At 43.3% G+C, this 144,179-nt stretch overlaps 1 long non-coding RNA gene and 1 gene segment (V, D, J or C); one reads left to right on the top strand and one right to left on the bottom strand.

Annotated features, from left to right (window-relative positions):
* The first annotated feature begins 38,538 nt into the window (after positions 1-38,538).
* On the top strand, positions 38,539-126,437 carry LOC137315165 (uncharacterized). 4 transcript variants are annotated; one of them, XR_010961343.1, is made up of 6 exons: positions 38,539-38,635; positions 38,950-39,080; positions 40,712-40,850; positions 116,908-117,072; positions 122,677-122,806; positions 124,074-125,230. It is a non-coding gene; the product is annotated as an uncharacterized lncRNA (long non-coding RNA). The 4 variants fall into 4 exon arrangements; XR_010961346.1 differs by lacking the exons at positions 122,677-122,806; positions 124,074-125,230 and adding an exon at positions 126,328-126,437; XR_010961344.1 differs by lacking the exon at positions 122,677-122,806.
* LOC137315218 (Ig heavy chain C region, membrane-bound form-like) lies at positions 51,558-78,690 on the bottom strand. The segment is given in 10 exon segments: positions 51,558-51,656; positions 53,645-53,802; positions 58,621-58,941; positions 60,070-60,390; positions 64,819-65,136; positions 65,213-65,515; positions 66,890-67,207; positions 77,296-77,380; positions 78,148-78,428; positions 78,569-78,690. Coding segments are annotated over 10 exon segments (2,247 nt in total).
* Positions 126,438-144,179: the final 17,742 nt, after the last annotated feature.

Raw genomic sequence — 144,179 nt, 5'->3', positions numbered from 1 at the left:
CAGAGAGAGCGAACATAATTTACTGCGGGCCCCGACGGGCCGAATGGTCTCTTCCTGTTCTGTACAATACGAACATTCTCTAATTCCACTGGGCGTGATTACTATTTTCTGATTTTCATTTGGTATTAAATATGAACACAGTGTATTTGTGAGAGTGTGTGAGTGTGGTGGGGGTCCCGGAACCTCGGGGTAATGGGTTCGATTCAGATCTGGCGCTCAGTATTAATATGTGTATTCTCACTGTTTATTAGTTAAATCGCGGGTTTCTTGCTATGCACTCAACACATGCCCTGTAATGTGTGTTTAATTTCGGCAGGGAATGTTTTGCGAGATTGGTAATATTCAACTCGCGGGAAATAAATAAAATGGGAAAGAATTGTTTTTGCCAAAATGAGAGGGCACGCAATTGGAGCGAGCCATTTGACTTGGGTTGAACATTAGTTTGGATTTAGGAGGCAGAGAGTGGGGATAAAGTTTAGGTATTCTGATTGGCGGGATGTGACAGTGATGTTCCCCAGAGTTCTGTTCTGGGGCTTCAACTCTCCACCATATTTATAATGACTGAGATGAAGGAATACAGGGTTGGATATCCAAGTTTGCATGTGTGACTAAGTGAGGACGGACAGTAAGTGAAAAGGGGAGCAGGAAGTTGCAAAGGCGCATAGACAGATTAAGAGAATGGACAAAACTATGGTAAATAGAGTTCAAAGTGGGCAAGTGAGAGGTCATCAACTTTGGACACATAAATCGGCGAATTTTCTGAATGGTTAGAAGCTAGGGATTGTAGAGGAGCACAGAGATTTGGGAGTCCAAGCACATAAATCATTGAAAGGCAGGTAGAGAAAGCAATTAAAAAGTCTTGTGGTATGTTGGCCTTTATCTCAAGGGGGCTGGAATACAAAGGTGATGAAGTGATGGTTGAATTCTATACAGCCTTGTTCACAGCCCATTCAGCGAACTGTGTTCAGCACAACGCCTCAGAAAGGATATTTTGGCTTTGGAAGGGATGCAGTGCAGATTCACCAGAATGATACCTGGCTGGGAGGGTTAGTTTTGAGAGCAGTTTGCATAAATATAGCTTGTAATCACTTGAGTATAGGAGATCGAGGGATGGTCTGATCGAGCTTTTAAAATGATAAACGATTCAATCGGGTAGATACAGAGAAACTATTTTCTTTGGTGGGGTAATCAAGAACAAGGGGACATAAACTTAAATTAATTCGAGCCCTTTCAGGAGCGAAATCAGGAAGCATTTTGTTTGCACGAAGGTCAGTGGAAATTTGAAACTCTTTGTCCCAAAGGCTGTGGCGACTGGGGGTCAACTGCAGTTTTTAACACTGAGATAGATAGATTTCTGTTAGTTAGGGGTATCAAGGGATCGGGAGCAAAGGTGGGAAAATGGATTTAAGGCGCAGATCAGCCACGATCGAACTGACTGGTAGAACAGGCCATCCGGGTTGAATGGCCTCCTCATGTTCCTAATGTTGCTATTGTCCTAGGCGTGAGCTATTATAATACCACAGGATACAACAAAGTGAAACTCTCTGGAATGGATAATAATTGAAAATAATGAACGGAGCAGAAACTGGAATCCCCACCGTAGCCCACAGACTCCTGGGGATGTGGATTTCAGTCGAGCTTCTGCTTCATACTTGTGACAACCTATTCCAATATTGTCCAGGTCGCGATACCTCGGGTAGCGCTCATCAAACAGAAAGCTGTCAGTTTTATCATCATCTGTAACCTTTAAAGATTCTTCATGTCAGTGAAACGGAGGTTATTTCAAGCCCTTGTCTATGTTTACATTACTCCACCTGAGGTGTTCGGGCAAAGCCCGATGTTTTCCCGTCCGAAATACATAAATCCCTAATTCAATTACGAGCGTGAGCGCCCACATTCAAACAGATGGAGAAATGGTGCAAGACGGTGGGCTTCAGATTCTTGGGGCATTGGGATCAGTTCTGGGGCAGGAGGGATCTGTTCAAAATGGACGTGTTGCACCTCAATAGAGCTGGGACCAATGTCCTCGCGGGGAGGCTAACTAATGCAGCGGGGGAGCGTTTTAATCAAATTGGCAGCGGGATGAGCACCAGAAGGAAACAATGGAGAGGAGAAACAAAGTACACAGAGGACTGGGAGGGTCAAATAACACGACAGTAAAAGAGAGTTCAGAACTAGGAGGGATCAGACAGGGGCAAATCCAAAGCAGTCTAAGATGAGTTTGGAGTGCATATGCCTAAATGCACGTAACGTGGCAAACCAGGTTGGTGAGCTGCAGGCTCAAGTGGCCAAATGGTTCTATGATATAGCGGTAATAACAGAAACCTTGCTCAAAGAAGGGGAGGATTGGGTGCTTAATATTCTTGGCCACATGGCATTCAGGAAAGATAGGGAAGGGAAGAAAAGAGGGGCAGCATTGATCGAATATACTATTATAGCACTGGAAAGGGATGATGTAGTGGAGAGGTCAAAGACAGAATCTATTAGTTTAGAATTGAGATACAGCAGAGAAGCTATTACGCAACTGGATGTATACTGTAGGCCAACAAATAGTGGGAATGAGATAGAGGAGCAAAATTGTGGGCAAATTACGGAAAGTTGCAAGAACTATAGAGTGGTGATAATGGGGGATTCAATTATCCCAATATAGAATGGGATATTAAAGAGTTTCAAGGGCAAAGTGGGGAAGGAGTTCATGAAATGTGTACAAGAGAACTTTATGGGACACTGTATTTCTCGCCCAACGAGTAGGGAAACAATGCTGGGTCTAGTTCTGCGGAATGAAATTGGGCAGGTGGAGCATGTTTCAGTGGGGCAGAATTTGGCGAACACTGATCATAATATCATTAGGTTTACAATAGTTATGGGAAAGGTCAAGAAGGAGTTGGTTTCCGGTACAGAGTAGACACATCACTGCGAGGTTCTAAGGAAGGGCATGGAAAGCGAGAGGTCCCCGCAAGGCTAATGATACTGAGAATAAAATGAAACAGAAAAATTAGGCTTATGACAAATGTAAGGTTCGTAAAACAGTAGAGAACTAGGCTGAATACAGAAAATACAGAGGAGATCTAAAAAAGGGAATAAGAGGGGTAAAGAGAACATGAGAATAGATTAGTGGCTCACATAAATGGAAGACAAAATTCTCTTATAATCGTATCAATAGTAAAAGAGTAGTAAATGAAGAATCGGACTGATTAGGGACAATAAAAGAAGGTCTTCTTGTGGAGACAGATGGCGTGGCTGAGGCACTAAATGAATACTTGAGATCTGTCACACGTCTGTTCAGAAAGTGTAAAGAAGGCAATTAGAGGCCAGTCAGCCGAACATCGGCGGTGAGGAAACATTTAGGGAGAATAATCTGGGAAAAACTTAATTATCACTTGGAAAAGTACGGGTAAATAAGATAAAGTCAGCACGGATTTGTTGAAGGAAAATCGTGTTTGACTAACTTGATTGAGTTTTTTCATGACAAAGCGGAGAGGGTTGATGAGCGTGGTGCAGTTGATGTTGTGTAAATGGACTTTAAAAGGGGATTTGATAAAGTACCATATAATAGACTTATAACCAAAATTAAAGCCCGTGGGACTAAAGGGACAGTTGCAGCGGCAGAGTGTCGTGGTGAACGGTTGTTTTTCAGACTTGTGGGAAGTATACAGTGGTGTTCCCCAGAGGTTAGTATTGGGACCACAGATCTTTTTGATATATGTTAATGACCTGGACATCGGTGTGGATGGTATAATTTCAAAGTTTGCAGATGACACGTAAATATAGTAAACAATGTGGAGGATAACAACAGGCGTCAGGAGGACATAGACAGATTGGTGAAATGGGCAGACACATGGCAGATTAAATTTAACACAGAGAAGCGTGAATAGATACATTTTGGAAGGAAGAATGAGGAGAGGTAATAAAAACTAAATGGTACAATTTCAAAGAGGTGAAGGAACAGAGAGTGCTGGAGGTGCATATACTTGCAGAACGAGTTGAACAGGCCGTTAAAAAGCTATGTGATCCTGGGCTTTATTAACAGAAGCATAGAGTTCAAAAGTAAGGAAGTCATACCAAACTTTCAGAAAACTCCGGTAATGTTTTCAATTCTGGGCGCCACACTTTTGGAAAGATGTCAAGGCCTTAGAGAGGGTTTAGAAGAGATTTAGTAGATACTAGGGATGACGAAATTCAGTTTTATGTGGAGATTGGGGAAGCTGGGTTGTACTCCGTGGAACAGAAAAGGTTCAGGGAAGCTTTGACAGAGGTGTTCAAAATCATGAACGGTTTTGATCGAGTAAATAAGGAGAAACTGTTTCCATTGGGAGAAGGGTTGGTAACCTAAGGACACAGATACACAGATTTAAGGTGATCAGCAAAAGAGCCAGAGGCGACATGAGGCAACATTTTTTTTTACACAGCGAGTTTTAATGGTCTTAAATGCACTGCTTGAAAGGAAGCAGGTTCAATAGTAACTTTCAAAAGGGGAATTGGATGAATACTTGAAATGAAAACATATAGAGAGTTACGGGGAAAGAGCAGGGTAATGGGAATAATTGTATAGCTCTTTGAACGAGCAGGCACAGGAACAATAGGCCGAATGGCCTCCTCCTGCGTTGAAACATACTGTGATAATATGATGCTATGTGTTTTCATCGCGCAGCAGTGTAAACCCTTGAAGGATTCTTGAGAATTCTTGGCATTGAGTTGTTGCATCGACAGGAGTGAACCGCGTCATCTAACAGAACAGAAACTGAACCTCCTTCTGTTTAACGTGTTGCAGTGATGCAGTCAGAGTCCGGCTTTCAGTGTATTGTTGGATTGAAACGTGAAAGAAATATTACTTCAAACTTTGGGCTATATCATTTCAAAACACTTGCAATACCCTTTGGAATTAATTAGTGCAGCACACACATTACAGTGAAGGGAATTGCGTGCTGTTCGAATGACTGGAAGTAATGGCAATGCTGCTGCTGTTCCCCGATCCCACTGGAGGTTTCCCTCGATTATAAATAATGATTTTCTCTTAATCTCTTATCTCACAAAGTCAGTTGGAGCCGTGTGTCCAGCGTCAAGATTCACCATCACTTCTCAGACAGAATGAGAGTTCCATTCGCCGCGTATCCATTTACCGTGTTACCGCCAATTGTACAGACAGTAATGATTTACTATCCGATTATAGCAGCCATTGGAGTCCCCGGTAAGTTATTATATTCATTTCCTAAATCTATGATTCAGAATTTCAACGTATTATTGCTCTTATCTCGGTAACTGTCCTTATTTCACTGTGTTATTTCCAAGTTATTTCAATGCAGAAATTCAGTGACTGGACTTCCCGCTTTATCTTGTTCCTTGACTGCTCATTCTATTGACATTCTAATGTTGTTGTTCATCTGCGTCAAAAGCTGCAGTTTATTTTCTTCATCAAATGTCTTTCAAATTGATGTATTTTAACTGAGAATCCTTGCATTATGGGATATCGTGGATATACTGAGATTTCAAGTTATTTCCCGTGTTCCCAACAGACTGCCTCTCCTCTCCTCCTTCTCCTGATCTAACACTCTGTAATATCCGTTCAATACCTGGACATATAACAGACTGCCTCTCCTCTCCTCCGTCCCATGATCTAACACGTGGTAATATCCGTTCAATACCTGAATATGTAACAGTGAATCCGGACAATCAGGACTGGGATTTGTTCACTGCCATTATTCAGAATTTTCCGCCTGTTTTCGGTAATTTCCTACCAAAGTGTTGATATTATTCCTGGTGATCACAATCCATTTCGAGGGTGGGTTTGTGCTCCATGCGGAACACGGAGTCCCACCCTGATCTTCTCCCATGACCGGTTATCAGCCTGTTCTCAGCCATCTCTTCACCAATCGGACCGGCATTTTGCTGCCTTCAGCCGGTGGGAGACAGCTGGTTTCGGACACACCCCTTGCTGTAACGATACAGGTGAGACTGGGAATCCAATGCAGTGGGAGAGCGTTTGAAACCGCGGAGCGGCGCTCGGTGAAACTGTTCTGGATTTGTTCCAATTTGGGAAACCGGTTTCGGCTTTCACCATCCGTATTTTACCCATAGCATCGATTCGATGCCGGGTGATGGCCCCTTTATACTAACCGGACAGTTTTTTTCATTGGATCACTCACTTGCAGGTTGATACAACTCCTGCTGCACTTTTAGCAAATCTGTCCGCCCGGTCAAAACGCTGCTTGATACAAATTCACCTTTAATATCACTCAGATCCTTAGAGTTAGAAGATAGTTCTGATCACATTTACCCAACCTGTCTCCATATCCCTTCATCACTCTTCCTCCATCCACCTATCCAATCTACTTTAAATCTTGGCATATTTTCTGCCCCGACCATCATTCCAGGAACTGAATTTCACCGCCTCCCAACTCTTCTTGTAAAGACATTTCTCCAGCTCTATGTTCGAAATGTATCTTGTATCTATGGAACCTCATTCCTGACCCCCTCATCTGTTGGAAACATTCTGCTTCTAATTACCTTCTCACATCCTTGCATAATTTCAAACAATCCCATATTATCGCCCTGTAATCTCAGTCTATGTTACACTGCTCGACCTCACATTTACCGTTTATTATGACAGAGTCCAGTTTATGAAACAGGTGGATTTTAACTTTTTCTGTAGCACGGACTCAAATTTCATGTTTCAGTTGGAAAATGGAAATTTCACATTTTACTGAATTCCAATCACAGGGTGATATTAAACCCTGGCACCTTCCACCTTTATTTTAAGAAGAAATGTGATCGGAATCAACCACTAATATTTCGGCTGTTCGATTGTGAAACTCTGTAAAGTCTATTTAAAGATGTTGCTCAGTAAGTACTGAGTGAAGTGAGTTGCCTGACTTCCCGCTGACTGTCACCAATCTCAGTGTCAATGCAGCCTAATGCTCCCACTGGATGAATCGCGGCTGTATTAATCAGGGTTTCTCTGAATATATCAACTCACAGGGTCAGTTGTAGCTCGGTGTTCCGCACCCAGAGTCACCATCAATTCTCACACACGAATGAAGTTCAATTGATTGTATATCCGTTCGCCGTGTTCCAGTTCTCCAGGTGGTGTTTGGTGTTCCCGATAACTGATTCCAAACAATTACTTATTTTGTGAATCAGAGTTTAACTGTATCACTGATCTTCTCATGTGTCCGATAAATTGCTCTTTTTTTCTGAAGCATTTGTGTTTCTGTTTCTCTCTCAATATCAAAATTTCATTGAGTATCAAATCTGTGTTTTCCTCCACCTTCCTTGTGTGATATGTTCATTGAGATCATAATGTCATTGTAATGTCTAGTAAAAGCTTCAAACGGTTATCTTCATTGAAGGTGCTGTCAGCTGATGTAATTTTAACTGAGAATATCTTCAGTTCAGGGTGAAATGTCATGTAACCAACCACCCCCCAACCCACCACCCCCCTCCCCAAGATATTTTCAAGTTGTGTTAGAATGTCAATTATTTACGTGTTCTTGATCAGTTTTCGCACAAGCGAGTGCCCAGAATTGGAGTTAAACTTGTGAACTGAGTCGGTAATTTGTTGTGAGGAAGGAGACAGAGAATAGGGATCTCGATGATCGATGTTAACGGAATGTTGGCTTTTATCGCAAGGAGGTTTAATTGAAAAGTGTGGAAATGATACTTCAGTTGTAAGATCCTTGGTCAGACACTATCTGGAGTACTGTTTTTAGATTTGGGCACAGAATCTCAGGATGATATATTGGCATTGGAGGGGATGCAGCACAGATTCACCAAAATGATACCGGGGCTTAAAGGGTTCAATTATGAAGCCGGGTCGCATCAGCGTGATTGTATTCCCGTGAGTTTAGATGGTTGAAGGATGATCTAATCTAAGTATTTAAAATGATAAAGGGATTCAATCAGGTAGATGCAGAGAAACAATTTACTACGGTGGGGTCCAGAAGAAGAGATTAAATTTAACATTGGAGCTCGGCCATTTTTGAGTGAAATAAGGAAACACTTTTTCACAGGAAGGATTCCGGAAATCTGGAAATGATCACTGAGATCCATAGATTAGTGTTGGGTCAGGGCACCACACGGACTGGAGCGGTTCAAGAAGGCGGCTCACCACCACCTTGTCAAGGGCAATTAGGGATGGGCAATAAATGCTGGCCTTGCCAGCGACGCCCACATCACGTGAACGAATAAAAAAATGGAGATCGGGTACAAGTCTGCCCTGATCCAATTCAATGGCGGAACAGACTCAAAGGGCTGAATGACCTACTCCTGTTCCTATGTCCTTTGGCAGCAAGAATAGCAAAGCAGTATATTATTTAAATCGAGAGAGATTGCAGAACTCTGAAATGCAGAGGGATCTGGGTGTCCCAGTACACAGCAAGTTAGGATGCAGGTACAGCAAGTGATTAAGAAGGCAGATTGAATGTTATCATTTATTGCAAGGGGAATGGAATATAAAAGTAGAGATATTTTGCTATAGTTGTAGATGGCAGTGGTGATACCACAACTAGGATACTGTGTGCAGTTTTGGTCTCCTTAAGGACATAAGAAAGGACATAATTGCTTAAGACGCGTTTCAGAGAAGGTTCACTCGACTGATTCCAGGAATGTGGGGGCTATCTTATGAGGGAAGATTGGACAAGTTGGGTCTGTAATCATTGAAGTTTAGAAGAATGAGAGGTGATCTTTTTAAACATATAGCATCCAGAGGGGACTTGAAGGGGTAGATGCTGAGAGGACGTTTCCCTTTGAGGGAGAGAATAGAACTCTGTGCCACAGTTTAAAAATAAGGGGTCTCCCATTTAAGACGGAGATGAGGAGAATTTGTTTCTCTCAGAGGGTCGTGAGTCTGTGGAACTCCCTTCCCCGGAGAGTGTTGGAGGCAGAGTTATTGAATACTTTTAAGGTTGAGTTAGATAAATTCCTGATTAACAAGAGAGTCAAAGGTTATAGTAGGTAGACGGCAAAGTAGGATGGAGGTCATAATCAGATCAGCCACGATCTTATCAAATGAAAGTGCAGGCTCGAAGGGCAGAATGGCCTACTCCTGCTCTTAATTCGTATGTTCGTATGTCCATTTCCAGAGTAACTGAAACCTCTACAGGTACAAATTATTTCCTGTGTTAATCTTGCAGACCTTAGAGTTTCCAGTGAATCATTGTGACCGGTTCCTGTTTGTATAAATCCAGGTCTCACTGTATCACTGCTGCTCTTGCGTATCTGGTAACTTGCTCTATTTGTCCTGAAGTGATTCTTTTGCTGATTTCGGTCGAGTGTCAGAAATTCAGTGAATATCACGACTTCCCTTTCCTCCATCTGCCTTGTTCGATGTGTTTATTGATATAATATTGCTCTTTTAATCTCCAACTAAATATCCTGTTATTTTATGCTTTGAATTTTTCAAGGTGATCAGGTTCTAAGTGAGAATATGAGCAGCATTAACCCAGTGGGATGTTGTTAGTTTATGAAGTGGTTCCAGTTAATCTGTGGCAGCGAAGGGGCTTCTGGCCAATGTTCTCCAGCTGACTGTCTCTGGTTATTTCTCTCCCTCGCCTTAAAGTGTAACAGATAGTAACTGTAGTTCAATGCAAAGTGAAATGTTTTGAATTCACATTCAGTTATAGTGGAAGGTATGCTGCCAAACGGAAGTAGGTATCTGCCGACAGACATCGAAGTCCCAGATTAACACTGATAGAGGGTAACTTACAAGTGTTGTATTGCACTGTATTTCTAGGAAATTAAATGAACAGCATCATGTGGGAGTTTGTGGAGACCAGAGAGATCCCAGGCAATCACATCTATGGTAAGTGTCTACAGTTCAAGGAACTTCGGCTTGGAGATGTTGAGCTGGAGTCCGAGCTGCAGACACTGCAATGTATCAGGGATGGGTGTTAACTGGACAATTTGATCCAGGAGGCACTCACACCCCTTAGATTAGGTAATAGTTTAGATTCATCCAGTATTCAGGGACAGGAAGGTGTGACTGCGAGCCAGGCGGGTATGGGGACCCAGGATCTAGTGAATGACGAGCCACAGCCCTTGAGCTCATCTAACAAGTACGAGGTTCTTGCAACCTGTATGGATGAGAGCAAAGACTGCAAGGAGGATGTGCAAACTGACCACATTACTGTAGTACAGGAGGAGTCGGGAGAGTAAAAGGAAATATGGTAGTGGTCGGGGATACTTTATTCAAGGGGATAGACACTGTTCTCTGCAGCCGCAACCGAGATTCCCGTACGCTGTGTTGCCTGCCCTGTGCCAAGGTTAAGGATATCTGCTCTCGGCTGGAGAAGAACTTGGGGCATGTGGGGGTGGATTCAGTAATCGGGGAACATGTCGGAACCAACGACATAGGTTGAACTAAGAAGGAGGCTCTGCTGAAACAGTTTGAGGAGCTCGGGTCTCAATTAACAAGCAGAATCTCAAGGGTAATAATCCCTGCATTACTACCTGAGCCACGCGCAAATTGACATAGGGACAAACAGATCAATGACTTAAATGCGTGGCTCAAAGATTGGTGTGGGACACAGGGGTTTCGATTCATGGGACACTGGCACCAGTACTGGGGAAAGAGTGAGATGTTCCATCTGGACGGTCTCCACTTAAACCGGGCTGGGACAAGTGTCCTGGTGAGTTCAATAACTAGGGCTTTTGATAAGGCTTTAAACTAAAAAGGAGGGGTCAGGTGAGGGGAAATTTGGAAATGTAATGAACGTCAAGGCAACACAGCAGTGTAGTGATTTGGGTAAAGATGAACAGAGTGTGGAAGGAAAGGACAGAGAGTTTAACGCTAATAGTGCATCAGCAAATAAGGTCAAAGCAGAGAAAATGATAAATGGAGATAAATGGCTTTGACCTAATTGCCATTAGAGAGGCATCGTTGCAAGGTGACTAAGATTGGCAATTAAATATCCCAGGGAACTTGACGTTCCAAAAAGACAGGCAGCGTTGAAAATGAAGGGATGCAGCCCTGATGATAAAGGATGCAATAAGGACACTGGAGAGAAAGGATCGTGGCTCAGAAGAACAGGAAATAGAATCAGTCCGGGTAGAAATAAGAACGAACAACGAGCTGAAAACACTGATGAGAGTAGTTTGTAGGCCTCCTAATAGTAGCTATACCGTTGGACAAAGTATTTTTAAAGATATAATACGTGCTTGTCGCAACGATAATGCAATAATCTTGGGGGACTTTAATCTAAATATAAACTCGACAAATCAAATTGGCAAAGGTAGTCTGGAGGACGAGTTCATGGAATGCATTCGAGAGAGTTTCCTAGAACAATCCGTCTTGGAACCAACCAGGTAACAGGCTATTTTCGACCTTATACTGTGTAATGAGACAGGATTAATTAGTAATCTCACAGCAAAGGATCCCCAGATGATGAGTGATGAAAATATGCAAGAATTTCACATTGAGTTCAGATTGACGTACTTTAGTCAGAAACTAGAGTATTAAACTTAAATAAAGCCAATTACATGGCTATGGGGGCGAGTTGGCAAAGGTCGACTGGGAAATTAGATTAAAGGGAATGACGGTAGATAAACAATGGCAAACATTGAAAGAAGTATTTAAACATTATCAACGAATGTACTTTCCACTGAGAAATCAAAACTCCACGGGAAAAGTGATTTATCTGTGGCTAACTAAAGAAGATCAGGATAGTATTAAATTAAAATAATAGACCGGTAATAGTGCCAAGAAGAGGAGTAAGCCTGAGGATTGGGAAAGTTTCAGAAACCAAATAAATGATATAAAGGGAGAAAATAGGATATGAAATTAAAGTAGCAAAAAATATGAAAGCTTCTACAAGTGTCTAAAATGATAGAGAGTTGCAAAAGTAAACATTGGTCCCATTAGAGGCTGAGACAGAAAAAAATATATAATTGGGAATAAGGAAATGGCAGAGGCGATAAACAAATATTTTCTATCTGCCTTCACCATAGAAGACACACAACATACCAAGAATAGTGGGGAACCAAGTGTCTAATGAGAATGAGGAACTTAAGGTAATTAACATCAGTAGAGAAAATGTACCGGAGAAACGAATGGGATCAAAAGCCAATAAATTCCCTCGACCTGATGGCGTACATTCCAGCGTTCTACAAGAGGTAGCTTCAGAGATAGTGGGTGCATTGGTTGCCATCTTCAAAAAGTCCCCAGATTCTAGAACGATCCCAACGGATTGGAAGGCTGCAAATGTATCCCCGCTATTCAAGAAAGGAGGGAGAGAGAAAACAAGGAACTTCAGACCAGTGAGCCTGACATCAATCGTCGGGAAAATGCTGGATTCCATTATTAAGGAAGTGGCAACAGGGCACTTCGAAAGTCATAATATTATTAGGCAGAGTCAATACGGTTTTATGAAAGTGAAATTGTATTTGAAAAAAAATATTTGAGTTTTTTTCAGGATGTAACTAGCAGGGCAGATAGAGGGCGAACAATGGAAGTAGTATATTTGGATTTTCAAAAGGCATTCGATAAGGTTCCATCTCAAAAGTTGTTACACAAGATAAGGGCTCATGGGTTGGGGGTAATATATTAGCATGGAGAGAGGATTGGTTAACAGACAGAAAGCAGAGAGTAGGGATAAACGGGTCATTTTCAGGTTGGCAGTCTGTAACTAGTGGGGTGCTGCAAGGATCTGTGCTTGGGCCTCAGCTGTTTACAATCTATATTAGTAAGTTAGAAGAAGGGAACGAGCGTAATGTATCCAAGTTTACTGATCATGAAAAACTAGGTCGGAAAGTAAGCTGTGAGGAGGACTCAAAGAGTCTGCAAAGGGATATATGCAGGTTTAGTAAGTGGGCCAAAAGGTGGCAGATGGAGTATAATGACGGAAAATGTGAAGTTACTTACTTTGCTAACATAGAATAGTTTTTAAATGATGAGAATTTATTAAATGTTGGTATTCAGAGAGATTTGTGTGTCCTCGTACATGAAACGCAAAAAAGTTAGCATGTTGGTACAGCAAGCAATTTGGAAGGAAAATTGCATGTTGGCCTTTAATGCAAGGTGGTTGGAGTAAAAGGCGAAGGAAGTCTTACTACAATTGTACAGGGCTTTAGTGAGACCTCAACTGCAGCAATGTGTACAGTTTTGGTCTCCTTATCGAAGGAAGGAAACACTTGCCTTAGAGGCGGTGCCAAAAAGGTTCACTAGATTGATTCCTGGGATGAGAGGGCTGTCCTCTTAGGAGAGATTGGGTTGAATGCTGATCTAATTGAAACAGATAAGATTCTCAGGGCGCTTGACAGGGTAGATGCTGGGAGGTTGTTTCCCCTCGCTGGAGAGCCGAGAACTATGGGGCATTGTCTTAAATATAATTTAGGACAGAGTTGGGGAGGAATTTCTTCACTCAGAGGGTTGTGAATCTTTGGAATTCTCTACCCCAGAGGGCTGTGGAAGCTGCCTCGTGGAATATATTCAAGGCTGAGATCGATAGATTTCTGGATTCCCGGGGAATCAAAGGATATGGGGATGGGGCAGGAAAGTGGAGTTTAGGTCGAAGATTAGCCATGATCTTATTGAATAGTGGAGCAGGCTCAAGGGGTTGCAAGGCCTACTCGTGCGCCTATTTCTTACGTTCTTATGTTCTAACTTTGTAGTAGGTAGGTCGCTGTTAACACGATTGGTTCTCAAGGATTTGGTGAAACCAGTGTGGTGATGTAATATATTCCGAGCTGCATTCGTGCACAAAAAACAGTTATGGCCTATGGCCGCAAATGATTATAATTGTGCAGTCAGTTATAAAACACATTAAAACGTTAATATTCGGGACATTGGACCAGCAGTGAACCGTGAGACACTTAGCCAATTTCGTATCTACCACCTTTTGAACCCCGTGGTCTTCCATTTTGTTAAGAAGTCTATTATGTGATACTTTATTCAACAACTTTTGAAATTCCAAACACAACATCAACCGCACGACCTTCATCACCCCTCTCCGTTACTTAATCAAAGAACTCAACCAAGTTAGTAAAACACGATTTTTATTGAACAAATCCGTGCCGGCTGTCATTTATTAACCCCTATTTTCCTTGTGCCAATCATTCTTTCCCCGAATTATTGTTTCTTAAATTCTCCCCACCGACGTTAGCCTGACTGGGCTGCAGTTGTTGGATTTATCCCTGGTTTACTAAATCATTAAAAACTGCTCAAGTTGTTAAGTGGAGAGGACTCAGTTAGGGTGCACTGAATCTTTCATCCACATCAATCAATCTTTGCACCTCAGGCAATCCAGGTGGTCATTTGTGTACACATGAAATGTTATGGAGTGCTCGCACTCAGACCTGGGACAATCCATTCCGTTTAATATGCCACCGAAAGTTCAACAACTGCAACTCTGTAATTGTGCACATTATAAAGCCATCTTGGTTGGATTGAGTTAGGGTTTCACCTTGACCACCGCACGAACGTTCTGAGAGTTAATTGGCTTGGTGATCCGTTCGCTACTCTTCCATCAGGTGACGCTATCCTACCGACAATTCGCTCAAAGAACTTGGAGGTTGAGCAGAGAAGGCTCTTCGGCCGTAAACGCGCTGCAACATTATGGCACATGGAGTTTAATGTGGTCAAGAGTGAGGATATCCACTTTAGACCTAAGAAAGATACATCGAAGGAGATTCTGAATGGTGAGCAAAGAGGAAATGTGGAGACGAGCAATTAGATTCGGGAGATCAAGTACACAGATCTTTGAAAGCGAGTGGACAGGTGAAAAAACAATCAAGAAGGCTAATGGATTGTTCGTCTTCATCTCAAGCGGGCTGGATTACAAAGGGTGGGGGGAAGTATGTGTTCAGTTTTGGGCACTCTTCCTCAGGAATGATATAATGGACTTGGAGGGGAAACAACGTATATTCACTGGAATGACTCCGGGGCTTAGAGATTTAAATTTCGAGGACAGGTTGCATAAACTTTGCCTGTGTTCCCTTCAATATAGAAGATTGAGTGTGATCCGCTTGAGGCATTTAGCATGTTAAAATAATTCGACAGGGTAGTTACAGAAAAAAATATTTCTTCTGTTGGGGGAATCAACACGACACATTATGGTCTCAATCAATTTGAGGTAAGTTTAAATCTCCACTTACTATAGTTGGCCCCTCACCAGTTGCCATCCTTATCTCATCCCATAGTTTTGGATCATGGCTTTCACCCCGATATGGTGCTCTGTGGTATGACCCCAGTAATAGTTTATCTATGTGACCATCTATTAAATCTACCCAAAGTGAGTCTGTGTCCGCCCTTTCCTTTTATATATCCTCTCTGACTTGTGCTTCAATCCTGGAGTTTATATATATTGCAACACCTTCTCACTCTCTCCTGACACGGTCTACTCTAAACAGTTTATAACCTACCAGTTATGTATTCCATTGATTGGAATCTTTCCATCCTGTCTCTGCAATGCTATTCATGTCCAATCTACCAACCGCAGCAATACCTTTCAGGTCACACATCTTATTTATCAGAGTTCTTCCATCAACACAAGCTCAGCTTTTTTAGCTTTTTCTATATTTTTAGCTTTCCCGTTAGTTTATCAACAGTTTAACTGTGTTTACCTCCGACTACTGGAATTGGTCATTGAACTTTGATTTGTGTTTTCACTGGTAAACCTAGAAGTTTGCTCCAATCGGGAGGGATATTTTCTTTCAATTACTGCAAACACTCCCGCATCTAGTTTGAACCTTACCCCATCATTCCAGCTCTCTTACCTCCAGCCCCAACCACCCCCCAACCCCGTTGAACAGGTGGAGGCCATACGATTTGTAAAAGCTCCCCCTGTTGCAAAAGGAGTACCACTGTTTGAGGAACCGAAATCCTGAGTCGCTGCATCAGAGCCCTCGCCACGCGTTGGTGCCTAATTACCCTCAGTCTCTCTTCACTAGCAAGTGGCTCATATTTGCCGAAGTGCTCAGTCACTCTGTCCCTAATAACAGAGTCCAGTAATTTTCCCACAACGGACTTTAGACCGACAGGCATTTTGCTACATGATTTCTCTCTCCTGCCCTTATTAAATAATGGAGAGTTTATTGTAATTTTCCAATCCAACGACACAATTCCAGAATCATGAGATTTTAGAAGACTATTTATTAACGCAGCTGCAATTTCCTCAACTAGGCCATGGAGACAAATTCTTCATAACGCTCATTTGTCGGAGTGATGTTACAGATGCATTCAAATCAGTATGACGTTCCCAGCGAGGCTTTCTGAAGCTGAATCTCGGCAGGTACTTTGTTTCCCTTGGTTGAACTGCAGCCTCTATTATCTCTTGCACTGGTCTATGCTGCGATCTGATGGTCCGAGTGAACTGCAGTCTCCATATTCACTTGCACTGCTCTATACTGTGATCCGGGGACCAGCGGGTTGAACTGCAGTCTCTATTTTCACTTGCTCTGGTCTATTCTGCGATCTCGGGATCGCTGCCATCACCTCCACCTGAGGGCGGGATTGTGCCCCTTGTTGCATCCTGTAATTTGGAAGGTACATTTGATTTTTGGGACAATAGAGCAAGATAAAGTTGTCTGTTGCTGCTCATTTCTCACCTTTTGCCCCTTGTGGTCATTGTTGGAGTTTCCCCAGATGGTGTTGGCCTGTTGAAGTTGCCTTTGAGAAGACATGGGTTTTGCAGTGAGGGAAAGTCTGTTGACCATGTGACCGGTTCACCTGGGGGTTTGAAAAACGAAAGTGCCGCATCTTGGTCGAGTTCAAACTTAACAAGTCCCCTTGTATGGTGGTGTTTGACAGCAGAATTATGCTGCAATTTTTTTCACAACCTTTGAGAATAAAATCTGACAACTCCGACCATTTCCTATCACCACCTGGTCCACTCACTCCTCCTGCTCACGGATCCAAACCCAGACAGTTGAGCTCACCCTTAATGGTCCCCATTTTGTATTGACCTCATTTCGGGCTGGCTTCTTTTTCATTGCTCCGCACTGATCAATTATCTCCCAATTTATAGTTCACTATTTATTACTTATCAGCAAAATATATGTTTACGTTTTCTTTCCATTATGTGATTTGATCTTCCGAATTACTGCTCATTGTAATCATTAATAACATATGACCTCGCTTTGTTTTTGCTGATTTTAATCAATGGCCATAAACTTCCTGGGTGCTGCGCTGGCTTTACATTGCTCCTCTGGCGAAGTTACGGCGTCAGAGCGGGAGCAGTTCCGAGTAAATTCTCAGAGAATGTCTTTGATTCATTTCTTCCTCTTTACTCGGAATATTTATTTGTCATTATTTAATCAGCAAACTCATATACTCTCATAAGCTGTATGTTTCACACAAAATACTGTGGAACTCACTCCTTTGCTGTAACCTGATGCGTGATTCACTGTTTTTGTTTCTTTCCCTTTTACAGCTAACGTGATGACGATTGTAATCCTGTCTCGGGGAAAGTGCGGTCTCTCGAAATGTGTCACTCGCTACCTGGTGGCCATGGCAGCGGCGGATCTATTGGTCATTATCAATGACGTGGTACTGTTTCGGATCAAGGAGTTATATTTCCCGACTAGCTTCCTGTTCCTCACCCCAGTGTGCTCTTTCCAAATTACCCTTAACCATGCTGTCTCAGACATCTCTGTCTGGTTAACAGTCGCTTTCACTTTTGATCGTTTTATAACCATTTGTTGCCAGAAGCTGAGGACTAAATATTGCACCGAGAAAACTGCAGCCGCGGTTATAGGAACGTTGTGTCCGCTGTTCTGTTTAAAAAACATCCCCTGGTACTTTGCATTTGAACCCTCCATTACATTGGACAACGGAGCTTGGGGCTATCGTGTAAAACCAGACTGTTATACTTCAGCTGCATGGGTAGCATTTACATGGATTCACCGCTGTTTGACTCCACTGCTCCCAATATTCCTGATATTGCTGCTCAATTCTGTTACTGTCGGAAACATTTTGGCGGCCAGTAGAGTCCGCAGGAGGCTTCGGGCCAGCAAGAGTGATGCGAATCACAATGATCCGGAGATGGAGAACCGAAGAAAATCCATCATCTTACTGTTTGCGATATCCGGCAATTTCATACTGCTATGGATGACGTATATTTTATTTTTCCTATCAGTGCGAATTACAAACCGTTATTATTCCACAGGTTTCAATGACACGATGTTTATCGCAGATCAAACCAGCTACATGCTCCTGCTGTTGAGCTGCTGCACAAACACGTGTATTTATGCAGTGACCCAGTATAAATTCAGAGAGGAGCTGAAGAATGGGGTGAAATATCCTCTCAAATTAATATTTAAATTAGTTAAACGAGGACAAGAGCGGCAGAATTCCCAGCATTAGAACTGTATTCCGTCTCATATCCCATCCTGTGCTCCTCGATTGGTTTAGCGGATCCCAACAGGCGGGCTCTGATTCCCGACGTTTCCCAAACACAACACTGGGAAATATGTGACAAAGACCGCATGTTCTATACATAGGAACATAGGAACAGGAGGAGGTCATTCAGTCCCTCGAGCCTGTTCCGGCATTCAATGAGATCAGGGCTGATCTGTATCCTAACTCCATTTACCCGCCTTGTCTCTATAACCCTTAATATCCTTTGTGGCTAAAATCTATCGATCTCAGGTTTAAAGTTATTAATTAAGCGAATAACTATTGATTTTAGTGCGAGATATTTCCACACTTCGACCACCCCTTTCCTAAATTCTCTACTGAATGACCTGACTCTGATTCTAAGGTTATGCCCCCTTGTCATAGATTCCTACAGCAGCGAAAAATGTTTCTCTCGATCTACTGCATCAATTCCTTTCAAAATCCGAAAACAAAACAATCAAATCACCACTTAACCTTCTGCGCCTGCGTGAGAGCTCAAAGAGGATCTGCCAACATATCGCCTGTGCGAGAGTCCCAGTTCCCCCTCCCGATATAAACGCTCTGATGTTGCTTTACTCTGTATGCACAACCTCCCTTAGACTCATTATCGTTTTATTTCTTAAAGGCTCCTAACAACGCTTGCTGCGTTCCTTTAAGTTGATCACATATTTTTGTCTCCAACCAAACCTTTTGAATTCTGTTCTTTTCATCACTCGCATTTTGTTCCATTTTGTCACCCAGTAACATTGATAACGTATCCGCTTTTTAACATGTTATTAGCTCAGACCTCTCTGTTTATTCACGGATCTCTTGGTTTGCAAAACTCAATTGTTTCATATTGGGAGAATGTTTAAGTTGCACCTCACTCATGTCTTATTGAACCTTTACCAATCTGTGTTCACATTTATCTCCTGAAAATGCCACCGCAGAGTTTATAACCATTTATTTAATCTTATTTTGTCACAACCTCCCTGATTATTCCTGGAATCTCTGTCAGTGATGTGAACCATTCAGCCTTTAACCTGTTCTTTATCCATTTGGTATTTAGCCGGACCCACAGCTGGACCCGTTCAATTTGCTTTCATTCCAGCCGATGAAAAGGGGCCAGTTCCACTATCAAGCGGGTCATTTCCTGTTAAGCATCATTATCTTCAAAACCCCCTTTCTTTGCAAAGAATGATGGGATCATTGGGTGTTACAGGATAATTTAACCAGCCAATCTCCGCCGGTGTGTTTCCCGCTTGATAGTGGAACTGGCCCCATTTAATCGGTTGGAATGAAAGCAAATTGAACGGGTCCAGCTGTGTGGCCGGCTAAATACCGGATTGATAAAGAACAGGGTAAAGGCTGAATGAGTCACATCACTGACAGAGATTCCAGGGATAATCAGGGAGGTTGTAACAAAATAAGATTAAATAAATGGTTATAAACTCTGCGGTGGCATTTTCAGGAGATAAATGTGAACACAGATTGGTAAAGGTTCAATAAGACATGAGTGAGGTGCAACTTAAACATTCTCCCAATAGGAAACAATTGGGTTTTGCAAACCAAGAGATCCGTGAATAAACAGAGAGGTCTGAGCTAATAACATGTTAAAAAGCGGATACGTTATCAATGTTACTGGGTAACAAAATGGAACAAAATGCGAGTGATGAAAAGAACAGAATTCAAAAGGTTTGGTTGGAGAAAAAATATGTGATCAACTTAAAGGAACGCAGCAAGCGTTGTTAGGAGCATTTAAGAAATAAAACGATAATGAGTCCGCTGTCTATTGTCGTCCTGTTCTCCCGTTCGCTCCTTTTAACATTTATTCCATTAAATTGTCAGCCTTGGCTCAGCGGTTGAATTCTCGATTCTGAGCCAGACGGTTATTGTGTCAAACCGCAATCCAGAGATTCGAGCAGATAATCGAGGCTGATACTTCAGTGCAGTACTGCCTACAATGCTGCCTATCTTTTCGCCATCGGCAAATTTGGATATGTGGCTCTGTATCCCGTCATTTAAATCCTTAACAAATGATCCCTGTGGGACACCATTAACCATATCGTGCCAATTTGAGCACCTGCATATTATCCTTACTCTCTGTCTGCTGCCGCTCACCCAATTTTGTAACCAGGTCAATAAATTGCGCTAAATTTCATGAGCTCCAACTTTAGCTAACAGTCTCTTATAATGGACTTTATCCAATGCCTTCTGGAAGTTCATATAAACAACATCCATAGACAGTCAACTGTCCATCACTTTAGTCACCTCTTGAAAAAAATCAGATTTGTCAGGCGTGACTTACCCGTTACTAATCGATACTGTGTCTCTCTGATCAGCTGAAATGTTTTAACGTGTTCAGTTGCTCTATCCTTAAATATAGAGTATTGTAATTTCACGACAAGAAACATTAGGCTAACTGGTGTATAATTCCCCGGTTTCCATCTCTCACCTTCCATAAATAGCGGAATAACATGTGCGATTTTCCAATCAAGAACTTCGGAAGATTATAGTTAGGGCATCTGCAATGTTCTCACCTACTTCATTTAAACCCTCAGATGGAAATCTTTTGGTCCTGGCGATTTTTCACTCTTTCGTGTCATTATTTTCTTCATTGCTGTTAATTTGCTCGTCCCCGTCCCTGATGCAAAATTAATTCCCTTGGGTTGCTCTCCTCTTCCTCCACTGTAAATGGTGACGCAAAGTAATGGTTTAACATCACGTCATTTCTTTATTTTCAATTACAATGTATCAGTTTTTAAGGGGCCCACATTGCTCTTGTTCACCCTCGTTTTCCTATTATAATTGTAAACATTTTTGCTGTTGATTTAGATATCCCTTGCAAGATTCTTTTCATGGACCCTTCTTGTGGCTCTTACTATCTGTTTTGTCATCCTTTTCTCTTCTTTGTATCTGTCCCATTCGCCAGGATACGTGCTATTTTTTGCTTTTTTGTCTGCTTTTTCTTTTATTTTCATGTTGTCCCTTACCTCTTTTGTCGCCCATGTTTTTTTGGCAAGTTGAACTCTCGCCCCTTAAGAGTATAAATTGGTTCAGTATCACGTTAAATTCTTTTTTTTTTACACCTCCCACTGATCATCTTTATCTTTACCCATTAACAGATTTGCTCAGTTTAATTTGGACATTGTCTGTCTCATCTCGTTGAGTTCGGCCTGACCTAGACTTAGAATCTCAGCAGCTGTTACGGGTTTCTCCCTTTCAAACGCAACGTTGAACTCGATCATATTATGATTGGTATTAGATAAATATTCACGTACGTTTCGGCTGTTAACTAAGTCTGGCACTTTAATAATTATTACAGCTGATATGTCCTGTCCCCTTGTTGGTTCCAGGAAATATTAGTAAAGAAAGCTGTTTTGAACACACTGAAGACATTCGCTGCTTTCTGACACGAGCTCGTCTGCTTATCCCAATCTATATGAAAGTTAAAATCCCCCAATTAAACCAATCTGTCTTTGCAACATGCTTGTCCAATATCCGCATTTTTACATCCGTAAATTCTGCACTGCCTACTCACATCCAGCTATTTAATTGCTTTGATGCTTTGATATGGCGTTGTTAACCTGCATCGATACTTTTAGTGATTTGTGTATCTGTACCCCCATATCCCTGTGTCACTTCACTGCTGCTATCTGCAGGCCTATAGATCGCTTCAAATACAGTCTTAGCCTCTCTCATTCCTCAGATATAATGGCATAATGGACTTAATGGGGGACTTTAACCTTCACATAGATTGGGAAAATAGACTAGCAACTGTCGGAAAGGTAGTGAATTTCTTGATTGTGTCCTGGATAGTTTTCTACAGCAGTATGTCCTAAAGGCAACAAGGGGTCAAGCCATGCTAGATTTAGTAATGAATAATAAAGTGGATTTAATAACGGCTTAACTGTACGCGAACATCTATCCAACAGCGACCATAACATGATCGAGTTCAATGTAATGTTTGAAAGGGAAAAAGTTGAGTCGGCTGATAAGATTCTAGACTTGGGTAAGGCTGACTTCAATGTGATGAAACAGAGACTGTCCACAGTAAACTGGGCTAATCTGTTAATGGGTAAAACGACTGATGATCAGTGAAAAATGTTTAAAGAAACATTTAACGAGATAAAGAACGGGTGTATACCTCTGAGGGGCAAGAACTCTACTTGCCAAAAAAAACAGTCATGGACAACTAAAGAGGTACGTGACAGTATAAGATGTAAGGAAAGGGCATACAATAGGCAAAAAAATGGCACAGTTCCTGGAGAATGGGAAAGATACAAAGATCAACAAAGGGTCACAAAACAGATAGTAAGAGCTACAAAAAGAGAGTTGAAAAGAAACTTGCAAGGGATATCAAAACCAATACAAATAACTTTTATGGTTATATTAGGAAAAAGAGGGTGGACAGGAGCAGTGTTGACCCCTTAAAAACTGAAAGTGAGGATATTGTCAATGACAATGTGGAAATGGCGGACTTTGCGTCAGTATTTACAGTAGAAAAAGAGGATATGATGCCGCATATCGCAAGTAAACTAATATTGAATCGGGGACAGGGACTCGATAAAATTAACATAAGTAAAACAACAGCAATGAAGAAAATAACACCACTAAAGGGTGAGAAATTCCCAGGACCAGATGGTTTCCATCCCAGGGTTTTAAAGGAAGTAAGTGAGCACATTGCGGATGCTCTAACTATAATCTTTCAAAGTTCTCCAGATTCAGGAACTGTCCCTCTGGATTGGAAAATTGTACATGTCACTCCGCTTTTTAAGAAAGGAGAGAGAGGGAAACCGGGGAATTATAGACCAGTTAGCCTAGCATCTGTTGTGGGGAAATTGCTGTAGTCTATAATTAATGATAGCGTGACTGAACACCTCGAGAATTTCAGTTAATCATGGAGAGCCAGCATGGATTTAGGAAAGGTGTGTCGTGCCTGACAAACCTGATTGAATTTTTTGAAGAGGTGACTAACGTAGTGGAACGGGGAATGTCAATGGATGTTATTTATATGGACTTCCAGAAGGCATTTAATAAGGTCCCACATAAGAGACTGTTAGCTAAGTTAGAAGCCCATGGAATCGAGGGAAAAGTACGGGCTTGGTTCAGAAATTGGCTGAGCGAAAGGCGACAGAGAGTAGGGATAATGGATAAGTAATCACATTGGCAGGATGTGACTAGTGGAGTCCCGCAGGGATCTGTCTTGGGGCCTCAATTATTCACAATATTTATTAACGACTTAGATGAAGGTTTAGAACGTCTCATATCTAAGTTTGCCAAAGTACACAAAAATTGGTGGCATTGTAAGCAGTGTAGATGAAAACATAACATAACAAAGCGATATTGATAGATTTGCTGAATGTGCAAAACTGTGGCAAATGAAATTCAATGTCGACAAATGTGTGGTCATCCACTTTGGATCAAAAAAATGAGAGAACAGGGTACTTTCCAAATGGTAAAAAAATTTTAAACAGTGGATGTCCAAGGGGACTTAGCGGTTCAGGTGCAGAAAGTAATCAAGAAGGCGAATGGAATGCTGGCCTTTATATCTGGAGGACTGGAGTACAACGGGGCAGAAGTTATGCTGCAGCGATACAAAACCCTGGTTAGACCGCACCTGGAGTACTGTGAGCAGTTCTGGGCACCGCATCTTCGGAAGGACAGATTGGCCTTGGAGGGATTGCAGCGTAGGTTTACTGGAATGATACCCGGACTTCAAGGGTTAAGTTACGAGGAGAGATTACACAAATTGGGGTTGTATTCCCTACAGTTTAGAAGGTTAAGGCGTGATCTGATCGACTTTTATTGGATGTTAAGGGGAACGGATATGGAGGATGTAGATAAACTATTTCCGCTGGTTGGGGATTCTCGGAGGAGGGCGGCACAGTCTAAAAATTAGAGCCAGACCTTTTCGGAGTGAGATTACAAAACATTTCTACAAACAAAGGGTCCTAGAACTTTGGAACTCTCTTCTGCAAAACGGCAATTGGTACCAACTCAATTGGTAAATTTAAAAGTGAGATAGATAGCTTTTTGGCAACCAACGGTATTAAGGGATATGGGCCAAAGGCAGGTATATGGAGCTCGATCACAGATCAGCCATGATCTTATCAAATGGCGGAGCAGGCACGTGGGGCTGAATGATCGACTTATGTTCCTGTGTTCCTATGTTCCTAAAAATTAGAGCCTGGATTTCAGGATTGAAGTTCGGAAACACTTCCTCACGCAAAGGGTTGTTAAATTTTGGAACTTTCACAAACGGCAGTTAATGCTTGTTCGATTGTTCATTTTAAATCTGAGAGTGAGAGAATTTTTTTTAACCAAAGGTTATAACGGATATGGGATTAAGGCGGGCATATCGAGATGGGTCACAGAACAGCCATGATCTCATTGAATGGCGGAACAGGCCCGAGTGGTTGAATGGCCGAATCCTATTCCTTTCTTCCTATGTTCCTGTGTTCATTTCTAAAAGGATAGAATTGTAAATCAAGGAAGTTGTTTTAAACTTGAATAAAACCTTTGTTAGACCACGCTTGTAGTACTGTGAACAGTTCTTGTATGCATATTATAAAATGGATATCGAGGCAATGGTGAAGTTGCAAAAAATATTTACTTGGATGATACCGGAACTGAGAGTTTATACCTATTCAGAAAGACTGAACAGGCTGAGGCTCTCTTATCTTCAAAGGACAAGACTGAATGTGACCGAAAGTAGTCTTTATGATCATGAAAGTGCTTGGTAGGGTCGACGAACAGAAGATGTTTCCCCTTGCGGGGGAGACCTGAAATCGGGGCCATCAATATAAGATAGTCACCAATAAACCCAGTAGGGAATTCCGGGGAAACATCTTTACCCTGGGAGTGGTTAGAATGTGGAACTCGCTTCCACAAGGAACAATTGAGTCGAGTAGCAAATACGTATTTAAGGCGAAGCTGGATAAACACACGATGGAGAAAGGAATATAAGGATATGTTGATGGGGTCAGATGAAGAAGGGTAGAGCTCGTGTGGATCATAAACACAGGTTTGGACATGTTGGGCCGAATGTTCTGTTTCATGCCCTGTAAATCCTGTCTAATTCCATGTAATTCAGCGACTAGAGAGGCTTGTAACAAAAGCAGAGATGTTTTTCTTTTAGATTGGGAAGAGCCGAGTAGATCAAGTCAGACAGGAAGTGAATTTCTTGAGTGCATTCAAGATAACTTTCCAGAGCCAAATGTTATCGCACCAACAATAGGCAAGGTCAGACTAGATTAATAATGAATAAAGAGCCAGACAGACTTGAAAATCCAACAGTAAGTGAACATTTTCTGTCAGTGGTCATAATATGATCGAATTCAATATTAGGATTGAAACGGAGAAACGTAACAGTTACTAAGATTTTAAATTATGGTAAGGTTACGTTAATTAAATGAAGGAATCTTACAACACCAGGTTATAGTCCAACAAATTTATTTTAAAATCACAAGCTTTCGGAGATTATCCCCTTCGTCAGATGAAGGGGATAATCTCCGAAAGCTTGTGATTTTAAAATAAATTTGTTGGACTATAACCTGGTGTTGTAAGATTCCTTACATTTGTCCACCCCATTCCATCACCGGCATCTCCACATCTTAATTAAATGAGACAGGGACTGACGACAGCAAACTGGTCAAAAGTGTTATCGGGTAGGTCCTATCTCTCGATTGAGATCCGATCTCTCCATTGAGATCCTATCACTCTATGGAGATCCTATCTCTGTCGAGATCATAGCATTCTATTTAGGTCCTAAAACTCTATTGCGATCCTATCTCTCTAACGAGATCCTATCTCTCTATTGAGATCGTATCACTCCATTGAGATCCTATCACTCTATGGAGATCCTATCTCTCTAACGAGATCCTATCTCTCTATTGAGATCGTATCACTCCGTTGAGATCCTATCACTCTATGGAGATCTTATCTCTCTGTCGAGATCGTATCATTCTATTTTGATCCTTTCAGTCTATTGAAACCCGATCACCCTATTGAGGTCCTACCGCTCCACTTGAGATTCTGTCACTCTATTGAGATCATTTCGCTCTATTGTGATACTATCACTCTATTGAGATCCTATGAATCAATTGAGATCCTATCACTATTGAGATCCTATCAATCTTTTGAGATCCTATCACTTTATTGAGATCTTATTGCTCTATTGAGATCCTATCAATCCATTGAGATCCTATTGATCTATTGAAAGGAGAGAAAGTGATTGAGCTCTGTGCCAGCTATCATTCTCCCTCGACTAACGCCACCACGATCATATTAACAGACCATTCACTGATGGGTGTGATCAAACAGCATTCTGTATCTAAAGCAAAAATATACGTTGGTTATGAAGTGCGCCGAGGGCGTAGCAAATTGTTATTTAGAAACAAAATTCCTTCTTTCCTTTCATTAAAGTCGGGTTTCTGGGCCATAACAATCGCCTTTGAATTGTGCCCTCAATTTGTTAATATTGAATAAGCTGGAAATCATTGAATTATTTGTTTTATTAATCCTCCTTTTATAATCTACTGTCACTGAAGGCATCTGTTGAAACTCTCAGTTATGTTTGTGGACAGCCATCTTACATCAAAATGAAACAGGCTGTGGCTATTTTCTCTCGAAAAGAGAAGGGTGACCTGACAGAGGTCTTTAAAATTAGGGAGTGGTTCTCTCGGGCAAATGTAGAAAATAGGTTTCCACTTGTGGTGGAGTCAAAAACTGTTCAAATTATGGGCCATATAAAAAAGATAGTCACCAATAAATCCAACAGGCAATTCAGGAGAATCGACTTTAGCCAGATCATGATCAGAATATGGAACTCGCAACCACATGGAATGGTTGAGGCGAATAGCACAGATGCATTTAAGTGGAAGCTAGATAAGTACATGAGGGAGAAAGAAATAGAAGGATATGATGATAGGATGAGATGAAATAATTTGGAGGATGCCCGTGTGGAACGTAAACAACGACATAGGCCTATCGGGCCAAATGGCCGGTTTCTGTGCTGTAAATCCTATGTCATACTCTGTAATATCGCTTGCTCCTATCAAACGCCGCCTTCACTTTCATCCTCCTTCGGCAGAAGGTCACCGGCCTCGCTGGGTTACGTTTCCTCAAACACTGACAGGTTCCAGGTCATAACGAAGTGCCTCTTCTTCATGCCTGATTGGAGGGATAAGGGTGAATAAACTTTTCATCCGCCAGGGGCGCTTCAATCTTTTTATTAACTGGAGTCGCAGGGTGGCGGAGACAGCAGGAAGCAAAGAGCGGGTTGTGCTCCGAAGGCAAAAAGCTCAGAGGCCGATTGGAGCGGTTCCACTGTAACTCCAACCAAGGCAGCACAGGCCGGGTAGCCGTGAGTGATAAGTGAGTAAACTCCCGGAAAATATAGAACACGGTAAGAAACTTTCATACATGTTCGTGCGCTGAATAAGTGATCACAACGTTACCGCACGGAATTGTGAAATGTGATTCTGTAAAGTTTCAAATCTCATCACATCGCCCGTGGAGCGAAGGTCACCGTTTGGCTGCAGGCTTTGCCGTCTTGTGGCCTGGTGTTTTGCAGCAATAATAGTAAACAAAGTAATACTAATAACAGTAATAATAACATTAATGTTAATTATAGTATTAACAGTAATAATAAAAATAATGATAATAATAGTCATAACAGTAATAGTAACAGTAATGATAATAATAGTAATAACAATAATGATAATAATAGTAAGGACAGTAATAATAACAATAACAGTATTAATATTAATAACAATAATAAGAATTAATAATCAATATAACAGAAGTTTCATTGATCCGAATGGGAGGCAATTATCCAGATTGTTAAAACACAAACGATTAAATACACTTCCAGGTTCAGGCCGTGTTTCGATCTCCTGCCGTCTGGTTTACATTGAATATTATGTTTAAACTATAATATTGGACAGTTCTGTATTTGTGTATTCACTAATACATGGTACAGGGTGGTGAATGTGTTGAAAAACGTAGCAGTCCTTGTGACAATGGGGGATAGAACGAATGTGTTGGGCAATGCAGTGACCTGATGTGCGTTTGGTCTCCTCAGTGTGGAGCACACCCCGGGCTGAGTAAAAGCAGTGGCCTGATGTTCGTTTGGTCTCCGCAGTGTGGAGCACACCCCGGGCTGAGAAAAAGCAGTGAACTCGACAGGGGAGTAATGTTTCAAGAAAGGAAAATCCGGACAGTGCGGTTGCAGCAATGGAATTTATTGGGGATAGCGGGATAGATAATCTTTTGTAAAAATATGTAGTTAAATTGACATCGTCCACAATTCTGAGAAGCGATTTTATGATTTTTTTCTGACCCACTGTTATCTTACACATTGTGGCAGTTAAATGTCAGCGATTTGATGAGAAAGATTAATCGCTCCCTTTTTTGTTACTGAGACTTCTTGATCAAGCAGCGGAAGCAGCTCAGGAAAACGAAATGCTGATGATAACGTTGGTGAACGATTTCCATGGTGAAACAGAGTCCAACAAAACAGGAAACTTACTGAGAAACCATTAATTATTGTCGACGTGTACCGACACACGGCGCTGCCCAGAGATGTTATTTCTGTTATTCTCTACAGTGAAAAGCATTTATACATTCAATTTTTTAAAAAGCGACTTGCCTTTCAATTCTTTTTCACTTAATCGGTATCATTGACCGGTAACAGAAATTTTGCTTCGATTACCGACATACACAAAGAAACTGCGTCGGCCCACTCTCTCCCCATATTCCTGCAACAATCTGAAACTAATCCCACTGGCCCTCTGTCTCCCCATATTCCTGCATCAATCCGAAATAGCCCAACTTGCCCGTTGTCTCCCCATATTCCTGCATCAATCCCAAACTAATCCCACTGGCCCTCTGTCTCCCCATATTCCTGCATCAATCCCAAACTAATCCCACTGGCCCTCTGTCTCCCCATATTCCTGCATCAATCCCAAACTAATCCCACTGGCCCTCTGTCTCCCCATATTCCTGCATCAATCCCAAACTAATTTCACTGGCCCGCTGTCTCCCCGCAGTCCTGCATCAATCCCAAACTCATCCCATTCGCCCACTGTCACCCCATAGACCTGCATCCATCCCAAACTAATCCCACTGCGTCGCCCTCTCCCCATAGTCCTGAATCAAACCCAAATTAATCCAACTGCCCCGCTCTCTCCCCATAGTCCTGCAACAATCCCAGACTAATCCCACTTACCCACTCTCTACTCACAGTCGTGAATTAATCACAGACTAATCCGAATGACCCCCACTCTCCTCATCGTCCTGAATCAATCCCAGACTAATCCCACCGCCCCTCTCTCTCCTCATAGTCCTGCATCAATCACAGACTGTCCCAGTGAGCCCCTCTCTCCTCATAGTCCTGCATCAATCCCAGACTAATCCCACTGACACCCTCTCTCCCAAATGTCCTGCATCAATCCCAGATTAAACCCACTGACCCCCTCTATCCCCATAGTCCTGAATCAATCCCAGACTAATCCCACGAACCACCTCTCTCCACATCGTCCTGAATCAATGCTAGATAACCACACTGACCCACTCTCTCCACATCGTCCTGAATCAATCCCAGACTAATTCCACTAACCACCTCTCTCCACATCGTCCTGAATCAATCCGAGATAACCACACTGACCCACTCTCTCCTCATAGTCCTGAATCAATCCTAGATAACCACACTGACCCACTCTCTCCTCATAGTCCTGAATCAATCCTAGACTAATCCCACTGACCTCGCTCTCCTCATAGTCCTGAATCAATCCTAGATTAATCCCACTGATCTCCTCTCACCCTAATCCTGAATGAATCCGAGACTAATCCCATTGACCCCCTATCTCTTCATAGTCCTGAATCAATCCTAGACTAATCCCACTGACCCCCTCTCTCCACATCGTCCTGAATCAATCTCAGACTAATTCCACTGACCCCGCTCTCCTCATAGTTCTGAATCAATCCCAGACTAATTCCACTGACCCTGCTCTCCTCATAGTCCTGAATCAATCCTAGATTAATCCCACGGATCTCCTCTCTCCCCTAATCCTGAATGAATCCGAGACTAATCCCATTGACCCCCTATCTCTTCATAGTCCTGATTCAATCCGAGACTAAACCCACTGAAACATTCTGTCCCCATGGCCCTGAATCAATCACAGACTGTCCCAGTGAGCCCCTCTCTCCTCATAGTCCTGCATCAATCCCAGACTAATCCCACTGACCACTTCTCTCCCCATAGTCCTCAATCAATCCGAAACTAATCCCAATGACCACCTCTCACCTCATAGTCCTGCTTCAAAAACAGAATAATCAAACTGACCCCCTCTCTCCTCATAGTGCTGAATCAATCCCAGACTAATCCCACTGATCCCCTCTCCCCTCATAGTCCTGAATCAATCACAGACTAATCCCACTGACCACCTCTCTCCTCATAGACCTGAATCAATCCCAGAAGAATCACACTGACCCGCTCTCTTCTCATATTCTTGAATCAAACCCAGACTAATCACACTGACCCCGTATTTCCACATACTCCTCTTCAATCCCAGAATAATCCCACTGTCCCTTCTCTCCTCATAGTCCTGAAACATTCAAAGATTTATCCCACTGACCCTCTCTCTCCTTATAGTCCTGAATCAAACACATACTATGCCAGTGAGCCCCTCTCTCCTCATAGTCCTGCATCAATCCCAGACTAATCCCATTGACACCGCCTCTCCCAACAGTCATGCATCAATCCCAGAATAATCCCACTGACTCCATCTGTCCTCATAGTCCTGAATCAATCCTAGACTAATCCCACTGACCCCCGCTCTCCTCATAGTTCTGAATCAATCCCAGATTAATTCCACTGACCCCCGCTCTCCTCATAGTCCTGAATCAATCCCAGACTAATCCCACTGATCTCCTCTATCCCTCTAATCCTGAATGAATCCTAAACTAATCCCATTGACCCCCTATATCTTCATAGTCCTGAATCAATCCTAGACTAATCCCACTGACCCCCTCTCTCCTCATATTCCTGAATTAATCCCAGACTAATCCCACTGACCACTTATCTCCCCATAGTCCTGAAGCAATCCGAAACTAATCGCAATGACCACCTCTCACCACTTGTCCTGCTGCAAACACGGTATAATCAAACTGACCCCCTCTCCCCTCACAGTCCTGAATCAATCCCAGACTAATCCCACTGACCCCCTCTCTCCTCATTGTCCTGAATCGATCCCAGACTAATGCCACTGACCACCTCTCTCCTCATAGACCTGCACCAATCCAAGACTAATTCCACTGAGCCCCTCTGCCCTCTGGCCTCATTGTCCTGCATCAATTACAGATTAATCCCACTGACCCCCTCTCTCCTCATAGGCCTGAATCCGTCCCAGACTAAACCCACTGAACCCCTCTCTCCTCATAGTCCTGAATCAATCCTTGACTGATCTCACTGACCCGTTCGCTCCGCATATCCTAAATCAATCCCAGACTAATCCCACTGAACCCCCTCTCTCTTTATAGTCCTGATTCAATCCAAGACTAATCCCACTGACCCCCTCTCTCCTAATACTCCTGCATCAATCACAGAATAATCCAACTGACCCCGTCTCTCCTCATAGTCTTGAATCAATCCCAGACTAATCGCACTGATTCTCTCTCCTCATAGTCCTGAGTCAATCCCAGACTAATCCCAGTGAGCCCCTCTCTCCCCATAGTCCCGCATCAATCCCAGACTAATCCCACTAACCCCCTCTCTTTGCATAGTCTTGAATCAATCCCAGACTAATCCCAATGACCCCCACTTTCCACATAGTCCTGCTTCAATCCTAGACTAATCCCGGTGTCCACCTCTCGCCCCTTGGTCCTGAATCAATCCGAGGCTGAACGCACTGAACCGCTCTCTCCCCATATCCTAATTACATCCCAGACTAATCCCACTGACCCCCTCTCTCCTTATAGTCCTGAAACAATCCTCGACTATTCCCATTGAACTACTCTCTCCCCATAGTCCTGAATCAATACCAGACTAATCCCACTGACCCTCTCTCTCCACATGGGCCTGAGTCATTACCTAACTAATCCAACTGACCCCTCTCTCCTCATAGTCCTGAATCAATCCGAGGCAAATCACAATGACCCCCTCTCTCCTCATAGTCCTGAATCAATCCTGGACGAATCCCACTTACCCCCTGTCTCATCATTGTCGTGAATCAATCCCAGACTAATCCCACTGACCCCCTCTCTCCTCATAGTCCTGAATCAATCCCAGTCTAATCATACTGACCCGCTCTCTCCTCATAATCGTGCTTCAATCCCAGACTAATCCCACTGACCCGCTCTCTCCTCATAGTCCTTAATCAATCCCAGTCTAATCATACTGAACCGCTCTCTCCTCATGATCCTGCTTCAATCCCAGACTAATCCCACTGACACCCTCTCTCCTCGTAGCTCTGAATCAATCGCAGAATAATCCCACTGAACCCCTTTGTGCTCATTGTCCTGAATCAATCCTAGACTAGTCCCACTGACCCCCTCTCTCCTCATTGTCCTGAATCAATCCTAGACTAGTCCCACTGGCCCCCTCTCTCCTCATTGTCCTGAATCAATTCTAGACTAATCACACTGACCCCCTCTCTCCTCATAGTCTTCAATCAATCCGAGACTAATCCCACTGGTGCCCTCCCTCCTCATAGTTCTGAATCAATCCTAGACTAATCCCACTGACCCCTCTCTCCTCATAGTCCTGCTTCAATCCCAGACTAATCACACTCTCCGCTTTCTCCCCATTGTCCTTTATCAATTCCAATCTAATCCCAATGCCCTATTCTTTCATATGGCCCCGTATCAAACTCAAATAATCCCACTGCCCTTCACTCTGCCCGTAAATGTGTATCAATCCAAGACTAATCCAACTGTCCCACTTTCAAGCCATGGCCCTGTATCAAACTAAAACTTACCACACTCTTCCCATAACCCTGTATCAATCACAGGACCATAGAAGCAAAAAATGACGCAGCACAGAATGAGGCCATTCGGCCGATCGTGCTTGTGCTGCTTCCTTTGAAAGAGCTTTCCAATTAAGCCACATTATCTTCCCATAACTCTGTTTCAAGCCTATACTACCCCCACTGACACCCTCTCTCCCCGAGGCACTGTACCAATCCAAGATTAATCCCACTGCCCTGCTCTCACCCCATTGCCCTGTATTAATCCCAAACTAATCCCACTATCTCGCTATCTGCCCAAAGCCCTGTATCAATCGAAAACTAATCTCAATGCCCCTCTCTTTCCACATAGCCCTGTATCAATCCCAAACGAATCCCACTTTCGCTCTCTCTTTTTGTAGCCCTGTTATTTTCTCTCCTTCTTATAATTATTTAGTTTTCCCCTAACACTCTCCTGTTCTTTGCCACAACCATTGACAGTGTTGCGTCTCAAACAACCCTCCAATTATAACGATTTCTCAAAGCCGGTCTCCTGACTCTCTTAATTACAATTTTAAATTGATCACTCTTCATCATTGACTCACCAATCAAAGGAAATAGATTTCCCTATCCATCCAATTAAAATCCTCCATAATTCTGAAAAGCTCAATCAATCTCTTCTTCGGCTTTTCTGATCAACTCGAAAAATCCCATCACTTTTAATGATCTAACTTCCATTCCTGGCATCCCCTCGTGAATCTACTTGGTACGCGGTCTGTGACATTTATATTCTTTCTTTAATGGAGCGCCTAAAACTGCACATGGCAGTTAAACCGTTGAGTAGCCATTGCCTTCGTGAAATTCATCATTACTTCTCAGACCGTGGTATATATGACAGTAACGAATGTGATTTTTATTTCATATTGGGCTAACAGAGCAAAGGAAACAAGTGTACAATGAAGAAACTGAAAATGGCAACTTTTGGTCAAAGACTCGGGAGTGAGGATAGAAACGTCACCATTAATTTTGAGAATGTGTGAGGAAAGATTTAAAAAACAAATACGTTGTTCAGACACATCGCAAGACCAGTGGATGTGAACAAAGGTTTTGTTGATTTCATCGCAAGAGCAGTGGATGAATACAAAGTGTGTCTTAGAACACATGGCAAGAGCAGTGGATGTATACAGAAGATATGTTAGGACACATGGCAAGAGCAGTGGATGTACAAAGAGGATATGTTAAGACACATGGCAAGAGCAGTGGATGTATATGGAGGATATGTAAGGAAACATGGTAAGTGCAGTGGATGTATACAGAGTGTGTGTTAGGACACGTGGTAAGAGCAGTGGATGTATATAGAGGGTGTGTTAGGACACGTGGTAAGAGCAGTGGATGAATACAGAGGGTGTGTTAGGACACGTGGTAAGAGCAGTGGATGAATACAGAGGGTGTGTTAGGACACGTGGTAAGAGCAGTGGATGAATACAGAGGGTGTGTTAGGACACGTGGTAAGAGCAGTGGATGAATACAGAGGGTGTGTTAGGACACGTGGTAAGCGCAGTGGATGAATACAGAGGGTGTGTTAGGACACGTGGTAAGAGCAGTGGATGAATACAGAGGGTGTGTTAGGACACGTGGTAAGAGCAGTGGATGAATACAGAGGGTGTGTTAGGACACATGGCAAGAGCAGTGTATCTATACAGCGGGTATGTTTGGACATATATTAGGGATGTGCAATAAATGCTGACCTTGCCAGCGACGCCCACATCCCATGAACGAATAAAAAAACACATTGCAAGAGCAGCTGATATATACATCGGGTATGTTGGGACACATCGCAAGAGCAGTAGATGTATACAGAGGATTGGCTCAGGCTTAGAATGAGTTTCTCAGAACAATATAGTTTTGCACATATTTTTGGTAACTACGTTTCACAAAAGATTTACTTTCATGGACGTATTGATGCCCCTGAAGCTCAGAAACTCTGAGCTCGAGCTCGAACAGTTGGCAGCACTTCCTGCACATGTGGTTTTCCGGGACACACGAAGTCTTCTGGAGTTCCCACATGGAACAGGATGTACATGTTACGGGCCCCAGATGTCCTGCCAAGTTAGCTAACAGTAACTTAAATTGTTTGTTTCGCTTTATGGCACTTTACTGTTTATCTGTCACTAAAGCACTAACCACTAAAAAACACAAACCAATGAATTCAATAGTTACAGACTTACCCTCTGCTCTCCTGCTTGCCTTGTTTTGATTCCTTGTGTGTCTCCCTTTTATGCTTCGGTCAGTTTTAGTCTATAGTGTTTTGGTTAAAATAACTTCGCACCTTCTTCCCCCTCTGCACTTAATTCCCACCCTCACCAAATTCCCAGTTGAAAGTCCTCACTCTGTTAGCGCGTCACTCGGTTAGACGTTCACTTCCTGTCTTTCCCAACCTCTGTTCTCAAGCTCTCATCAAATGACTTCAGGGTAAGTAAAGATCTACATTAAAGATCATAAATATATTTCGTGTAAAGTAAATCTAAAACATGCAATCGGGTCTTAAAATGACGGTGTGGAACAATTGCGTATCGATGTTCAGCAAAATTCGTCTGAAATCGTTGCCTCGAATATTGCCTCAGAGGAATTAATCGATCACTGATCAGAATCATGGTGGACGAAGGAAGATCACACTTGAATGATGTCCCTCTCTCCAATATTTCAAAGAAGGGAAAAATCAAAATAAATGTAATATAGCCTCCGTTAAAGATGAGGAGGGCAGGCTACCACAGGAACACGCTTATCATTCCTCTGCTGTTATCACATCAATAATTTCAGTAATTTGAAAATTATGTCCTCTGCGTTAGCAGGCGGAGGAATTTCACGGGGGCACTTTAAGCCTTGATCTGCAATTATCCCACGTTATAATTGCAAGGCCTATCAAAATACCTTGGGGTATATGTTATTCTGTACTGCGGAGGCGGGAGTTAGCACAGGGAGGAAAATCAGGCTGGAGCAAAACCGGCCTGATTTTCCTTTATTAATTCAAATGAAAGGTAAATCGGACGGGATCCGTCGTGGATGTTCGATCTTCCAAGCCTGATTTTCCATTCGGCGCAATGTCCAGGCGATGATTTGTGCCCAGGAGGTACAGACGGAAATCTACTCATTGATTCAAATGTGTAATACTCTGTCTGCAAGGTGGTAGAGTGAAAGACACTGAAGACATTTAAAGTGTAGCCAAAGGCTATGCTGGAAGACATGAATAAAGGAACCGAGGAACATGGAGACAGGAATAGGCCATTTCGCCCCTCAGGCCTGTTCTACCATGCAATGACATCATGTTTGACCTGTGACCTAACTCCATATTCCCGCCTCAGCCCCAGATGCTTTTATAGCTTTGGTTAACAAAAATCTATCAATCTCATATTTCACATTAACAATTGAGCTCGCATCCGCTTTCAATTGCAGAAGAGAGTTCCTGACTTTTTGCACCCTTTGCGTGTAGAAGTGTTTCCTAACTTCATTCCTGAAAGTCCTGGCTCTATTTTTTAGGCTGTGTCCGCCAAGTGCTGGACTCCCCAACCCGCGGAGACAGTTTCCCTCTATCAGCTCCCCTTAATATCGTGAAAACTTCGATCAAATCACCCCTTAGTATTCTAAATTCCAGGGAATACAACCATAGTTTGTGTGATCTCTCCTCGTAATTTAACCCTTGGAGTACGGTATCATCACAGTAAATACACGTTGCACTTCATCCAAGGCCAATATATCCGCCCAAGGTGTGGTGGCCAGAACTGAACACAGTACTCCAGGTTTGATCTAACCAGTGATTTGTAGAGCTGTAGCATAACTTCCACCCCCATGTATTCTTGTCCTCCAGATATAAAGGCCAACGTTCCATTAGCGTTTTTGATTATTCTCTGCCCCTGTCCATGACATTTTAATGATCTATGTACATGGACACTTAAGTCTCTTTGAACCTCCACTGTTTCTAGCTTTTCACCATTTAGAAAGTATTCTGATCGATCATTTTTGTTCCAAAGTTGATGACCTCACACTTACGAACATCGAAATTGATTTGCCACAGCTTTGCTTCTTCGACAGCACCTCCCAAACCCACGACCTCTACCACCTAGAAGGACAAGAGCAGCAGGCACATGGGAACAACACCACCTGCACGTTCCCCTCCAAGTCACACACCATCCCGACTTGGAAATATATCGCCGTTCCTTCATTGTCGCTGGGTCAAAATCCTGGAACTCCCTTCCTAACAGCACTGTGGGAGAACCGTCACCACACGGACTGCAGCGGTTCAAGAAGGCAGCTCACCACCACCTTCTCAAGGGCAATTAGGGATGGGCAATAAATGCTGGCCTTGCCAGCGACGCCCACATCCCGTGAACGAATTAAAAAAAACAATTCCCTTAATTTATTAATATCGCTCTGGAATGTAATGCTTCGATACTGATTACAATACTGCCTATCTTCGTATCTCCGGAAAACTTGGATATGTGGCTCCCTATTCCATCACCTAAGACGTTAGTAAATACTTTGAATGGTTCACGCCCCAACACAGGTCCTTGTAGGACGCCGCTAGATACATCCTGAAAAATTGAGTATCTGACCAATATCCCTACACTTCCCCCCTGCCCCTCAGCCAAATTCCTAAACAGGTCAATTATATCCCCTAAATTCCATGAGATTCAATTTTAGCTAACAGTCTCTTATGAGTGACTATATCGAATGCCTTCTGGAAGTCGATAGAAATAACAGCCATAGACATTCCCTGTTCTACTACTTTAGTCAACTCTTCCAAAAATTCAATCAGGTTGGTCAGGCATGTCCTACATTTACTAATCCTTGCTGCCACTCTCTGATCAGCTGGAAATTTTCAAGGTGTTCAATACCCCTATCCTTAATTATAGGGTCTAGTAATTTCGCGAAAACAGATGTTTGGCTAACTGGTCTATAATCCCCTGGTTTCGTCTCTCACCTTTCTTGAACAGCGGAGTGACATGTGCAATTTCCAATCGAAAGGGACGGTTTCAGAATCGAGTGAACTTTGGAAGATTATAGTTAGGGCTTCTGCAATGTTCACACTTACTTCCTTTAAAACCTTGTGATGGGGATTTGTCACTCTTCAGTGCCATATATACAACAGCCAGGAGCTGTGAAGGGCCGAATGACCTTTGCTTGCTCTTGACGTGCTTGTTCTTGCATAAAGCAACAGGGGTAGCGCGGGAAAGAGCCGTGGCTGCAGAAATAGCTCCGTGGTGACCTGTCTCTTCAAACAAGAGAAGCAATCAGGAAACGGATACAAACGTAAGCTCGAACACAGTACTTGCACGCCCCTACATTCACATACCGAGTGTGCTGAGGAAGCTAGCTCTACGAGCTGGTGAGTAAGATTTCTTAGTTTAAAAATAAGGTAGGAAGCTTGAAGCTGGAGAATCTTGTCATTTATTGCACTATTGTTTTGCTTGGCAGTGAAGCAATGCCACTTTATATCAGTCCTTAAAGCTGCCTTCGCAGTGAAATCCATGGGCCATTCCGTGGAGTATGTAAAGTATCCAATGCCATGTTCTGTTACCAGGTTCAGGCATTTAAGTTTACGGGAAGTTGGGCCATAGTCGGGGGAGCAGGGAGCATGTTGGGAATTTAATGGGCATTTATTGAACATACTGACCAATCATTTTCGAAATCCCGATGAAGGTGAAGAAGGACGAATAAGGAAAACTGCAATCAAAGTGAAAGAGGGAACGATAGAGCGCGGGAGAGACGGAGACAGGACTTGTAAGAAGACCCGAAAACACCCAAATGTAGAAAAACATTGAAAGACCAAGGTAAGAATTATTTTTATTGTTGAAAGAGGAAGGAATACACGCGGCAGGGGTAAGCGCTGGCGCGCCATCGCGTGGCCAGGCCTGGGATAACAATATATGTTGCGGCTTAATTATTTTATTAACTAATTCATGCCCTAGTTAGGAGGCACAGTAAGTATTGTAGACGGGAGCAGGAACTTACAAAGTGACAATAACACATTAAGTGAGTCGGAAAAAAAACGATGGCACATGTAGTGCAATGTGAGCAAGCGTAGGGTCATCAATTGTGGGTTGGAGAAAGGAAAATCCGTTAACTTTCCTAAAACCGAACGTCAGGAACTGTAGAACATCAAAAAGATCTGGTGTCCATGTAGACAAATCAATAATAGCTATAGGACAGTTTAAAAAAGTAATAGAAAAGGCTATATGAATGATGCCCTTTATCCCAATGGGGCTGAAATAGAAAGGGGAGGAAGAAAAGCTTCCGTTATACAGAGCTCTGGTCAGACCCCATCTGGAGTACTGCATTCAGTATTGGGAACCGCACCTCAGGAAGGATATATACCGTGCAGATTTACCACAATTATACCAGAGCTTAAATGGCGAAATTACAAGGACAGTTTGCACAGTTGTATTCCCTTGAGTTTAGACACTTGAGGTGTGATCTGATCGAGGTGCATTCGATGAAGGCATTCGATAGGGTGGATACAGAGAAATTGTTTGCTCTGGTGGATTCCAGAACAAGACGGTACAATCATAAAATTAGAATTCGGTCATTAAGGGGTGAAATCAGGAAGCAATGTCCCACACGAAGGGTAGTGGAAATCTGAAACTCTCCCCCCCAAAAGGCTGTGGATGCTGGGGTTCAGTTGAAATTTTCAAGACTGAGATTGATAGATTTTTGTTCGGTAAGGGTGTAAGGATATGTGAAGCTAAAGCGGGTAAATGGAGTTGGGTTACAGATCAGCCATGTACTGATTGAATATCGAAACAGGCTCTTGGGGCTGAATGGCCCACTCCTCTTATGTTCCGATAATGCTGTAATAGCAGAAATTAGTCACTAGGTGGTGTGTAATTCCTTCACACAAAATGAAGTTTCTTGACACGAACACATCAATAACCAAGGATGCCCAAATTGAGTTCAGGTGACAGAACAACACCACCATTTCCACTGGGCATTCAGTTCGTTTCCATTAAGTTCGTAACTTTTAAAAAAAATGCTTGTGTTAAAATTGTGTTGTCGTATAACAGCTTAAGATGTTCGCCTCAATTCCCTTTCCGCATTAATTTATTGTTGTGTTAATCCTTTCATTCGATACAGGTACTTTAAACCCATTCAAAATAGCGCAGGAACTACTCAGTGTGAATTGCCAGTGCGTTATTTCAGATTAGCGAAGGCCCAGGATGGTGAAACCGGGCACAGGTCAATGTGTTCCGATGAAAACATCAATCGGCAGCATGTTTCAGTGGATTCTATTTTCCTGTTCCTTGAATTCAATTACATTCTCTTCACGCTACCAGACTTAATTTTACACGTTTGTTCAGTTTCCTGGTCTTGATTTATTCCACAGGACAATAACTTCGCGGTGATTTCTCAGTGCGCTTGAAATTCCAAATTTTAGATAACATGTTAACCTATTTATTTTTAACAGAGCAGTGCCTCCGTCAACAGAGCGCCCACGCATATCTCATCCAAAATGGTGAAGACACTGCGCAGGAAATTTCCGAGGTTACGCCAAAGTTACGCTGGTGAAGCGGGAGAATCTCTGAGGAAATGACAATTTCGGTGAGGTAATGATTGAAATTCTATCCACAATCTACCTAAAAATGCATAATATGTTTAAATAAATCTACTGTACAGCATATCCTAAAAATGCATTGTATGTTTAAATAAATCTACTGTACAGTATATCCTAAAAATGCATTATATTTTAAAATAAATATATACTGTACAGAATATCCTAAAAATGCATAATATGTTTAAATAAATCTACTGTACAGTATATCTAAAATGCATAATATGTTTAAATAAATCTACTGCACAGTATATCCTAAAAATGCATAATATGTTTAAATAAATGTATTAACGCCTGCCTTCAAAGAGGGGAAAAGGAGCATAATGGGAAGGTAAGAAGCATCAGTCCATGAATACCGAGTAATGTTTTGGATGTTTAGTCTTTCTTGTCATTTTAACGAAGTGTAAGTGGAAATTGCCGATTGTGATATTAGTGCAGTTTTACTTTGGTGAGACATCTTTTGAATATTGTTTCAATGGAGGTATAACTGGTGTAAATTACACGGCTTAGAGTTTCAATTAATAAAAGAGGAGAGCAACAGAAAGGCGGAATATGGTTCGTGGAAAATCGCCAACAGCAATTTCCAGCCTTCAGTTCCCCGCAGTTCGCCACAGAACAGATTCGTTCAATTTCGCTGCATGAATTGAAAGCGTCACTTCAGTTAATTCATTGTTGGATTTTTGTGCTATGAAAGAATGAATCAACTCATTAACATAATTACTCGAACTTGGTGCTGAGACTGAATACTCTTTCCTTAGAATCTTATTGTAACAATTATTATACCGCTTAATAATTGGATTGGACTGACTGTCCGGGTTATTTCCCATGTTTCAGTAACACACCGTCCAGTTGCTTCGATCCATGAAATATCTGTCGTAAATTAATGGAATCGAAAACACCGGTCGCTCGACTGAATTTAATCCCGAGATTATTTTAGTTGTTCAAGATATAGCTTTCATGATGCTTATGGATGAGTTTTACTAACTCACTCATTGGAACAAGCTGAAAGGTTAATTAAAATGTGAATACATGTATACAAGAAATCAGTGTTAGGTTTAAAACCATAACTTTCAGTAAAAAAATACCTTCAATAACAGCATGGAGCAGATGGTAGTTATTTTATTCCAAACCTTTGTTTTGACAGAATCTAAAAGTAACATCCTGAAAGTAATAAAACAGCAATCACATTTCAAACAAAGCTGAGCATAAAATCTTTTGATGAGAACATTTCATTTCCAGACGATTGGGAGTTGGACAGAATTCCCGATTTTTTTCTGAGACTTTGTTCAGGCAAATCACTGCAAATACAGTCGTCAGGTAAAGGGTATTAGGGATATGGAGCAAAGATCGGAATATGGAGTTGAGGTACAGGTCAACCATGATCTAATTGATTTTCGGAGCAAGCGCGAGTGGTTGGATGGACTATTCCTGATCTTAATATCCACATAACATATTAAAAACAAAATCGATCCTAATATCACAGTGTCACTCATTTTAGAATTTAATTGATGATAACGTCTATATCCAGGGTTTGTTGCTGCAATTCGATACAAGGGGGGAATCGATCGTCTAGCTATAGGAAGTGACGCTGTACAGGCTCTGATGTAATTTATTTCTCCTCAGTATTTCTTGGCAATTGGTTAACGGGCCCTTTGAAAATATGTTAATGAATTTGCCAGAAATAGGGCCTCAGAGAAAGTGATTTGAAACCACCCATGATCTCACTGCAACGAATTTCTAGGGGAATTCTTACCCGTGGGTTGAGACAAGGCGTCTGATTTCCAACAGTTTTCTGGATATAAGTGTCGATAATCAGCATTCATTAATTTCCAATGGATTTCTGCAAGGTGTAAAGCCCTCAGACTGGGTCATATATCAATTCGTGCCTTAAACGCAGTATATTGGTAAAGAAAGATACACATATGTGCTCCTATGGGCGTTATAGGTAATGCTTAATAAGTCTGAAGGTCACCTGGTTCTATGCTATTGAAAATTAGGCGAGGGCGCCACTCATTAATGCCATCAAAATTGAGCCTTTATTCAAGGTGCAGCATTTGAATGCAATATTACATTGATTCATGCAATATTCATTCAGTTGCAGTAAATTCCAACCTGTCCCTCCTGGATATTCAATTATTTCTCCTCAGCTTATTGTAATTGATTCTGCGCAATTTTCCCAGTTCACTGGCTTACTACAGTTATGCGGAATTCTATTGAACGCTGGCACTTTAATAAAACACGAATAAAAAATGAGCTTACGAAAGAAAATGAGGCAAATAGTTATTATGGTGTGGGTGAGTCTATCTCTGAATACGAGATGAAATGGTGCAGTGCACCAGTCGATAACTGTGAGGGAGTGAGGCAATCCAGTTCCGTCTGTGGTCAGCAACCGATGGACGTTCCCACACAAGCCTGGATTATAAACCGGAAGTACCTTCTGGCCAACTGGCCGTTGGTTCACCTGCAGTGAAAAGAAATAGTATGACAACCCAGTGAATAACAGAGTGAGGAAGTGACGTGTGACCACACTGAATAGTCAAAAGCGTAGGACAAAAAGCAGAATTATTGACGAATTGTCATGGAATGCGAGGGGATTTCTGGGATTCGAGTGTTATTGTCCACAAATGAATGTCCATAACCCTAACTCTCGACAACACCCCTAGTCGCGTGTCTCCGTGAGTCTATAAATGATAAGAGAATCATTTGTTATCCAATGTTATTTATACGGCAATAATTATATCATTTCTGGAAAAATGTGACGATCCATGTGAATTGTCGCTAGGCTCCAGCAAACCTAGGATAGCCTCTTGAAAGTTTCTAAAGAACTGAACATGATATTCCAAATGATTGACGGTTTCTTTAGCTCGCTGTTATATTCTAGACTGCTTGAGCTGAAACCCAGCATCCCATTAGTACTTTTGAACGCCCGCTTGATTTCAGTGACATACGGATCTGAACAACGTCATTGCGTGTTCGTGTACATCTCCTCAGAACTTCGCCATTTCCATATTATTCCCATCTACCATTCTTATACGTGAAATGGACAACGTCACTTGTTGTTTCAGTGAAATGGACCTGTCAACCATCTGCCCACACGCTTAATGCAGCTATCTTCTTTTGTAATTTTCTGGTCCATTCACAGTTCATTGTACTTCGTTGATTAGTATTATCAGTAATCTTGTATATACTCCCCTCTGCTCCTGAGCCATTGGTGAAGTGTTTAAGGTATAAATCTGACATGGTTAGGTACTGTATTCATTTCCCATTTTAATGTAATGCACCGTGTCCCAGGTTCGAGATAATACTTTGAATTTACGTTGTTTCCATTAAAGCTAAAAAGCAAAATTTACATCACTGTCAGAAGCAGAAAAGTACAGTAGGTTGGAGTATAGAACTTTCGCTGTGATTAAATCAGAAGAGATGGGAGACGCTATTACTGGTTGGGATGTGTAATTGAAGTGTGATAAGTGTCGGTTGACAAATACTTGCAAATGTGGTGATCGGAATTGATAATGTAATTCGAAAAATAAGGTAGAATGTATGACTTTGGAATGTGAAGAGAATTAAACCTGCACACCTGGTTCAATTATCCTCAGCTCTCTATCACTGAGGCAGAACTTGCTCTCGACTGTCCCAGTGCAATGCCAAGGGAATTCCATGTGTGTGCATGAGAGCAATAGACTTAGATAGATAGCGAGATAGATAGATTTCTTGATAGGCAGACAGACAGACAGAAAGACAGACATATATGAAGGGAGAGCGAGAGAAACTGCAAGGTTTCATTCACTTTCAAGGCGTAATTTTTTACAATTTGATGGCTAGCAGCTTGTTTAATTTCAGACACATTCGTTGTCTCCATCTTTCTTTATACAGTAATCGCTCTGCGATGAGATTGTATAATAGAAGCTAAAATCAAATGCAATCTACGAGTTAAGCCTGTATTCATGAGGACGGGGATAATGAGGAAAAGCGTACAAATATCTTTTATTTTCCATTTTAAAGGCATGCAATCGGCCCTTGTATTTATATAATACTTTGATTTTATGTTGCTGTTAATAGTTCAATCGAAAGCAAACTAAACAATTTAGGAAGCAGAGAACGAGCGTTGGTTGGAGTTTATCTGCAGTACAGGCTGTGTATCCGGGAGAGGCAATGCTGAGCTGCTTTAGATCCAGCGATAACTGGAGGGTGTCATTATAGCGTATCAAGTTTACATATGCTGTTGCAATTATTCATGTGGGCATAGATATTTATATTTTTAAAATAGTTCACACAGGAACTGCTTACAATCAAAATGTTTCAATGTATTGAATATAAACAGTAAAAACCGTCTGCCCACACTGGAGTGCTGGTGGTCGGATTTTAGCAGATTCCCCGGAGATGGCACTCGTCACATTCCACCAATCTGGAAATTGGTTTGATTTGTAGGATTAAGAAATGTTCTTATTTATCCCAGATTACGAACTCCAACAAATAAAACCACTTTCCCATCCATCACACGAGGTTCTTTTCAGTTTCACTTGCCTTAATCTTTTCAGTAATCTCTGTATGAAATATAAATTATTTTCCAGTGAAAATCCATATTTAGGACAAATAATAACCGGACTCTATCGGCTACAGGAGTGGCTATAAAATCAAACTCTGTAAGGTTGGTTGTATTAAACATTGGTGATTCCTTAATCAGTTTATTCTTTCCAAGTGTTCAAATCCCTTAATAAACAAAAATCAAAGGGAAGAGGGATAAACCCGGCAACTACAGGCCAGTCAGCCTAACGTCGGTGATAGGGAAACTTTTAGAGACAATAATCCGGGACAAAATTAAGTTGGACTTGGAAAAGTATGGGCTAATAAATGAAAGTCAAAACGGATCTGTTAAAGGAAAATCGTGTTTGACTAACTTGACTGAGTTATTTGATGATGAAACGTGAAGGGTTGATGAGGGAAGTGCGTTTGATGTTGTCTTTATGGACTTTCAAAGGGCATTTGATAAAGTACCACATAATAGACTTGTTAGTAAAATTCAAGCCCATGTGATTAAAGGAACAGTGGCAGTGTGGATATGAAATTTGCAAAGTGACAAATGGTAGAGAGTAGCGCTGAACGATTGCTTTTCAGACAGGAGGGAAGTATACACTGGTGTTCGCCAGGGGTCAGTATTAGGGCCACGGCTTTTTTTGATATATATTAATGACTTGGACTTGGGTATAGAGGGTATAATTTCTAAATTTGCAGCTGAAACGAAACTGAAAAAAACGTAGTAAATAATGTGGAGGATATAACATACTTCAGAAGGATATGGACAGACTGGTGAAATGGGCAGACACATAGCAGATTAAATTTAACGCAGAAAAGTGTGAAGTGATACATTTTGGTAGGAATAATGAGGAGAGGCAAAATAAACTAAATGTGCACCTACACAAATCTTTGAAGGTGGCAGTACAAGTTGAGAAGGCTATTAAAAAAGCATATGGGATCCTGGGCTTTATTAATCGAGGCAGAGAGTACAAAAACAAGGAAGTTATACTAAACCTTTATAAAACACTGGTTGGGCCTCAGCTGGATGGTGAGTTCAATTCTGGGCGCCACACTTTAGGAAGGATGTAATGGCCTTAGAGAGGGTGCAGGAGAGATTTACTAGAATTGTTCCAGGGATGAGGGACTTCAGTTTTGTGGGGAAATTGGAGAAACCGCGGTATTTCTCGTTAGAACAGAGAAGGTTAAGTGGAGATTTGATAGAGGTGTCCAAAATCATGAACGGTTTTGATAGAGTAAATAAGGAGAAACTGTTTTCAGTGGGAGGAGGGTCGGCAACCAGAGGACAGAGATTTCAGGTGATTGGCAAAAATGCCATAGGCAAAATGAGGGAACATATTTTTACGCAGCGAGTTGTTATGATCTGGAATGCACTGCCTGAAAGGGTGATGGAAGCAGATTCAATGGTAACTTTATGAAGGGAATTAGTTAATTACTTGAAGGGAAAAACTGCAGTGCTATGTGGAAAGAGCTGGGGCATGGGACGAATTGGCGAGATCTTTCAGTCACGATGGGCCAAATGGCCTGCTGCTATGCTGTACCTATTATAATACTATGATATGAAACTTTGTACTGCTGCAGTTAAACTAACTGGCCGTTCGTTACTTTCATTTACCCCTTTTACTCATTGTGCAAAGTTTACTGTCTCTCTGTTCCCTGTTATGATATCTGAATCCAGCGAGCCTTTGCAGGTTGTAACTAATGTACAGCCAGTTGACTTATCTATTTTTTAAACCCTTGCAGATGAAACCCGACTTGTCTGGAAATTTTGACTGGTTTCAATTCCAGTAGTTTGTCCTTTGTTATGTTTTTTGACATTTAAAACCAATTTTTTTAATACCATCCTTTCTAACCTGTTGTGTTCCATGTAACTTTACTTATCAAATGATCCATTTTCATCGCGAAGACTGCAGCAAAATATTATTTTTTTTTCGTTTCCTTATCCTCCAGCGTTATCATCCCTCAATCTCTTTTAAAAGGAAACGAGAGCACGTGCAATTGGAGAGACCTATTGACATAGGTTGGGTACTGGTTAGGAGGCAGGAGACACATCACAGGATATTACACGTCGTGTCCCCTGGAGATCTGCTCTAGATTCTCAGCTTTTCACTTCAATTATAAATGACTTAGATGAAGGAATAGAGAGGCGTATATCCAAGCTTGCTGACAACACCGTTAGGTGGCACAGTAAATAGTGGATATGGGATCAGAACGTTGCATAGTGACCTTCATGGGCAAAACTGAGGCCGTTGGAGTTTAACGTGGGGAAGTGAGAGGTCATCCACTTTGGACTAAAGGAAGATAGATCAGAGTAATTTCTAAATGGTAAGAAGCTAGGAACCGAGGAGGAGCAGGGAGATTTAGGGATCCAAGTACAGAAATCACTCCAAGCTAGTGGACTGGTACACAACATAATTAAAAAGGCCTTTGGAATGTTAGCTTTTATCTCAAAGGGGGCTGGAATACAAAGGGATATAAGTTATGCTACAGTAATATAAAGCTCTGGTTATACAGCACCTGGAGTATCGTGTTCAGTTCAGAACACCGCAATTCAGGATGGATATATTGGCCTTGGAGGGGGTGCAGCGCAGATTCACCAGAATGATACCGGGGCTAAAATGGACAATCCATGAGGACAGGTTGCATGGACTAGACTTGTATAGAACATTAAGGGGACACCTAGTTCATGGTATGATAGCATCAAACTACAGTACAGCACAGGAGCAGGCCATTCGGTCCGTCGTGACTGTGACCGCTCTTTGAAAGATCTATCCAATTATTCCCACCCCCCCGCCCTACACTTTCTTCTTAACCTGTAGAACCGTAGAAGCATAGAAACAAAGAAAATATTGAGCACAGAAGGCGGCCATTCGGCCCATCGTGTCCGCGCCCGCCAGAAGAACAACCAGGTACCCATTCCAATCCCACCTTCCAGCACACGGTCCGTAACCCTGCAACTTACAGCACATTAGGTGCAGGTCCAGATACTTTTTAAAAGCGTTGAGGATCCCTGCCTCAACCATCAATTCGGTCAGTGAATTCCATTCACCCACCACCCTCTGGTGAAAAGTTTTTCCTCATGTCCCCTCAAATCCTTCCGCCAATCAGCTTAAATCGATATTCTCTAGTTCTTGAACTCTCCGCTAGGGAAAACAGGTATCTCCTGTCTACTCAATCTCGGCCCCTCATAATTTTGTACACCTCAATCAAGTCTCCTCTCAGCCACCTCTGCTCCTAGGAAAACAACCCCAGCCTATCCAATCTCTCCTCGTCGCTGCAACTTTCAAGCCCTGGCAGCATTCTTGTAAATCTTCTCTGCACTCTCTCCAGAACAATGACGTCCTTCCTGTAATTTGGTGACCTGAACTGCGCAGAATACTACAGCTGTGGCCTTATCAGCGTTTTATACAGTTCCATCATTACATCCCAGCTTTTGTATTCTATACCTCGGCTAATAACGGAGAGCATTCCGTATATCTTCTTCACAACCTTATCTATCTGTACTGCCACCTTCAGGGACCTGTGCTCATGCACTCCAAGGTCTCTCACTTCCTCTACCCCTCTCAATATATTCCCGTTTCCTGCGTATTCCCTTTTACTATTTGCCCTCCCTAAGTACATTACCTCACAATTCTCCGAGTTGAACTCCATTTGCCACTTTTCCGCCCGCTCCACCAACCCCTTGATATCTTCTTGGACTCCACAGCTAATCACTTCACTGTCAACTACATGGCCAATTTTTGTGTCGTCTGCAAATGTGCCAATCATGACAGCTCCATTCAATTCCAAATCATTAATATACACCACAAACAGCAAGGGACCAAACGCTGAGCCCTGTGGCACACCACTGGAAACGGATTTCCATTGGCAAAGACATCCATCAACTTTTACCCTTTGTTTCCTGTTACTGAGACAATTTGGGATCCAATTCGCCACATTTCCCTGTATCCCATGAGCTTTTACCTTTCTGACCAGTCTGCCATGTGGGACCTTGTCAAATGCCTTAATAAAATCCATGTAGACAACATCCACTGCACTTCCCTCATCAATCCTCCTTGTCACTGCCTCAAAGAATTCAATCAGATTTGTAAGGCATGACCTTCCATGAACAAATCCATGCTGACTATCCCTAATTAAACCATGCCTTTCCAAGTGGCAGTTAATCCTATCTCTTAGTATTGATTCTAATAGTTTGCCAAGCATCGAGGGAAGACTGACCGGCCTATAATTGTTCGGCCTTTCCCTCGTAACCTTTTTAAATAATGGTACTACGTTTGCAGTCTTGCAGTCCTAAGGTACCTCCCCTGTATCTAGTGAGGATTGGAAAATGATCCTCAGAGCATCCGCTATCTCCTCCCTGGCTTCAATCAATAGCCCAGGAAACAATCCATTCGGTCCTGGTGGCTTATCAACTTTCAAGGATTCCAGTCCCTCGAGTACTTCCTCCCTCGTTATGTTTACCTTATCCAATATTTCACCCCTCTCCTCTTTAACTACAACGTCCAGATCATCCCTTTCCTTTGTGAATACGGAGACAAAATATTCATTTAAAACCCTACCCACATCCTCCGCTTCTACACACGAGTTACCCTTATCATCCCTGATAGGTCTCACCTTTTTCCTTAGCTATCCTCTTGTTCTTAATATACTGATAAAATATCTTTAGGTTTTCTTTGATCTTACTTGCTAATATTTTTTCATGCCCTCTCTTTGCTTTCCTTATTTTCTTTTTTACGTCATCCCTGTACTTTCTATACTCCTCTAGGCTTTCTGCAGTATTTAGTTTTCTGTGACAGTCATAAGTTTTCTTTTTTCTGTTTTATCTTGCCCCGTATACTTCTGGACAACCAGTGGGCTCTAAGTTTGGCAGTGCCACCCTTTTTCTTTGAGGGGACGTGTCTGCATTGTACCCATAGAATTTCACTTTTTAGTGCCTCCCACTGGCTTGCCACTGATTTCTTCCCAAGTAGTTGTGTCCAGTCCACTTCTGCAAAATCGCCTCTTAGTTCGGTAAAATTTGCCTTCCTCCAATTTATAATGTTTATTCCTGATTTAATTCTGTCCTTTTTCATAATAATACTAAATCTAACTGAATTGTGATGATTATCCCCAATATGATCCCCCAGTGTCACTTCAACCACTTGCCCATCTTCATTTCCCAGGACGAAATCTAGAATTGCATCCCCTCTTGTTGGGCGTGTCTCATACTGGCGAAAAAATTCTCCTCCACACCGATCAAGAACTTTGCGCCCTCTTTGCCCCTCACACTGTTTGAATCCCAATTAATGTTAGGGTAGTTGAAGTCCCCTACTATTAATGCGCTCTTATTTTTGTACTCAGAAATTTGCCTACATATTTGTTCTACTATATCTCTTTCGCTCTTCGGGGTCCATAGTACACTCCTAGTAGTGTGACTGCCCCATTTTTATTTCTTATCTCAACACATGTATATATAAAATGTATATGTTTTTTTATCCATTCAAGTATTTATCCAATTCCCCTTTGAAAGTTACTATTGAATCTGTTTCCACCACCCTTTCAGGCAATGCATTCCAGATCATTAAAACTCGCTGCGTAAAAAGAAATGTTTCTTCATGTCATCTCTGGCTCTTTTGTTTCTCCTTGAATCTGTGTCCTGTAGTTACCGACCCTTTTGAAAACAGTTTCCCCTCATTTACTCTATCTAAACCGTTCATGACTTTGAACACCTCTATCAAATCTCCCCTTAATCTTCTCTGATCTAAGGGGAACAACGACAGCTTCTCCAGTCTCTCCACATAAGTGAAGTCCCTCATCCCTGGGACCATAATAGTAAATCTCTCCTACACCCACTCGAAGGCCTTGGCGTCCTTCCTAAATTGTGCTGCCCGGAATTGAACGCAATACTCCAGCTCGCATAACGTGTGCTTAATAAAGGTTTAGCATAATATCCTTACTTTTGTACTCCATGCCTCTATTAATAAATCCCAGGATCCCATACACTTTTTAACAGCCTCCTCAGCTTGCGCTGCAACCTTCAAATATGTGTATACATAAAATCCTCTCCCTTCCCGCACTCCCTTTAAAATTGTACCATTTAGTTTATATTGCCTCTCCTCATTCTTCCCACCAAAATGCAAAACTTCAAACTTCTCAGCGTTAAATTTTATCTGCCATGTGTCTGCTCGTTTCACCAGCCCCCCATGTCCTCCTGAAGTCTGTTATTATCATCCATATTGTTTGCTACATTTCCGAGCTCCGTGTCATCTGCAAACTTTGAAATTGTATCCTGTATAGTGAAGTCCAGGTTATTAATATATATCATAAAAGCAGTGGTCCTAATACTGAGCCCCGGGGAACACCACTGTATAATTCTCTGCAATCTCAAAAAACGACTGTTCACCACTGCTTTCTGTGTTGTGTCCCTTAGCCAATTTTGTATCCATGCTGCCACTGTCCCATGGGCTTAAATTTTGCTAACAAGTTTATTATGCGGTTTTATATCAAATGTCGTTTGAAATTTATATACATCAACAACCCTCTCCGTCACTTCAGCTCGATCAAGTTAGTCAAAAACGATTTTCCTGTAACAAATCCGGCGCAACTTTCATTTATGAACTCATATTTATCCAAGTGCCAGGGTTATTGTCTCTGAAAGTTTCCCCACCACCGACGTTAGGCTGACTAGCTTGTAATTGCCGGGTTTATCCCTTCCACTTTTTTGGACAAGGGTTTAACATTTTTAATCCTTGAGCCCTCTAGCACCGTTCCATATCTAAGGAGGATTGGAAGATTGTGGTCAGAGCCTCCGCAATTTCCACCCTTACTTCCCCCAAAACCCGAGAATGCATCCCATCCGGTCCGTGTGAATTTTCTAGTTTGAGTACTGCCAACCTTTTAAGGACCTCCTCTTTATCTTTTTATTCTATTCAATGTCGCTACTACCTCCTCCTTGACTGCTGCATTGGCAGCATCCTCTTCTCTAATGAAGACGGATGCGAAGTATTCATTTAGTACCTCTTGCGTTTTAGTGTTTAGGATGATTACAAGATTGTATCGGGTAGATAGAGAGAAACTACTTCCTCTGTTGGGTGAGTCCAGAACAAGGGGGGCATGGTCTTAAAATTGGAGCTAATCCGTCCCTCGGTGATGTCAGGAAGCACTTCTTCACACAAAGGGTAGTGGAAATCTGGAACTCTCTCCCCCAAAAAGCTGTTGAGGCGAGCAAAGTTGAAAATCTCAAAACTGAGCTTGACAGTTTGTTGTTAGGTAAAGGTATTAAAGGATATCGAACCAAGGCGGGTAAATGGAGTTGAGATACAGATCGTCCATGATATCAGTGAATGGCGGAACAGGCTCGAGGGGCTGAATTGCCTACTCCTGTTCCTGTGTTCCGATGTAACAATCCCATCTGCACTTTTGTCATTCTCTTTTTCTTGATGTACCGATAATATATTTAATATTATACTTTATGTCCACTGTAATAATTGTCCACCTGACGTTGCATTTCATAATTTCATGATATCCTTTTGTTTTTGACAATAGTCCTGGCTGTCAAACTTGCCATTGTCTTCGCTTTGACAAAACTTTCCCCCTTTTGTTCAATTCTGGCCCGAACTGTTCTCTTTCACCATAATTACATCATTCATTTAGAATTTCCATTTATGGGGTTATATATTTTTGTGCTCGCTGATCACTTTCTTCAATCAATTGCAATATTTGTCCATCGTTTTACCGACTGAAATTTTATCCCATTCTTCCTCCGTCAATGCTTTCCTCATATCTTCACAGTGAGCCAGGTTTAAGTGCTAAACCTTTGTTTGCTGATCTCCTTTCTCCCTCGCAAACTTGATGGTGACTTCAAATACGTCACGCTCACTATTCCCAGGATGCTTCTTTATCACCATATTGCTAACTATTTCTGGATTATCACTCGGAATCATTCGATAATCTCTTTCCCTTTTAGTGTGCTTCCAACTTTCCACAATCGAGATGCAAAGTAATACTTCCCATTATTGGTTTATTATTCTGCTTATATGTCCCAATAATTGTCGTATACTTGCGTTCCTCTGGTGTTATCATATTCAGGAGGTTTATTAAATGTGCCAGTTAATCACATAGGAACGAGTAATGGAGTCCAATCTAAAAATGTTATGCTCATTATGCTTGTATTAGAATATTTTGTTCATCATTTGTACCCAGGTTATATCTAAGGTATTAACTCAGCTTTCTAATGAATTTACTCAATGTCACTGCGCTATTGAAAGATGATATTACCTTAAGTACGGTTACAAATGTACTGTACAGCATACTGAGAATAAACAGAATCACGAAAGCGATCACTGTTGATGCCGTGCTGCCATCCTCATATAAGTTTTCTAATCCTTCTTCCTCTACCTCGGGGTCTTCTGGATCGTCCTTTACTTGAGGGGTTTCTAGAACCAATAGATTGATATTGTTAGAAAGGTGTTCATGTTGAGAACAGAATAGATACAAAGGCGCTGCAATAAAATGAAACCGGCAGTCCCGAGGGACATGGTGTATTTGAATTTGCACTGACGGAATATAAAAATCTAGCTAACATATTAACCAGCCCGATATCGATTACAGTGACTTTCAGAACAATGGGGCTACTCCTATAGTGATAGTAGAGTTCAGATATTGTATACAGAACAGGAAATTGATTTTATACAGCAAACAAATATCCGTCCTTTTTACGTTTCAGCGAATAAAACAGCTTTACTTTCTGTTTTGGCAGCGGATAACAATAAAATTAATGAAGTTCTGTGTAAAAGAATGAAACTCGATACCATTCTGAACAGAAGTTGATCTGATTATAGGACCAAATTTCTTGCGGCTCACATAAACTGACATAAGAGATCGCCAGTAAAGCGGGGACAGGGAAACACTTCGGGCTAAAGATTCAACTATGTCTGATCAGCGCACTTATATTCGACGGTCGTCACCTACTGACATTTTATGTAACAGGTTACTTGCAAATACAGACGCGTTCGGAAATAGGACTATATATAAACTATTTCACATTGTCATCTACACAGTGTCGTTAGACCTGCATCACTGTCATTAGATTTAGTTGTGATTCACGGTGATGACGCTGACATACTTTTAGGTTTCGTATTCCTGACCTGATATATTTCTTGTACAATTTTTTGTTTTCTCTATTATTATTATCTCGTGGAATCTATAACACACCGCAGCGTATATTCCAGTATGGTGCCACTAATACTCTGTAATAAAAACACGATATGAAGCTTTATCCCTAACGTTTTGGCCATGAGAGCCAGAATTGAAAATTAAGTTAACAATTCCCTTAAACTTCGGAATGTGTCACCACTGACAAATCTCCGGTCATGTAGACTGTCGGGCTATGATAATCCTGGCCGAGATTTTGGGGCGGGGGGGGGGGGAGGGGTGGGGGGTGGGTGGGGCGTTGGTGGGGCATTGTATTTGTATTGAGTGTAGGCGATTGGATTCTGAAACTCAAAGCATCATAATCGCAGTAGTGACTGACCTGGCGCAGAGTAAACTTTGTCATATTGTCACAAATTTGTATGGTTATTTACAAATCATAGATTTCACTCTACGAGTGTTCTTCCACAGTGAACTGACATGCTACGTGATCTAAATAGCAACACGCTAGGGCGTAAAACCGACTCCAAAGCAAGTCCTTTCTGTTTAAAATGTGAAAGCGAAAGTTCAATCTCCGGTGAGCTATCCGATTTCGAATGCACTTCATTAGCATTATCTGATGCCGTATTGTGGGATTCACAGATTGGCACCGTGAGAAGGGCAGCACATCAATTTGCTCACTAACTAGGTGCAGCTGGGCATAAGTCGAGGCCAGTGAATCAAGGATGTGTCATTTGCGGAGTGAGATACGCAGCACAGTGATGTATCTTCGAACATTGATAGATACCTTACCCCATAGAATGGCGGTTCCATCAACTCACCGAGATATCCTCCAGCATGGATAGATAGCATACCCCATAGAAGGGCGGCTCCACCATCTCACCGAGATATCCCACAGCATGGATAGATACCATACCCCATAGACGGGCGGCTCCATCCACTCACCGAGATATCCTCCAGCATGGATAGATACCAAACCCCATAGAAGGGCGGCTCCATCAGCTCACAGAGATATCCTCCAGCATGGATAGAGATGATATGCCATAGAACGGCGGCTGCACTACCTCACCAAGATATCCTCCAGCATGGATAGATAAGATACCCCATAGAACAGCGGCTCCTCCAGCTGGAGGTACCAAGATTCAGCAACACAAGCTTGGCTCTCCGCCGGCCAGTCATGATAGTTGTGCAAATTTGGATACGTGAGCGTATTTTCCAAAACCTAGCCACCAGGTGTAGCGTTCCCTCACCTGACAGATCTCAAAACCACGAAGGTTAACCTGTTTGGACTCATGCTTTGTGCCCCACACAGCATACCAAGTATAACAGAAACTTAACAGAATGCACCGTGTCTAAGTGATTGGTGTAATTGCTGCATGTTGCTCTTTTTTTGCGAGACCAGTTGCTTCCCCCCTTTCAGAAGGTGGTGAGTCTTTGCGGATGGGCCTGGATTCCGCCCTGCCCACCAGTTCGCGAACCTGGGCAATTGGTTCAGGCTTGGCGTCTGCACTTATCAAGTTTCAACCGGACATTCTAATTAACGAACTGTTTTTTCTCTTGGGAAGAAAATGCAGCGCCACTATTGGTGGCAAGGATGGGATCAGCTGACTCGCTGTGGGCTGGGATTCTCTGAGACGGTTCTTCATCTCTGTTGCTCAGCTTTCCATTGGCCGAATCTGTGTTTCTCCCTGACCTGTGTTTCAACTGAAGCGATATCAGCCGGAATGACGACGATGATAAGAAACAATGGTTCCACTTCATAGATCGCCTTTCACCCCCACAGGAGGTCCCAAAAGTTTCACAACCAAATAATTACTTTTTAAAGTGTAATCGCTGTTACTTTTATAAACAACCCCGCAGCCAATCAACCCATAACAAGGACCTAAGAGCATCACTGTCGTTAATGGGACGCTTAGTCTGTTTTATATATCGTGTAGGTTCAGGATGGAATACGGGTCCCACACTCCGGGAGAGCTCGCTGCTCCTTCATTCTCCCATGGGATCTTTAACACCCACTTGAACAGTCGGACGGCGCCCAGGAGAAGCGTCTCATCCGAAACACCACACCTTCGACAATGCGGCACCCCCATGATTATTGTGCTGGAGTGTTAGCCTAGATTATGGGCCGAAGTCCTGGAGAGGAGCTTGAACCCACAATCTTCGAATTCAGAAGCCAGAGAGCTGTCAATGATCCAAGATGACACGACACTGACAAGAGGATAGTTCCAAAGTCAATGAAACCTTTTACAATGGCATGGATTAATAGCTCAATATAAGAACAATAACAAGTTCATTTATATAGCGCCTTTAACGCAGTAAAACGTCCCAAGGCGCTTCACATGAGCGCAATCAGACAAAATTTGATACCAAGCCACATAAGAAGATATTAGGACAGGTAACCAAATGCTTGGATAAAGAGGCAGGTTTACAGAGGGTCTAAAAGGAGAGAGAGTTGGAGAGTCGCAGAGGTTTAGCGAGAGAATTTCCGAAGTTAGGGCCAAGGCAGATGAAGGAACGTCCGCCAGCGGTGGAGAGGTGAAAATCGGGAATGCACAAGAGGCCAGAAATGGAAGATCGCAGAGATCTCGGAGGGTTCTAGGGCTGGAGGAGGTTACAGAGGTAGGGAGGGGCGTGGCTACGGTGGGATTAGGACAAGAGGATAAGAATATTAAAATTGAGGCATTGCCAGACCCGGAGCCAATGTAGTTCCCCGAACACAGGGGTGATGGAGGAACTGAAATTGTTGTGAGTTATAATACGGGCAGCAGAGTTTTGGATGATGTCAAGATTACGGACAATGGAAGATTGGAGGCCGGCCAGGATAACATTGGAGTAGCCAAGTCAGGAGGTAACAAATGCATGGATGAGAGTAGGGGCAGAGACGGCCGACGTTATTGAGGTGGAAGTAGACGGTCATGATGAAGGAGAGTATCTGGGGTCGGAAACTCAGCTCAGGGTCAATTAGGAACTCGAGGTTGCAAACAGTGTACTTCAGCCTCAGACAGTGGGCAGGTAGAGAGGTGGAGTCGGTTACTAGGGAACAGAGTTGGTGGTAGAGGCCAAAGACAATGGCTTTGGTCTTCCCAATATTTAATTTGAGGACATTTCTGCGGATCTAGTACTGGATGTCGGATAAGCAGTGTGACAAATGAGAGACAGTGGAGGGCTCGAGAGTGGTGCTAGTGAGTTACAGTTGGGTGTCGTCAGCACACATGAAGCATCAAACATTTTGTTTTCGAATGATGTGGACAAGGGGCAGCAGAAAATGAGAAATAGCAGTTTCCAAATTTAAATCCTTGGGGGACTCCAGAGGTAACGATGTGGGAGCGGGAAGAGAAGTCATTGCAGGAGATGCCCAAGCTATGACTGGATAGATAAGAATGCAACCAGGCAATTACCAGTCTTGGTGAATAATTGTCGTTCTAAAGGGTGACCGGATGTTTGTCGACCTTTATTAATTCCATTCACAGGTTGATACCTCATGGGTTAATTGTAAACCACAGCAGCCCCTGAAGACTCTAATTATGATGAGAATGAATGTAACCTGATTAAAAGCATCACGAGTGTTTGTAAAAAGTTGGGGAATGGAAACGTGTTGCACAGGTGGAATATTAGACAATGGACACCATAGATTTCTGGATCAAGGCTTAAACCATCATCTCGAAGATAACACGCACACAAACAACGAATCGGGAAGTCAGGAGGTTTTCATTCTGCATTTATTGTAATTTGCGGAGACACATACATACGAAAGCATAATTTCCAGTTTATCCAATAACGTCACGAAACCCTTCAAAGAATCTTCAAAAATATTGCAACTTGTATAAAGCGGTATTAAGGTTATTCACCGTTATCGGATTCTAACCGTAATTATCCTTCATTCACTGATATAGTTTCACAGATTTGCGAAATATCTAAACAATGGTTAGCTGAACTGGACGGTGACTGTGACGCACGATAAATGGGAGACGCGCTGACTCAGATGCTCGAACATAACAGCCCTAACACTTCTATAGAAAAAAGCTATTGAACCACGGGGGGTTATGTACACTATTGAAAACTGTCGGCTAGAATAAATGGAAAATTAACTAAAATAGGTTTACCGTAAGATTTATTTATACTTCTGTGTAAATTCATTGTGAGAGACGGGTGTCCCACTAAACAGGAGTAAGTGGTCCCGCTGTTCCACTCCGCTGCGGTGACTCTCAGTCTGCTGACAATGGAGCTGGAACCACTTTCCTTCTCCGTGTCCGGTTGGGTGGTGTAACCTGAATCCAAAAGGGTGTCATTGGCCAACCACGCGACGTAAATCTCGGCAGGGTAAAAGCCGGTTGCTAAACACACCAGGGTTGCCGTCTTCTCAGTTTCAATCTCGACCGCTGATGGAGGCAGGACGTAGACTTTCGGAGGATACATTCCGTCAACTGGAAAGAGAACAATATTTGTTAAACTGAGTCTGTCTCTTGTCCTTTCTTCACTTCGCATTCCCGTCTGCTGGTAATATGCGCTTTTGGACATTTGGAATTGTTATCTGAGAAAGTTTACACATCCCACTGCGGGGCCATGGATTTCTTTAATGTTCTTTCTTTTGGTGGTTTTCATTGTGACCTAATGTTAGCTTGCAAAGAGTTGGAGAGAATCTCATATTTGGATAACATTGAATCTGTTGGGACACAACAGTTTCAAACCGCATGCAATTGTCTCGCTATTCTTTACCCGTTGGGTGAATGGCAGGATCCCGGATTATGTTTCACTAATTATACGAGCATTTCATGATATCATAGAATGGTTACGGCCCGTCGAGTCCGTGCCGGCTCTCTGTAAGAGCAATCCAGCTAGTCCCACTCCCATGCCCTATCCCCGTAGCCCTGAAAATTTATGTCCTTTGCTTCTTGACCCTTCAGCCAATGGGAACAGTCTCTCTCTATCGACACTGTTTAGGTCCTTCATGATTTTGAATACCTCTATCAAATATCCTCATAACCTTCTCTGTTCTAAGGAGAACAGCCCCAGCATCTCCAGTCCAACCACGTAACCGAAGCCCCTCATCCCTGGAACCATTCCATTAAATCTCTTCTGCACTCCTTCCAAGGCCTTCATATCCTTCCTAAAGCGCGGTGCCCAGAACTGGACACATTACTCCATTTGTGACCGAACCAGTGTTTTATAAAGATTCATCATAACCTCCTTGCTTTTGTACTGTCTACCTCTATTTATAAAGCCCAGTTTCCTGTATGCTTTATTAATCTTTTTCTCAACTATCTCTGCCACCTTCAACGATTTAGACAGATATACCCCCAGGTCTCTCTGTTCCTGTTCCCCTTTTAGAAATGTACCCTTTAATTTATATTGCCTCTCCTCTTTCTTCCTACCGAAATGTATCAATTCACACTTTTCTGCGTTGAATTTCATCTGCCATGTGTCCGCCCATTCCACCAGCCTGTCTATATCATCTTGAAGTCTATCACTATCCTTATTGTAGAAAATGAATGATCTTTAACGACCATTGATGGAGTAGGGTCAGTCTCTGAACGAATATTATCTGTGCTTACCCTTTACTTTTCTGGTGGAGATTTTCACTGGTGTTGGCAATTCAATGTCTTCCACAAAGCACAAATATTCAACCCCACTGCCCCATTCTGTCGTGGTGACTTTCAGTTTACTAACGATTGTGGATTTACTTCCATTCCACTCAGGAGCCTGAGTCTCCACTCCTTCCGTTCTCCGACTCCCATCCACTTGCCAGGACACGCTGACGTTTTCTAAATCGCTATAAACGACTTCACAAACAATGGTCGCTGTTCGTTTGGTCCAGATCTCTTCAAAAGAAGGGTTCAGTATGGTGACAGAAATGTCTGTCCCATGACATACTTCTGGAAAGAAGAGGGAATGGTAATTTCAAAGTGTCATGTTGAAACCACGGGTAATAACGACTGCAACATATTCAAAAAGTTAAATCATACTTACTGTCGGCCGTTATGAGTTTTCTCAGCTTATTTCTGCTGAGCTAATAAGACAGAGCCCATCTGGGCTCGTTGTTTCCGTCCCTCTGGCTTCATTGAATGATTTCCTCCACAATATATCCCAACATTCCACTATTCGAGAACTGACTGTTTTAAAATGGGGACCTCTTTTTGCCCGCTCTGGTGATGCAAGCCTTCACCCTTCAGACTGACTGATGCTGGAGGTCAAACGCTGCCCTGTGGCCTGTATGTAGCGGGTTCCAATACACCTCATATAAAGGTCCTCTCTTTTCCAGTTCGAAAGCTTGGGTCTGAAATGAGATTGTCTCGGACCGACCAATCAAATCAACGGCGAAAGCAAACGTGCCCTCAGCACCAATCTGCGGATGTTCTGCGTCATTTGGCACCGATTTTGCTCTCTCACTTAGAGAAGGTAGACAGTGTAGAGAAATACAAACTGCCAATCAGACCGAGGAGGGAGCGCTTTTGGAAGGTTGAGTTTTAAGAGGCATCGTTTGAAGAGTGTAAAGTGAGGAATTCTATGATTTCACGATGATATACCTGGTCCAGTCCTGCTCTATATCTACACTAGTAACAGTGGGAAGGTTTTCTCTAGTATCCGTACCTTGAGAGCAGGAACGGAAGTACTACCAGAAAGTGGGAGAGCATGCCTTCAGTTTTAAAGTAAAAGAGCCACTCTGAGCGTCGAAATCGTTACTTTATGCATGAGATACAATCTTAAGGAATCCTCCCACCGCGTTCTCGATAAAAGCTTAATGTATTGCCCTGAAAATTATAGACTCCGCCTTCATTATATTCACCTGGGATTTCAACTCTGAACTTTCCAACGCCCCACAGTGGACCAAAGTGACGGGCCCATTGCACATGTCCAATATTGTAACTCTGTTTTGTAATCTTACACTAAAATTGCTCCATTTCTCTCAATGATGCCAATGCTCCAGAGGGGAGTGTTATAAAAACTGTTACCGGACTGATTACAATCACTTCCATTCTCTCTCCTTCCACCTTCTCAGATATGACTATATACTTGTCTACTGGGATCTCTGATTTAATCACAGTAGGTTATCGTCCTTTCATAAAATGAGTGCGGTTTATTTCACAGTGTGTGTTACTAGGTCACTCTTATCTGAAGGGGTTTGTGCAATACCTCATTTCCAAAAATGACCATCCTTTAACAGTAAAATGAAATGATAGGAGGGTAAGAAGAAAATAGATGATTGGTTGTAACAAGGTGAATCATCTCCATAAGTTGAAGCAGTAAACTGAGTTTCAACACAGGGGTATTTGGAAGCAACAAGCAGCAGAAATTCCAACTGAAGGAAATGGTCTGATTGCAACAATGAGATCTTCACCTCAGTCTTCTAAAATGAAGACAATGGGCGACTTTAGTTTCGGGGAAGATCGACCTGGGATCTGTAATATACTAAAAGGCGAAAAAAGTGTGTGCTACAAAGGAAGTCACAGCATTTGATTCGCATTGGATGAGCAGACCCGACGGGATAATATCGTTAATAACAACAGGAAATGCTGCAAATAGTCAGCAACTTTGAGGCATCTCTACACAGAAAGGACAGCGTGGGGCTGAGGAGGTCAGACAGTTCCAGAGAGTGGTTTCAGTTCTCAGTAAGGATCATACAACACCATCTATCTTTACAGATTCTGAAGGGCCTGCTCTGTTTTTCTCGCACTTTCTGTTCTAATTTCTGATTTACAACATACTCGGTTTAGTTTTAATTTTAACTGTACTAATTGGGATATATTCCTGGATTCCCAACGAACGAAGTAAGGAAGCATCCCAGACGCCTCCTGGTATTTTAAAAGTCTGTTAATGCATGGCTTCTACCTGAGGGCAATACGATGCCACATTGGAAAATTAGAACCAAACCCAAACAGGGAGAATCGTGTAACAGTTTACAGAGCAGCAGAACTGGAGGAAAATTCTGCTGTACGTTTTACAGGATATTATTAATGATCGTCTAACAATCCCAGTGAAAATGGAGTGAAATTTGTACAAACCATTGTTCTGGGAAGTCCACATTAGGCTTTATGCCGCCACTATTTGAGTAGACACCTAAATGCACTTGGATATTCAGGGGACATATGAAATATCAACTTTCTGGGTCTGTGCAGAGTACGAATGATCGAAGATTTAATAATAAATTGGGCAACCGCTGGAAAATGGCCTTTGTACTCTCGGTTAATGGAGCCGGCTTTCCAGGATGGTAATTATTTGTACTTCTCTACAAGATTCTAGCGTCGATCCGCTGCTGCTTTCATGGAATAATCCACTGAAAAGTCAACTGACATTTTCAAATTTATCAAAAAAAGACCGTTTTTGGAGTAGTCAGAAGCGAGCGATAACCAAAAGGGATAATTCAGGGACTTAACCTTGATATCTGAGGGAGCCAAAGATTGAGTGAAAACGTAAGGAAGCTCTTATAGCAGCAACAAGTGTGGCGTTTGTAGCTGTAACGATGATCTTTTACTTTGACTCTCATTCACTGAGTGGCTGAAATAAACCATGTCGGTGTTGTATGAACTTCAGTCCGCTGATCATTCTGTGGAACTCCACTGATCCGGGAATAGGACAAGAAATAACAAAACGGACAACACTTTTTCATTCATAAGGAAGGTGGTGATACCTTGATTAGATCCCAGGTCTCGCGCTGGACTTTCCGACCTAATCCTCCCCGCCTCTCCCCCTCCTGCTCCCACTTTAAGACCCTCCTTCAAACCCAGCAAGATTTTTGGTCACGCCTCATAATCTTCCCTTATTTAACTTGGTTATGTTTTCCTTACAACTCTGTGAAATGGTATGAGGCGCTTAAAGATGATATATAAATGTCTGTTTTTATTGCTACTCCGGTACAAGCTTCACTGGAGAAGGTCGCCTTGAGTATCTCTCAAGTGGCCATTCTTCGTGAATCAGCAGAAAGACTGCGCATCAACAGCCTACTCTACAGTGAAAGCAGCAAAGCCCCGTCCAATCCTGCCCTCAGCAGAGGTGTAAACACCCCGACTTCAACAAGGTCTCCCCCGAACCGAGTAAGAGACAAGAACGGGTTTCTCCACAGTAACCCGGATGTGCGTAGTCCACCGGAACTTCCAAAAAGATACCAGTTGAGATCAGTTAACTCAGTGAAGATCCGGGGGTGAAACACAGCACCTTCTTACTGTACAGGGCCATTCTAGTGTACAGGAGCTTACCAATCGGAGGAGCTCGAGTTTGAGTCTAATTGCCGGGTTTGCTATTATATCCTCTCTTTTCCTCACTCGTGTATGTGAACTATAGGTCGACGTCCGGTACCTCATCCAATTCTCAGGGGTCGATACTTCGCGAGTGCTCATACGCAGTATCAGTAGGCTATTGTATCGTCAGGGCATCGCAGGCAACTCCTATCTTGTTGTTCCCAGAATGACCATACACGCACTTACCAGAGACCAGGAGCAGAACAATGCGCTATTGCCACCTCACGAATCGCGGGCCACTAAGCTCGATTATAAGGTCCCGAACGCCACCAGGTGAGATCAACGAACTCAGCAGTAATCGGGGAACCAACCTAAGATCGACAGAGGTTTGAACGATTCTCCACGCCTAGCACGGTGGTGCTGGGCCGGTTATTGTGCAAACTCTTCAATTTGATCGAAAAAAACAATTAGAGATGAAACAAACTCATCACACGAGCGGAGTTTACACTCATTGAAACAGAAGGTCACATCATTGAGTTCAGTCAATTGACACCTTTCTGTCTCCTCTGACGTTTAGCGCTGGCGGTTCAGAAGCTTTGAAAACATGAAATGTACAAAGTTCCTCACATCAATTGGTTGCGTCCCCTGAGTACTAGCTGCTTTTTTGTCTTTAAATTCGCTGCTGGCAACCACTCAGTGTCCAGCTAAACCTAAACCAGGCAGTGCAGAGTGAAGTAAACGCCACTCAAAGTCTTCTCCCCACATAGTATGGAACACTCTGCCTGGTGATAAGTGGATTTAGTGTCTTTAGCTACTGCATATTGCTGTTTAAAGAAAGCCCACAATCACCAGGGTACCGTGCAGTGAGGTTGAAGAGATCCTTAACGTGCCCCTTCTTACCATTGGGTCCTCACATAGCTTGTGGCGGCGAACATATTCAGAGTGCTGATCATTTTATCGTCCAATTGCTGTCTGTGAATTAAAGGCGCATTCATTGATATCCATATATTTTGCTATACCTGTAACCTATGGGGATCCGATCACAAGTGCGTGTGTGGTACGAGTTTGGTCTGAGATTTAAGTAAAAATCACTGATTGTGTAAATGTATTTTGAAAAACGGTCCGTACCTTTCAGATTGCGGATGGTCGCCTTCACGTCGGATTGTGAAGGGGGATGTGAGGCGATACAGGTGTATCTTGATCCTTTCTTCCATTCCTCTGAAGGCAAAATGAGGTTGCTCCTTGTGCTGAAGGTTAGGTCCTGTTCAAGAGCACTGGGGAAACTGGTAACGTTCGTGCTTAAAGCAGCTCCGTCCTTCTCCCAGGAAACGATTATGTTGTCAGGGTAGAATCCTGTTATCAGACATGTGAGAGTCGGGGCGCTCCTACTTTGACTCTCCTCTGGTGATGGAGGAAGGAGGCGGAGCTTTGGTTTGACTGGCTCGACTGTAACGGAAGTTCAATAAGTGTTAGTGTTCCATCCATTGCCATTCGAAGACATGTCTATAGATATTTTACCCACCTCTTATCTTTCCGATTCGTTTTAATACCGGAGGAGATGATTGACCCTGTTGTGCAGAACACGAGTATTCAACCCCGCTATCCCACTCTGCCACGCTGCTGGTCAAGTGGCTGATTGTCAGGTACTGGTTTCCATCCTTTTTAGCTGGTTCAATTTGAACTCCTTCATTCCTTATCTTTCCACCCACTGTCCAAGAGATGGTAACCTCAGTGGGAACCGGAGAGACCACTTCACACACCAGGGTGGCAGTTTTATTGATCCAAACTTCGACAACGGAAGGATCTCTGAGAAATACCGTGAGCTCTGTCAGTGAGAAACGAGAGATTCAGAATCGGGGCGATGATTTAGTGTTGATGGTTTCGGAAATTTATCAAGGATTTCAATTTCATTGATAATCCATAACACGGTATGATGTGAATATGTCTCTCACTGATTATTATTGAATTTTTAAAAATAATTTGGTGTTTGCGCGTATGTTGAGTCGAATCAAAACTATGTACAACTCAACGAAGCTAAGAGAGAGAGAGAGAAACAAAGACATAGAGCGAGAGAGGGACATAGAGAGACAGAGCGTGACAGACAGATAGGGAGAGAGGCAGAGAAAGGGACTGATGGAGAGAATCAGAGAGAGAGTAGGACAGGGAAAAAGAAAAACTGAGAGGCAGGACGACAGTTACAGAGAGACAGGGTGGGAGAGAAATATATATATATATATATATATATAGAAAGAGAAATAGGGACAGAGAAAAAGACAGAGAAAGACGGAGAAAGGGGGACAGAGAGAGAGAGAAAGGAACAGAGAGAGACAGAGAGGGACAAATAGAGAGAGACAGATATAGGGAGACACCAGAGGGAGAGAGAGATACAAACAGAGAGAGAGAGGCACAGAGAGAGACAGACAGACAGAGAGAGAGAGAGAGAGAGGGAGACAAAGAAAGAGAGAAAGATTGAATGAATTCGACAGCTCAGAAGGCCATTCGGTTCATCGTGTCTGCTGGCTCTCTGAATGTGCTATCCACTTAGTCGTATTCCCCGGCCCTTACCCGTATCGTTTAAACAAAATCTTTGAAAGGAAGAACAGCTCATTGTTGGTTTTGTGTCCGTATCTGTAGGTTCAATCTTTATACAGCACCCCCTCTCTGTCCATCTCTCTCTCTGCCTTTCTCGTTTCTATCTCCGTCCGTCTCTCACCCGTTTCATTTTTTTAAACACATTTTTGTACTGATACCCAGTATCACACACAATAAATCCTCACAAATGTAAAAAGTAACAGAACCGCATTGTTAAAGTTTGATCCCTTGTGTGTAAAACATACATTTCTGTTCTGTTTCCTTTCTGTTTCACCTGGATTGATCTGGTGAATGTATCACAATTATTTGTAAATTGCTTGCAATATCATGAAAGAGCTGATCAATGTGTTACCCTGACCATAGAATAATATTCATGTATTTGTCAAGATCTCATAGTCATGCCTTTTGCAACATCCGCCCGGCAGCGAGCACCTTCAGGAACCTCAGCCATTGCTGCTGAAACATCCCCAATGATCTTTACTGTCTCACTGCACCATAAACTGGCACAGATAAATTATCACAATAACATCCCAACTAATCCAATACTGAGAAAGAAAGTCAACATGTTTCACCTGTGCAAGCTTGTGAATTGGTTGCATTTTCTCACCTGATGTTTTTCTAATGTCTTTCCGCTGGTTACTGTTGGTTGCAGAATGGGACACTTGGCAGCTGTAAAGAGACCCGCTGTTCCAATCCTGCAGGGTGACTTTAAGGATGCTCCTGGAGCTGAAATCTCCATTCAAATTTTTAATTGGGGATGTGGTTGTAAAGCCCGATTGTACAGCGTTCCCGTTCTTCTGCCAGCTCACTGCAATGCTTTCTGGCTGATATTCGCTGATGAGGCAAACCAGATGCACAAAACCTTTTGCTGTCAGTTCGTCACTTGCAGAGTAGAGGAGACTGATGATCGGTGGAGTACGTTTTACTGAGAAAATTAAAAAAGAAAGTCTTACTCGCTTCTATAATGACAATTAAACCGTTTATATCGAGTCCTGGTCAATACTTATTCCCCAACCAACACCGAAAACAGATTATCTAGTCAATATCACGTTGCTCGCAGCCACGGACACCGCCAAATTTAACACACATGGATGCATTGAAGCTGGGTTTAAATGAGCTGATATTACAGTGGGCGTGTTGGGATAAATGAGTTCCGGTCATGAACGAACATTCAAATAATGTTCTTATCACTTGTTAATTTCGGAGTGAATAATGATCAATGTGCTATGCGAAAAAATATCGATACTGTGCAGTGGTGTGTAGTGACAGTCAGATATTAAATGTACATCGATTATTGTTACCAGTAACATGCTTTAATTTTCCTGGGGATGGAGCAGTTTCATGTCGTCACTTTACCGAGGAATATTTTGCAACCGGCGTTTCTTAAGGAAGGAGTTGTTTGGATTTCTAGACGATTGCAGCAACGAGTTTGTAACATCAGAGGTCAGAGACAGCAATGGTTTTGGTAATGTCAGGTGAGGGAGGGATCGAATTAAAATATTTTACAGCACAGAAGGATTCTTTCGGCCCATCGCGACACTGCGGGCTCTGTGTCAGAGCTATCCGCTTAGCAGTAGAAACTCCGCTGGGCCCGCCCAGGCCGCACGGCGGGAGTGTACATGGGGAAATTGTACATTCCTGGCTTGGCTTGTGATTTTATATCTATTCACCTGAAGGGACCTATAATCAGGGGCCGGATGTGCGCAGTTCCATTCGCCTCTTCTTTCCCGATACCTTGTTTCTCAAATATTTGCCTACTTCCTATTTAAAACTAATTTACAGGGCCATGGGGAAAGAGCAGGTGAGTGGGACTAATTGGGTAGCTCTTTCAAAGAGCGAGCAGAGGCACAATGGTCCGAATGGCCTCCGGCCTGTGCTGTACCTCCAATGATACTATGATTCTGCAAACAGCATTGTTTTTTTGTTTTTGGTAGGAGGTTCTGTGTCCTAACAGCCCTCTCCATAATAAAAATAAATCTACTAATATCTCCATTCATCTTTGGCTGATGATCTGAAACTTATACCCACTAGTTTTCAACCACGGTAAATGGTTTTTCTCCCTTTAAACTTATACCCACTAGTTATAACCCACGGTAAATAGTTTTTCTCCATTTAAACTAATAGCCACTAGTTATAACCCACGGTAAATAGTTTCTCTCCATTTAAACTAATACCCACTAGTTATCAACCACGGCAAATCGTTTATCTCCATTTAAACTTATACCCGCCTGTTATCAACCACGGCAAATAGTTTCTCTCAATTTAGCTTATCGAAAACACTTAAAACTTTACTGCCTCTTAACTTTCTCGATCTCAAGAAAAGAGCCCACGTTTGTCTCCGTTCCCAACCCACCGATCCTACAATTCTCAACCTTGTTTACAAATCACTCCATAGCATCGCCCCTCCCCCCGCTTTCTCTGGAACCTTCTCCAGCCCCACAACCCTCCGAAATGTTTGCGATCCACGAATTCTGGCCTCTTGCCGATCCCCGATTTCCGTTGCCGCACAATTGGCGGCCGTGCATTCAGCAGCCAAGGCCTTAATTTCTGGAACTGCCTCGCTAAACCACTCCGCCTCTCTCATTCTCTCTCTCCTTTTTAAGACGCTCCTTAAAACCTACCTCTTTGAGCAATCATTTGGTCATTTGTCCCAATATCCCTTATGCGGCTCGGTGTGAAATTTTGATTGTTAACGTTACTGTGAAGCGCCTTGTGACGGTTTTACTCCGTTAAAGGAGCTATTTTAATGCAAGTTGTTGTTGTTATGTTCTTCTCATAGTTAACGCCTCTCATCCTTTGCATAATCGTGTTGAATCTCTTCTGCCCCCTCTCCGTGGCCTTGACATCCTACGTAAATTAAGGCACCGAAACTGGACACAATCTTCAACTTTGGCCTAAGCAAATGATTTATAAATCTAATGTTATGTCCTTGCTTTATTACTCTCTAACCTTGCTGACACAGCCTCCTACATTTAAAGATCTATCAATCTGAAGCTCTATGTCTCTCTGTTCTTCTTCTACTTTGAAAGTGTTGCAATTTAGTGAATATTTTCTTACATTCTTCCTCTCCAAATTTATCACTTTATATTCTCCATGTTGCGTGTTATCTGGTATCGACCTGCCCAATCAACTAAACTGTCTGAGGTTGCTCAAATCATCCAGTTATATCGAGAATACAGCAGAGAAACAGGCCATTCAGCCCAACATGTCTATGTCGGAATTTATGCTCCACATGAGCCTCCTCCCTCCCCACTTCATCTCACCCCATCAGCATATCCTTCTATTCCTTTCTCCCTCGTGTATTTATTTAGTCTCCCTTTAAATGCAGCGATGCTATTTACCTCAAATACTCCTTATGTTAGCGCATTCCACAGTCTTACCACTCATCGGGGAGTGAAGTTTCTCCTGAATTCCCCACTGGATACCTTATATTTATGATGTCTAATTTTGGACTCCCCCACAAGTGGAAACATTTTCTCCACGTCTACCCTATCAAACCCTTTCATTATCTTAAATATCTCAATCAGGTCACCCCTGAACCTTCTCTTTACCAGAAAAAAACAGCCCCAGCCTGTTCAATCTTTCCCGACAGGTATATTCTCTCAGTTCTGGTATCATCCTTTTGAATCTTTTTTACACCTTCTTCAATGCCTCTGTATCTTTTTATAATATTGAAATCACAACTGTGCACTGTACTCCAAGTGTGGTAAAAGCCAGATTCTATACAAGTTTAACAAAACGTCACTCCTTTTCAATTCTATTCCTCTAGAAATGAAAATCATTGCTTTGTTTGCCTTTTTATGGCCTTATTAACATGCGTCGCCTCTTTTACTGATTTGTATAGCTATACCCCGAGATCCCTTTTCTCCTCTACCCCATGTTAACTCTTATTATCCAAGCAGTATGTGTCCTCCTTATTCTCCGAAACAAAATGCACCACCTCACACTTACATATATTGAAATTAATTTGCCAATGACACGCCCATTCTTCAAGTTTAATAATGTCTTCTTGCAACCTGACATATTCTACGTTTGTATGAACCACACACCCCGATTCCCAGTCCAAATTGTTAATATAAATTGTCAGCAACTGTGGCCCGAGCACTGATCCCTGTGAAAAGCCACTTCCCAAATTCTCCCATTCTGAGCAGCTACCCTTGAACCAATCTCTCTGTGTTCTATTTTGTAGCCAGCTTGCTATCCATTCTGCTACCTGTCCCCTGACTCCACATGCTCTAACATTAGTCATGAATCTACAATGTGCTACATTATCGAATGTCTTTTGAAAATCCAAACATATTCCATCTACTAAATTACCCTTGTCTAACCTTCCTGTTACTTCGTCAAAGCATTCAGTAAGGTTGGTCAAGCATAGCTTTGCTTTCTGACTATTCTTTATTTTATTTTCGCTTTCTAGATGTTTTTCTATTACATCTTTGAGCAAAGATTCCATTATCTTTCCTAACACCGACGTTAGGCTAACTGGTCTATAATTCCCTGGACTTGTTCTGATCTCCTTTTTAAAATATAGTTTTCACATTAGCTGTCCACCAGTCTTGTGGCACTATTCCCCTTTCTAATGAATTTTTAGATATATCTAATGGTGCCTCTGCTATCTCCTCCCTAGCTTCTTTTATTATGAGCCGATGAAATCCATACGGTTCAGGGGTTTGATCCTCTCCATGCTTGCTTAGTTGATCAATTATCTCCCCCATTTTCTATCTTAAAAGTCTTATGTTTTTAAAAATCTTTTCTTCTAATATTCTGCCCACCTTATTATTCTCCCTGGTAAATACTGAGGCAAAGTAACTATTCAATATTTCTGCCATGTCGCTGCCCATTACCTGCGAGTTTATCTTGTGCTTCCCTTTGTGGCCCTAACTCTGTCCTTTGATTATTTATGTGTCTGTAGAATACTTTACTGTTCCTTTTTTATATTCCTTGATAATGTAATGTTGTGCTTCCTCTGCAAAGTCCTTTGCGAATATTGAAAATGAACAACTTTACTTGATTAACAAACCCATTATTTGGTATCGTTTCAACCACCTGACACGACATAGCATTAATTTTAAGGTTATGCCTTCTTGTTCTGCATTCCCCCAACAAAGTCAATAGTTTCTCTCTATCTACCCTGTTAAATGATTTTGTCATCTTAAACACATTAATTTGATCACCCATTAATCTTCTATAATAAAGGGAATACAATCCTGATCCATTCAATCTTGCCTCATATTTTAACCCTTTTGTCCCATGTATTATTCTGGTGAATCTGCGGTCGACCCACTCCAAGGCCAATCTAACTTTCCTGGGGTGCAGTGACCAGAATTAAACATGGGAATGAGTAGAGTTCTTCGAAGACCTGTCAAACTAAATTTATCAGGGAGAACTTGCCTTCTACAAATCCGTGCTAGCTGTCTTTAATGAAACAATGCCTCTGTAAGTGAATGTTAATTTTCTCCAGTAATATGACTCTAGAAGATGATCCAGCACTGACGGTAAGCCGACGGCCCCGCGTTTACCCTATGTAAACCTTTCCCCTTCTTTGAGAAAGATTTTACCTCGGTCCTCTGGCACAAATTCCACATCCTAGGATGTTTGAATATTCGTGGGCCGAGCATCTGCTATTTGCTTTTTGTCTGTTCTCAACATTCGAGGATAGAATGAGTTCCAACAATCTTCTCAGCACTCCTTACTTATCTCTAGTTATTCAATCTAATTGCACCTCACTCTCCCGCTCTACACTTCCATTCCCACGGACACACTTTTCTGTAGAAACCGAGACTAAGTCCTTGTCTAACATCTGCGATTCATTCACCTTTCTGGAGAAGATTCCCTTTTACATCTCTAATCTAATCCCATCCTTAGGTTAGTTGGTTCCAATTTTTAACTTTACTCTTTAGTATTTATACTTATCCAAGGAACTTCCGAAAAATCTTCTCCACAACTTCCTCAATAACATTTTCAAAATCCCTCAATCCAAATGTCAATGGACTTATAAACCAACGGCTGGGAGAGGGCCGTTTCACGTTGGTTGGAAAGAAGCATAGCGAGATACAGAACACATTGTTTTCACTTGAAGATTAGAAGGCTGGGGCTAATTTATTAAAATCAGGCTCCAGCCATTCTGGAATGTGTTCCTCAAAATTTGCCAATGACTAAAATGAATAGATGATGAATCATTCCGAAGCGTCGACCCAAATTCGCAATAAGTGCAACGGGCCAGAGAGGTTTCTCGCTCTGAATGTCTTATAGTGAGATATACAATCAAATAGATATATTTTCAATGTGCAAGGAACATAGCATAACACAACTGAAGCCCATCGAATTAAAGGGGCAGTGGCTGCCTAGATACGAAATTGGCTAAGTGACAGAAAGCAGAGAGCAGCGGTAAGCGGTTGTTTTTCAGACTGGAGGGAAGTATACAGTGGTGTTCTCCAGGGGTCGGTATTAGGAGCACTGCTCTTTGTGATATATATTAATGACCTGGATGACACGAAGATGACACGAAGCTCGGAAATGTAGAAATCAATGTGGAGGATATTAACAGACTTTAGGAGGACATAGACGGACTGATGAAATGGGCAAACACATGGCGAATGACATTTAGCGCAGTGAGTTGGAAGTGATGCATTTTGGTAGGAAGAATGAGGAGAGACAACATACACAAACTGGTACAATATTAACGGGGGTGCAGGAACAGAGATACCTCGGGGTATATACACACAAATCTTCGAAGGTCGCACGCGAAGTTAAGTAGGTTGTTAAACAAGCATACGGGATCCCGGGCTTTATTAATAGAGGCATAGAGTACAAAAGCAAGGAAGTTATGTTAAACCTTCAGAAATCACTGCTTAGGCCCCAGCTGGAGTATTGTGTCGAGTTCTGGGCACCACACTTTAAGATGGATATCAAAGCTTTAGAGAGGGTGCAAAGGAGATTTACCAGGTACCAGGGATGCGGGATTTCAGTTACGTGGAGAAACTAGAGAAGCTCGGGTTGTTCTCATTAGAGCAGAGAAGGTTAAGGGGATATTTAATCGAGGTGTTGAAAATCATGAAAGGTTTCGAAAGGGTAAATAAGGAAACACTGTTTCCAGTGGCAGGCGGATCGGTAACCAGCGGACACAGATTTAAGGTCATTGGCAAAGCAACTGGAGGCGAGATGAGGAGATTTTTTTTTAAGCAGAGAATTTCAAAGATCTGGAATGCATTGCCTTAAAGGGTGTTAGAAGCAGATTCAATAATAACTTTCAAAAGGGAATTCGATCATGAATTGCAGTGAAAGCATTTGCAGTTCTGTAGGGAAAGAATAGGGGAGTGGGACTAATTGGCTAGCTTTAAAGATCCGGCACACGACCGATGGGCCGAATGGCCTCCTTTTGTGCTGTATCATTCTATGATTCTATGATTGGCAGGGTTGGGCTGGATTCCTACAAGAGCCTGGAAAATAATGGCTGCTGAAAAAATGGATAAGTCAGAGAGAAAGAGATACATCTCAAAGGACAACTTCAGATGCTTTACAAAACTAAAACAATGATACACATCTTTGAAACAATGTAAGATGAATTAACGAAACTACGAGGTGGAAGTGAACAAGTTATTTATCTGAACAACGGCGACAGAATGCAAGTACTAAATTTGCAATCTTTGCGTGAATTGGGTGATTATATCAAAAGATCTCCCAATGATAGTGGTGAAGTGAATACCATTGACAGAGATATTAATACTATTGCTTCATTCCTTGTTTTCGCTCAGAGGAGGCAAGGAAGGAAATTAACCCTAAAAATCACTGTTGGCCGTCTCAGGGAACCACGGTTAACGCTTGACTATCCTACGAGAGGGGTTAACCCGTTTTTAATAAACCAGTTGACATCTGGTTTAGTGGAACGTACATATTAAGTGGATGGTCTTGTGATTTCGGAAGAGAAAGTTGCAAGATTTAGGATTATTTAAACTGGGGAGTATCAGTTGTTTTCGGAGGGAATTCATGGGAGAACAATTTGCGTGGATTCGTGCAAAGGAACCAATCGGAGTTTCTGCCCGCGCACATTCTTCTGTTCTTAGAAGGTTTTTCCTTTCGATAAGTGCCGTGTTCTATGTCTGTGATGAAACTTTTCGCTTCACCAGTGTTTCTAGTACAATCTGCATCTCGTTGCTCCCGTTCAAACACACTATTCTCCAATGTTACTGACTGCCACATTTTGGGAGCTTTATGCTGGACATTTTCTCAGGTTCCATGTCAGGGGCCATTCAGGTAATCTGCTCTGGTATCCGGTAAGGTTGGTAATCTACCTTCTCCTATGGATAGAGTGTAGAGCAGCTTTACCCTCTATCTAACCGGAGCTGTACCTGCCCTGGGAGTGTTTGATGGGAGACTGTCGAGGGTCCGCAACTCTGTATCGAACCCGTGCAGTACCTGCTCTGGGAGTGTTTGATGGGACAGTGTAGAGGGAGCTTTCCTCTGTATCTAACCCGAGCTGTACCTGCTCTAGGATTGTTTGATGGGACAGCGGAGAGGGAGCGTAACTCTGTATCTTACCCTTGCTGTACCTGACCTGGGAGTATTTGATAGACATTGTGGAGGGAGCTTTGCTCTATATCTAACCGTGTACCTGCGGTGGGAGTGTTTGATGGGACAGTGTAGATGGACGTTTATTCTGGATCTAACCCCGTGCTGTACCTGCCCTCTGACCGTTTGTTTTAACAGCGTAGAGGGAGCTTTACTGTGTATCTATCCTGTGCTGTACTTGCACTGGGATTGTTGCATGACACAGTGTAGAGGAAGCTGTACCGTCTGTCTAACGCCTACTGTTCTTGAACTGGGAGTGTTTGACGGGAAATTCTCGAGCGAGCTTTACCCTGTATCTATCCTGTGCTGTACTTGCACTGGGAGTGTTTGGTGGGACAGTATAGCGGGAGCTGTACCCTCTATCTAACCCCTAGTGCTCCTGAACTGGGAGTGTTGTATGACACAGTGTAGAGGAAGCTGTGCCCTCTGTCTAACCCCTACTGCTCTTGAACTGGGAGTGATGTATGACAGTGGCGAGGCAGCTGTATCCTCTGTCTCACCCCTACTGCTCTTGAACTGGGAGTGTTTGACGGGACATTCTCGAGCGAGCTTTACCCTGTATCTATCCTGTGCTGTACTTGCATTGGGAGTGTTTGGTGGGACAGTGTAGCGGGAGCTGTACCCTCTATCTGACCCCTAGTGCTCCTGAACTGGGAGTGTTGTATGACACAGTGTAGAGGGGGATTTGCTCGACAAATTCATTGGCTGTAAAGCGCTTTGGAACGTCGCGAGGTCATGGAAGATGCGTTTATAAATGCAAACACATTCTTCTTTTCTACCTAACCCATATTGTACCTGACCAGGGGGTATTTAATGGAATTATGTAGATCGACTTCAATGTTTTATGATTTTTAGGGACATATTTTCTCGGATTCAGTGTCGCTTGGTACCCAGGTATGCGGACCCGCCCCTCCCATCATCTGCACCGACGCTTAACCTGTCCAATCTCCAGGCAAGCGATATCCGGACCATGGAATGGCAAAAAACATCCCCCTTACTCTGCACATCAGCTCTGGGATTCTCCTCTCTTTGAAATGCTGACTGAATATCCAGTCTATCAGACCAACACTCAGGCTCCAAACAATCACATTGTTTCTTCAAATTAAATAAGGAAACGGACAGTAAAATGTATAAACAGTGAGTCAAAGACTTCACGATTCTCCACGAGGCATACAATAATGTTTACTTTATTTCTATAATGTGCAGATGCCGGTGATAGACTGAGGTGGACAAATGTAAAGAGTCTTACAACACCAGGTTATAGTCCAACAGCTTTTGGACGATAACCTGGTGTTGTAAGACTCCTTACATTTATTTCTGTACACAGACATTAAAAGAGAATTTCACTTCTCACACTCAAACCCACCGCAATTTCAATGTTCTCTGCTACTCGGCACAATCTTAAACACAGAGTGTTTCTGTTGTCCGAAATGCGACTGTCCAGGAGACTGGCTTCCATGGAAACAGGCCTCCCACAGACCTACAGTATAGGAGATGAAATTGTCCTACGCCAGTAACGCGACACGGGATCCTTGCGAATCGGCGGCCTGTTTTACACCCCGCCAGGCCTTATTTCCACTGAATTTGACAGAACGATAGTTCGAGCTCTTTTGGAGATTCGGATAGTTTCACTGTCCGTTTTACTTGGTTTGATCGGAAGAAAATTCCGAATATTTTCCAAGTCAATATAAAGGAAAATCTGACGCGGTGTATACGGGCGGCCGATTTGCTATCGCCCGTTCCGCGCTCCTCGATCAGACCAATTTCACCCCCAATCATTTTGTTTTCTGTCTGGGTCACTGTGACGCATGCGCCGTTAATCCAGGGTCACAAATGTCAAGATTCGAATGGACAATATATTCGAAGGTTCGGTACCGGTATTAATTTAACAGTTTTTTTTTAATTGAATAAGGGGTGATTTTAGAGGGGGAAAGTAATTCGTACTCAATATTTCATAAAATTACACGTTGAATTAATTCCTTGTTTGCAGCAAACTTTCCTCGCCACAGAATGTTATTAATTCTTCGAATCAGAAATAATGTATATTAGGGATATGCTGCGCCGCCTCACTAAGGAGAATAACAGCACTAGGCTGGGTGTGTTTTAACTGTTTAAACTATCACACCGGCGAGATTCATAACTATATAAATCAGCATCTTAAATGATCCATAGGTGGTAAACAGGCTTGTTTTGAGGTTCGTTATGTATTTAAATACAGGATTGTTATATATTTAAACATAGGTTCGTTTTATTCTCGAGCATAATCACTTTTGAAAAAGATTATTAAGTTTAAACCAAATAAACTGACAGCGAAGCTAACCGAACCTCCAAAAACAGTTTCGGCTATTGCCCTGTGCACTTAAGAGCATTTTAACGAGAATGCTAATTCTTCATATCTTCTCTGAACAAAATCTTATTGATAAAGTAGCAAGAGAGGTCACTTACCAGAGTTCACAGTCAGCACGGTGCCAGTTCCAATAGAGGAACAGTAACCGTAAATGCCACAGTCTTTCAGCTCCCAGTCAGCCTCCTTCAAAAAGGGTCATTGAAATTAAGGTGCGGTAATAAATACACCAAAACAACACGGATGCAATGACCTTTCCAATACACTGCAGTCATTAACCTATCTTAATTTTCCGTCAGTTTCTGTCGAACCAGATATTTACAATGTGCAATGCGAACTCCTGTAGCACTGAAAAAGATAATCCCTTGATTTAATATCATGGAATTCAGCTAGATTATCACCAAAGATCGAATTGGAATTGATTTCAAACTTTATGAAGTAACAACCATAAGGAAGAAAGCACATTAAGCAGTCATCTTCACGAGTAGTAAAACAAATAACTGTTGGAGAGGTTTGTGCCGTGGCCCGAGTCACTGTGTCAGTGTGTCACTGCAGCCACACATCGTTTCAGATCAGCACAAGAAATCCATTGCTACAAATGTCACAGAAATCCCTTCAGATAGTCCAAGATATTGATTGAAAGATACAGTAAATATAATTCAAATCATTGCCTTTATATTGGGATCCCAGCAGATGTTTAGAATTCTCAGTCTCTTATCCCAATCCTGGAGAAATATCAAAGTTCCATTATTAATATGATTATAACATATACACAACAATCACCTAAATTAATAGACAAAGTTTTTAATATATTAGCCAATGCTTGACAGAGACAGTGAGTATTTAACCGTGAAGTTTTTAGCCACCTGGAGAATAACCTGTATTAACTTTGTTTTAAGAGGTTTGGGTACAGTTTATGTGTTACGGGAATCCAAGATTCATTACTGTGGTACACCAAGTCCGTAGTAAGCTTTGCAGTAATAAGTGGCGCTGTCTTCAACTGTCAGGTCGTTGATTCGCAGAGAAGACTTTACTCCCCAGTTGAACGATTCAACAAATCGTCCGCCAATGGATATGTCTACCTTGTCTATTGTACCCGGATATTGCCGGTACCATCTTGCGCTATGAAACTTAGCAGCGCCAGAATCAGTTAAGACGCAGTTGATGGTCAGCCACTCGCCTGCCTCTTTCGTTGCCGTTGTCGGTGTTTGGACTACTCTTCCACTGAAGGCATCTGAATGGAGAAAAATATATTTTATACATCGCGTCTCTGAAACAATACAAGAGTTAAAAGCAAGGAAATTTCCACAATTTGGAGGCAGCCACACAGTTTTATTAAAGGAATATTTAATCTCTTTAATAAAATGCACTTACTCGGTAACGAGGCTAAAAGGACCGAAACCCAGAAAATATTCATTGTTTCTTCACCAGCAGTGAACACTTTAAACAGGGCCAACTCCAGACCTCAACACCGACTGTGCTGTGTAACCGTGTGTATCTGAGCACCGTCCTTATAAATCGCGAGAGCGTGAGCTGATTTGCATAGGGCAGAGGGAGAGACCATTAGCAGTGAGTATAGCTCGCGGTTTGTGATGTGTTGCATCATGTCCCCTATATCCATAGTCACTCACGCCAGTGAAATCTTCATCCAATTAACATGAAGAGATCAGTGGAGATATGGAGCACACGCTTCATGGGAACTCTGTTGGGAACTTTGCATCCACGTCGATTGTGCTTCCATACTTCTCCCAGTGTAATAATTTGGTGACACTTTAATGCTATATTAAGAATAATATCCGCACTTATATGGCAGTTCAACCCATCGAAAACAGCAAAAATGCGCTCTCTCAAATAATTACTACTATATATTTTTTACGGTGACAAACGGAGCGGCCGCCCCGCGGTAACCACGAAACCCAAACTTCGCATCAGCCGCATTAATAGCACCGGACCTGCAGTTTGGTTTGCGCTGTGGCCTCTGGACCTTTATTAATCCAGTTTGCAAAATACATGGACTTTAAGAATGCCTTTAACAAGTTACCACAGTGGAAATTATGTCAAGATTATGGAGCATAGAAATAAGGAGAGGAGGGTAAACTGGATTAAAAGAGATTAGAAGAGAGGAAACAGAGAGCTCACTATATTCAGAGTGGTAGGAAGTGGGTAGTGATATCCCACAGAGAGCTCACTATATTCAGAGTGGTTGGAAGTGGGTAGTGATATCCCACAGAGAGCTCAATATATGCAGAGTGGTTGGAAGTGGGTAGTGATATCCCACAGAGAGCTCACTATATTCAGAGTGGTTGGAAGTGGGTAGTGATATCCCACAGAGAGCTCACTATATTCAGAGTGGTTGGAAGTGGGTACTAATATCCCTCAGGATTCGGTTCAGAGAGCTCACTATATTCAGAGTGGTTGGAAGTGGGTAGTGATATCCCACAGGATTCGGTTCAGAGAGCTCACTATATCCAGAGTAGTTGGAATTGGGTAGTGATATCCCACAGAATTCGGTTCTGGGGACACTTCCATTCACCACGTATACCAATGATCTGAATCTAGGACTGGAGAAAGTGGTATCGAAATTTGAACGTGATCCCAAAATAGGAGTATAGTTAATTATTTAGAGGGCCAAAGGAAGCTGGAAAGGGATATTAATAAAATGGGGGAATGGACTGAAAAGTGGCAGATGGAATTCAATATCAGTAATTGTGAGTTGATGCATTTTTATAAAGACAAGAGTAGCAATTATACTCTGAATGGAAGTAGGCACAGTGCTGTGGAAGAGCAGAGGGATTTGGGGATATGAGTTTACAGGACATAAAAGGCAGCGCGTCAGGTTGATAATGCTATGGAAAAGCTAATGGAATTCTAGGTTTATTATAAGAGGCACATAATATAAAACCCAATAGGTGATGATGAGCCGATATAAAACCTTAATAAGACCTCAGTTAGAGTACTGTGTGCAGTATTGGGCTCCACACTATAGGAAGAATATTACAACACAGACGGACTAGGATGCTGCTGCAAGACCGTGTGCAGTAATGGGCTCCAGACAATAGGAAGAATATTACAGCACCTACTGACTAGGATGCAGCTTCAATGCAGTGTGCAGTATTGGGCTCCACACTGTGGGAAGAATATTACAACACAGACTGACTAGGATGCTGCTTCGTGTGAGGAAATATAAATATGATGATAGATTTGAAAATTGGGCCTTTCTTCGTTGGAACAACTTCGATTATGGAACGATATAATATTAATATTTAAAATGATTGAAGAATGGGACAGGGTAGATAGAAACAGATTGTTTCCAGTGGTTGAGGGGTCAAGACGAGAACCCATAGATAAATTATGTCAACATTCAAAATTAGATTGGACAGGTGGAGGCAGAAAAGCGGTTTTAGCGATCTGGAAAAGGGGTGGGTAAATGTGATAAGAACTCGTCGTTTGTTTGGAGAGCAATCGGCGACACAGTCTGCTTGAGTCTAATTGTCTGTTTCCGTGTTCTAACTTTTATATATTTCTGTGTATTACGTGCAGACCGCGGAGCCCATTCTATGTAATATTTTGGCTGCATAAGCGAATTCCATAACTCTCCTCGCTTGCTGTCATCTGTGCTTTTAATTACTTCACATTGAGACTTTAGCGGCTTAACATTTAATCAATGCAACCTTTGTGCACCAGCGATAAGATCGAGCCGAACATGGACCCCTGCTGGTTGAAAGGGGATTGTCCAATCTGACGGACTGCCTGACAATTTATGGTGCGGGTGCTATTGGTGTTTGGAAGGTCCGACAACAGCTCTCATCTGTTAAAAGCCGTTATCTGGCCTGGAGCTGTCCAATCGTCTGTTCGAGATGACACCGCTGGTCTATCTTCATGGGCAGAACACTTGGCCCCAGCTGCAATAAATCTGACTGAAACAACATGCACTACATCCTGAAAAGCACCAAACAAAATTCCCGTTGGAATTGTGTAAATTTCCCATCAGACGAGAGACGGGTTCTTTCTCACCCCTCCACGATAACCGAGTCTACCGGCACTCACGGCGCCGACTTGGGGAGTTATTCTACAGATACTGGTCTCTCTGTAAAAGTCAAAGGGTGCATTTTCCGCTGCTGCCCTGTACATATATTCCCGGAGTGCAAACCGTGAAATTGCGCACCCCTCTCGTGTTTTTGCGACCATTAATTTCCATGGGGTGTAAATCACTGCCTGGCAATGATCCGATACGCGCTCCCGGAGCGGAAAAACTCCTCGATGATCTCCCCAGACGTTACCATCCAAATTGTTTGTTATTGATATTCGCTGGAACGAGGGCCCAGTTATTCGATTCACACCACAATCATCAATCATGCAATGAAAATATGTGTCATCTACTGGAGGTTGTCACTCATAACCTTGGTCATCTACTTAACCTGGCAACATGGAAGTATTAATGGAACAATGTAGAGTTAACAGCATGACAATTATTTCGGATCTAATTAGTAAGATAGGAACCTAGGAACAGCAGTAGGCCATTTAGCCCCTCGAGCTTGTTTCGCCATTCAATGAAATCATGGTTGATCTGTGACCTAACTCCTGATACTTGCCTTAGCCCCATATCACTTAATCACTTTGATTAACAAAAATCTATCAATCTCAGCTTTTAAATTAACAGTTGAGCAATCATCAACTGCCGTTTGTGGAAGAGAGTTCCAAACTTCCTCCACCCTTTGCGTGTAGAAGCGTTTCCTAACTTCATTCCTGAAAGTTCTGGCTCTAATTTTTTGACTATGTCCCCTAGTCCTCGACTCCCCAACCAGCGGAAATAGTTTCTCCCGATCTACACTATCAATTCCCCTTAATATCTTGAAATCTTCTATCAAATCACTCATTTAATATCCTAAATTACAGGGAATACAACCCGAGTTTGTGTAATCTCACATCGAAATTTAACTCTTGGAGTCCAGGTATCATTCTAGAAAATCTACGCTGCATTCCCCCCAAGGCCAATATGTCCTTCCGAAGGTGAATTGCCCAGAACTGAACACAGTTCTCCAGGTGTGGTCTAACCACGGCTTTCTCTAGGTGTAGCATAAATTCTACCCCCTTATATTCAATCCTCTAGATATCAGGGCCAGAATTCCATTAAACTTTTTGATTATGTTCTGTATCTGTCCATGATATTTTAATGATCTCTGCACATGGACGCCTCCGTCTCTTTGGAGCTCCACTGTTTCGAGCTTTTCAACATTTAGAATGTACTCTGATTTTTTTTTTCGGCCCAAAGTGGATGGCCTCACATTTGCCCACATTGAAATCCATTTGCCACAATTTTACCCATTCACTTAATCTATTAATATCTCTCTGTAATTTTATGCTTCCATCCATACTGTTATCTTGCCTGTCTTTGTGTCATCGGCAAATTTGGATATGTGGCTCTCTGTCTCGTCATCTAAGTCGTTAATAATTACAGTGAATAGTTGAGGCCCCAACCCCTGCCCCTGTGGGACACCACTAGTCACATACTGCCAATTTGAGTACCTGCCCATTATCCCTACTCTCTGTCTGCTACCCCTCAGACAATTTCCTAACAAAGTCAATAATTTCCCATTAATTCCACGAGCTTCAACTTTAGCTAACAGTCTCTTATGAGGGGCTTTATCGGATGCCTTCTGGATGTCCATATAAATAACAGCCATAGAAATATTCCCCTGTCTACTACTTTAGACACCTCTTTAAAAAAATCAATCAGATTCCTCAGGCGTGACATATCCTTTACAACTCCATGCTGGCTCCCTATGATTATTACTGATATCAACTCAGTCAGAGTTATGATTGCTGATATCATGAGCATTAATTCCACCTGACATCACAACCTTGATTTTCGTGTTGATGTCGTTGGGGAATCAGCATTTTGAACATTGGGAAGCGTTTCCTCTGTTCGCCTTTTTAGCACAAAATTTGATTTGTTTATTTTAAACGGGTGAACTCCCCAGTTAAGTAGTGGAAAGAGGAATGTTACAGGGACTCGTTTGCTCCGCTCATATTCTTCAGTTCTAGTCTCAATTATTAACCATTTGCTGTGCTTATCGGAGCCTTAATATCAAAGATCGGGTCTGCCCCGTGCGACATATAGACTGAGTTTCTCAGATAACTTTTAGGAAGTAAAACTAGGAGGAGTCACTGAGTACAATGCTGCGACAGGGAGCAGTGTCAGATCAACATGTGTGGGGTGATTTACAGCATTTACAGCTCCCTGAGTGAGGGACACAGCCGCATGGACCTTGCTTAAAGATCAGGGACAAAGGGATGCTGCGTGAGCTCCTTCCCTCGGGCAGATACTTTGTAATATTAGAATAAAGCGTGTACGAGTTCCACATGTACAATTTGGGCATCTTTAAACCGTGCTCCTTATTGAGCTGTAGTTATACTGTGACTGGTGCTGCCATTTGGAGCTGGTTTTGCAACTCTCATTTATTGTATTGACAATCTCACCCGCTGCAATCATACATCCCAGAGGGCACTCTTCACATTAACCCCCAACATTGCACTGGCCCTTTCATAACTAATGCAAAGCCCGAAACACTTCACACCACTGCGCATCTGATTGTAATAAAATAGTCTGTTCCCCGGTTGGGTCCATGATGCATTGTTCTCAAAAAACTGCCTCGAATACATTCCATGAACTCATCCTCCAGATTACTTTTGCCAATTTGAATTGTCCAGTCCATATGAAGATTAAAGTCCGCCACGATTATTGCATTCCCTTTGTTACAAATTCATCTTATTTCTTGATTAATTATGTGTCAAACGGTATAGCTACTATGAGTGGGCCTATAAACTATTCCCAGCAATGTTTTCTTCCCCTTGTTATTTCATATTTCCACCCATACTGATTCTAATTCCGGATCTTCCGAGCTAAGATCCTTTCTCACTACTGTCCTTATGTCATCCTTTATTATCAGGGCTATCCCAAGTTCTGCCTGTCTTTTCGAAACGTCAATTACCTTGGAATATTTAGTTCCCAATCCTGGTCACCTTTCAACCACGTCTCTGTAAAAGCTATCAAATCCACTTATCCCTATTTGTGCCACGAATTCGTTTATCTTGTTACGAATGTTTCATGTTTCATGTATTCAGATAAAGCGCCTTTAATTTTATTTTTTACCATTTTTTCCCTTCTTTGACTTTATTCACTGACGCGCGATTACCGTTAAACTCTCTATCCCTTCCTGTCACACTCTGCTTCTCTTTACCCAAATCACTCGACTGCTCTATTGCCTTGACTTTTCTGTTTAGATTTCTAAATTCCCCCTCACCTGACCACTCCCCCCTTTTTCAACTCATTGATTCCCTATTGTCTTGACTGAGCTGATCTGCACAATTATTGAAACACGTTTCACTGCTAGCACGGTTGTAGGATATTAACCTTACATCAATGCCCAGAAAAGTTGTAATCCAGCAGACTGGGAACAATACAGAGAACAACAAAAGGTCACAAAGAAAATATTAATAGCTGTAAAAAAGGAATAATGAAAAACTTCCAAGTAATATAAAGGCTAATAGTAAATGATTTTCTGAATATATTAAGAATAAGAGTGTGGCTCAGTGAGATGCAAGCCATTAAAGACAGATGCAACTAATACTGTAATAGTTAACAAGTTCATGGCGAATTTATTAAACGAGCACTTTGTGTCCGTGTTCACAGTACAGGAAGCGGATAAAATATCAGTGTTGGAAGAGAAACTAAAAATAAATCAAGGGGTATATCTCATTGTATTCAATATTGGTAAAAAAAAAAAGGTATGGAGGTAATAATGGGATTTAAGATAGATAAATCACCTGAACCGGATGGATTCCAGGCCAGGGAATTAAAGGAAGAAGGTGAGGAAAATATAGAAGCGTTCGTCATAATCTTTCTATGATTTGTTGGTTCGGTAATTGTGCAGTTAGATTGGAAATTGCTAATGTCACTTTATTATTTAATAGGGCTGAGAGAGAGAAACCAGGAAACTGCAAACTTTGCTGTTTAACATAAGTTATGAAGAAGTTACCAGAGTCTTTCATTAGAGAGAGAGTGAAAGAGCACGTGAACAAATAGCAGCCGTTCAGAAAGAACAAGCATGGCTTTGTTAAGGGTAAGTGACATCTGGCTCATCTGGATGATTTTTTTGAGGCGGCCATGAATAAAGCATATCAAGTTAAATCGAAACTACTGCAAAGAAACAGGATATTCGCCCCAACTGATCTGTGCCGGCGTTTATTCTCCACACGAGCCTCCTCCCTCCTTAATTCATCCAAGCTTATCTCGATACCCTTCTATTCCATTTCCCCTCATGTGCTTATCCAGCTTACCCTTAAATACATCTATGCCTCAATTACTCCTTGTGGTAGCGCGTTTCACATTCTTACCACTCTTCGGGTAAAGAAGTTTCTCCTGAATTCCCCATTGGATTTATTAACGACAATTTTAGATTTATGTCTTCTAGTTTAGGACTCCCCGACAAGAGTAAACATTTTCTCCTGATCAATTCTAAAAACCCCATCATTATCTTAAACACCTGTATCAGTTCACCCCTCAGTCTTTTTTTCTCGAGAGAGTCTGTTCAGCCTTTCCTGATAAGGATATCTTTTCAGTTCTGGTATCATCCTTGCGAATCTTTTTTGCACCCTCTCCAATGCGTCTACATCTTTTTTATAATATGGAGACCAGAAATGTGCACAATACTCCAAGTGTGGTCCAATCAAGGTTCTATACAAGTTCAACGTAACTTTTCTGCTTTACAATTCTATCCCTCTCGAAATGAACCCTAGTGCTTGACTTGCCTTTTTGTAGCCTTATTAACCCGTGTCGCTACTTTTTGTGATTTGTGTATCTTTACCCCACGATCCTTTGACTCCTCTATCCTATTTAACCCTTACTATCCAAGCAGTATGTGGTCTCCTTATTCTTCCTGCCAAAATGCATCACCTCACACTTATCAATATTGAAATTGATTTGTCAATTACACACACTTTCGCGAGTTTATTAACGTCCTTTTGCATTTTGACGCATTCTTCCTTTGTATTAACTAAAACATCCCAATTTTGTGTCGCCTATAAATTTTGAAAGTGTACTTCCGATTCCTGAATTAAATTCGTTCATGTACATTGAGAAGAACAGTTGTCCCAGTACCGATATCTGTGGAACACCAGTTCCCACCTTTTGCCAGCCTGAGAAGCAAACCTTAACCCCTACTCTCTATTTTCTGTTTTGTAGCCAATTTGCAATCCATTCTGCTACCTGCCCCCTGAGTCCACATGCTCTGACCTTCACCATGAGTCTACAATGCTGTACCTCATCGAAGGCCTTTTCAAAATCCAAATATATTACATTTACTGTATTACCCTAGCCTAGTCTTTCTGTTACTTCTTCAAGGAATTCAATAAGGTTGGTCAGCATGACCTTCCATTCTGAAATCATTTCTGAATCTTCCTTATTATAATTTCATTCTCTAGATGTCTTTCTATTTCATCTTTGAGTAAAGATTCCATTATCGTTCCTACTTCCGACGTTAAACTAACTATTCTATCGTTTCCTGGACTTGTTCTATCCCTTTTAAAAAATAATATAGCACTAACATAAGCTGTCCCCTCGCCTTCTGGCACTATTCCTATTTCTAGTCTATTCTTACAGACATGCAATAGCGCCTCTGCTATCTCTTCCCTATCTTTAAAAACAATCGCAGATGCAATCCATCCGGACCAGGGATCTTATTCTCCTTAAGTTTGATTATGTTATCAATTATCTCTCCTCCTTTCCATCTTAATTGTTTTCATAGCTTTTTCGATCTCTTCTCCTAATGTCCTGCCCACCTTATTAGTATCCCTGGTAAATACGGAGGCAAAGTAATTATTCAATATTACTACCATTTCGCTGTCATTACCACTGAGTTTATCGTGTCCTTCGCTTAGTGGCCCTATTCCTATCCTGATTTTTCTCTTGTTATTTATGTTTCTATAGAATACGTTAGTATTTATTTTTTATATCCCTGACAATTTAATCTCGTGGTTGTTTTTCGCCTCCTAATTGTTCTTGTATTTCTTTCCGAAGCTCTTCGTATTCCCTTCTGTCATCCTTTCATTTGTTGTATATGTATTTGGTTCTGGATTTTAAGAGGCATATATTTATCCGGGGAACTATTGATCACCGTTTTAAATATTTCCCACTGCCGTTCTATTTCTTTGTTTGTCAGTTTTATTCGAGCTTACCTGCCCTTGTTCCATTCACATCCCCATCAAATTAGCTTTTATTCCGATCCAGACAAGGGTATTTCTATGGATATTATTTAAACGGACTTCCAGAAGGCATTCGATAAAGTTCCATACAAAACATTATTGGGAAAAGGTAAGAGTTGGGATAAAAGGTGTGTAATCAGATTGACAGGATCTGATAAGTGATGTGCTCCAGGGATCTTTTCTGGGGCCTCAAAGTTTCACCACCTTTATTAATGACTTGGATGAAGGAACGGGAGTTGTATATCCAAGTCTGCAGATGACATTAATTATGAGGAACAGTAAGTTGTGTGGGTGGGAACAGAAAGTTACAAAGCGACTAAGACAGATTAAGTGAGTGGGAAAAACTATGGCAGATGGATTTCAATGTGGGCAAGTGGGAGGTCACTAAGAAAGATAAATCGGAGAATTTTCTAGATACTGAGAGATTAGGAACTGTAGAGGATCAACGAGATTTGGGAATCCAAGTGTACAAATCATTTAAAGCTGCTGAACGGGTACAAAAATCAATCAAAAAGGCTAATGGGATATTGACCGTTATTACATGGAATTACATGGAATGTTACAGTTCAGAAACAGGCCATTCGGCCCAAATGGTCTATGCCGGTATTTATAATACACACGAGCCTCCTCGCAACTTACTTGAACTCAGCCGATCAACATATCCTTCTATTCCTTTCTCGCTCATGAATTCATCCAGTTTCCCCTTAAATGCATCTATGCTGTTCACATCAACCACTCCCTGTGATAACGAGTTCCACATTCTCACCACTGCCTGAGTAAGAAGTTTCTCCTGAATTCATTATTGGATTTAATATTATATTTACGATTATATTTATTTACCCTAGTTTTGTACTCCCCCACAATGGTAAATTTCTTCGAGGACTAAGAAACACTGAAACGTCTGGTAAATAAATGTTATCAAACGAACTCAAGTAGATAATAAAACAATAGCCCTTACACGCTGTGCATGTGCGATATCGAAACCAATACTCACATACCAAGGAATCCTTCAGAATTGAAGTTCCCCATGAGCTCCAGTGTGTTTTATCTATTACATGTTTAATTAGGTAATGTGGGTACCATATGTCATCACGTTCTGTGTGTATACTGTTGACACGTGAGCTCGTTTAGTGGTGAGGTTAGCTGCTACCATTTGTTGTGCATGCCTTTGATGTGTTCGGTTCTTTTTTGCACTCTGGACATTGCACATTTGATTGAGCATTTGGAGCCTTGTCTCTTTCCCGTGCATGCATAACATAAGCGTATTCATACCGTTTCCTCCCCTCCGTCTTATTGACTGATTCATGATATACTTACTACTTCATATTTCTTATATCTTCTCCTGGACGGTTAATGAAGCATTGTCTCGAATATTACAGACCTAAGCTTAGATAGCTATTCCAGAATGTGTAAAAATATGTGGATATATATTTTAATAGCTAACTATAGTTATTCTATCTGGGACACCGAGACTTATATCAAGAGTCTGTACAACTGATGCGTAACTTCCTTCTCTTTGTATTCCACCCTCCTTGAGAAATGGCCAACATTCCATTCACCATTTCGATTACTTCTTGTAACTGTCTACTAGCTTTTAATGATTGGTGCACTTGGACTCCCAAATCTCTATGCGCCTCTACAGTTCCAAGCTTCCTACGATTTAGACAATTCTCCGATTCATCATTCTTGTGTCTTGAACTCCATCTGCCACAGATTTTCCCACTCACTTAATCTGCCTATGTCCTTTTCAACACCCTGCTCCCATCTGCACTACAAACTATCCCTCCTAATTAGTGTAATCTGCAAACTTGGAGATACAAATTTCCATTCCGTCACCCAAGGCATTATTAACTATGGTGAGAAGTTGAAGCCAGAAACAGATAGATCATTGGAGAAGACCACTTCTCAGATCCTCTCAATCTAACAACGTACCCGTTATCCCCTCTCCCTGTCTCCGATCTCCCATCCAATTTCCAACCTTTGTCAAAGGGCTATTTTCAATTCCGTTCACACCTATTTTTTCTAATAATCACCTGTGTGGAACCTGATCGAACGCCTTCTGGCCCTCCATACAGAAAACATCCACAGAAACTTCCACGTCTAACTTAATAGTGACCTCCTCATAAAATTCGACTTGATTAGGCCGACATGACTTACATTAACAAAGCCGTGCTGGCTCTCTCTGAACATTTGATATTTGTTCACGTGCTCAGTCACTCGATCCCGAATGACAATGTGTTGTAACTTCACGGGGGGCGAGTAATTTTTACTCACTGCCGGGAGAATGTCGGGTGATAACGAATCGAAAACCTGTTTTACACCTGGCTCGGTTTTATTTTCCATTGTTATCATTGGTAAAACCTGGAGATGGGTAAGCCATTGTCTTGATGAGGGTAAGCAGCTGGTAGTAATTTGGGGACTGATTTAGGGCTTGGAAGATGAACGCAGTCCCCCAGGGATGGTCATCAAGAGTTTTACATTTTCTGAGTTTTAAAGTGGCCCCAATTCAGAAAGTCATGTAAGTTGGTCCAAATCATTGATAAAAGGAAGGGACTCTAATAGAAAAATCCGTGGCTTACGTGAAAACCTCAGTAATATTTTAATGTGGGCCGGATTACGACAGATGAAATATCATTTAGCTAATTAACATTGGAAGGAAAATGCAGAACAAGCTTACTTGATTGTGTGCAACTCAATGAGGGAGAAGCTGAAAGAGATGGAGGTGGTTGGGGGTGGGTAGGTTTGTGTCTTCAGGGTCTGGGCCTACAGTAACACCAGCGGAAAAAGGAAAATCAGGTGGAAAGAATCGTTCCTTGGTAAAGGAGCCCGTCCGATTTTCCTCCTTCTTGACTAACAGATTCTCCCTACCTGATTTTCCTTTCTGTCTGTATCCAGCCGATTATTTGCAGCCAGATGCTAAAGCAGAACAATGGTCCATTGCAATATAGTAGAGAACAGAGCCATATTTATGAAGGAAACGGAATGCTGGGCTACATTGCCATCTCAGTAAGGCACAGTTCAAAGACTGTCATGCTGACGCTATATCGTGACCCGGTCAAGTCACGCCTTGGATACAGATTCCAATTCGGGACATTGGGGCGCAGCAGAATGGTCCAAGCCCTGGGAGCGGTGCAAAGAAGGGCAACTGAGGTCATCTCTACTGTCAGAGGGCCGGGTTCGGAGCTAAGACCAGTAAAGGGTGGATTATTTGGACTTTAAAGAAGGCGGATGTATTAGTGGACGCGGAAAGGTTAAACCCGAGCTCTACTTCAAGTTAATCCACGACTGCAGGTCAATAAGAAACAGGTGGAATCGGGTAAAAGGAAAGTTCAGGACTGATGTAAGAAAGCACTTCTCTCCACAAAGAATGGCCACTCATGGGAATGGTCTTCCGGTGGGGCAGTGGAAGCAAAATCTTTGAATCATAAAAGAGGCAGTTGGGATTTCTAAGGAATGGTGAGTTAGGAGAGTAGAATACCTCTCTCACTTATATCTGACCTCTATCCCAATGACATCAGCAATGTCATCACCAGTCCCAGTGGCAGAAACACTGACACACTCCGCAGGCGTCTGCTCAGTATTCTGTTGATATTGGCACTAACGCTAACCTTACCTGTATTTACCAACACAATTAGGGCCATCCCATGCACTGATTACCCCGAACATCAGTGTCAACAACCACATCAATCCAAAGCAATGTTTATGCTGAATGTTCCCCTCTTTTCCACAATGTGCTTACCCTGGCTGCGCCTTCCATGGAATTCCTCGTTCTTGGATGCCTAATGCATATCATAATTTCTACAGTGTGAAGCAGGCAGATAAACAAGTGTAAGGGCATTTGCTCCCATGGCTGAATATAAATACCTTTATTTCAGGAATAATGATTCAGTGGCCCAGTGGTACAATTCTAAAGGTGGTGCAGGAACAGAGAGATCTGGGGGTATGAGTGCGCAAACCTTTGAAGGTGGCAGGACAGGTTGAGGAAACGGTTAAAAAAGCATATGGAATCATGTGCTTTTTAAATACAGGCATAGAGTACAAAATCAAACAGATTATGATGAGCCTTCATTAAACACTGGAGTATTGTGTCCAATTCTGGGCATCGCCCTTTAGGAAGGATGTGACGGCCTTCGAGGGGGTGCAGAAAAGAATTACTAGAATGGTTCGAGGAATGAGGGACTTCAGTTACGTGGATAGACTGGAGAAGCTGGGGTTGATCTCCTTGGAGCAGAGAAAGATAAGAGGGCATTCGATAGAAGTGTTCAAAATCATGAAGAGTTTAAATAAAGTAAACAAAGAGAAACTGTTCCCATTGGCAGAAGGGTCCGGAAACAAAGGACAGAGATTTAAGATGATTGGCAAAAGAACCAAAGGCGAAGTGAGGAAAAACTTTTTTACGCAGCGAGTGGTTATGATATGGAATGCACTGCCTGAAAGGACGGTGGAAGAAGATTTACTCGCAGCTTTCAGAAAGGAATTGTATAAATATTTGAAGAGAAATAAAACTGCAGGGCTACAGGAAAAGAGCTGGGTATACTAACTGGATTGCTCTTACAGGGAGCCTGCTCAGGCTCGATGGGCCGAATGGCATCCTTCTGTGCTGCAACGATTCTGTGATTTAGTTGTCTATGCAGTCTTCTTCTATTTGTAGACGTTAATATTTTGGTGAGATCTGGTGTATAATTTGGTTTACATAGACTGTATTTGCCTCTGCGAGTTTGCTTATTTTTTCTGCCTCAGCAGCCAATTTGGCAACCTGCCAGCAGTTTAGTGTGGCCTGTCCATGATAATCTACATACGCCATTATCAATGTTCCCGCTCATTTTCTGTTTCCTGGTAACATGGCTTCCTTGTCTCGACAATATGCATAAGATTTTGTGTATCCAGCTCTGTCTCTGTTTACCCCGGTGTTATCCTAGCCAGAGCTATGGGAATCTCCAAACTTCAAGGAGGTTATGATGAACCTTTATAAAACACTAGTTCCGCCACAACAGCAGTATTGTGTCCAATTCTGGGGACTGTACTTTAGGAAGGATGTCAAGGACTTGGAGGCGGTGCAGAAAAGAATTACTAGCTTGGTTCCATGGATGAGGGACTTCAGTTATGTGTATAGACTGGAGAAGCTGGGGTTGTTCACCTTCCAGCAGAGAAGGTTGATAGGATATTTCATAGCGGTGTTCAAAATCACCTGATGTCCAGGCAGAGTCGATAGAGAGAAACTGATCCCATTGGTGGAAGGTTCGAGAAGCAGCGGATACAGATTTAAGGTGATTGGCAAAATAACCAAAGGCGACAGGAGGAAAAACTGTTTTACACAGCGAGTGGTTATGATCTGGAATGGACTGCCTGAGGGGGTGGTGGAGGCAGATCCAATCGTGGTTTTCAAAAGGGAATTGGATAAGTACTTGAAGGGAAACATTTGCAGGACTACGGGGAAAAGGGCAGGGGAGTGGGACGAGCTGGATTGCTCTTGCAGAGAACAGGCACGGGCTCGACGAGCCGAATGGCCTCCTTCTGTGCTGTAACCATTCTATGAATCTAAGTTGCACTGAACACTTTTGATATCTGAATGTTCCTCCGTCAATATAAATCAAGGAATGCCTGTCCAATTGAATCACGACGTAGTCTCTTAACCGGAATGTTGAGATTTGAGCAATATAAACATCCACATGTTCCTTACACAACAATGACTGCATTTCAAAAAGTACTTCATTGGCTGTGAAGCACTTTGGGACGTCATGAGGCCGTGAAAGGCGTTATAGAAATGCATGTTCCTTCTTCTCCGGACAGTGAGGTTTATTTCTCCATTCACACATGTGCTAATATATTTACATTTTTATAATATAACATAATAAAACAAATCAATCCATCAATAGTATCGATCTAGGTTCAATCCGAATGGTTTTAATAAGTAAATACTGACTTCAGTTCAGCCAATTAATTTCGACGGCTTTCACCGCAACACACAGGCGGGGTTCCCCCCGGTGCCACTAATAGCTTGACGTTTTCGTATCGTTAGGGAACTAAAACAAGCAACTGACTCGTTCGTTGTGCGTTGTCGCCATTACCTCATTACTTCAACATCATCTGTTCCTCGCATCAATCACCGTCCAGAACAACCTCCTCAACTTATTAAAATACAATCGGCTTGCGATACATACGGAATAAGATTATGTCATTTATCGAAAGCTATTCTATTCTCTCTCCTTATCACGAGGTTTAAAGTAAGTGGGCTTTAAGCTGTATGGAAGATACACATTTCAAGTTATGGCTGAGAGGGGGAGATCCGGGCCCAAATCCTGCTGTTTCAGTTCCTCTTACAACTTTTCAACCAGGATCAGATCTTAAAGCGAGTACATGTTTAAGAGCAAATAATTTCAGAGATAAGTAGCCGTCTGTTAAACAGCTCGGGTCTGCAGTTTCTTCGTGGGAAATGATTGCGAAAAGTGCATCAAATATTTCGGAGCTAAACCGATTCGATGTTATTCAGCAAGTGTCTAAAAACAGATCGGTCAGTTTTAATGATGTGAAGCACAGACTGATGATTATTAAAATATGTATCACCTTGGAGAACAGGTCAAAGCGTTGCAAACAAATCGCACAGCAGAGCCACGACCCAACATTTCAAATGTTTCTCGGCACCAGTTCTTTTTTTATTCGGCTGCAGGTCACAAGATAACGAGACGCTACAGATGAATGGTATGGGACCTGTGCTCAGTTATGGGCCATTGACCTGCATTTTGCGAGCTGAGTGCTGTTTTGCAGCAAAATAACAAGGACTTCGGCCGAAAGCTTAGATCTTAAATCAGGCTTTGTACTTGACGACACACAGGTGAGGCCACATATTAACAACTCTTGCTGTCTGTCCATTAACTGATCTCACTTCAGCTTAATCGATTAGTTTACAAATTGAATTAATAAATGGCGTTTTTGGGTGAGGCAACACTTGTGACAGACTTCTTAGTTCTGATTTCCTGCAGACATGAAAACATAAGTCATTATGTAAATTCGGGGCGAACCCGCCCGTGTTGAGCGGTTCAAACAGCTGCAACCAAAATTGATAGTTTTAGTCATATTTCTTCTGAACCATGTAAACTTGGAGGGGGTGGATTGCGATGATCAGGAAACAGCGAAAGGTGCAATATAATGATATCAAGGCTGAAATCTGCAGAAAGCTCCATATGTTTAAAAATGGCAAAAATCGACAAATGGACCAAACAATATTGTGAGAGACTGAGGAGATAGTTTAGCGAATGTTGGTATGAATATCGGCAATGCTAGGAGCAGGGATGAATGGGATGCGCCAGGAAAATATGAATGGGATTAATCCTGATTCATATGGATTAAAGTCCTTGGTTTTATTGCATTGATCTCAGGGATAGATTAATGCTCTTTGATAGGGTTAAATTCTAAAAGGTATGAAAATCAATGCTTATTTCAGTGGTGATTGGTTTTGAGAATAATGCAAATGCTACTGGTTATGATATCAATGCTGTCAGGCATGTGCTAAATGTTATTGAAAAGCGTCTAAGGAAAGATTTGCATTTATGTAGCGCTGTTCACGACTTCAGGGCGACCCAAAGCGCTTTCCAGCCAATTAAATACTTTTTTTCAAGTGTAGCCACTGTTGTAATGTAGGAAATTCGGCAGCTAATTGCGCACAGCAAGATCCCACAAACAGCAATGTGATAATGACCAGGTCATCTGTTTTAGTGATGCTGGTTGAGGGAAATATATTTGTCAGGACACCGGAGGGAACTCCTCTGCTCTTCTTCGAAATAATGCTTTGGGATCTTTGACGTCCAACTTAGAGGGCAGATGTGGCCTCGATTTAACATCATATTCGAAAGACGGCACCTCTGACAGTGCAGCACTCCCTCAGTACTGCATGGTAGGGTGAGCCTGGGTATTTAGCTCAAGTCTCTGGAGTAGGAAGTAAACCCATGACCTTCTGCCCCAGGGGTGAGAGAGTCACGGCTGACACTTTGCTGCCAGTACTTGGTGTCGAGTGTTAACCGTCAGTAATATCCACCATGGAGTCGCTGTTTGAAGAAATTGGCTTGCTTCCTTTGTGTACCGAGCTGTACTATGCAGGACTTTCACAAATGATCAATGCTTTAAAGGCTCATTGCCCGTTTCAAGTGTGGAAACATTATTAATGAACTGAGATATTTGTTTTCGACAACCAAATCATTGCAGGTGGCAGCGTACAGTGTTGTTTGAAAAGGACAAAATGTCCACTGGTACAGGGTCAGGAGAACTGAAATGACGACCTGGTAATAAACAGGTGAGAGTCACCGGGGAAGAGACACCTGATTCAATAAATCGGCTGCTTATATTTCACAGCATGTCAGTGGAGTTGAGAATGAAGGAAATGTCATTCGGAGTGTTGGTGGTATTTTTGGCAGCGATATCATTGTAAATCCTCTGCGCCCTGCGAGACATTGATCAGTTCCTGCCGCCGACCCAATCTGTCCCAATCACTCACATCCCACTTCACAGCATCAATTTACACATCAGTACACTCCCGGCCCATCAACGAGCACCCTGCAGGACATTGACCAGGTCCTGCCGCTGACTAATCTGTTCCAGCCCCTCACATTCCCCCTTCCCACCAACTCTTAACACATCAGTACACTCCCGGCCCATCACCGAGCACCCTGCAGGACATTGACCAGGTCCTGCCACTGACTAATCTGTTCCAGCCCCTCACATTCCCCCTTCCCACCAACCCTTAACACATCAGTAGACTCCCGGCCCATCACCGAGCGCTCCGCAGGACATTGATCAGGTCCTGCCGCTGACTAATCTGTCCCAATCACTCACATCCCCCTTCCCAGCGACTTCTAACACATCAGTGCACTCCCGGCCCATCACCGAGCGCCTCCCACTCGAATATTTGGAACTCTATAACTATATACCAGCTCAATCCCGCTGCATCTACCTGCAAGTATTATGAGCCATATAGGATTGCATATTCTCTGTATGAAACGATGTCCTTTAATTGAAAACTTTTGAATGATATATTATATATAAATATATAGCTAACTGTAATCTCCAGGCTATAGATCAGCACGGACAGTGATACTGCCAGTGAGAATGTATTAAGTGTAGGATTAGGATAGAATTGTTGCAGATGTTATAAGCTCCTCAGAGAATCATGTCAGTAATTTGTTCCCTTGGGGAGCTGGCGCCCGTATCACTGAGGGCGACACACCGACACTTCCATGTGACCACTTTATACATTTCTATATTATCTATTGCTTTAATGATGTAGACTTTAAGATGAATGACCAGCTATCCTGTTTCGGTATTTGCGAGGTGGGGAGGGAATCTCTGATCTACCCCAATAGGAACTTGTCTGTCCACCTTTTACTGGGCCTCGGTTTAACGTCTGATCAAAAAGTCCTGTGGCAATGCAGCACTCTCTCAGTACTGCGCCAGTGTGTCCAGTTAGATTGAGTGCCCAATTTCAGAAAGGGCCGTGAGCCTCCGTAGTTTCTCACTTTAACGCTGGAATTCCACTGACTGGTCAGAACCAGTCTTCATTGTAAGATAAAAGTACTTTTCGGAAACACTAAGACCTTCTCATGAAAGGGGACATTTCCCAACTGCTCATAAAATGTAACGGAACAATACCATACCGGACTGGATTAATGAGGTGGCGTTGGTGCCGTTGCAAGGCCTGAGAATATAATTAGTGTCATGCGTCATACATGCGAGGGTTCCTGACATGTGACTCAATGCAATTGGCAAAGGAGGGAGGTGCAAACCAATGAATTTGGACTCCTGAGTCCCAATGCACAACTCAATTACACCGAGAATAGACAGAATACATGTAGCCATAGGAACCGTGCGGACCAGGCGTGCTTTCAGAACTGGTGGAGCCAACGTTCGGAAAAAAACACAGAATTTCGTATGTGGGAAAAAAAGAAACATAGAAACATAGAAAATAGCAGCAGGATTAGGTCAATCGGCCCTTCTAGCTTGCTTAATATGATCATGGCTGATCGTCTATCTCAATACCATATTGCCGCTCTCTCCACATACCCTTTGATGACTTTTGTGTCAAGAAATCTATCGAGCTCCTTCTTAAATATTGACTTAGCCTCCACAGCCTTCTGTGGTAGAGAATTCACAGGTTCACCACCCTCTGAGTGAAGAAATTTCTCCTCATCTCAGTCCTAAATGTCCTACCTCATATCCTGAGATTGTGACCCCTTCATTCTAAACCGCACAGACAGGGAAACATCCTCCCTGCATCCAGTCTCTCGAGCCCTCTCAGAATTTTATTTGTTTCAATGAGATCCCCTCTCATTTTTCTAAACTTGAGTGAATACAAGCCGACTCGACTCAATCTCTCCTCATACGACAGTCCTGCCATCCCAGGAATCAGTCTGGTGAACCTTCGCTGCACTCGCTCTATGTCAAGTGTATCATTTCTTCGGTCAGGAGGCCAAAACTGCACACAATACTCCAGGTGTGGTTTCACCAAGGTCCTGTATAACTACAAATGTAAGCAATCTTACAACACCAGGTTATAGTCCAACAGTTTTATTTAATTAATCACAAGCTTTCGGAGCTTACCTCCTTCGTCAGGTGAGTGAGGTTCTAAAATCGCATAGCATATATTAGGCTGGGAGACGGTCACAGCAATCAAAGGTGTCGTTGGTGTTCAGACAGGTTAGCCACGGAAAACATTACATCCCAGTATACTGAATACACAATGGGTCAGTTTACACAGACAAAGAGAGAAAGAGACCCGAAAGGCAGAGAGAGAGAGAATGTCCAGTTGTATTAAAAACAGATAACTTTTTTTCCCGCTGGTGGGGTTATGTGTAGCGTGACATGAACCCAAGATCCAGGTTGAGGCCGTCCTCATGGGTGCAGAACTTGGCTATCAATTTCTGCTCGACGATTTTGCGTTGTCGTGTGTCTCGAAGGCCGCCGTGGAGAACGCTTACCCGAAGATCGGTGGCTGAATGTTCTTGACTGCTGAAGTGTTCCCCGACCAGCGGGGAAAAAAAGTTATCTGTTTTTAATACAACTGTAAATTCTCTCTTTCTCTCTCTCTGCCTTCCGGGTCTCTTTCTCTCTTTGTCTGTGTAATCTGACCTATTGGGTATTCAGTATACTGGGATGTAATGTTTTCCGTGGCTAACCTGTCTGAACACCAACGACTCACCTGACGAAGGAGGTAAGCTCCGAAAGCTTGTGATTAATTAAATAAAACTGTTGGACTATAACCTGGTGTTGTAAGATTGCTGAAATTTGTCCACCCCAGTCCATCACCGGCATCTCCACATCCTGTATCACTACAGTAAGACATCCTTACTCCTGTACTCAAATCCTCATTCCAATTAAGGCCAACATACCATTTGCCTTCCTAACTGCTTGCCGCATCTGCATGTTTGCTTTCAGAGACTGGTGTACAAGAACACCCAGGTCCCTTTGTACATCAACATTTCTCAATCTGTCACCATTTAAATAATACTCTGCCTTTCTGTTTTTCCTTCTGAAGTGGATAACTTTACATTTATCCATATTATTCTGCATCTGCCATGTATTTGGCCACTCACTCAACTTGTCTAAATCACCTTGAAACCTCTTTGCATCCTCCTCACAACTCACGATCCCACATAGTTTCGTGTCGTCACAAACTTGGAAATATTGCATTTGGTTCCCTCATGCAGATCATTGATATATATATATTGTGAATAGCTGAGGCCCAAGCACTGATCCCTGCTGTGCCCCACTAGTCACTGCCTGTCACCAAGAAAAAAAAACATTTTTTCCTACTCTCTGTTCCCTGAATGTTGACTAATTTTCAATCCATGCCAGTATATTACCACCAATCCCATGTGCTTTGAGTTTTCCACATGGGACTTTGTCAAAAGCCTTCTGAATATCCAAATAACCCACGTCCACTGGTTCTCCCTTATCTATTCTACCAGTTACATTCTCAAAAAACTCCAGTAGCTTTGTCAAACATGATTTCCCTTTCATTAATCCATGTTGACTTTGCCTAATTCCGTTGATAGTATCGAAGTGTCCTGTTATCGCAACCTTTATATCAGACTCTCGCATTTTACCTACTATTGATGCTAGGCTAACCGGTCTGTCGTTCCCTATTTTCTCTCTCCCTCCATTTTTAAATAATGGGATTACATTTGCCACCCTCCATTCTGCAGGAGCTGTTCCACACTGTATAGAGTGTTGGAAGGTGACAACTAATGCATCCACTCTTACCATGGCTACCTCTTTTAGTACTCTGGGATGTAGATTATCAGGACCTGGGGATTTATCGGCTTTAAGTACCATTAATTTCTCCAGCACTATTTTTTTCACTAATACTAATTTCATTCAATTCCTCCTTCTCACTCGTCTCTTGGTTCACTAGCATTTCTGGGAAGTTATTTGTGTCCTCTTCCGTCAAGACAGAACTAAAGTATTTGTTTAATTGCTCTCCAATTCCCTTGTTCCCAATCATAAATTCTCCCGTTTCTGACTGCAAGGGACCTACATTTGTCTTCACTAATCTTTTCCTTTTTACATACTTGTAGAAGCTTTTACAGTCCACTTTTATGTTCCTTGCAAGTTTACTCTCATACTCTATTTCTCCCCTCAATCAATCTTTTGGTCCTTTTTTGCTGAATGCTAAACTGCTCCCAATCCTCAGTCTTGCTACTTTTTCTGGCAACTTTATATCCTCTTTGGCTACAATACTATCCTTAATTTCTTTTGTTATCCATGATTGGGCCGCATTTCCTTTTGTGTTTTTGTGCCAGAACGGAATGTATAATTATTGCAATGCATGCATTTGTTCCTTAAATGTTAGCCATTGTCTATCAACTGTCATGCCTTTTAATGAAGCTTCCCAATCTATCATAGCCAACTCACTCCTCATACCTTCGTTGTTTCCTTTGTTTAGATTTAGGACCCTAATTTCGGATTGGACTACTTCACTTTCCGTCTTAATGAAGAATCCTATCAAGTTATGTCACTCTTGCCTAAAGGACCCTGCACAACAAGATTATTAATTAACCCCTTCTCATTGCACAATACCCAATCTAGGATGGCCTGTTCCCTTGTTGGCTCCTTAGTGTCCTTGTCTAAAACAAAAATCTCGTACATACTCCAGGAATTCATCCTCCACAATATTATTGCTAATTTGGTTTGGCCAGTCTGTATGCAGCTTAATGTCATCCATGATTACTGTAGTAGCTTTGTTACACGCATCTCTAATTTCCTGTTTGTTCCCATCCTTTATATTACCACTATTGTTTGAAGGCCTATAGACAACCCGACCAGTGTTTTCTGCCTCTTGGTGCTTCTTAACTTCACCCAAACTGATTCTACATCTTGATTTTCTGAGCCAATATCCTTTCTCACTATTGTTCTGTTTTCATCCTTTACTAACAACGCCACCCCACCTCCTTTTCCTTTTTGCCTGTCCTGCCTAAATATCGAATACCCTTGCATAGGGCATAGGAAATGCAGCAGGGTGTTAACTGAAAGTTAAAAATGCACACGTTAACAATATACTATTACAGTGATATCAGGACCTCATATTACGAAGTCAGACTATCTTTGAAATAAGTTAATTCATGTTTTAAATTGAGGATATTCAGGCCTGTCCTACTACTGTATTGTAAGTAAATCCGTGTTGTGTACTTTATTAATATCGGGAACTAGAAATCAGAGGCAGTGAGGTCCAATTATATCATTGCGAGTTGGAAAGCTAAATATAATAATCTTGGAAAAGAATATGCAAAAAAAAATTGCCGGATTGTCACAAAGATCCAATTGGTTCATCATTTCCCTTCAGAGATCGGAACCTGCTTCCGGGTCGGCGTCGGGTTATCAAAACGCAGCTCTCAGGTGTCTCGCCAGGAGTGTGCACTTCGACACACGATTCATTGAAGAACTAAACATACTAACGCAACTGGAAGACGTGTATGTCTCTAATAATATGAGTTTGGAATGTTTCGAAGAATCTAGGGCCACATAGTTATCTGACTGCTTTACATTAGGGAGCAGGAATGGGAATATGGCAGGTGTGGAGACCCTTTTACTGCGCATCCTTCTCAACTTGCCCTGTCACCTTCAAAGATTTGTGTACGTGCACCCCAGGTCTCTCTGTTCCTGCACAACCTTTAAAAGTGAACCATTTGTATCAAGTCATACACCATCCGGACTTGGAAATATATCGCAGTTCCTTTATCGTCGCTGGGTCAAAATCCTTGAACTCCCTTCCAAACAGCACTGTGGGAGAACCTTCACCACACGGACTGCAGCGGTTCAAGAAGGCGGCTCACAAACACCTTCTCAAGGGCAATTAGGGATGGGCAATAATGCTGGCCTTGTCAGCGATGCCCACATCCCATGAACGAATATATATATATATATATATATATTACCTATTCTCATTCTTCCTACCAAACTACACCCCCTCACATTTCTCCGCGTTAGATTTCATCTGCCATGTGTCTGCCCATTTGACCCGTTTATCTATGTCCTCCTGAAATCTGTTACTATCCTCCTCACTGTTTATTACATTTCCGAGTTTTGTGTCATCTGCAAACTTTGAAATTATACCCTCTATACCCAAGTGCAGGTCATCAATATATATCAAAAACTGCAGTGGTCATATTACCGACCCCTGGGGAACACCACTATATATTTCGCTGCAGTCTGAAAAACAATATTTCACCACTACTCTTTGCTTTCTGTCCCTTAGCCAATTTCTTATTCAAGCTGCCACTGCCCGTTTAATCCAATGGATTTAATTTTGCAAAAGGTCTATGTCGTGGCACTTTATCAAATGCCTTTTGAACGTTCATATACACAACATTAACTGTACGACCTTCCTCAACCCTCTCCATTACTTCAGCAAAGAACTTCATCAATTTAGTACAACACAATTTTCTATTAACTAATCCATGCTGGCTGTCATTTATTCGCCCATGCTTTTTCCAAATGAAAATTAAATTTGTCTCCAATTATTCTCTCTGAATCTTTCCCCACTACCGAAGTTATACTGACTGGTCTGTAGTTGTCAGGTTTATCCCTCTTCCATTTTTTGAACAGGGGTGTAACATTTGTAATCCCCCAGTCCTCCCGCACCGCCTCCATATCTAAGGAAGATTGGAAGATTGTGGCCAGAGCCTCCGCAATTTTCACCCTTACTTCCCTCAACAAATTAGGATGCATCCCCTCTGGACCGGGTAACTTTTCTACTTTGAGCGCTGCCAACCTCTTAAGTACCTCCTCATTATCTATTTTTATCCTTTCAAATTGCTCTACTACCTCCGCCTGCACTGTAACATTGGCAGCATCCTCTTCTTTGGTGAGGACAGATGCAAATTCCTCATTTAGTACTTCAGCCATGCCTTCGGACTCCACAAGAAGATCTCGTTTTCCCTAATCGGCCCCACCCTTCCTTTGACTATCCTTTTATTTTACATGTTTAGAATAGACTTTTGGGTTCCACTTTATGTTACCCGGTAATCTATTCTCATACATATTCTTTGCCCGTCTTATTTCCTTTTCCAGTTCTTCTCTGTACTTCCTGTATTCAGCTTGATTCTCCACTGTATTATGAGCCTAACATTTATCATCAGCCTCCTATTGATGTTTCTTTTTAGTCGCTATATCCTTAATCATCTGTTTCTAGCTTTTGATGCTTCCCCATTCCCCCTAATGGGAACGTGTCTCGTCCCCTTTCAACTCGCTGAAATGAGCCCACCTCCAGTTGAGTATTTTCACATTTCATGTTCGTTGTCATTTTTCATAAGTACCTCTTGATATTATGAACACTGTTTCCCAAATCCTCCCCCACTGAAACATGGTCCATTTGCGCCAATTCCTTCCCCAGTACTAGATCCAGCACTGCTTCCTTCATCATTGGATTGGAAACATACTGGTCAAAAAGTTCTCTTGTACACATTTCAGAAATTCATCCCTTTCTTTTCCCTTTACACTGTTACTTTCGCAGACGAAACTAAGATAATTGAAGTCCCCCATTGTCACTACTCTATATTTCTTGCACCTTTCTGCAACTTGCCTGCAGATTTGTTCCTCTATCTCCTTCCCACTATTTTTTGGCCGACAGTAGACACCCAGGATCGAAATATCTTCTCTTTTTTCCTCAATACTAACCAAATAGTTTCTGTCTTTGAACCCTCTGCTATATCACCCCTTTCCAGTTCTGTAACAATATCACTGATCAACCCTGCCCCCTCACCCTCTCTCCTAGTCTTCCTTCCCTACCTGTCCTGAATACCTTGTAGCCAGAAATAATAAGTTGATATGTATGAGCCAGGCCTCCAAATTGCAACTATTTCATAATCCCACGTGGTAATTTGCGACTGCAGCTTACGAACTGAATTTACCACGCTCCGTGCATTTACGCACATGCACTCAAAACTCATCTTAGTCTGCCTCACGTTGCCCCCTGTATGCTCCCTCCTATTTCTGAACTACTCTTTATGCTAATGCTGTTTGACTTTCCCAGTCCTCTATGCACCTTGTTTCTCCTCTCTAATTCTTTATCCTTGTGCCCCTCCTCCTGCCAATTTAGTTTAAATCCTCACCCACAGCACCAGTTAAACACTTCACGATGACATTGGTCCGATACCCATTAGCACGTGGCATTGGGAGTAAACCAGGGATTATCACACATGAGGTCCCGCTCTTTAACTTCCTCCCTAGCTCCTGAAACTCTGTGTGCAGGAACTCAACCCCTTTCCTTCCCATATCATTGATTGCAACATGGACCACGACTTCTGGCTGTTCCCCTTCCCCGACGCATAATCTTCTGCAACCTCTCCCTGACGTCCATTACCCTGGGACCGGGGAGACAGCACTCTGCAGGACTCATGTCGGCGGTTGCAGAAACGCCTGACAATCCCATTGACTATCAATCACTTATCATTTGTGTGCATTTCTATACATGGCTGTGCCCCCCCCCCCACACCACTGTGTAGTCCTTTGCCCCACGGTGCCGTGGATGTGCTCGAGATTGGATTCCCCTAGTTCGCGTCACCATCACTGGTATTCAGCACTGAAACCGGTCCGTGAGCGCCACACTCCAGGAGGATTCCTGAACTGCCTGCCTCTTCCTACGCTGTCGGATGGCCACCCACTTACTATCCTCCTGAACTCTCTGTAGCTGTGGGGTGACCACCTCGGGAAACGTGCGATCCAGGAAATTCTAAGCCTCCCGCATGCCCCGCAGTGACACCAGCAACACAAAGCTCGAACTTGAGCACTCGAGAGAAAAGTGCCATGATATTACGCAGAGGCATGAGGAGAAAAGACGCAGGGAGAATCATAGAATCATAGAAAGAATCAAATAAATGTTGCAGCATCGAAGGAGGACATTCAGCCCATCGTGTCTGTGCTGGCTCATTGAAAGAGCGATCCAATTAGCCCCAGTCTCCTCCACTTAGCCCATAACCCTGCAAATCCATCTTATCCAATTCCATATTGAAAGTAACTATTGAATCTTCTTCCACCACCTTTCAGGCAGCGAATTCCAGATCATAACAACATGGATAGGAAGTTGGGTAAAGGCCAGAAAACAGAGAGTGGTGTTGGAACTATTGCTCTTCTCAATATCAGGAAATGAGTATCAGGACATCAAATATTCTCCTCTTATCCCGGAGAGATTAAGGACTCCACACACTGTGTGTTTGACGCAAAGCTGATTTATTTGACCGATATCATAATATTAAACTCTAGCCCAGTTATTGGGGTTCTTAACATCAGCAGATCCATAGCCCAACTGCCAGAATGCACATGATTCAATCTTGAATGTGATTGACAGCAACAATAAAAGCAGAATCCAACCCCTGCAGTCACATGTCAACTGGCTGTGCAGAGACGTGTGATGAATGAGTGAATTTCTTCCCACACACGGAGCAGGTGAACGGCCTCTCTCCAGTTTTAGCTCTCTTGTGTTTCACTAGGTGGGATGACTGAGTGAATCTCTTCTCATACACGGAGCAGGTAAACAGCCTCCCCCCAGTGTGACTGCGTTGATGATGAGTTTCCAGCTCAAATGGTTAATTGAATCCATTCCCGCAGACCCCACATTTCCACGGCTTCTCCGTGGTCCGGCTGTACCTGTAACTCTACAGGTCGGACAATCGGTTGAAGCCTCGTCCACACACAGAACACGTGTACGGCTTCTCCCCGCTGTGAATGGTGTGATGTTTTTTCAGGCTCTGTAACTGGTTGAAGCTCTTCCCACAGTCAGTGCACTGGAACACTCTCACTCGGGTTTTTGTCTCCGTGCTTTTCTAGTCACACTGATGTTTGAAACATTTTCACACAGACAGAACAGAGAAACATTTGTTCTTCCACATTCAAAGGCCGGTGATATTCAGGTCCTGATGAATCGGGTGACTCTGTCAGAGCTTGATGTGATGTTTGGTTTAATTTTCCCGTCTGCAAATCCTCCCCTTCTAATACCCTGTCATCACTGTAAATACAGGATAGGAATTCAGAACACAGAATTCTAGTTTCTATGGAACATGTTTCCTCTCTTGTTCCCCCAAAGCTGTAAATCCCCGTCCCACACACTCTCCCTCCTCCCTGTGCTGAAATCCAAACCTATCGCACCATCTCCAACATTCCTCTCCTCCACTCCCAGTTCTGTCCCTCGCTCTACTCTGGTTGGGTTCAGTTCTACACCCACTGTGTGCAGAGTGAGAATACAATAAATGTGTGACTGATTTTCTCTCCAGGTTAATGGGAAGCAGAAGTCACGCCCACTCTTTGTTCCTGGTTACTGGGACCCTTATGCCCTGCCTAATATTTATTCCAGGTCACTGGAACTCGGAAACCCCTACTTACTATTTGTTCCTGGTCACTGGGACCCTGAAGCCCTGCCTACTATTTGTTCCTGGTTCCTGGGACTCTGAAACCCTGCCCACTATTTGTTCCGAGTCACTGGGACCCTGAAACCCTGCCTACTATTTGTTCCTGGTCACTGGGACACTGAAACCCTGCCTACTATTTGTTCCTGGTCACTGGGACTCTGAAACCCTGCCTACTATTTGTTCCTCGTCACTGGGGCCCTGAAACCCTGCCTAATATTTGTTCCTGGTCACTGGGACTCTGACACCCTGCTCACGATTTGTCCCTGGTCACTGGGACTCCGAAACCCTGCCCACTATTTGTTCCTAGTCACTGGGACCCTGAAACCCTGCCTACTATTTGTTCCTGGTCACTGGGACAGTGAAACCCTGCCCACTATTTGTTCCTGGTCACTGGAACCCTGAAACCCTCCCACTATTTGTTCCTGGTCACTGGGACATTGAAGTCCTGCCCACTATTTGTTCCCAGTCACTGGAACCCTGAAACCCTGCCACTATTTATTCCTCGTCACTGGGACACTGAAACCATGCACACTATTTGCGCCAGGTCACTGGGACCCTGAAACCCTGCCTACTATTTGTTCCTGCTCACTGGGACACTGAAACTCTGTCCACAATTTGTTCACTGTCACTGGGACCATGAAGCCCTGCCTAATATGCGTTCCTGGTCACTGGGACAGTGAATCCCTGCCCACTATTTGCTCCTGGTCACTGGGACCCTGAAACCCTGCCTAATATTTGTTCCTGTTCACTGCGACACAGAAACCCTGCCCACTATTTGTTCCTGGTCACTGGAACCCTGAAACCCTGCCACTATGTGTTCCTGGTCACTGGGACACTGAAACCCTGCCCACTATTTGCTGCTGGTCACTGGGACGCTGAAAAACTGCCCACTATTTGTTCCTAGCCACTGGAACCCTGAAGCCCCGCACACTATTTGTTTCTGCTCACTGGGACCCTGAAGCCCCGCCCATTCTGTGTTCCTGGTCACTGGGACCCTGAAACCCCGCCCATACTTTGTTCATGGTCACTGGGACACTGAAGGCCATACTTCTCTTTGTTCCTGGTCACTGGGGCCCTGAAACACCGCCCGTACTTTGTTCCTGGTCGCTGGGGCCCTGAAGCCTCGCCCACTATTTGTTGCGTTTCACTGGCAGCCGAAATCCCCGCCCACTATTTGTTCCTGGTCACTGGGGCGCTGAAGCCTCGCATACTCTTAGTTTTATTTTTATTCGTTCATGGGATGTGGGCGTCACTGGCAAGACGAGCATTTATTTCCCATCCCTAATTGCCCTTGAGAAGGTGGTGGTGAGCCGCCTTGTTGAACTGCTGCAGTCCGTGTGGTGACGGTTCTCCCACTGTGCTGTTAGGAATGGAGTTCCAGGATTTTGACCCCGCGACGTTGAAGGAACGGCGAGATATTTCCAAGTCGGGAGGGTGTGTGACTTGGAGAGGAACGTGCAGGTGGTGTTGTTCCCATGTGCCTTATGCCCTCGTCCTTCTAGGTGGTAGAGGTCGTGGGTTTGGGAGGTGCTGTCGAAGAAGCCTTGTCGAGTTGCTGCAGTGCATCCTGTGTTTGGGACACACTGCAGCCACGTTGCGCTGATGGTGAAGGGAGTGAATATTTCGGGTGGTGGATGGGTGCCAATCAAGCGGGCTGCTTTGTCCTGGATGGTGTTGAGCTTCTTGAGTGTTGTTGGAGCTGCACTCATCCAGGCAAGTGGAGAGTATTCCATCACACTCCTGACATGTGCCTTGTAGATGGTGGAAAGGCTTTGGGGAGTCAGGAGGTGAGTCACTTGCCGCAGAATACCCAGCCTCTGACCTGCTCTTGTAGCCACAGTATTTATATGGCTGGTCCAGTTAAGTTTCTGTTGAATGATAACCCTAGTATGCTGATGGTAGGGGATTCGGTGATGGTAATGCTGTTGAATGTCAAGGGGAGGTGGTTAGACTCTCTCTTGTTGGAGATGGTCATTGCCTGGCACTTGTCTAGCGCGAATGTTTCTTGCCACTTATGAGCCCAAGTCTGGATGTTGTCCAGTTCTTGCTGCATGCGGACACGGTCTGCTTCATTATGTCAGGGGCTGCAAAAGGAACTGAACATTGTGCAATCATCAGCGACCATCCACATTTCTGACCGTATGATGCAGGGAAGGTCATTGATGAAGCAACTGTGGGAGAACCTTCAGCACATGGACTGCAGCAGTTGACGAAGGCGGATCACCACCCCCTTCTCAAGGCAATTGGGGATGGGCAATAAATGCTGGCCTTGCCAGTGACGCCCACATCTCATGAACGAATAAAAAAATGCTAAAGATGGTTGGGCCTAGGATACTGCTTTCAGGAACTCCTGCAGCCATGTCCTGGGGCTGAGATGATTGGGCTCCAACAACCACCACTATCTCCATTTGTGCTAGGTATGACTCCAATCACTGGAGAGTTCTCCCCCGATTCCTATTGATTTCAATTTTACTCGGGTTCCTTTGTGCCACATTCAGTCAAATGCTGCCTTAATGTCAAGGGCAGTCACTCTCACTTCACCTTCCCGGTCACTGGAACCATGAAGCCCCGACCAGGCTTTATTGCTTCTCACTGGGACCCGGAACCCCAGCCCATAATTTGTTCCTGGTCACTGGGACCCTAAAGCCTCACCCACTCTTTGCTCCTGGCCACTGGGATCCTGAAGCCACGACCAGGCTTTGTTCCTGGTTAGTGGGACACTGAAGCCTCCCAACTCTTCGTTCCTGTTTTCTAGGACTCTTAAGCCCCGACCACGCTTTGCTTCTGATCACTGAAATCCGGAAGCCTCGCCCAAACTTTACTCCTGGTCACTGAGACCCTGAATCCGCGCCCACTCTTTGTTCCTGTAGCAAGTGGGCCGCACATGCGCCGTGCTGGTCGCTGAACCCTTCCCAACATCCTCTTCCAATATGGCGGCTGGTTATCTGGTAAGCCGGTGCCATCACTGGGGAGAGATCATCGCAGATGCCGCCCTCTGGACACGCACGGGTTCCGAGCGCTCTGGGTCCTCAGACCCACAGTTGTGATTCCGAAGAGTGTGTCTCCACCCCTCGGGGTTTGCACTGATCCCCGACCCTCGCTCACTATCTCCACCCCTCGGTGTTTGCATTGATCCCCGACCCTCGCTCTCTATCTCCACCCCTCGGGGTTTGCATTGATCCCCGACCCTCGCTCTCTATCTCCAGCCCTCGGGGTTTGCATTCATCCCCGATCCTCGCTCTCTATCTCCACCCCTCGGGGTTTGCATTGATCCCCGACCCTCCCTCTCTATCTCCACCTCTCGGGGTTTGCATTGATCCCCGACCCTCGCTCATTATCTCCACCTCTCGGGGTTTGCATTGATCCCCGACCCTCGCTCATTATCTCCACCTCTCGGGGTTTGCATTGATCCCTGACCCTCGCTCTCTATCTCCACCCCTCGGGGTTTGCATTGATCCCTGACCCTCGCTCTCTATCTCCACCCCTCGGGGTTTGCATTGATCCCCGACCCTCGCTCTCTATCTCCACCTCTCGGGGTTTGCATTGATCCCCGACCCTCGCTCATTATCTCCACCTCTCGGGGTTTGCATTGATACCGGACCCTCGCTCACTCTCTCCACCTCTCGGGGTTTGCATTGATCCCTGACCCTCGCTCTCTATCTCCACCCCCCCCCCCCCCGGGGTGTGCAATGATCCCCGGCCCTCGCTCTCTATCTCCACCCCCCCGGGGTGTGCAATGATCCCCTACCCTCGCTCTCTGTCTCCACCACCGTGGTTTGTATCAATCCCCGGCCCTAGCTCTCAATCTCCACCCCCTTGGTTTGTATCGATCCCCGGCCCTCGCACTCTATCTCCCCCCCACCCCCGCCCCACCCCATCGTGGTTTGTATCGATCCCCGGTCCTCGATCTCTGTCTGCACCCCCTTACAACATTGCACCTGGCAACAAACTGATACTGAGCCTGAGAGCTGGGTTCCACTGGTATGAATAGGCCGTTTTCCAGCTCCCGGGTATTCTGGGTACGAGCACCCGCCATTGAGATCCCGAATTCCTGATTGAAATGTACTGTGGCGAGAAGCGGGTTTTCAGCGCCGAGTGAAGAGGCGACTCTAAACATTTCTGCTATTTGTTTGCAGAGTTTTCTGTTTTTATTTAACAGTAAACAGTCAATGGAGTCCCGGAGCCGACCCGCCGCTCTGTCCTCTTTCAGAAACCTGAGACCCGGAGTGACCCGCCGCTCTGTCCTCTTTCAGAAACCTGACACCCAGAGCGACCCGCCGCCCTGTCCCCTTTCAGAAACCTGAGACCCGGAGTGACCCGCCGCTCTGTCCCCTTTCAGAAACCTGATACCCAGAGCGACCCGCCGCTCTGTCCCCTTTCAGAAATCTGACACCCAGAGTGACCCGCCGCCCTGTCCCATATCAGAAACCTGACACCCAGAGTGACCCGCCGCCCTGTCCCCTTTCAGAAACCTGAGACCCGGAGTGACCCGCCGCTCTGTCCCCTTTCAGAAACCTGATACCCAGAGCGACCCGCCGCTCTGTCCCCTTTCAAAAACCTGACACCCAGAGTGACCCGCCGCCCTGTCCCATATCAGAAACCTGAGACCCGGAGTGACCCGCCGCCCTGTCCCCTTTCAGAAACCTGAGACCCGGAGTGACCCGCCGCCCTGTCCCCTATCAGAAACCATAGACCCGGAGCGACCCGCCGCCCTGTCTCCTATCAGAAACCTGACACCCAGAGTGACCCGCCGCCCTGTCCCCTTTCAGAAACCTGAGACCCGGAGTGACCCGCCGCCCTGTCCCCTTTCAGAAACCTGAGACACAGAGTGACCCGCCGACCTTTCCCCTTTCAGAATCCTGAGACCCAGAGCGACCCGCCGCCCTGTCCCCTATCAGAAACCTGAGACCCAGAGCGACCCGCCGCTCTGTCCCCTATCAGAAACCTGAGACCCGGAGTGACCCGCCGCCTGAGCCCTTTATTTCAATTGGCAAATTGAAAGTTCGATTGTTACCGATTCTGTTGCTTGGCCGGAGTTCTGTTCTGGGGCCTCAGTTCCACCCACCGACGCCCCCTCCCCACGCTCCAATCAAACTTTGCGGGTGTAGATGATTGACATTAGTTCATTACCAATAGTAAGCGCGGAGATGGACTGCAGTCCGATAGTCTTTTCATCGTCCACTCACAGTATGGAGGGGGCGGGATTCTGCTGACCAGTGCGATGGATCCAAACCCAGTGTCTCTTTGTCTTAAAGACTAAAGGAGACGGGCCGGGGATGTTTATTCATTTACCTTTAAATAAATGATTATTTTTCAAAATATTAATTATTAAATATTAAACATTTCTGCTGATTGTTTGCAGAGTTTTCTGTTTTTATTTAACAGTAAACAGTAAATGGAGTCCCGGACACTGTTACCTTTCCCGCTCACCTCCAGCTGTACGCCCACTGATACTCTGCACGTCGAACACCTCCTGGGATCACTTCCTATCCCATACTGTCCCGAAGGCGGACATTGAATGTCGATGCTTCAAGCTGTCTCCACCTGGTCTGCAACTCAATTTCTTCCCACCACAGGACTCAGACATCCACCTTGGACTCTCTCAGACTGTCTCCTTCCTTTTCTTAAATTTCCGACCAGGCTATAAGTTCGGTTGGAAATTGAAATCAATGAACTTGCCCTCTCTCCTCGCAAATCACTGGCCTCCTGTCCTCCATGAACCTCTCGCTCCATATAAAATCCATATTCACGGCAACATGCTTGACCTTGTCATCTTATGTGGCATCTCTATTCCCATAGTCTCGATCACAGATAAGCCATCTCCACTACTTCCTTGTATCCCTCATGACCCATCGTCATAACTCAATTCTTCCCATATTCTGTCCAATCCTCCGAGAATGCACTCTGTGTTCTCTGATACGCTTGATAAATCAGGGCTTTATTAAACTGTGTTGACGATATTCGCTAAAGTGTAAACTTCATCCAAGCACAGTTGGTAAAATGACCAAAAACTACAGGTTGTAGTCAATCTTTTACAAGAAACAAGAAATGATAGTACAAAAAAAAACTGATAGCATATAGCCCAGTGACAATAATTCCACAGGTTGCTCTTTAATTGGTTCTTTTAACTTGAAAGGTCGAAGTGACTCACTGCTGCGAGGATTACAATTGGAGACAATTGTCGCCCTCCGCTGGTGGACACTGCACGGTGCAGTGGTTCCAGTAAGGTGGAAATGACGCCCTCCCCTGGTGGACACTGCACGGTGCAGTGGTTCCAGTAAGGTGGAAATGTCGCCGTCCGCTGGTGGACACTGCACGGTGCAGTGATTCTATTTAAAGCGGAAATAATTGTTCCAATTAAAGAACAATTACCAGTCATCTTTAAACTCGAATCTTAATCCTGCCGTTTCAGTGAAACAGATCACGGTTTTGCTCCAATCTCTGATTTGAGAACACGTTCGCAGCATTCACCGTTGTTCTTCCCGGCTTTGAACACAGGTGTAAAGGAGTCTTCTTTTCCCTGTCCATGAGCTCTGAACCACGGAAGAGAGCAGCTCGGACACATTTCTTAGACGCATCAAGATTGACCCCCAAGGCGACTTTGCTGTCAGTAAAGAGAGACAAGAAAGACGAAAATCCCGTTTGCCCCTCTCAGTTTGGCCCTAAAGGACTGTGTCCAGGGTAAAGTTATGTTCCCACCGTAAAATCCTGCCCCCGGATCGTCCTTTCTGAGCTCCAGTTCGGTGATGCTGAACACTCAGGTGGGAAATACCAAAATCTACAACAACGTTTTTAAAACAATGCTGATTTACTTTACATTTATCCAGAATATTAAACCCCAGCCCAGTTACATGTGTTAGTAACATAACCAGAAACAAGCTTCATCTATCAGAATTAACATGGTTCAGCCCTGGAGGTGATTTCAGCAATAACAGCAGAATCCAACCCCTGCAGTCATAAGTGAACTCGCTGGTGCTTCAGTAGTTTGGATGAATTAGTGATTCCTTCCCACACATGGAGCAGACGAACAGTCTATCCTCAGTTTGAACTCGCTGGTGAGTAAGCAGATGGGATGACAGAGTGAATCCTTTTCAACACATGGAACATGTGAACGATCTCCCCCAGTGTGACTGCGTCGATGAGTTTCCAGCTGGGACTGGTCATTGAATCCCTTCCCACAGGCCCACAGTTCCACGGTTTCTCCATGGTGCGGGTGTCCATGTGTCTCTCCAGGTTGGACGATCAGCTGAAGTCTCGCCCACGCACAGAACACGTGCACGGTTTCACCCCGCTGTGAATGGTGCGATGTTTTTTCAGGCTCTGTGACTGGTTCAATCTCTTCCCCCAGTCAATGCACTGGAACACTCTCACTCGGGTGTGTGTGTCTCGGTGCTTTTCCAGTCACACTGATGTTTGAAATCTCTTCCCACAGACAGACCAGACAAACAATTCACCTTCCACATTCAAAGGCCGCTAATATTCAGGTCCTGATGAATGGAGAGACTCTGTCAGAGCTTGAGGTGATGTTTCGTTTGAGTTTCCCGTCTTCAAATCCTCCCCTTCCAATACCCTGCAAATGGAGTTTACAAACGTCATCACTGTAAATAGAGGATCAAAATTCAGAACAGAAAATTCTAGTATCTATGGAACATTCTTTCCTCTCCTTTTCCCCCAAAGCTGTAAATCCCCGTCTCACACACTCCTCCCCCTCTCTGTGCTCATTGTTTGAATTTTTTTTTACTCGTTCACGGGATGTGGGCGTCGCTGGCGTGGCCAGCATTTATTGCCCATCCCTAATTGCCCTTGAGAAGGTGGTGGTGAGCCGCCTTCTTGAACCGCTGCAGTCCGTGTGGTGACGGTTCTCCCACAGTGCTGCTAGGAAGGGAGTTCCAGGATTTTGACCCAGCGACAATGAAGGAACGGTTATATATTTCCAAGTCAGGATGGTGTGTGACTTGGAGGGGAACGTGCAGGTGGTGTTGTCCCCATCTGCCTGCTGCTCTTGTCCTTCTAGCTGGTAGAGGTCGCGGGTTTTGGAGGTGATGTCGAAGAAGCCTTGGCGAGTTCATCACTTGGTCACTTATTTTTTCTTTCCAACTCTCCAAATATTTTTTCGTCCTCCCCTTAAAGTGCAAACTCAGACTATGGTTCAGTTCCACAGTCACTGGTTGCCACCAGTTTGCTGCCCAGGTGTCTGAGCTTTGAGTTTGAGTTTGTGGAGTTCACTGATGGTGTTCTCACCCGGTACCGGGGTCACTGGATCGCCATCGAGAGCAGGAGCCCTGGTGGATTTTACATCTGACATACCCCAGCGGCAATCAGTCTAGTTGTATTGTTCCAACTGGTATCAAATAACTCAGCACAGAATATGGATTAAACCCGGGTCATTCCTGGTCTGTACATGAGACTTGTGAAAACCTTTAAACAAATCTGTCTTCTGTCACTGCAAAATTCTGAAATGTTTCCAAATGAAACAAGGGAGTTAAACGGATCTTTAAGAAAAATCAGAGTTTTTGGAGGCACTGAGATCTAAAAATTCTAGCTCTCTCCCCATAAACCTGCATCCATCAAACCCCATCCCATTCGCTTCCCATATCCCAAAATGAAGAAGTTTGAAGCCATTTCACCGAATACAGAAGGCGCCGACTGCTGACACGAACCATGTTACCACACATCACAGGCCGGTCGGTAACAGAGCACGCCCATCAACCGCCCCCGCCCACAACAGAGCCCATCAACGACCCCCCCACAACAGAGCCCGCCCAGCAATACCACCTCCCACCACAACAGAGTCCGCCTATCAACAACACCCCCACCACAACATAGCCCACTCCCCCCCCCCGACAACAGAACCCGCCCATCAATATCCCCTCCTCCACAACAGAGCCCACACCCTGTCCCCACTACAGAGGCTGCCCTTCCCCCCATAACAGAGCTCGGCTATATTCCCCCTCAGAAATGAGCCCACAAATGCTCCCCACACACACAGAGCCCGCCCTTCCTCCCACCTCACAAAAAGCTCGGCAATAATCCCACTCACAACAGAGCAAACCGATCCTCCCTCGACATTACAGAGCCCACCTGATCCTCCCTGCCCATCACAGGGCCCACCTGATCCACCCCGCACATCACGGAGCCCACCTGATCCTCCCTGCCTATTACAGAACCCACCTGATGCCCCCGCCCATCAGAGAGCCCAACTGATTCTCCCCGCCAATCACAGAGACCACCTGATCCACCCCGCCGATCACAGAGCCCACCTGATTCTCCCCGCCCATCACAGAGCCCACCAGACCCTCCCCGCCCATCACAGAGACCACCTGATCCTCCCCGCCCATCACAGAGCCCACCAGACCCTCCCCGCCCATCACAGAGCCCACCTGATCCTCCCCGCCTATTACAAAGCCCAACTGATCCTCCCCGCCCATCACAGAGCCCACCTGATCCTCCCCGCCCATCACAGAGACCACCTGATTCTCCCCGCCCATCACAGAGCTCACCTGATTCTCCCCGCCTATTACAGAGCCCACCTGATCCTCCGCGCCCATCACAGAGCCCACCTGATCCTCCCCGCCCATCACAGAGCCCACCTGATCCTCCCTGCCTATTACAGAGCCCACCTGATCCTCCCCGCCTATTACAGAGCCCACCTGATCCTCCCCGCCTATTACAGAGCCCATCTGATCCTCCCTGCCTGTTACAGAACCCACCTGATCCCCCCGCCCATCAGAGAGCCCACCTGATCCTCCCCGCCCATTACAGAGCCCACACGATCCTCCATGCCCATCACAGAGCCCACCAGACCCTCCCCGCCCATTACAGAGACCATCTGATCCTCCCCGCCTATTACATAACCCATCTGATCCTCCCAACCCATTACAGTGCCGGCCAAATCCCCCTTGTCATTTAGTGAGCCTACCTGATCCTTGCTGTCCATTACCGAGCCCATCTGATCCTCCCGCCCATTACAGAGGCAATCTGATCCTCCCTGTCCATTACAGAGCCCATGTAATCCTCCCCCTCCCCCATTGCAGACGACAGCACATCCTCTCTGCACATTACAGCGCACCAGACACAACTATCCACCCCCCGACCCACAACAGATCCTATTTGATACTCCCTGTCCATTACAGAGCCCTCCTGATGTCTCTCTCCATTACAAAGCCCACCCAACCTCTCTGACCATTACAAAGCCCGTCTCAGGCTGGATTACCCAATCGACACTGACTGTATCTGTACTGACGTTTACCCAAACTCCTCATGGTGTCATTCAATAGCCCTTTGCCAGCGTCCTGTCTCACTAATATTATCTGTACTGACGTTTACCCAAACTCCTCATGGTGTCATTCAATAGCCCTTTGCCAGCGTCCTGTCCCACTAATATTATCTGTACTGACGTTTACCCAAACTCCTCATGGTGTCATTCAATAGCCCTTCGCCAGCGTCCTGTCCCACTAATATTATCTGTACTGACGTTCATTCGGAAATGCGAAGTTATACAAAGACTTACCGAGAATCCGTCTCGAATGGCCGCTAAAATAACCACAATCCCTTGTGTTTCAGGAACCTCCTTTTTAATTCATTCATTGGACGTGGGCGTCGCTGGCACGGCCAGCATTTATTGCAGGGGGAGTGGAGGGGAAGATGAATTTGGTGGTGACATCACGCTGGGGATTGTGGAAATGGCGGACGATGATACCTTGAATGTGGTGGCTGGTGAGGTGAAAGGTGAGGACAAGGGGGACCCTATCGTGCTTCTGGGAGGGAGGGGAAGAGGTGAGGGCAGAATGCAGGAAATGGGGCAGACACGGTCGAGGTACCTTTCAACTGCAGTGGAGGGGAATCCTCAGTTGAATAAAAATAGTAAAATCGGAAACATTGGAAGCTCACAGTGTCCCACCGACCCCATGTTGTCCCAGTGATCCCACAGTGTCCCTGTGGTGCGACAATGCCCACAGTGATCCCACGATGATCAAAAAATGATCCCACAGTGACCCAGTGATCCCAAAGTGCTCCCAGTGATCGCACAGTTAACCAGATACAGCTCACGTGAGCCCCATTGAGAGCAACCTCCGGTGAATGCCTCGGTCAATCCCCTCTGGAGAGAAAGCCCCTTGTCTAAAGATTCGTCCTCCCAAATTTTAGCTTTCCACGTCTTCATGTTACAGCATTTACACAAAAAAATCCTCTGGAGAGAGTTAGAATGAGAGAAAGGAATTGATTAAAATCAAAGCAAAGGATTAAAAAGGCACAGCAAGAGCCCAGATCGAACTCACACTCACTCACTCACGCACTCATTCCGTTACACAGGCAATCTCTCAGCAGACACCATTGACAAACGAAATCCCCATTTACAAAGCAGAGAATCTAAAGAGGAGAGAGAAAAGTTGGGAATGGGGAGAAAGAGAAAGACACTCAGTACAGCCTGAAGAGCACATGTTGCTTCTCTCTGCAATTGAAGTTTGCAGGTTTTTTTTTTCCTGCTTTGCCACGCACTCACAAACTCCCCCTTAAACGTGCCGGTCTGTCTGTCTGTCCTTGTTAGCGTTTGCTGCAGAATCCAGACGGTCCCTGTGTTCGTTTTCCCTTCTGTTCCTGGAGCAGGGAATAAAACGCCTGTAGTTTGTGGTCAACTTCCAATTTGTGGCTTTTTCCAATTAGCCAACGTGTTAAAACAAATTCTAGACATTCAGAGGTGCCAAAACAATGAATATTTTTTAAAAATCAAATCCACAGCAAGATCCCTCACTTAGTTTCAGGCTCAGTCTCTCACTAACATTCAGTTACACAGAAACAAATCCCAGTTTATAAGGCAGATGGTTCTAAAGTGTGAAAGATTGGGAAATGACCTTGATAGACAAAAATAACCTGTATTTAAACATTAAAACCAGTACTACAACAAGCCCCCATTCGGACTGTGGGGAAAGAGCAGAGGACGAAACGGGACTAATTGGATTGTCCATTAAAGGAGCCAGCACAGGCATAATGGACCGAATGACCTCCTCTTGTGCCGTACCTACGATGATATTGTGAACAACAGCTTCACTGCCCTGAACTGGAAACAACATGGCCGGCTGCACGGAGGCAATTTATTAAGGGACAAGTGGCCATGTTAAAAAAAGTGTATTCATGAAGTTTAAACAAAATAGCCGCCCTGAATATGAAACAAAATGGCCGCCAGTGAGGCAGCCGTCTTACTGATGGGTGAAGCGGCCACCTAACTGAGGGACAAGGCGGATGCTTGTTGTGTTGAAAGACACGGAGAAGGTTCATTTGCTGCTCCTGTTAAATCACAGTTCCACTCTAGTTAAAGATACAAACTGAGTGAGACTGGAACTAGTTGCTGTGAAACATAAGTGCAGTCGTGCAGTGAGGGAATTAAACAAGAAAGGGTGAATTTCTGCAAAGAAAATGTACATTTAACATTTGGTTATTTGAACATAATGCTTACGGAGAAGGAGAGACCAGACATTCAGAGGAAAGGTCAAATTACTCATTTTATGTAAAGAATGTCGTTGTAGCTTTTATTGAATAAATCAGATTAAAGTTGGACTCAATCTAAATATTGCTCTGATCTGGGATTTAGTTTATTTCTCCAAAGTTCATATTTTTCTTTAAGCTGAAACAATAACAATATTTGTAAAGTAACAGAGCAGGAGAGTGCTGCGGGGTCCTGTCTAGTTTAGCAAAACTGTAGAAGGGTTAAGAGTACATTGTGATTTATTACAGAATCCAATAACTTATTGGGGGAGTTTCACATGGTACAAATGTAGGTATAAAATAGGTGCAAAATGATTTTAGACTTCAATTTGCAAAAGGTTTAATTTTACATTTAACTTAATGAGCTATGTTGCCGAAAGAAACTTCAGGCATAAACCTTGGCTTTATGAAGAAAACAATCATTTACTATTGTCAGTAATACACTAGTAAAAATGACATTAGAATTTATCAACATCTTGGGTTTAAGACCGATTTAGAATTGCTTTAGCAACAATAAAAAAACACATCCTGAATCCCCCAAATCCATAACCGTTTGGAAATCAAATGTGCACATTGAACTAACCCCATAACGAAAGTGATATACTCATGGTTGGCTCAAGCTTGCTGGGAAGGTGGCAGATATTTTTTGATTGATACGGTAGTTGTGTAGCGTGCATTTCTCATATAGTCAGGTCACCTGCTTCACAGGCAATCTGTAAACCTGCATGGAGGCACCAAGCTGTGTGTTAGTGAGTATAATGAACAGTTCAGCTGAGGTGGTGCTGCCAGGAAGCGAAATGTGAGGATGGGACAGTCGTGGTGGATCTGTGTCTCACCCCACTCAACTTCTGTGCAGCTTATAAAATCCGTTTGAATACAGAACCACACCTCTGGGATTGTGACTTTTCAACAATCGGTTCCAACAAATGCAACCCACGATTGATTGACACCAAATTTGTTTTCTCTCAGTGTCCACAACTTAACGAAATTAAGTCAGCAGGTGTTCAAACGACCTCTAGCCCCCCCTCCCCCCCCCCGGAATCGTTCTTGTTGACATGGTGATCTATCCTCCGCTGTGTGATCTTCTTTTACAATGTGTCATTAACAATCCGATTAACAGTCCTTCCACCTTTTAAAAGTCCTTTACCTTCAGACGTGCTGAAGCCGATTTAACATCAGGCTTTCGTTTATCGGAAGAATGTTTGCCTCAGAGAGCAGCTGCGAATCTCCCACAGAAAATAATGGTCAGGTCAGTTAAATAAGACTGAGTGATTTTATTGTGCAGCCTCCAGGTATCACCTTTCGAACTGTCAAAATTAAATCCACAAAAATGTAACCCCAGAACAGACATGAACTGTCTGGCCTCCTTCACCTGTTGCTGTTCTGCTAGTCAGCACCCTCACACTCCAGGCTGATCATACAGTTTATTTGGCGATTTAATGGTTTCTGCCTCTACCTTGCTGTCACGTTATATCTTTGTTCATGTTTCTACGTGTCTGTCCTCTGTGTATATCGTTTATCTCCGTTTATCTCCTGTGTGTTTTTCAATCTTGTTTTTTACACTTCTACTTTAATTTCTGTCTCTCTGGTACTGTTTGTATCTCTATCTTTTTCTTCCTGTCATTCTTGGCTTTTTTCTATGCGCCTCTCTCTCTGTCTGCATGACGCTGCCTATCTTCTCTCTTTGCCTTCTCTGTCTTTTTTCACATCAGCTTCCCTGCCCCTTTCCCTCGTTGTCTCTCCCTCTCTCTGACTTCATCCGTCTTTTTATCTTTCCACCTCTCTCTCCGTATCCATCTCTCTCTTTTTGTTCCCTCTGTCTATCTCGCTCTTTGTTTCTCTCTGTGTATCTACTTTTCCGTTTTCCTTTTCTCTACCTCGTTCTTCCTTCTCCCTTTTTTCATCCGTCTTTATTTCATTCTGTTTATGTCCCACTCTCTCCAGCTCTGTTTCTGTCTACTTCTTTCTTTCTGTTGCGAGTTGACTTCCTGATCTCTTCTTTTCATCTGGTTCTGTATTTCATTCCATTTCTTTCAATCTCGGTTTGAATTGTCGTATTTCTCCTCCTCTCTTCTGTTTTCTATTTTCTCCTTGCTTTCTAGTCCTCTTTCTTTCTCTCTCTTGCTGTCTTACTTCATGTCTGTCCCTCTCCTCCTCTGCCTCCCTATCAGTCTCTGGTTATTTTGAATTGATTTCTTCTGTCTATTTATCTCTCCGATTCTAGCACGTTGTAATTCCTCGTCAGTGTACCTTTCTCTGGTTCCATTCATGAGTGCGTTCTCTCTCTCTCTCTGACACATATATATATATATATATATATATAATATATCTCCGCTTTTTTTCTTCCTTTATTTTTCTCTCTTGTCTTAATAAATCTCCTTATTTTTCTCCATCTCTGCCCCTCTTTGATTCGATCTCACTCACACAGACTGCCCCCCCCCGCCTTTTATGTGAATCTGTCTTAATTTTCTTTGTATTTTGATCATTATATTTCTTTTGTCGTTGTGTTCTCTCTCCGTGTCTTTCTATTTTAATTTTTGTCTCTCTCCATATCACTTCTTTTCTCTGGCCCACGTGCTGCCTTCCCTCTGTTTCTTCACTTCATGCTTTTTCCTTTCTGTGTTTATTTCTGACTATCGTTGTTTGTTTCTCCGGCAATATCTCTCTCTGTCTTTATGTCTTTCTAGTGGCCTCTCATGTTTTTTTTTCTGTCTTTATCTTTCTCCTCCTTAGTCACTGATTATTATTATGCATTTTCATTCTCTTCCTTTCTGTCTCTCTCTTCCCTATTATCTCTCCCTCTATCTCTATATCTGTTTCTGACTTTGACTCTCCCATTCTCTCACTTTCACTTTCTGCCTGCCTGTTTTATTATGTCCCCTTGTGTAACTGTGTCTCCTCCTTTCCATGCCTCCCTCTCTTCCTTTCTTTCTCTTCCGCTCTCTCTCTCTCATACACACACACACACACACAGGCACACACACACACACACACACACACACACACACACACTCCAGAAGCAGCAGTGAATATCCTGCAGGGGTAGTTCTATACAATTCAATTACATGATAATTGAAACAGAATTCAGGAGAACATGGACAGACTGGTGAAATGGGCAGACATTTGGCCGATTAAATTTAATGCAGAGAAGTGTGAAGTGACGCATTTTAGTAGGAAGAATGGGGAGAGGCAATATAAAACAAATGGTACAATTTTAAAAGTTTTGTAGGTACAGAATACTAAGGGTTTAGGTACACACAACTTTGAAGGCGGCTGGACAGATTGATAAGTCTCATTAAAAAGCACTGGCTTTATAAATAGAGACATAGAGTATAAAAACAAGGAATTTATGCTAAACCTTCATCAATCACCCGATATGCCTCATTCTGGGCACCACACTTTAGGAAAGACGTCAGGTTCTTCAAGGGGGTGCAGGAGATACTTACAAGAATGGTACTAGGCATGAGGAACTGCTTTTATGTGGAGAAAGTGGAGACGCTGGGATTGTTCTCCGCAGAGCAGGGAACGTTAGGGAGAGATTTAATGGAGCTGTTCAATATTCTGAGGGATTTTGATGGAATAAATAGGGAGAAACTGTTTCCATTGGTCCGAGAGGCGGTTATCAATTTTCACAGATTTAAGATAATAGGCAAAAAAACCAAGGGGAGATGAGGAGGCTTTATTCTACGCAGCGAGTTGTTAGGATCTGGAAAGAACTGCTTGAAAGGGTGGTGGAAGCAGGTTCAATAGTAAATTTAAAAAGGGAATTGGATACATACTCGAATGGGAGAAAATTGCAGGGATATGGGAATAGAGTAGGGGTGTGGGACTAATTGGATATGTCTTTCAAAGAGCCGGCACCGGCACGATGGGCCAAATGGCCTCCTTCTGCGCTGTAAGATTCTATGATTCCATTTATGTGATCACTACGGGAGGAATGTTCGACGGCCGGAGATCAAGAAAGTTCATTCCCATAAGTCAGGTGAGAAATGTTGGTCGGGATAAATTTAAACCCATAATTATAGAGAGGGAATTACATATAGGGGGATTATAAAATGATTATATTTTGAAGCATTATACGGCACCTGCAACTGACCATTTCACTAGTGGTCTCCATACCCAACCCTCTGGTTCTCTCTCTCTCCTTCTCATGCTCTGTTTTACTCTCTCGGCTTACCTCTTTCTCTGCCACCGCTCCCACTATCTCTCTGTTTCTTGGTCTTTCTCTCTCTCCCTCTCAGTCTGGCTTTCTTTTTCCCTGTTTTCTCTTTTTTTTTGGTTATGGTGTGTTCATGTGCAGTAAACCAAAAAAAAAATAAGCGTCAAATTATAATTTTATAATATCGGTCCTGTTTTCTCTTCTTGTTTCACTCTGTCTTTCTTTCTCTCTGTATGTGTGTCTCTCTCTTTTTTCACTCTCTGTCCGTCTGTCTCTCTGCCTCTCCCTCTCTCTCTATCTCCGTCTCTCCCTCTACCCCCGTCTCTCTCTCTATCTATCACTCTCTTTCTCTCTATGCCTCTGCAACTGTCTCTCTTTCTGTCTCGCGATCCCTCAGTCTCTCGAGTCTCTCTCGCTTTCTCCCTGTCACTCCCTGTCTCTCTCTCCCCCTGTCTCTCTGTGTCTCGATTCGTCTCTCTCTCTCTCTGTTTCTCTCTTTCCCTCTGTATATCTGTCTCTCTCACTTTCTCCCTCTCCCTCTCTCTGTCTCTCTATATCACCACTTACGTGGAGTGCACCGATTCCGATCAGGCCCACCGCAGCTACTTTGATTGCCAGATTTGCCCATTTTGCAGGGCGGTCATTTAGGATAAGTACATTTGAGCTGTTTAATGCTGCCATTTTGATCAACAATTCAAATGTTGTCTGCAAAGCAAATCCTGCCTCAATATATCAGATAATCAATAAAATATAACATCAGAATCCGATTTAAGATCATTTCATGGCTCTGTGCTGCTAATTTAAAATGTACTTTCCGTCCCCTGGGAAGTGTTGAGGATGGAGTCTGAAATGGGATTCAGTTCTCCTGCTTGAAACCCTTCAGCTCTTTCTGTGATCTCACTAATTTAACAATTAGATTGAGTGGGTATTTTACCGCGTTCTTCAGCTCCTCTCTGAATTTAGTCTGGGTCAGGACATAAATACACGTGTTTGTGCAGGAACTGAGAAGCTGCAGCATAACTGATGTGTTTTCTGTGATATAAACAGGGTCAGTGTAGGAGTAATAATACCGAATGTCTGTTACTCGCAGATGAATGTAAAATGCAACCCGTGGCAACCATAACACAATAAAACTGCCCGATATACTGAAGAGCAAAATGATGGATTTCTTTCGGTTCTCCATCTCTGGATCCTTGTGAATCTCTCCATTGCTCCGGCTGCGGAATCCCCCGCGGACTCGACTGGAGATTAAAATACGTCTGACTGTCAGAGCATTGAGCAGCAAAATCAGACAGAACGGAAGGAAAGGAGTTAAAGTGAGGTGAAACATGTCAAATGCGGCCCATGCAGGGGAAGTAAGGTAGCTCAGTTTAAGCATGCAACCCAGGGGAACATTATGCATTATAACTCCAGGTTCATATGTAAAGTACCAGGGGAGACTCTCTAAACAGCCCAGAACACTCACTGTTCCCAGAACCACAGCCGCCGTTTTCTCAGTGCAATATTTAATTTTCAGCTTCTCATAACAAATGGCCACAAATCGATCAAAGGTGAAAGCGACTGTTAACCAAACAGAAACAACCCCGGTTGCATAACTCAAGAAAATAATAAAACTACACACGGGAGTAATGAACAGGAATGAACCTCGGAAATAAATCGCACCAATCCACCTCAATATCACACCAGCTGTAACGACCAGGAGATCGGCCACTGCCATTGCCAACAGATAGCGACCAATACATTTGGAGAGACCGCACTTTCCTCGGGACAGAATCACAATCGCCACCAAGTTAACTGTAAGAGAGAGAGAAAAGAAAGCGGGGAAATTACTGATCAGACTTGGAGCCAAAGCAGCAGTTTGGGAGGATCTGGGGTGAAATTTCCCGCTTTCTTGCTGCATCGAACGGTGGAAACTAGTTAATTGAATTGGGCAGCGTTTCCGGGCAGAGAAATGAATTGGGAAATCGATACAGAAAGTGAACAAAGTGAGCACCGTGTCCACTGGAAGGGCCGAGTGAGGGCGCAGTGTCGGTGGTGAAGGAAGAAGGGGTTTTACCGAGTAGGAATAGAGCGCATTAAAGCCGGATTTGGCCTCTAGACGGACGGGAAATGGAGCGAATGTCGGGAAGATGAGGGGACAGGAAGATATGCGGCTGGTTTGTTGCTCTGGGTTAAGACAGCCGATAGAGGCTGGCAGTAAACGGGAAAGGCAGCTGGAGACCGAGCCAGTGAGTGAGATTGGGAAGCAGATTAGGAAAATAACATGTCGGAGCTGGAGGGGAGTCAGGAGCAGATGGTTTGGGAATGTTGATCAACTGAAGCAACTGATGAGGAGACAGATGATTCAATTGCAGTGGGAGGAGAGGCTGGGATTCACATGGAGAGACTGCAGCAGAGCGTTAGAGGAAATCTAATCTTTAAGTCCCAATAACACAATCCAACTCGGAGAGTTAACAGTTCATTTCTGTGGTTATTGGTGTCAGGGAACATGTGTTGGGTAAAAAAATGTGTTAATTAACATTACTTTGTACATTCAATTAAAATTAAATTTAAAAGTATTAATTAAATCGACCTTGTTTTTTATTGAATCCTTCCGAGCTTTAAAACTGCAGTATCCGAATAATCCAATGCGATGACGAAATTACAGATTCTATTCTTTAAGTAAATTTTAATTATGTTCAGAGATTTGTTGGGAAACAAGGAACATTCACGAAAACGGAGTGAGGACCTGACAGTGATATAAACATGAGGAGCGAGTCCTAGAATCAAAACTCGCCCAAACTGACAACATCATAATAACACCTTCAAGTTACACTCTCTATGTTTAAATGTACTAGAAGTTTCAACAGTTCATTCTGATAAATTATTCACACCACAGCCACTCGCTTTCCCTCTCAGTCGCCCTCTCTATCACTCACTCTAATCTCCTTCTCAACTTCATTTTCATATCCGATTAAATCCTATCATCCTGCCCTTGCATTCTGCTCACCATCCACTTGTTGCACCGATCCTATTCTCAGTGTCAGTTTGTTAAATAGTGATGCCTCTGTTGAACAGTTTAATGTTCCGACAGATCATTCAAGTCTCCACCTGTTCACCTACACTGTTCACTTCATCTACAAATCATGGAAAAGACAGAATCAAATGCCTCTTCCAGACAGATTTCACAATAATTGAGATTCCTTCTCCTGTAATTATAAAGTAAAGTGTTAGATGGTGGGATTGTTCAATTAACAAAATGCCAACATCATACTTATAATCTACAGATAAAAAGAAGGGCTCTTGATTCCAATTGGTACAGTGCAAACTGATACAACATAACCTCAAAACTTTTCATTTTACAGTGAAGTCCAGTGACAGTCCGTGAATTTATCCACAGTGAAGCGGAGGAGGAGATGTGAAAGTGTCAGCAGCAAACTCAGTTCAGTAACCAGACATCTGAAGCGGCGTCAGATACACACATAATGAAATAATATTTCACAACAGTCCTAACCAATAAATACAATGTAATCCCAGTTTAACTGAAGCATATTATTGGGGAGGGAGGATATTGCACTGCCTCCATGTAACACTGAGACGCTGAGCTGTCTCATAATCAATCACTGAAAACATAGTAATGAAAAAATATTCCAGGACAGGATAGTTCTACAGCATTAAACTGTTAACAACTTCTGATGGTCTGATACCAGCTCTTTGCCCAGACACCTGATTCCAATACATTCAGTGGAGAATAACCCAGTCACAATGGTAGAGTTGGATACACAAAGGTCACTAAGGATATGATGTAACTATTACAAGACCGAACGTTTAGAATCTATGGACATACCATTACACAACATTCAGTACAGACAATTATCCAGTAACAACGCCACGGCTGGACATACAAAGGTCAATACAGATATAATGACACTCCTACACTACTGAAAGTGCAGAGAATTAACACATTCCTTCATTCAGTAGATAGAACAGAACAGGCGACTGTGTAAAACATGCAGGGAGAAAATAAATTGCTAAGTACAGCAGCAGAGTCATCAATTTACACCATTAACAGCTGAGGTAAACGGCTTACCCGGAACTCCGAAGGCTGCAAGAACAGGATAATAAATGCGTTCTATCTGTTGGATTACTGGATATCCCATTTCTGTGAGAAGCACTGACTTCTGTTGGTCTGGACACCACAACTCGGGCGGGCAATCTGAGCTGATCCATTCCAACAAGCCCTGATATAAACAGGGATTAATTCTCCAATGACAACGTTATACTCTGATGACTGCCATCATTTACAGTCTATTGAACAAACACATTACAGAGGCAGCTATGACTCCGATGTAAATAATGTGGTCGAAATATCATAAGCATCTCAAAGTCCAAGACATTAAATTAATCAGACCTCTCTCAGGAATAAAGTTAAAAGCTGTAATCACACAGGACTGATCCAACAATTATGAGAGGCTTCATTTACAGTTTTCCTCTAATTGTATTGACGATGTTCACTCCTGGCGATTCATTTATAATTTGTAGAGATTTCTCCGCAGTGTACACTGAATCCAGGGACATAAACAGACCCGTTTCACTCTGTTCCTGAAGTTTCCCAGTTAAAATATGAATTTGAGTCTCTGATACGAGGACAGTTAAAGGGCAGGTTGAGGATTGCAGCGTAGAAATGACCGTGGGTGATATCAGGGGACGGACACTGAACGTGTTAAAGGGCAGGTTGAGGATTGCAGTCTAGTAATGACTGTGGGTGATATTAGGGGACGGACACTGAAAGTTCCCCATTGACACTCCTCTCTCCGCTATTTCACTGCAAATGTTTACCTTTTTATTCTACATTGGTTAACGGCTCCAGTAAAATTGTCGCCATGGAACACGGAGCTGAGCTCAGGACCCGATTTAACCTCCATCACAAAGACCCTGTGATTCCCTCAGCCGCCTCCATTCCTTCCTCGGCCCATTGCCACTAATCCCTCATCAATGTCTCTCTCCCTCCAGGCTCCATTCCTCCAATGCACTCCTGGCGGGCCACACAATCTCCACCTTCTAACCACCACCAAGTCCAGCTTGACCTCACTGACCCTCACTGGTTCACAGTTCCATACCACTCAAATTTAAAATTCGCTTACATCTCTCCATTGCCCAACCTGTCCCATCTCCACATCGACAGCAAACCGACCCGTGACCTCCTCATTCAAATTAAGGATACGGTTGCATGGAGGTAATATTACTGGACAACTAATCCGGAATCATTGGTTCAAATCCCGCCGTAACAGCTGGGGAATTTAAATTCAATTAGTTAAATAAAATCTAGAATAAAAAAAAACTAGTATCAGTAATGGTGGCTCTGAAACTACCATGAAACTATTCTTAATCACACTCTGAAGTGGCCTAGCAAGACACTCAGTTGTACAATCTCGCTACACAAAGTCATCATAAGCAAGAAACCGGACAGACCACACGGCATGGAGCCACGAGGCACCGGACACGAAAAAGGCAAACCAAACCCAGTCGCCCCTCCAAAGTCCTCCTCACTAATATCTGGGGATTTGTGCGAAAATTGGGAAGAGTTATCACACAGACTAGTCAAGCAACAGCATGACATAGCCATACTCACAGAATCATACCTTTCAGCCAACGTCCCAGACTCTTCCTACACCATCCCTGGGTATGTCCTGTCCCACCGGCAAGACAGACCGACCAGGGGTGGTGGTACAGTGATATACAGTCAGGAGGGAGTGGCCCTGGGAGTCCGTAACATTGACTCCGGAGCCCATGAAATCTTATGACATCAGGTCAAAAATGGGCAAGGAAACCTCCTGTTGATTCCAACCGATCGCACTCCCTCAGCTCATGAATCAGCCCCCCTCCATGTTGAGCACCACCTGAAGGCAGCAGTGAGTATGGCAAGGTCACAAAATTTACGCTGGATGGGGGTCTTGAATGTCCAGGAGTGGCAGGTGGTGAGTGAACCAACACGAGGGTGAAACCGACTTGACCTCGTCCTCACCAATCTACCGGACGTGGATGCATCTGTCTATGACAGTATTGGTAGGCATGATCACCGCACAGTCCTTGTGGAGACGAAGGTAGGGGAGTCTATAACGAGGGGGCATAGATTTAAGGTGAGAGGGGAGAGATACAAAAGGGTCCAGAGGGGCAATTTTTTCACTCAAAGGGTGGTGAGTGTCTGGAACGAGCTGCCAGAGGCAGTAGTAGAGGCGGGTTCAATTTTGTCTTTTAAAAAGCATTTGGACAGTTACATGGGTAAGATGGGTATAGAGGGATATGGGCCAAGTGCAGGCAATTGAGACTAGCTTAGTGGTTTAAACTGGGCGACATGGACATGTTGGGCCGAAGGGCCTGTTTCCATGTTGTAACTTCTATGATTCTATGATTCACACTGAGGACACCTTCCGAAGTGTTGTGTGGCACTACCACCGTGCTAAATGGGATAGATTCAGTACAGATCTAGCAGCTCAAAACTGGGCATCCATAAGGCGCTGTGGGCCATCAGCAGCAGCAGAAGTGTATTCCAGCACAATCTGTAACCTCATGGCACGGCATATCCCTCACTGAACCATTACCAACAAGCCAGGTGATCAATCCTGGTTCAATGAGGAGTGTCGAAGAGCATGCCAGGAGCAGCACCAGGCGTACCTGAAAGCGAGCTGCCAACCTGGTAAAACTACAACACATGACTACATGCAGGCGAAGCAGCGGAAGCAACATGCTATAGACAGATCGAAGCTATTCCACAACCAACGGATCAGATCAAAGCTCTGCAGTCCTGCCACATCCAGTCTTGAATGGTGGTGGACAATTAAGCAACTAACGGGAGGAGGAGACGTTGTAAACGAGCCGCGCCTCTGATCAAACTCTTCCAGTACAGCTACAATACTGTCATCTAGCCGACAATGTGGAATATTGCCCAGGTGTGTCCTGCAGACAAAAATCAGGACAAATCCAATCGACCCAATTACCGTCCCATCAGACTGCACTCAATCATCAGCACAGTGATGGAAGGTGTCGTCGACCGTGCTGTCAAGCGACACTTATTCACCCATAACCTGCTCACCGATGCTCAGTTTGGGTTCCGCCAACCATTCGGCTCCAGACCTTAGCATTGGTCCAAACATGGACAAAAAAGCTGAATTCCAGAGGTGAGGTGAGAGTGACTGCCCTTGACCTCAAGGTAGCATTTTACCGAATGTAGCACCAAGGAGCCCGAGTAAAATTGAAGTCAATGGGAATCAGGGGGGAAACTCTCTATTGGCTGGAGTCATACCTTGCAGAAAGGAAGATGGTAGTCATTGTTGGAGGCCGATCGGCTCAGCACCAGGACATTGCTGCAGGTGTTCCTCAGGGCATTGCCCGAGGCCCAACCATCTTCAGCTGCTTCATCAATGACCTTCCCTCCATCATAAGGTCAGAAATTGCAAACGACGCCCACATCCCATGAATGAATAAAAAAAAATATGGAGTTTCAGAATGCGTTTGTTAAGGTACCACATGATAGACTTGTCAGCAAAATTAAAGCCCATGGCATTACAGGGACAGTGGCAGTGTGGATACAAAGTTTCCTGAGGGAGAGAAAGCAGAGAACAGTGGTGGACGGTTGATTAACAGACTCGAGGGAAGTATACAGTGGTGCTCCCCGGTGGTCAGTATTGAGGCCACTGCTCTTTTTGATATATATTAACGACTTGGACTCGGGTATAGAGGGTATAATTTCAAAGATTGCACGTAAAACGAAACTCAGAATTGTAGTAAGCAATATGGAGAGTAGTAACAGACTTCAGGAGGACATGGACAGACTGGTGAAATAAGCAGACCCATGGCAGATGAAATTTAACGCAGAGAAGTGTGAAGTGATGCATTTTGTTCGGAAGAATGAGGAGAGCCAATATAAACTAACTGGTACAATTTTAAAAGTAGTGAAAGAACAGAGAGACCTGCGGGTGTGCATTCACATCTGTTTGAAGTTGGCAGGATAAGTTCAGAAGCCTGTTAAAAAAGCATATGGGATCCCGGGTTTTATTAATAGAGGGAAGGAAGTTATGCCAAACCAAAGAAAAATACTGGTTAGGCCTCAGCTGGAGTATTGTGTCCAATTCTTGGGCACCAAACTTTAGGAAGGATGTCAAGATCTTGGAGACGGTGCAGAAGAGATTTACTACAATGGTTACAGGGATGAAGGATTTCAGTTATGTGGAGAGACTGGAGAAGCTGGAGTTGTTCTCCTTGGAACAAAGAACATTAAGAGGAAATTTTATAGAGGTGTGAAAAATCATGAACGGTTTTGACATAGTAAAAATGGATAAACGATTGTCAGCGGTCGACGGGTCGGTTACCAGAGGGCACAAACTTAAGGAGATCGGCAACAATGCCAGAGGCAACATGAGGAAACATTCTGTTACGCAGCGAGCTGTAATGTTCTGTAATGCACTGCCTGAAATGGTGGTCATGATGTGGAGATGCCGGTGGAGATGCCGGTGGAGATGTGGAGATGCCAGTGATGGACTGGGGTTGACAATTGTCAACAATTTTATAACACCAAGTTATAGTCCAGCAATTTTATTTTAAATTCACAAGCTTTCGGAGGCTTCCTCCTTCATCAGGTGAACGATGTCGACATCGTTCACCTGAGGAAGGAGGAAGCCTCCGAAAGCTTGCGAATTTAAAATAAAATTGCTGGACTATAACTTGGTGTTGTAAAATTGTTTACAATTGAAATGGTGGTGGAAGCTGATTCAAAGGTAATTTCCAAAAAGCGAATTGGATAAATACTTGAAGGGAAAAATTTACGCGGCTATCAGGAAAGAGCCGGGCAATGCAACTAATTGGATAGCTCTTTCAAAGAGCTGGCACATTCACGATGGGGCGAATAGCCTCATCCTGTGCTGTATCTGCTATAATACTATGGTACCTCAGGACGTCGCAATACACTTTACTGTCAATGAAGTACAATTTGTAGCCTAGTCACTGTGGCAATGTTGGAAACACGGCAGCCAATGTTGACACAGCAATCTCCCACAAACAGCAATGAGATAACTTACCAGAAAATCGGTTTTAGTAATGTTGTTTGAGGGATAAATATTGACAATTCACCGCGGACCCTTGCTCTTTTTCGAATAGTGCCGTGGGATCTTTCACATCTACCTGAGAGAGCAGATGGAGCCGCGGATGAACACATCGTATGAAAGTCGGCACCTCCAACAGTAAAGCGCTGCCTCATTACTGACCCTCTGACAGAGTTAGGGAGGGGCGAGGCCCTGGTGGATTAATTTGAAAGAAAACAATAAAATTGAACAGCATGCTCAGGAGACTGGAATCCAATGCAGGTCAGTAAAGGCTTGCATAATTGGTGATCGACTCACCAATCAAAAAGCCAGGGGTGGTGATGGAATCCGTGGCAAGAATGTGGAGATTGTGGGGCCAAAGGTCATGACGTCCCAATTTTCAACTGGAGGAAGTTGTGGCTCGTCTAAAACAGAACGCCGGTGTGGGCATCGCTGGCAAGGCAAGCATTTATTACCCATCCCTAATTGCCCTTTCAAGGTGGTGGTGAGCCGCCTTTTTGAACTGCGGCAGTCCGTGTGGTGATGGTTCTCCCACAGTGCTGTTAGGAAGGGAGTTCCAGAATTTGGACCCAGCGACGATGAAGGAACGGCGATATATTTCCAAGTCGGGATAGTGTGTGACATAGAGGGGAACGTGCAGTGATGTTGTTCCCATGGGCCTGCTGCTCTTGACCTTCGAAGTGGTGGTGGTCGCGGTTTTGGGAGTTACTGTTGAAGAAGCCTTGGCGAGTTGCTGCAGGGCATCCTGTAGAATGTAAAGACTGCAGCAACGGTGTACTGGTAGTGAAGGGATTGAATGTTTAGGCTGGTGGATGGGGTTCCAATCAAGCGGGCTGCTTTGTCCTGGATGGTGTCGAGCTTCTTAAGTGTTGTTGGAGCTAAACTCATCCAGGCAAGTGGACAATAATCCATCACACATCTGACTTGTGCCTTGTCGATGGTGGAAAGGCTTTGGGCAGCCAGGAGGTGAGTACTCGCCGCAGAATACCCAGCCTCTGACCTGCTCTTACCGCCACCCTGTTTATGTGGCTGGTCCAGTTTTGTTTCTGCTCAGTGGTGACCCCCAGGATGTTGATGGCGGGGAATTCGGTGATGGTAATGCCGCTGAATGTCAAGGGGAGGTGGTTAAACTCTTTATTTTTGGAGATGGCCATTGCGTTGCACTTGTCTGGCGTGAATGTTACTTGCCACATATCAGCCCAAGCCTGGATTCAGGGCATGGATTGCCTCATTATCTGAGGGGTGGCGAATGGAACTGAACACTGTGCAATCATCAGTGAACATCACCACTTCTGAAATTATGAAGGAGGGAAGTTCATTGATGAAGCAGCTGAAGATGGTTGGGCCTAGGACACTGCCCTGAGGAACTCCTGCAGCAATGTCCTGGGGCTGAGATGATTGGCCTCCAACAACCACTACCATCTTCCTTTGTGCCAGGTATGACTCCAACCACTGGAGAGTTTTCCCCCTGATTCCCATTGACTACAATTTCACTCGGGCTCCTTGGTGCCACACTCGGTCAAATGCTGCCTTGATAAACACAACTGCAACCGCATGACCCTCATCAAACCTTTCCGTTACTTTATCAAAGAACTCAATCAAGTTCGTAAACACAATTTTCCTTGAACAAATCCGCGCTGACTTTCATTTATTGGCCCAGACTTTTCCAAGTCCCAATTAGTTTTCTCCCGGATTATTTCCTCTTAAATTTCACCACCACCGACGTTCGGCTGACTGGCCTGTAATTTTGGATTCATCCCTCTCCTATTTTTTTGAACAAGGTTGCAACATTTGCAATCCTCCCGGACTCTGGCACCATCCCCATAATCTAAGGAGGATTTGGGAAATTGCAGCCAGAGCCTCCGCAATTTTCATTCCAACTTCCCTCAGTCACCAAGGATGCATCCCATCCGGAGCGGATGACATTTCTACTTTGAGTCCTGCCAATCTTTTAAGTACATCCTCTTTATCTATTTTCATCCTTTCCAAAATCGCTATTACCGTCTCCTTTAAAGCTCGAATGGCAGCATCCTCTTCTGAAGTGAAGACGGATGTGAAGTATTTATTCAGTACCTGAGCCATGCCCTCTGCCTTCATAATAGGATCTCCTTTTATGTCCCTAATCGGACCAACGCTTCCTTTGACTACCCTTTTACTATTTATATGTACAAAAAGACTTTGGATTCCCCTTTATTTTAGCGTTAATGGATTCTCATACGCACTCTTATGCCCCTTTTTTAGGTCTCCTCTGTATTTTTTCTTTTCAGCCTGGTTCTGTACAGTATTATGAAGCTCAAATTCGTCATGAGCCTCCGCTTTCTTTTTCATTTTAATCTCTAAATATTTAATCATCCAGGGAGTTCTAGCTTTGGATGTTCTTCCATTCCCCCTCGTAGGGATGTCTCTATTCTATACCCGAACCAACTCCTCCTTGAAAGCTTTCCATTGTTCAATTACAGTTTTGCCTACAAATTTCGTTTCTAATCCACCTGGGCAAGATTTCCATGACACGAACTGAAATTGACCCTCCTCCAGTTAATCATTTTCACATTTGAATGTACCTTGTCCTGTCCCTTAATTATTCTAAACTTAATGATATTATGATCCCCGACTGAAACATACTCTACCTATCCCACCTCATTCCCCAGAATTAGATCTAGGACTGTTTCCATCCTCTTTGGGCTTGTAACACAGTGTTCCACAAAGTTCTCTTGAACACATTTCAGGAATTCCTCCCCCTCTTTGCCCTTGTCTGGAAAGACAATCTATAAATGCAAATCCTTACCTTCTTTCAGACCTTCCAGAAAACTCATCTCTTGCTTCAAGCTTTTGCCATCCCTCCTAATATCTCCTTCTTTAGCCGGGGATCCATTTTGTATCTAATGATATCTCACTGAGTCGTCTTAGGTTAATTATCTATGTTAAAGGCGCTATATAAATGCAAGTTATTAGCAAGTATGTTTTGTCATCCTCCACTCACTTTATCCCTCCATTGGTGGCCATTCTTTCATACATCTAAATTCTACTCTTGATAACCAACCGTATCATCTCCTTCTCTCCATTTATATCTCCTCCTTTTACACCCTCCTTAAACCCGATCGTTTTCCCTCACTCCTCTGTGAATCCCCTTGGGAATGTTTATTGTACAAAAGGCGGTCTATGAATGCAAGTTGTTGCTGATTTTCATTGGAATGTGTTCATTTATTGTCCATTTTAGGAGCAGAACTAATTTCTACGCTGATATTCTTGTACCAGAAATTGATCTTATATGATTGACGGATTTGTTGAGATAAATTAACACTGGAAACTACTCGTGGGCATCGTTTCGTTCGAACAGCATAACTTTTTAATCTACAGACATCCCACTGAATTAGGTTTGCAAAGCAATGAATCAGCCTTCAGGGAGTCCTTTATCTAAGAGGAGAGCAGCAACATTGACTAAGATGAAACTTTATTCGATATATGGCTTTTTTTCTCTGGCAAGAGTCCGTTTTACTGCTCTCTGGGGATGATGACCAGGATGAAGCTGCTTTTAATTATTCTCTATGGTTAAAGCCCGTAGTTCCAGAGTATTGTGTGCAGTTTTGGTGCCCAATTACAGAAACAAAATGAAAGCCATCGTGGACACAATGTAGAATGACTCGAATGAGGCCAGGGAAGGGAAATCGACTATGAAAGAGTTGAAATACTGGGATTATTTCCACGGGAACTGAGAAGAGGAGACTCCCATTATGAAGGTGTCTGATAGAGTCATTGAGAATTACTGTATCCTCTGATTTATAGGATCAGTGAGAATTTCAGCTCATCGTTAAAGTGTTAAATGTAAATTCTTCACGCAGCGGTTTTTTGGAGCATGGAATGTTTTACTACGGGGAATGGAACAAACAGAAAAGATGCAATTGCATCTTTAACCACTACATCGTTTAAGAGCAAATGGAATAAATATTTTAAATTGACAACAATTAAGGGCATTTGGAAGAAAGTGGACCGTGGCATAAGTTTTGAATTCTGTAACCCAGTGATGGAGACATGGTCCCCGTGATAATCTGCACTGGATAGTCGTGTTTCTGCATTGTACACTATTTCACACTACACCAGTATATCCCAGGGATGTAACAATATGCTGATAATCTGAACTTGATATTCGTGTTTCTAAATTGTCCAATATCGGACGCTATGATGGCATAAACCAGGGATGTAACAATACAAAGATTTTACATAGATTCTGCATAGAATTTACAACACAGAAACCCCACCTCATCTAACCCAATCAGCATGTGGCAGTTACTCCCAGCGAGTAGTTCTGATATGGAATGCTGCCTGAACGGATGGTGGAAGCAGATTCAAGCGTGGCTTCCAAAAAGGAATTGGATAAGGGAATAAAATGGAAGAGCATGACAATCAGACCAACTGGTTTGCTCTTACAAAGAGCCGGCACCGGCTCGGTGGGGGCATGGCTTCCTTCCGTGTTCTAACCATTCTATGATTCTATGATTCTGTATATTTATCTAGCTTCTCCTGAAATGCATCTATTCTATTCGCCTCAACCACCCCATGTGGTGGCAGGTTCCACATTCTATCCACTCTCTGTGTAAAAAAGTTTCTCTTGAATTCCTTATTCGATTGATTAGTGGCAATTTTATATTGATGAACCCAAGGTTTGGATTCACCACAAGTGGAAGCATCTGCTTTGCATTCACCGTATCAAAACTCTTCATAATTGTAATGACCTCTATTGGGTCACCTCTTTTCTCGGGAAAAAAAGTCCCAGTCTGTTGAGTCTTTCCTGATAGTTATAAACCCTCCGTTCTGGTCTCATTCTTATGAATCTTTTTTGGACCTTCTCCATTGCCTCTATATGCTTTTTATAATATGGAGACCAGAACTATGCACAGGCTTGAAACGTTTGTCACTAAATTGTGCTGTGTGGCGCCCATTGTTTACATGATTCCAGCGTCATTATCTGCGCCTGCGCTAACTGCTATACCAAGATGGTGCCTGGTGCACGTCAGGCAGGAAACGTGCGTGTACATCCAAGACGCCACCTTGGATGAAACAGAGGCTGTGTAGCGCCGAAACAACGGGCTGGTTGACATTGCCACTTGCTGCCTCTTGATATGCGCCACCGTGTCCTGCAAAAAACGGGACGTGTGTTTGGTTGATGTGCCTCTAATGGTTGAATAGCAGCCAGTGTGTGTGGCCTGTGAGTTGTGGATGGGCAGCTTGAAACAATGGTAATGTGTAAGGGTTAGAGGAAGCATTTGATTGGAAGGGTTGAATACTGATGGACAGAGTTTGTTGGTATGTGGGGGTTAGGAGGATGTATTGCGTGGTGCAGTTGGTATGAGTCGCCACTTCACAGTTGACCTCACTCACCTTGACCACTCATGTCAAAGCATTGAACTTCTTCCTGCACTGCATCCATGTCCGTGATGCTGGTTCCCCCTTATCAGGTGATGTTAATGATTTTATTTGACTATATGACCAACACTAGAGAGTTCAAAGACTTCATGAATGATAAGGATCATAAAATGTCAGTGACTATAGTAAATACAATGCAACCATTCATCCACGTTGATCCAGAAAGCAAGCAGATATTTTACACAGCACGTAGCACAAAAGGACACATTTTGTATTGCATAATCCGAACTGCTAAACATTTTACACAATTAATGTTTAACTTTTAAACATTTCAAGAGCTATAAATTGTTTAAAGCTATATACTTAAAACTAAAAAAGCCACTTTGACCTCAACCCCACCCCATTAATAGTCATATTATCTAATTTTATACAGGAATAGCCTTTTTTTAATAGGGAAATACTGAAAACTGTAAAATTTCGTAAATCTGTATCCATATAAATGAATTACCTACATGATAAGTTCCCAATTATTTTTGCTGAACAACCTATGGATTTTCATGTCCCGCGTGCTCCCCCACCCCGCTAAGATGCAGTCTTTTTGCATAATTAATATTGCTGCAGATATGGCTGCTAACCAGAATACGTAAACAGTTTTGCCACTTTAACTGTTTGATTTCTGCTCCCTTGCATTTTTGGGTTTTAATATAAAGTCCATCCATATCATTAGCACTCATAGGTCAGGAAAATCCTCGGATCTGCTCATGCTTCACGGATGACCAACAGCTTGGTACAATAGGTGGATTTTAATGAGGAAAGGGAGATGGAAAATCAAAGAGGTTCAGGAATGGAATTTCAGAGCGTGGTGCTTGGTAGCTGAAGGATTGACCACCCATGGTGGGACGAAAGGAAGGGATGATTAACCAGAACCCAGATTTGGAGGGGGGATTGCAGGACTGGACAAGGATACAGAGATAGTGAGAACCACAGGCAAAGCCTGGGCTTGAAGGGAAAAAAAATCAGAACTAATGGTCCGGAAATTGCTTTCAAAATAACATTGAGCCCAACAGCGCGACTGCACATGCGCAGGAAAACTCGGAAATCCGGAACTTGCTATTCCTGGTTCGCCAGCGATCTGAAAGTATCACCTTAAAGGGACATTCATGGATGCAATCAATAGAATCAATGGACCAGCGCTAACTTGCTCTCCTGCCCAACTAGAACCTAACTAGTATCGCCACAAAGCAGGTACACTCAACTATATCATGTCTAAACTAAGTTTTACCAGCATGGTAAGTCTTAATGACTGCCAAACAAACACTCTGGCACCAAAAAATTAAATTTTAAAATGGCAATTTTAAAAGTTGTTGGACATCTTTATTTTAAAAAAATAATTAAAAAAAAACTTTTTCTTTGTCTCTATTATCTCTGTCTTTTTCAAGATTTCTTGCCCTCCCTTTATTTTACTGCCTCTAACTGTTTGTACAATGACTTTACTGTTGCAGCTTTCACTTCCAGGTTTTGAGTCGTTGCAATTTTCACTGACTCATCACGGCTTGTTAATAATGCTGCAATCTGATTGGTCAAGCGGAGAGTGATTTCCTCTGGTCGCTCGCATGGTTCCCAGCTTCGCTGGAGTTATCGCTGGACTCTTTTCAGGTTTGCATGAGAGGAAGTTCCCGCAGTAAAGACCGCGGTAAGTTTGTGAGTGAGTAAAAACCGAAAGAGCGGCAAATGGCATTCGTTCAGAGCTCGGAGCAAATTCCGGCCCATTATTTCAGTGAGCGAGTTGTCAATCGATGAGACAGACTCCCTCGGGAGACGGTGAAAGCTATTAGAATTGATTCATTCAAAAGTAAATTAGATCGATTTCTTTCAGAAAATATATTGTGGGATACAATACATGAGTAATTTCAGTCATGACATGTGTCAAGTGCAACATACTTGGAAGGTAAAAGGTGACTTTGGATCTGTGGTTCCAAAAGCTCTCCGCCATCCGGGTTTTTCTCGTCTCATTTCTGGGTCTGTTGTAGACCAATTGATGGAGATTGATTGCTGTGATTGGGCAACAACTTCATTATGTTTGTATCATGCAACTACCAGGATTGTAAAAGGTGAACCAGATGGATGTTTGTCTTTCTCCACCGAGCAATTCCTGTGATGAAGTATGTGCAAACTGTATGGAATGTCAGTTGGGAAAGACCCACCACAGCTGCTTCTGCCACAAGCGCAACAAATCTAATTACAACATATTACCAAGCAGCCATTGACAAAATGCCAGCATGGATCTGGTCAATGTAGACTTTCATGTAATTGACTATGTTGCTGAAAAATTGGAAGACATGGGTTTTCAGAAGGCTTTCGATAAGGTCCCAAACAGGAGGTTGGTGAACAAAGTTAGATCACATGGAATTGGGAGGGGTAACATACTGGCATGGATTGAGAAGTGGTTAACTACACTTGTGTTTCCCTCCCTCCGTCCTCCTCTAATCAAAAAAAAAAGGAGACACTGTGAGGAGGGCAAGCAAGTTGACCAGGAGGAGGATCGAGCTACTGCAGCTGCAGGAGGCACAAAGTCACAGCCAACAGGTAAGTGATTGGCTGGTGACTGGTAAGTAGATTTTCTTTCCTTTTTTTTCTTGACATTGTAGTTGTTGTTAAGCAAACTTAAGGTTTAAGTCATGGCAGGAGATCCCAGACCCGTGTCATGTTCCTCTTGTGGGATGTGGGAATTCAGGGATCCTTCCTGTGCCCCTGGTTCCTTCACCTGCGGGAAGTGTGTCCAGCTGCAGCTACTGTTTGACCGCTTGACGGCTCTGGAGCTGCGGATGGACTCACTTTGGGGCATCCGCGATGCTGAGAAAGTCGTGGATAGCACGTTCAGTGAGTTGGTCACACCACAGATAAAAATTACTGAGGGAGATAGTGAATGGGTGACCAACAGACAGAGGAAGAGTAGGAAGGCAGTGCAGGGATCCCCTGCGGTCATCTCCCTCCAAAACAGGTATACTGTTTTGGATACTGTTGGGGGAGATGGCTCACCAGGGGAAGGTGACAGCGGCAAGGTTCATGGCGCCGTGGCTGGCTCTGCTGCACAGGAGGGCAGGAAAAAGAGTGGCAGAGCTATAGTGATAGGGGACTCGATTGTAAGGGGAATAGACAGGCGTTTCTGCGGACGCAACCGAGACTCCAGGATGGCATGTTGCCTCCCTCGTGCAAGGGTCAGGGATGTCTCGGAGCGGCTGCAGGACATTCTGGAGGGGGAGGGTGAACAGCCAGTTCTCGTGGTGCATATAGGTACCAACGATATAGGGAAAAAAACGGGATGAGGTCCTACAAGCTGAATTTATGGAGTTAGGAGTTAAACTAAAGAGTAGGACCTCAAAGGTTGTAATCTCAGGATTGCGACCAGTGCCACGGGCTAGTCAGAGTAGCAATGACAGGATAGCTAGGATGAAATCGTGGCTTGAGAGATGGTGCAAGAGGGAGGGATTCAAATTCCTGGGCCATTGGAACCGGTTCAGGGGGAGGTGGGACCAGTACAAATTGGACGGTCTGCATCTGGGCAGGATTGGAACCAATGTCCTTGGGGGGGGGTGTTTGCTAGCGCTGTTTGGGACGGTTTAAACTAATGTGGCAGGGGGATGGGAACCGATGCAGGAAGTCAGTGGGAAGTAAAGTGGTGACAGAAACAAAAGGCAGTAAGGGAGAGTGTACAGAACATGACCGGACAGATGGTCTGAGACATCAGGGCAAAGACCAAGGGAAGTCTAGATTAAACTGCATTTTTTTCAATGCAAGAACTCTGATGGGCAAGGCAGATGAACTCAGGGCATGGATGGGTACATGGGAGGGTGATGTTAGAGCTATTACTGAAACATAGTTAAGGGAGGGGCAGGACTGGCAGCTCAATGTTCCAGGTACAGATGCTATCGGAAAGATAGAGCAGAAGGTAAGAGAGGAGGGGGAGTTGCGTTCTTGATTAGGGAGAACATCACGGCGGTAGTGAGAGGGGATATATCCGAGGGTTCGCCCACTGAGTCTATATGGGTAGAACTGAAAAACAAGAATGGAGAGATCACTTTGATAGGATTGTAATACAGACCCCCACATAGTCAACGGGAAATTGAGGAGCAAATATGTAAGGAGATTACAGGCAGCTGCAAGAAAAATAGGGTGGTAATAGTAGGGGACTTTACCTTTCCCAACATTGACTGGGACAGCCATAGCATTAGGGGCTTTGATGGAGAGAAATTTGTTGAGTGTATTCAGGAGGAATTTCTCATTTAGTAATTGGATGGACCGACTCGAGAGTGGGCAAAACTTGACCTCCTCTTGGGAAATAATGAAGGGCAGGTGACAGAAGTGTTAGTGAGGGATCACTTTGGGACCAGTGATCATAATTCCATTAGATTTAAGATAGCGATGGAGAAAGATAGGTCTAGCCCAAAAGTTAAAATTCTAAATTGGGGAAAGGCCAATTTTGATGGTATTAGACAGGAACTTTCAGAAGTTGATTTGGACAGTCTGTTGGCAGGCAAAGGGACGTCTGGTAAGTGGGAGGCTTTCAAAAGTGTGTTATCCAGGGTTCAGTGTAAGCACATTCCTTATAAAGTGAAGGGCAAGGCTGGTAGAATTAGGGAACCTTGGATGACTCGGGAGATTGAGGACCTAGTCAAAAAGAAGAAGGCGGCATATGACATGCATAGGCAGCTGGGATCAAGTGGATCCCTTGAAGAGTACAGCGATTGCCGGAGTAGAGTTAAGAGAGAAATCAGGAGGGCAAAAAGGGGACATGAGATTACTTTGGCAGATCAGGCAAAGGAGAATCCAAAGAGCTTCTACAAATACATAAAGGGCAAAAGAGTAACTAGGGAGAGAGTAGGGCCTCTTTAGGATCAACAAGGTCATCTATATGCGGAACCACAAGAGATGGGTGAGATCCTGAATGAATATTTCACATCGGTATTTACGGTTGAGAAAGGCATGGATGTTAGGAAACTTGGGGAAATAAATCGTGATGTCTTGAGGAGTGTACATATTACAGAGATGGTGGTGCTGGAAGTCTTAACGCGCATCAAGGTAGATAAATCTCCGGTAACTGATGAAATGTATCCCCAAACGTTATGGGAGGTTAGGGAGAAAATTGCGGGTACCCTAGCAGAGATATTGGAATCATCCACCGCTACAGGTGAGGTGCCTGAAGATTGGAGTGTAGCAAATGTTGTGCCTTTGTTTAAGAATGGCGGCAGTGAAAAGCCTGGGAACTACAGACCGGTGAGCCTGACATCTGTAGTGGGTAAGTTGTTTGAGGGTATTCTGTGGGACAGGATCTACAGGCATTTGGAGAGGCAGGGACTGATTATGAACAGTCAGCATGGTTTTGTGAGAGGAAAATCATGTCTCACGAATTTGATTGAGTTTTTTGAAGGGGTAACCAAGAGGATTGATGAGGGCTGTGCAGCAGACGTGGTCTACATGGACTTCAGCAAAGCCGTTGACAAGGTACCTTATGGTAGGTTGTTACATAAGGTTAAATCTCAAGGGATCCAAGGTGAGGTAGCCAATTGGATACAAAATTGGCTTGACGACAGAAGACAGAGGGTGGTTGTAGAGGGTTGTTTTTCAAACTGGAGGTCTGTGTTCAGCGGTGTGCCTCAGGGATCGGTGCTGGGTCCGCTGTTATTTGTTATTTATATTAATGATTTGGATGAGAATTTAGGAGGCATGGTTAGTAAGTTTGCAGATGGCACCAAGATTGGTTGAATTGTGGACAGTGAAGAAGGTTATCTAGGATTGCTACGGGATCTTGATAAATTGGGCCGATGAATGGCAGATGGAGTTTAATTTAGATAAATGTGAGGTGATGCATTTTGGTAGATCGAATCGGGCCAGGACCTACTCCGTTAATGGTAGGGCGTTGGGGAGAGTTATAGAACAAAGAGATCTAGGAGTACAGGTTCATAGCTCCTTGAAAGTGGAGTTACAGGTGGATAGGGTGGTGAAGAAGGCATTCGGCATGCTTGGTTTCATTTGTCAGAACATTGAATACAGGAGTTGGAATGTCTTGGTGAAGTTGTGCAAGACATTAGTAAGGCCACACTTGGAATACTGTGTACAGTTCTGGTCACCCTTTTTATAGAAAGGATATTATTAAACTAGAAAGAGTGCAGAAAAGATTTACTAGGATGCTACCGGGACTTGATGGATTGATTATAGGGAGAGGTTAGATAGACTAGGACTTTTTTCCCTGGAGAGTGGGAGGTTTAGGGGTGATCTTATAGAAGTCTATAAAATAATGAGGGGCATAGATAAGGTCGATAGTCAAAATCTTTTCCAAAATGTAGGGGAGTCTATATCGAGGGGACATAGATTTAAGGTGAGAGGGGAGAGATACAAAAGTGTCCAGAGGGGCAATTTTTTCACTCAAAGGGTGGTGAGTGTCTGGAACGAGCTGCCAGAGGCAGTAGTAGAGGCGGGTACAATTTCGTCTTTTAAAAAGCATTTGGACAGTTACATGGGTAAGATGGGTTTGGAGGGATATGAGCCAAGTGGAGGCAATTGGGACTAGCTTAGTGGTATAAATTGGGCGACATGGACATGTTGGGCCGAAGGGCCTGTTTCCATGATGTAACTTCTATGATTCTATGATAACAGACAGAAAACAGAGAGTAGGAATAAACGGGTCTTTTACATGTTGGCAGAGTGTGACTCGTGGTGCCACAACTATTTCCAATTTTGATCAATGATTGAGATGAGGG

The sequence above is a fragment of the Heptranchias perlo genome, unplaced genomic scaffold, assembly GCF_035084215.1.
Source record: "Heptranchias perlo isolate sHepPer1 unplaced genomic scaffold, sHepPer1.hap1 HAP1_SCAFFOLD_54, whole genome shotgun sequence".
Classification (NCBI taxonomy): Eukaryota; Metazoa; Chordata; class Chondrichthyes; order Hexanchiformes; family Hexanchidae; genus Heptranchias; species Heptranchias perlo.
Note: the sequence above shows the minus strand (reverse complement) of the source record. Positions and strands in the feature narration are given on the sequence as shown.